The 121,280-nt window shown below is 51.0% G+C and overlaps 1 protein-coding gene and 1 long non-coding RNA gene across 4 annotated transcripts; one reads left to right on the forward strand and one right to left on the reverse strand.

Moving 5' to 3' along the window:
* Positions 1-14,244: 14,244 nt before the first annotated feature.
* CRIP2 (cysteine rich protein 2) lies at positions 14,245-83,739 on the forward strand. 3 transcript variants are annotated; one of them, XM_045026306.1, is made up of 8 exons: positions 14,245-14,376; positions 58,625-58,719; positions 72,982-73,039; positions 73,760-73,897; positions 75,571-75,639; positions 77,363-77,457; positions 79,278-79,335; positions 80,226-83,738. In XM_045026306.1, exons 1-8 carry the CDS (start codon positions 14,334-14,336, stop codon positions 80,291-80,293), a joined length of 624 nt encoding a protein of 207 aa, XP_044882241.1. In that variant the 5' UTR covers positions 14,245-14,333; the 3' UTR covers positions 80,294-83,738. The 3 variants fall into 3 exon arrangements, with proteins under 3 accessions (XP_044882241.1, XP_044882242.1, XP_044882243.1); XM_045026307.1 differs by lacking the exon at positions 14,245-14,376 and adding an exon at positions 17,016-17,055 and having other exon boundaries at positions 80,226-83,739; XM_045026308.1 differs by lacking the exon at positions 14,245-14,376 and adding an exon at positions 47,486-47,504 and having other exon boundaries at positions 80,226-83,739.
* Positions 24,263-61,483, reverse strand: LOC123375437. The gene is made up of 3 exons (XR_006581450.1): positions 60,995-61,483; positions 27,232-27,431; positions 24,263-24,846 (listed from the first exon to the last, which is right to left on the reverse strand). It is a non-coding gene; the product is annotated as an uncharacterized LOC123375437 (long non-coding RNA).
* Positions 83,740-121,280: the final 37,541 nt, after the last annotated feature.

The raw sequence follows: 121,280 nt of genomic DNA on the forward strand, positions 1-121,280 counted from the left end.
TTGGGAAGGGTCAAAGGTGTAAATAATGTAAAATAAAAAATTCTTTTGCAGGTCACATAAAACCAAAAAAAAAAGCAAAAAAACGGGTTAACTCCATGCTCCTGCTAGGCCTAAAAATAAAATGCTAACTCCGGCCCTCTCAAGGCCACAACACACATCTAACTCTCGTCTGCCTGCCAAAAAAGGGGGGCCCCGTAATTCACCAATCAGCCGTTAAAAAAAAAAATGCAGCTAAGCAAACCTGCAAAGGCAGCCCATAACAAGCAAAACAAGTAAAGGCCAGCACAAAAAAAACAAACAAAAAAACCCAACAAAGTCTAGTTTAAAAACCACAAAAAGCTGGTTTAAACTGGTACAAAAAACACGAAACACAAAGGTCACGAAGCAAAACACCCCCAAAGGCACCCAAAACTTAAAAACCCTCCTAAAAGCTGGAGCAATTCGAAAATCGCAGCGGATCTCCAAACAACCTATGCCCAAAACAAAACTCCCGTCCACCGTTCGCCCCTCTTCTTCTTATGTTACACCCAGGCTTAGCCAGCCTAGGGTAAAGCATGTGTAAGTATAAAAGTGGGTTAGGGCTTGGGGCACTAATCTTTCTTCCTTCCTCTAAGTAATGTGGGGCGCACCCCTCACTCTCCACTGTTATTTTATTATTTTATTAATAAAGCTTTAAATTAGACCCTTGGTGTGTTTCATCATCTCCTCCCCTAAAAATCCTGTGGCTTCAGCCTAATCACCAAACGCCTCAGGCAGATTGGTAACAGAAATCTGTCACAAGGGCCCTTTGTGAGCTAGAGCTTTGTTGGCCCTCTCCATCAGTTGTTCAGGTGAGTTGCTGGGTGGTGGCTGTGATCTGAGTACTGCCTTGGGCCCCGTGCTCCCTCACATTGCACCCTGACGTTGTAGTTGGCCAGGTTTCTGAGGCTGGGAAGACCTCAAATACCAGTGGGAGATAGTATGAACTCTAGGAGTTCTAGGGAGGACTTAACAAAGGCACATTTTTCTACCTTCACATAGAGGCCATGTTGGTGCAGCCTCTTTGGGAGGGAACGGACATGCATCCTGTGGTGTTTGGTGTTGGCCAAAAGGAATAAGCATGTCACCCAGGTATGCTACCACATACTGGTCCAGGATGTCCCTGAGTACATCATTAATAGCCCTCTGGAACAATGTGGCTGCAGTTGTCAAAGTGAAGGGCATCACAAGATAGTCAAAGTGACCATAACATCTTCAAAAGGTGGCCTGCCATTTGTCCCCAGTTCTAATACATATGAGGTTGCATGACCTCGGAGGGGTAGCTTTGTGTATAGCAGGGCAGTGCTCACGTGGTCCATTAGCTCAGAGATTAGTGGTAACGGGTATCGGTTTCTAATGGTGACGTGACCTGGGTCCCGATAGTCCACACATAATCAGAAGCTTCCATCTCTTTTTAAGCAAAAAGGACTGATGTTCCAACAGGCAAAGTGGATTTACGTATAAAGCCCTTGGTTAGGTTCTTCTGAAGGTATGTGTGTAGTGCAGCTAGTTCAGGCTCTGACATGGCGTATTTACGGCTGGCCAGAATGTCTGCCCCTGGGTGTAGCTCTATTGGCCGATCACAGTCCTTGTGTGGCAGCAAAGTGTCTGCTTTCTGTTTTTTAGAAGACATCTTTGTAGTCACTGTATTTGGATGGAAGTCAAAGACCAGATTCAGCAGGTGGCTCTGCAGAGCCAGCTACCCTGGCATGCAACCTCTGGGGAACTAGTGCACACTTCCTGGGGTCAAGCAGTGCTGCTGGCAGAATTCTGAGAGAAGTTCAACTCCAGGATCAGAGGGAAATGTGAGGAATGGATGGCCCTTGGATGTCCTTGGATACTGACTTTGAGAGGAATGATTTCTGTAGCCACTGAGCCAGAGGATAAGAGGGAACTGTTGATCATCTCTATCAGATCCAGATAGATCTGGTTTGCGCCACAGGGAAATCTGTAGTGGCTGGGCTGTCTCTGCATCGATACAGTTGTCTGCTGCGCCTGAGTCGATAAGGGCTTGTGGTGGAGGAAGTGGTTGGGGGTGACCCAGGATTTGTACTTGTAGATACGGTGCCACTTGACGGGGGCCGGTGTGTGTTTCTGTCAGGAGCTCAGGTCGGGTTTCAAGGGGACATTTTGTCAGGACGCTCAGGCTAGCCCCTTTTACTAAACCTGGGCTGGTTTGTTTTCTGGATTCCTTTGGACTGGGTTTAGGGTGACCAGATGCCCCGATTTTATGGGGACAGTCAGATCACAGCCATCACCCAGCAGCTCACCTCCTGTCCCAATTTTTCACACTTTCTATCCGGTCACCCTAACTGGGTTCCTCATGGGCCAAGTAGAGGTTGCATAGCTGTTATGCTTATAAGAAGCACATGGGATCTTTTTCAGGGGAAAGGCAATATGCCGCGTTTATTGAAGATACAACAATTAGCATATGCATTCAATCACACCACACACACACACGCGCGCGCACACACACACTGTCCCGCCAGTCGATGTTATAGTTATCAGTCCAGAGTCTGGATCAACCCAGTGGCCAGCTAGGTTGATCACGGGTAGGGAGGTGCCGGGATCCGTCGGTCGCGACATGATGCTCCAGGGAAGTCTTGGCAGGACGAACCCAAAGTTTCATGACAAGGCACCCTGTTTATATAGTGATTTTCCTTCATTGGGACCAATGAGTTTTGCACGATCATGCTGTAATCAATTGTTGTTTGATGAGAGCTTGTTTTCTTAAATTGTCCTTCTCATTCTTTATCACAGCTATCTTGTCCCCATTGATAGGTGCCTGTCTCATCTTTAGAGATGTCAATCTGCCCTCCTCTCACATTTCAATAGGGGCGTGTTGCAGCCTCCTGGCACCTTTGCGTCTGTTTCTGGTGGTTCCTCCCTCATACATCTGGCTCAGCGATGGCCTTCACACTTATCTCTTTACACATACATTCCTCATTCACACACACAACAGAATTAATTTACACAGAACATTTTGAACAGGAACATCAAAGTGCAATGCACAAGAAAACAATCATGGCATTCTTTTACTTATTTTAAAATGCTAAACCTACAACAAAACAATGACCTTAAAACTTCTGTTACTGCCTTGAAATCAGCCCAGACACAGATTCCAGCTGATGCATCTTTACCAAATGGCCCATTAGGCCATTCCTTTCTGCTATTCAAAAAGGTTGGCTGGCAGGATATGATCAAATAATACATCAATACATTTCATGCATGCTACATTATTATTCTTTATCCTTCATTTTAAATTATACAAAGTACAAACATAAAATCCTACTACTACATGACCCACTTCACCACACTCATAACACAGGTTAAGGCGTCACCGGTGCTTTCTCTTCAGAGGGGAGTTGTTGGTGGGTTAGGTCTATCTGCATCAGTTCAATTGGTGAGGCAGAATCCGAGAGTGGGGGGTAAAGTTGTGACCTCCTCTTCTTTCTTCCAGTCACTCTCACAGGCAGTTTTCAGTACAGATATAAAATCTTTGACAGTGTCCAGACCTACTGGGGTCTTGACTTGGGCCAGTTCATCCTTAAACTTGTCCTGCAAGCCCCATCGCAACTGGCCTAACTGGGCCGCCTCGTTCCATTCTGTGTCTGATACGAGACTGTGGAAATCAGCTATAGGAAGTGGCCATACCCGACCCTTGTTGGAGTTGCCGCAGGACAGCCTCAGTGGAGCGAATGTGGTTAGGGTTGTCAACGATGGTCAATATCGCTCGCTGGAAGGCAGCCCATTTGGACAGAACTGGACAGTTGGCTTCCAGCGCAGGAGAGGCCCAGTCTAATGTCTCCCCTGTCGTCAGGCTGACTGCCAGGCCTAGTTTCTTATGGTTGGAAGCATGTAGCTGCGGTCGAAGGCAGAACAAGAGTTAGCACTGATTCATGAAGCCTTGGAATTTGGAGGGGCTCCCATCGAAACACTCAGACAGAGGGATAGCAGGTCCCAGCTGAAGTGACAGCACAGCTGGATGGGCCCAGAGCACAGCATTTTCTGTGTGGAGTTGATGGATTTGCTCCTGCAATGCCTGATTTTCACTGGCCAGCTGTGCGTTCTGCTCCTGCAATGCTTGATTGTCTGCCTGGAGGCAGATCACCTGCTCATGTACCTTCTGGTACGGGGAACTTCTCTGGGTCCGTCCTTGGCTGGGCCCACTCAAAGAAGTTGACAGTGGTCTGAGCAAGCTTTAGGGACTGGGGCATGGGCGTTCAGGCCAAATGGTTAGAGTCAGGAGCTTGGAACAAAGCCAGGGTCAGAGTCAGGTACCAAGCCAAAGGTTAGACTTAAACCAGAAATGGAGTCAGGAGTCAAGCTAGCGGTTGAATCCAGAATCAGTATCGGGGTAGGACATAAGACCAGGGACCTGGAGTCAGGGGCAGCTCTATGTATTTTGCCGCCCCAAGCATGACAGTCAGATGGCTTTCGGCGGCGCGCCTGTGGGAGGTCCTCTGGTAACATGGATTCGGCGGCATGTTCATGGTGACCGGCAGGCTGCCCCCCACGGCTTGCCACCCCAGGCACACGCTTGGTGCACTGGTGCCTGGAGCCGCCCCTGCCTGGAGTGAGGCAGGAGAGCAGGAACTGGGACTAGATGGAGGTCTGGGAGAAGGAGGGCATTAACCAGGAACGGGTAGGGAGGCAGGGCTCAGGCATCAGGCAGGTACATAGGGATAGGGCCCACTGTAGCAGCCAGCTGGAGAGTCCTCTAGTTGGTTGGACAACTTCCTGTGCCTCTTTCTGGCTTAAGTACAGCTTCCTAACCAATCGATGAGGCTGGATGTCTTCCCCAATCAGGAGCTTCAGGGGTGGGGCCCTTAGTGAACTAGAGCTTTGCGGCCCCATCCAGTGATTGAGGTGAGCTGCTGGGTGGTGGCTGTCACCTGAACACTGCCTGGGGCCACTCGGGCTCAGGTTTGAGGCTTGAAATCTCTCACAGGACCCTGCTGCAGCTGCCTCCAAGGCCTAGGATGGGGGCGTGAAGAGCCCCAAGAGCTGCAGGAGGAACTCATGTGGGATCTGGGGGCTGGGCAGATGTTGGGGGGACACCCAGGAGAATGCTGGGGTTGGAGAGAAGCTGAAAGCTCTGTCAGGCCGCAGCGTGAGCTGCTGCAGCAGAGCCAGAATCACCTCTCTCAATACCTGGGGTGACACCAATTGTTTGTCTCTCACACACACAAACTGAGGCAGGCACATGCATGCGCACACTGAGATAGATGTGCACTCTGAGGCAGGCATGAACTCACACAGACAGTGAGGTGGGATAGGGAATCACATCAAAAGACAAACAACATAATATTAAACAAACCCTTGTGATTTGGGTGGGGGGAGCCTGAGTTCGGAGTCTTTGAAGTTTGGGGGATGGCCATAATGTAACTGCTTAACTATGAAACCTCTTTCTCACAGGTATTTTTTCTCACTCTGTACATTTAAATCTTTTTTTTTTTTTAATGGAGAAGAAGAAAATCCACCCTGTATAAGCCATGAGCTCCAGCATAGGTTGCCAACTGGAGGTTTGATCCTCTGCTCCATCCATATCCACACCTGGAAACTAAACTGAAAACTCATCCAGTCTCATTCTTGTTAGATTTCAGAAAAAACAGTTTTTCCTCTCACTTTTCTCATTATTGCTGGGATTTGCAACACAGCCTAATGGATTTAGCTACCTAGATCACATTGAAAGTTATCAGTGCCCAGCTCCCTCAGGCCCCCTTTAAAGAGCCAGCCTATAACTCCAAGAAACTCAAGTATCAGAGGGGCATCCGACGAAGTGGGTATTCACTCACAAAAGCTCATGCTCCAATACGTCTGTTAGTCTATAAGGTGCCACAGGACTCCAAGAAACTGTGAGTAGGTTAGAGAAGGAAGAATTCTAATGTTAATGTGTCCTAGCAAGATCAGGGAGACTGATATTAGCCCTGAGAAATTACACAAGCCAAAGAGATTGTTTGATGACATCGGATTTTATCTTTAAATTCCCCTCTGAATGTATTCCCTTCTGATGGCAGGCCATGATGAGAAACAAAACTGTTTTGCAACAATAGAAATACCAAAGATCTACAGCCGGAGAGAAACTTGACTACACCATGCACTCCCAGGCATACTAGAATAACCAAATTAAATCAAAACACAAATGCAGCAGGAATGTCATGGTACCAAACATAATTGCTGTACTGTAGTGTTGAAGTGGGTACTGTTGTTCCAGCAGCTGCTGAGGTTTCTGCGCTTGCATTGTGTGGTTTCTATCTATTGCCACTTAAAGGTTTTTATTGCAAATGCATTGCAGGCATTCCGGAAACTGCAACGGGACCTCAAGGTCCCGGGTGAGTGATGCCTGGAGTCTTGCAGCTGAACTAATGGAGGTGGTAAATTTCAAATCCAGTAGTTCACTGAATCCCTGGAGCCTACCCCAAAATCCTTTCATATATTATGTAAGATCAGGCTACTGTTGGCAGGCAGCATGGTTGAATGGACTGTGCATGGGCTGTCAGCAAGAAACTTGGGAGCTCTAGTATCATTTGCTATGGAACCTGCTGTGTGGCCTTTGGCACATCTCTTAACTTCCCTGTCTAAGCTGCCTCATTTGAAGAATCAGGGTAATTATAATTTATGGAGTGCTTAGTGCTTCGCAGGTAATTCAGCGTGATAGGTCCTGTGCAGGGGAGCTTTTATTGTGCCTTGAAGGGCCATTATGAGTGTGATGTTTATACAGGGCTAGCCTAATGCACCACAGAAGTACTAAGTATTGCTGCTAGGTCATTTTCGAGTGAGCAGTTCCTTGTTGGGAGAGAAATCACTGACATAGATTTGAGACACTTCTCTCTTAATTACCATGTGGACCTAAATCCTGGTCACCTGGAACAAAGATGGCAAAAATGATCGCAAGACAGTTCCACTTAAGAAAGCCAGCTAATGCACACAGTTCTCAGCAAGTCTTACCAGCAGCTTCTCCCTCTGCTGCTTCCAGTATTCCTGTTGCTAAAACTGGGCTGGATGGAGGTTTCCAGGCCACAAAGCCACATACAATTGTAGCAGCAGTGGCATTTGTGGCTAGATGCACCAGTCGGGGATTGGAGCGCCAACATGCAGGGTGCTGGGGGGCAGGGGCATGCAATAGAAAGCTTGCAATCTCTTTGGGGGTCAGATTATCTATGTTGTGACAAGAAGCAAGGGCTGGGGGAGCTGGACAAGCAGGGTGTGTGGTGGGGGAAGAAGGTAACAGTAAAGCGAACAAGGTGTAATACAATGAGTAGGGGGTCTTGGTGCATCACCTGCCTAGGCAGTGCCACTGGGCTGCTCTGTAGGTAATGAGGCAGAAGTAAGTTTAAAGGACTCTCCCTGAGCACATGGACTCAGTCATTCTCACTATTGAGCTGCTAGCCTAGCTGGGTCTGGCTGTTAACCCCCTGCATCCAGCTGCTCTACAACACACCAGCCCTCCTTAGCTAGGTTCAACCAGCAACCATGTCCACTGCAACATTCTCCATCCACACGCAAGTCTCACAGTCACCCATGTACCCCTTAGTGACCATGCTTGTGCCAGATCTTTTGACCAGGCCTCAGAAGAAAACATCAAGTGTTCCTAAAATACTAACTCCATACCATATGTTTCAGTCACTGTATCGGGTAGTAGTTTGTTCCAATAGACATGGCACTGGCCTGGGCCCAGCTGAACTGGCTGTTCTTCCCAGCTCCACCACTCACCTGCTGTATGACCTGAGGCCAGTTGCTTCACCATAGCTGCTGGTTCAGAAATTCAGAGCTTATATAAAAATGGACTAATATGGGTGACAGCTGAATATGCAATTACCTTATTAACAAACATAAATGACCAATGGTCTGGTTTCCAAGCTGCTGGGTGGAACACTGTGCATTGTGCCCAAGTAACTCTGGCAGCTTTTGGGGTGGGGAGGGCTGTTGCTGAGTGATTGCCCTGGGTTGGAAGGGTGATCTGGCAGCTCCAGGATCAGCTGAGGGATGCTGTGGCTGGGTTGCTGGCCCCTAGCTGGGTGTCCATTTGCTCCCTGGCTGGGGTGAGAAGGTGAGGAATCTTTGGCTAAAGCTCACCATAGCTGTCATTCCAAGCCTATGGCCATGGGTGGATTGGGAGGCGCTAGGCTTATGGCTGTCTGGTCAGAATCCTCCAGCTGGCACTCTGTGTAGTTAGACTCCTGGAGGACTCTAAGCATAACGTAGAGCAGCTAAACCAGGAGCCTTCTGGCCGGAACAGGAGACTAACCAGCCCTGCAGCAGCTTTCAGGTTAATATCCTCCCTGCCATAGGTACCGCCCTGGGTCTGTTTTGTCTATCTAGATTGTAAGCTTTTGGGGCCAGGGAGTTTCTCTGTTGACATGTCTGCACAGTGCCTGGCACAATGGGGCCCTGGGCCCTTACCATGCTATTGTAATACAAATAATAATTTAGCCAGGACTAACTTTTACTATAAAACTGTGTGTGCAAAGACCCACCTTGTGCTCTTCTCACCCCCAGCTGCTGCTCCTGCAGCACTCCTGCCTGGCTGCTTTCATACCTGGAGCAAAGAGGCATGAAGGGTCTTGGCTCTCGCTGAAGACATTGCGCCCTCCCTTGCTGAACTGTCTGTGGGATGAAAGACTTGATTCCTGCTGTCATCCTCTCCTGTGCGTGCCCCCTTTATCCTCCTCAGCTTGTCCAGTTAACTCTGAACCACAGAACTCAGCATGGCAGGATGAGCCGCCCTACCAGCCCTGTCCAAGTGTGCAAAGGGATAGGCCAGAGTCCAGCCAGATGTCAGCCCAGACTGGGGAGATGGGCCTAGAGCTACATCTGTTTGGGGATGTTTTGCATATATAGCTTCTCAGACCTCCTCGGACTGACAGGCACAGCCCCCCATCTTCTTCCTGCATGTGTGATCTCTGTTTTAAGAGCAGGAATAATTGCTGACAACTGTTGAGTAGAGCTGAGTGAATAGTTGACTTTTTCTGTTCAATGGCTAAACCAAAAAAGGAAAAAAATTGGTTTGAACCCAAACTGATTTTTTTTAACCGTTTATTCTCACCAAAGCGAAAAGCTGAAAACATTTTGTTTGGGTCAAAGGAAACATGTTGAAAACATCGATTTGAAACGAACTGTCGAAATGCTTTGTGGCAACATTTTCAAAAGGCGACGTTTTGTAAAGGAGGGTACTGTAATTAATGCCAATCAGCATGGGCTTATGGAAAAATTGATTGTCAGACTAACTTGATTGCTTTTTATGATGGGATTACAAATTTGTTGATAAAGCTAATAGTGTTGCCATAATATACTGAGACTTCTGTAAGGTGTTTGGCTTGGTACCACACAAGATTTTGATTAAAAAGCTGGAATGAAATAAAATTAACATGGCATTGCCATGGGGTACATAAACCCCCCAGTGGATGGAAGGGGTTAAGGAGATGCTTTGGGCTGGAATGGTCCAGCCCTTCTGCACCTGCAAATCACTCCAGGACTGGCGGAGGTGTTAAAGAGGGAAGTCCATGCAGATGGGGGCTGCCCTAGGAAGGGAACAGGCTGAGCTTCTCTGGCCCTGGAGATAGGGCTGACAGCCTGCAGAGCCCCTGCCCTGGAAGAAAGAGGTGCAGATACCCTGAGCTGAAGAAGAAAAGAGCTGAGACTTGTACTGGAGCCCAGTTACCTCTGACATGGACAGTGATATTGCCTCTGAAGTAAGAGGGGCCCATAGCCTGGAGGAAGCTGCCTACAGGTTTTTCTTTTCCGTTCTGTTAGTGTAACCCCTTTTGCTGAATACAGGCTGTTTGGTGGCATCGCCAGGGATGCAGAGGGGGGAGGAGACAGTCAAGAGGCCCTGGCCGGAAGGTGGGTGCCAGCCAGCTAGAAAGATGCCCTATAGCACCCGCTGGGGTGGGGATGGAACAACTTACCAAGGGTTGTGGTGGATTCTCCATCACTGACAATTTTTACATCGAGATTGGATGTTTTTCTGAAAGATCTGCTCAAGGAATTATTTGGGGGCAGGTCTCTGGCCTGTGCTATGCAGGTCAGACTAGATGTCCACAATGGTCCCTTCTGGCCTTAGAATCTAGGAATCTATTTTGACAGGGATGGAATTTTTGTTTTCAGGGTTTTTTTTGACTGAAACTGTTCACTGAATTAGACTCAAATTCACAAATAGTTTGGTGCCCTGAAAAATGCATTTATCTGAAAATTTACTATTTGCTAAAATAAATCAGCCAGCTGAACTGTTGGACTGAAATCCAGCATCCAGCCTAACCTGCTCTCCCCCGCTGTCCCTTTTAATATTAGCAAGGAGCCGTCTGCCCGATACCTTTGCTAAAAACCCTAGCCAGACCCTTCCGAACAAAGAACATCTCTGTCAGATCTCCAGGATTTCATCTTGAGTCTTCTCTCTGTTTAATAAACAGCTGAAGGGATTTTGACACTGTGGTTGCCATGGTAACCAAGCAAAATTGTGCTGCAACTCCCTGGGCACTGCTAGCTGTTCGATGGTCTGGCAATAAATGAGGAATAATCCTTTTATTTTTGCAAGGCCTTGATGCTGCTCAGGCTTCTGTGGGCCTGGAAGGGGAAGAGGGCACATCTCTGGATCTCGCAGCTCTGTGCAGAGTCTGGACACGCAGGAGTGAGGAGGGGCATGGGAGCACTCTTGGAAACAAAGGATGGTGAAGCAGCTGTGTTCCCCAGATCTCCACGAGACATGGAGGCCTGGAGCGTCTGTGGGCTCGTACATCTCCCAGCAGCCCCCACATGGGATGTGACTGAGTACCCACAGTTGAGCAATGAGTGTGATAGAGTTTGCTACCCATCTGGGGTTCAAGAGATGCAGGAATTCCTCCCTTTCCTGGGTTTGTTGGCACGAGTCAGGAGCAGGCAGGAAAGGGCCTGAAAGGTCATGGCAGGGGAAGCTCATTTGCAACCAGGCCCTGTTGCATCATACACCGTGGAGGTTGGGGCTGTGCTGACTGCTGGAGAGAGCCGCTGGTTTGGTCACAGTGAGGAGGTGGCCTGGTTACTTTGGGGCAAGCTAACCCTGTGACAACCAACACTTCTGAGCTTCACAGAATTCCATCCAAAAAAATCAGTGACAACAGTGCTCTGAGCTCTTCCTGCGCATACTAAACCCACCTGCTTCAAAGTCAGGAAATGTCTCAATAAAGACATCATCAGTCTGCCCCATGAGAAACACACACTTGTACTGCAGGCAGTATCATCACATATCATCACAACCACCTTAACTAAATGTTAAATAAATCAGCTGGAAGCGTCACCAGAATCCTAGGTTAAGGAGTGGCAGTCACTGGACAAGGAGAAAATGGCTCCTGTGGAGCACTATATCCTTCATTTTACACCTGACACCATTACAGAGCTAATCTAGCCTTGCAGGGTGAGCAGCACTTTCCATACTCCCCCAAACTCCTAACAAGCCGGCTAGTCAGTGTGACAGCACACCCATCAATGTGCTCAAGTTTCCACAGCCAATGCCTTACCCACTGCAATACCAGGCCTGGTGTCCAGGCTACTTAATCTTAGGGGTATTTTAAATTATCCTGTATCTGGAAAATGTGGCTAATAATACATTGCATATACAATACACAGTGCTTTTATCCCCTTGCAGAGGTCAAAAAGGTGGGTGGAAGTAGCCCTATTTTTACAGGTAGCCTAAGTAAGTACGGAGGCGTTAAGCTGTTTGCATCAGAGGCACTGTGACCTGATAGCTCAGATGTGCGTCCATCACTTCCCAGTTCAGTGTTCTTTCCCCAATTCTGCCATAAGCGTCCTATGTAATCTTTGCAAATTGCTTAAACCCTCTAGGCAGTCTGTATGACTGCCGCCTTGTCACCTACATCTGAGTAAAATGCTATCATTTGGACTGGGTACGACTATGCTCGGGTAGAAATAGCTGCACCAGGATCAAGTTGGGGACAATCAGGACTTCTGTTACCCCCTCTGGAAAACAGAGCTGGGCATTTTCACCCAGATCCTCAAAGGTATTTAGGCACCAAACTCCCTTTGATTTCCGTTGAAGTTAGGAACCTAACAACCTTTGATGACTGGACCTTTTCATCCTAGGCCAAGGGGGAACTGATGGGAAGGACTGATTCCAGCAGTTATGATGTTTGCCTTGACCTTTGAAAAGGAGCAGGCTGACGACAAAGACATTATCCATCGATGCCACTTTTTGTGTCTCTCAGCTTCATTGTCAGAGAACCTGGTCTAGTTTTCAAAGAAGGACCCTTTCCAAAACCCTTTGCTATTCCTGCTGTTGAAAACTGCCTCTGACCTGAAGCAGTGTTCAAACCTACCTGTGTCTCATATGGTGTGGTAGACCCTTTGTAAACACTACTGAATGGCACCATTTATTTATAAGCTTTTAAGTTAACAGGCATCCTTACTCAGACAATTCATTATGTTCAGAAAAACTTCCCTATTGTAGGAATGCATCTGTGAGTAACGCTTTCTACCATCTCTGGCTCGGAGCCTCCGTTCCATTCTGGTGGATGGAGACCTGGCCTCAGTTCTTCTTGCCTTTGTCACCTCTTGTCTGGATGACAGCAATGTGATATAGCTGGTCACCTAGCCTTCAGCCCTTGAGACATTCCAAGTAGTACAGAACACTGCAGTGTGTCTCCTCAGCAACGCAGGCTCAGTAACCACCAGCACATCAAACCTGCCCTCCACTCCCTACACTGGGTTCCCATATTTATCAAGTCAGGTTCAAGGTCTTGGTCCTTCAAGGAGCTCCATGGCCTGGACTCAAGGTATGTGAAAGGGCCTAAAGCCCGGGCTGAGGTCCATGGCTGAGAACTTCACTCCTCTGGCACAGTGGCACACTCTAGCCCAAGGGGAACGCTTGTCTGTGCAGGTGCCAAACCTTTTGTGGGGGCTGGTACCAGACTGTGGAATGAATTCCCCCAGAAACTAAAGATCATCCCAAACTTCACCACCGTCAGCTCCAAGGGCAAGGTATGTTTCTTTGACATGCGGTCACTAATGGACACAGAGTCACATGTGTGTGTGTATTAATTTTTTTCCCAAATCAAAACACTCCCCTGTACACCTTTCTCCCTGTGGAGCAAGGATGAGAGAACAAACCCATGACAGATGCTAGTCAGGTGACTACAGGAAGGCACTCAGCTACTATAGTGCTGAGTATGGCATAAGAATGTATATAGAACGGATCTATTTTAGGCATTGGCTTTTGCAGAACCCTTACCAGCAATATGTGCACACACACATGGAGCGTGATCCTGCTCTCCATGGGTATTCAACTCCCGTTTATGTGAATGGGAGCAGGAAAATCCCACCCTGTGTCTTGTCTCCTCCTCCTGGTTTGAAAATGGATGATTAGTTCCCCTTGGGATGATCCATGTAGTTAGATCACCTTCAGCTCTCATACCCCGGCTCTGCTGGGAGGAAAGAGGTTGCAATTAAGCAAACTGATCAATGAGATTTGTTGTAGGTAGTTTTGAGCACAACCTGTTTCCTTTGATTTTGAAAAGAGGTACGGACCTAATCCTGCTCATCTCCCCTATCGCCATCCTCCTCTTTGCCCTTTCACTGCCACCTGCCACCCAGGGGTGGGAACCGTCACCTCCACAGCTGGCCAGGAGCGCTGTGCCCCCTGACTCCCTGTCAGTGCCTTCCCATCACACATGCCTTTCTCCTGGACTTGGGCCTCTTACTTCGCCATCCGTTTTGGGTCTGTAACTCCCTGCTGCCTTTGGGGCTGGCGTGTCTACACATCCAGGGGCACTGACCTTCCCTGGTCAGGTGGGGCCAGCGTGGCTGGGCTGGGGGGAGGGTGCGAAGTGGACACCTGGGGGCCCCTCTCCTGCTCTGCCCAGGTGTTTGGGACCGGACAGCCCCGGGCGGGGTGCCGTTCGCCCTGGGCCAGGGTCCGAGGAGCCCTGCGGCTCCCAGCCTCCAGCCCTGGCTCTGCGCTCCGCAGGGACTAGAGATGCGCGGCAGCAGGTTCAACTCCCAGCTCGTGCTGGCCCGTGTCTCCAGCCGGCCCCGGTTCCGGCCCCACGCTCGGGGGGTGCAGACAGCGCAGCCCCGTGTAATGGGGGGGGGGCGCCTCGAGCAGCTGGGCGGGGGCTATGGGGGCTGCTCCCTGCACCTGCTGGCAGGCCCGGCCCGGCCCGCGCGTGGGTCTCAGCGGCGCCGCGCGGGAAGGGAGTCGCCCCAGCTCGGCAGCGCGGCCAATGGGCTGCCGGGCTGTGGGCGGCGCGGAGCGGAGCTTGGGCCGGGCGGAGCTGAGAAACCCGCACACAGCAGCGCGTCTCGCCGGCTGCGCGACCCGCGGCATGGCAGCCAAGTGCCCCCGGTGCGCCAAGGCCGTCTACTTCGGTGAGTGCCCGGAGCCCTCCGCACGGACCAGTCCCCCCTCTCTCCCCAGTCTGGGGCATCCCCCCGGGCACGGACCGGTCCCGCCCTCGCTCCCCAATTTGGGGCACTCCCGCCCGGGAAGAGGGGCTACCCCCTTGCGCTCGCCAGCCTAGCCGCAGCTCTCCTCCCCGCTCCCAGGAGGGACTAGTGTCTCCCTTTCACACACTCCCCGCAGCCTGGGAAAAGGGACTGCTACTCTCCCTCCATCCCGGGTGCAGCCCCAACCCGGCAGTAGGGGCTGCGACCCCCCGTGCTGCCCACCTTGGGTGCTCCCTTGCCTTGCAACCCCATTTCTCCCTTCCCGAGAACTGAGCCCATCCCCAGTCTGCGCGTTCTTCCCGGGGGCGGGGCGGGCAGCTGTTGTCTCCCCTCCCCACCCTGTGTGCACCCCTGCCTGGGAATAAGGCAGTGCCCCCGCTTTCCAGTTTGCAGGCTCCCCCTCTCTGGGAGCAGAGGGCAGCTGAGCATGTTATAACTGTTTTTTATACATACTGGACCCTTGGTCTATGGCTCTCTTGTCAGAGTTAACATGATGAGTAGAGTCTACAGGTATAGGGCGTGGCAGGGAAAGGGTTACAGCTAAACCTCTGCTGCTTTGGTTAGTTAGGGGGGAACACCTGCATTGTTTGTATTTGTAAAGTTGTGAGGGCTCCACTTGATTTCGTCCTCTGGTATTGGCTCCCTGGGAGAGTCCCTGTGTGCGCTTGCTGGGACAGGGTGATTGGGATCTCTGCTGAGTTGTCTGATCCCCTGCCCAGATGGGTGTGTATGGCTGACCCAGGTGATGAGGAGGGGGGCCAATCTCTCAAATGCTCGGTTCTGCAGCTGGGACCAGATTTTTCAAAACCGCTCAGTGTCTGTTGTGCACCCAGTGTGCTGAGATCATAGATTCATAGAAAGGTAGGGCTGGAAGGGACCTTGAGAAGCCATCAAGTCCAGCCCCCTGGGCTGTACAGGGCCAAATAAACTTAGACCATCCCTGGCAGGTGTCTGTCCAACCTGTTCTTAAAAAACTGCAGTGACAAAGATTCTACAACCTCCCTTTGAAGCCTATTCCAGAGCTTAACTACCCTTATGGCTGGAAACGTTTTCCTAATGTCTAACTTAAATCTCCCTTGCTGCAGATTTATCCCATTACTTCTTGTCCTGTCTTCAGAGGCCATGGAGAACAAATGATCCCTATCCTCTTTATAACCACTGTTAGCATATTTCAAGTCTGTTATCAGGTCCTCTCTCTGTCATCTTTTCTCCAGACTGAACATGCCCAGGTTTTTTAACCTTTCCTCACAGGTCAGATTTTCTAAACCTTTTCATCTTTTTTGTTGCTCTTCTCTGGACTCCCTCCAGTTTATCCACATCTTTCCTAAAGTGTGGTGCCCAGAACTGGACACAATACTCCAGCTGGGGCCTCAGCAGTGCCAAGTAGAGCAGGACAATTACCTCCTGTGTCTTACATACAACACTTCTGTTAATACACCCCAAGATATTAGCCTTTTTTGCATCACATTGTTGATTCTGATTCAATATGTGATCCACTATAAACCCCAGATCCTTTTCAGCAGTACCACTACCTAGCCAGTAATTCCCCGTTTTGTTGTTGTACATTTAGTTTTTCTTCCTAAGTGATGTACTTTGTGCTTGTCTTTATTAAATTTCATCTTGATGAATTGAAATCAATTCTCCAATTTGTCAAAGTTGTTGTGAATTCTAATCCTGTCCTCCAGAGTGCTTGCAACCCCTCCCAGCTTGGTTTCTCCCACAAAGCATATAAGCATACTCTCCACTCCATTATCCTAATCATTAATGAAAATATTGGACTAGTATCAGACCTAGGACTGACCCTTGTGGGACCCCACTGGATTTACTCTCCTAGTTTGACAGCAACCCATTGACAGCTACTCTTTGATTACAGTCTTTCAACCACTTTTGCACCAACCTTACAGTAATTTCATCTAGACCACATTTCTCTAGTTTGCTTATGAAAATGTCATGTGGCACTGTGTCAAAAGTCTTACTAAAATCAAGGTGCACCACATCTGCTTCTCCCCGTCCATTAGCCGAGTAACCCTGTCAAAGAAGGAAATTAGTTTGGTTTGACATGATTTATTTGTGACAAATCCATACTGGCTATTCCTTATAACCCTGTTATTCACTAGGTGCTTACAAATTTAATTGTTTTATAACTTGTTTCAATATCTTTCCAGATAATGAAGTTAGGCTGACTGGTCTACAATCATCTGCAAATCTCACCCTGATTGTGAGTGCTGAGTGGCTTTGATCTGACCAGTATTGCTAGGATGGCGGTGCCCTGAGACCTGCCTGAGTTGGGACACATTGACTTTTCAGAGGATGGGCAAAGTTGTTTTTAGAAAGACAGGAGAACTTGGCAGTAGTGGGAAGAATGGGAGGTCAAAATCAGAAATGAGTTCCAGCAGCATCTACAGACAGCAAAGAGCTAGAATCCAAAGGTTAACTACATGTCTCCTCCCCTCAATTCTGCATGTTGAAATACAGAGCATGTCTCATCCAAGCCATTTCCAAAGTCTCTGAACTGCTTTGTTCTCCTTTACTGTAAATGTATGTAAAATACTCTACTTATGGTGCACTTTTCACTAATGGAGCTCACAGCACTTTACAAAGGTAGGTAAAGCAGTGTTAGTTTCATTTTACATATGGGGAAACTGAGCCACGAAGACAATTATATTTTAAAAAGTGGCTTCTGAATTTGGGGATGGCACCTTGGACCCCATTCTCAGAAGCACCAAGTACCCACAGTTCCTGTTGACTGCAGTTGAAGAGATGACTGCTTCCCCCTGCCCCTAAAAATCAGACCCAGGGCATCTCCAGTTGAACATCCTGGTTTTAGTGACTTTCCCCAGCTTATAGAGCTGGTCGTGGCCAAGCTGGGACTAGAGTCCAGGTCTCCTGACTCCTTCCTGTGCCTTGCTGCCATTTGAAAATGTACCTCTTCCAATACTGCTTTTATTACGTGAAAAGTACACGGTCCAGAATGTGGCTTGGCACCAACTAGAACATAGCTTTGACTTGCTCCCTTCTCCAACCTGTCATGGTCTTAGAGTCCTGGGAATTACTGCTGAAGATTAGGATCATTTTAAAGGCACGGGGAATTAATCTCCATTACCCAGATCACTTTCTGATTGAATTAGTTAGCTTTGCATTCTGGCTTAGTTTTGGTTAGTGCTGCTTGCAGGTTATTCCCACCCTGGAGGATAATTCCCATCTCCCTCTTATGATCTACTGCCATGTAGTGAAGTGTGTGACAGCTCAAGTATCCATCTTCTCCAGTCCTTGCTTCTCCTGGTTGTTTATTTTGATAGAGAAATACCATGGGGTTATGATAGCATCTGAGTGTTCAAAGCTTTGGGAAGGGTTGTGCACTTTCATTCCGCCCCAGCCATCTCCAAGTAAACACTCAGAAATAGGAATTTGCTTTTTCTCCCCTTCTAAGTAAGTCTTTTTGTGGGGGCGGGAATAACTCAGCCTGCTGGATTTCATCCCTTGTGTGAATCTTTCCCTTTTAAGCTGAAAATACTGCGTCTGTTTTCCTGGAGGCCCCAGTCTGACGTTAGTTTCTTTCTCCCTGCTCTCTGGGTGACTGTTCTCGTGGAATCACTGGTTGCTGTTGGTAGTGGAGAAGACTGTCCTCTCCTGACTGCCCCAGGTGCAGTCAGGGAGATGGGGTCATATTGTGCCCGAGCAGAAGTACCGATGGGAGTGAGCCAGAGAAACCATGACCTCACAGAGTTCACTTCCAATCTTCCCCGTCTAGGGAGGGATCAGGTCAGCATTCCCAGGATTTGTGATGAGTGGAAGCATCAGTCCTGCAGAAGCTATGGGCGCTTTTACTTCCCCCACCCTCTTGCTCCATGGTCTCAGGGAAGATGGGTTTATACAGGTGCCATGCTGCCTCTGAGTGACCATCCACCCACAGCTACGTAAATGAGCTGCCTAGATGCACGGAGCAGGTGATAACCTAGAGAGAGAAGAGAGATACCCCACTCTCCCTACTTTGCAGCAACAGCATGCAGAAATCTGCTTGGATAGAAGCCATCTTTGCATGCCATGGGCTGTGGCTGCTCCCTGGCTCCTCCCAGGCCCCAGCTCAGCCTCTGCTGCCTGACTCCCATGGAGACCTGGCTTTATGGGGGGGGGGAGGAGGGGGAGAGGGCTCTGTGGGGTCCAAGGAAGGGGGTGTAGGGGAGACTGTGCCACAGAGCCAGTGCTGGTTCTATGCCAGCCAAGGTGGTATGTATTCAAGGGAGTGGCGAGAGCAGAGTCAGAGCTGGTCCAAAATTTTCTGTTGAAACACTTTTTTGATGGAAAATGTTGCAAAAACGGTATCCTTTTGCTGAAATATGCATATAATCCCACCCCAACCCAAATATCAAAACGTGTTCATTTCTTTCGGTATGAAAAAAAATTGAACACTTTTTCTGCAAGTTGGGGAAATCACTTCCTGACCAGATCTAGTCCAAATGTATCAGGAAAGTGGCAGGATAAGGTTTTTTCCTGCTTCTTGTTTCCAAGGCCAGTTTTTATTTTGAACTTCCACTGCAATTGACTAATAAATCACATAACCTAGTGGGAAAGCAATAGTGGAATTATCTTCCACAGGTTGTGTGTGTGCATGAATTCTTTTATTGCCCCTTAAATTAGCAGAGACTGATTAATAAAGTCCTGCTTGTTTGGAAGTGTTACTTTCTTGTGATGAATGACCCTTGATTATAATTTTTTTAGATGACAGGCGTTGTGATTCTGAATCTCATGAAAATGTAATCAAATTCTTTTTCTCTTCCCTCTGCCCTACCCCCGACTTTGTTGAGATGCTCATGTACTGAAATGGGCAGCTGTCCAGAAATAACGGTAATTTTATTTATGGAAAATTAACTTTCAGTCTTCCTGTTGCCTTTTACTCCACAGAAAAATCTGGCAGACCCTTCCTCTGTAATGAAAGGGATGTGGGTGTTTCCTGAATTACAGAATGAAGTTAAAGTGCAGGAAAACATAAAAATAGATTTTTTGAAAAAGCACATTGTGGCATGGGACATTTTTTCCCAGTAGCAGCTGGGCCATTTGGTTAGTCTACCTTTTTTTTTTTTTTTAAATGCAATTTGAAAGATCCAGTGAATACTTGTTGGGACTATTTAAGTGAAAAAGTAACTGATGCTAATGCTCTGTAGCTGACTCCTAGAGCCCTAACTGCAAGTAGCCCATGTTTTGGTCTCTTTCACCAGGAAGAGTTGGTGGTCACAGCCAGCCTGAAGCAAAAGAACTGAGTATTTCTTAAGCTACCAATACAAAAGAGAGGTCTCCAAGTGAGTTTTGCAGGATCACTGCCTTTGTGACCTGTGCCTGGGGGAAAATTCTGAATTGCCCCTCTCTACCCGCCTTTGTTTTCAGACTAGTGAACTGCAGAGAGAGGACTGCAGTAGCTAGCATTCTGCTGCTTCCTCTGTGCAATGTTTATCACTGAATTCTGAGCTGAATACAAAGTTAAAAAGACAAAATATGTAACAGATACATGCGATTTATTGTCCATCTGCTTATTCTGCTGGAACCCAGGCAGGCAGATAACAAAGAGGCTCTTTTTGTTCTTGATTGCATTGTTCTAAAGGACCTCATCTGGTGGAGTGTGAGTGAGCGTGCATGCAATTACAGAGTCAGGGAGCTTTGCTGCAAGTGGGTGACTTTCTGTGTGCAGAGAATGGCATGGGCTGGCATGTACTCACAGGCATGAGGAGGAAGTGGCCAAGTAGCCCCAGAATTTAGCATTTTTGTGCAACTGGCAGCAGCAGCGAGTGCTGAGGTATTGGGGGGGAAATCTTGTATGTGTGGTATGAGGAGCTTGCTGTCTGGGGGCAGCAGCGAGAGAGGCTTTTAGCTTGGGATCATTTGATTGCCAGTATTGGCCAGTGTCTGAGGTTGGAGAGTGCTGCTGAGTTGCGGAGTGGGGGTTTAAGGCTCATCCAGCTGTTATAATATTATATTTATTATTATAAGGCTCATCCAGCTGTTATCTGGACAGACCAACATCAGCCTCTGTAGCTCGGGCCAGCAGTAACCATCACCATAGGCGAAAAATGGAGGCAAGCTGCCTCTCACTGATACCCTGGGGGAGCAGCCCAAGCTCCCCATAGAGAACCCTTGGCAAGCAACAGTCCAGCATCACTGGAAAGAGGAACAAGTGTTAGCAAGAGGTGAGCAGACCCCCGAGTGCAGTGAAGGGGAATCTGATCCATGGTCGCTGCAGCTGGGTCTGGGCTCTGTAAAGGGGCCCGTTGGATGGTTTTGAAATACCCAATGCCCATCATTGCTATACCAGTCACCTGTGTATCAACTTCCTCCTACCGCTGTATTTAGGAATACAATATCCTGGCCAGTACTGCTTCCTTCTGTGCTTTGCAGAGCTCTGCACAGGCTTGTTTGCTCTGGAGAAATTTAAGCTAGAAGAGCAGAAGCAGCTCTGCAATTAATAAGTAACCACTGTCCTTGGAAATAGATGCTTGCTGTTTTCCAGTGCCCGTGGCCTGAAAATCTCCTGCCCAGGCCATCTCTGCATGGCTGATTGTGAGGATTTTGTCTGTGTGTGTATTATAGATTTTCTTAAAATATTGAAAAAACGCCAGTCTTCTCTTCAGCACAGCCTGTATGGAAGTGACCATATGGGTGACTTAAGTACAGCTGCTTTATTGCCAGGGATAATGCTGATGGCCTGGAAGCTGGCTCTTATATAATCTCCTATTTTGATGTCTGAGAGGCTGCTCTCTGGGCGTGTCCATCTCAGGAGCCAGGGTTTCTAGCAAATTGCTGCCTGGCTCGGGTATCAGAATACAAGCAGCTGACGGGGATTTAGCTGTGAAAGTCCTAGAGAGCAGGAAATGGCCCAAAGCTGTGGAGTGGGGTAACTGGCACAGTTGTAGTGTACTTGGACAAATACTGCAAATGACAGAAAATCGCATAGGCCTTCCTGCAGTAGCAACTCATAACCTTCCTTCCTGCCTCTTCGCTGGGGGTATGTCTGCTGCTTATTAGCAAACATTTCTATAGCAGTAATGGCTAAGGGCCACACCAAGATGTGCCCCACTGCGTTCAGTGCAATGCAGATGTAAATGCAAGTTCTGCTCCCAAAGAGCTTGTGGTCTGAAAGACAAGATGCCAGTTGCTAACTGTGTTTCATAGATTCCAAGGCCTGAAAGGACCGCTGTAATCGTGTACTCCAGGGGTCGGCAACCTATGGCATGCTGCTGCCTGCTGGGGTCCTGGCCACCGGCCCTGCTCAGCCCGCTGCTGGGGACCCTTGCAGGCAGCAGCGTGCCATTAAAAATACTCCCCGGCCCAGCCTGCTCTTCTCCGCCCCTGCCTCTTCCCCTAGCGTGCCTCCTCCTCTCCCTCCTCCTCTCCCTCCCTGCCGCAGAACAGCTGATAGCCCTGGAGAGGGAGGAGGAGAAGAAGAGCAGGAACCATAGCCGCAGCGTGCTCGTGCTCCGGAGAAGAGGTGGGGACGGGGCCTTGGGGGGAAGGAGGGTGGAATCAGGGCATATCCCCTCCAGCCAGTGATGAGCTGCCAAAATATTAACAGGTTCCCTCCTCCTTACCCCAGGAGGGGGATGTGGCTGCCCCCCCAGACTCCTGCCCCATCCAACCCCCCACGTTCCTTGATGCTCCCCCAGGACCCCTGCCCGATCCACCCCCCTTCCCTGTCCCCTGACTACCCCCTGCCGCCCCATCCAATGCTTCCTCTCATTCCTGATGGCCCCCCGGGACCCCTGCCCCTATCCAACCACCCCTTCTCCCTGTCCCCTGACCGCCCCTGGAATCCCTGCCCCTGACTGCCCCCCGCCACCCCATCCAACCCCTGCTCCTTCCTGACTGCCCCCCCCCAGGACCCTTGCCACCATTCAATCCCCCTGTTCCCTGCCCTCTGACCGCCCCACCCCTATCCACCCCCCCACAACCCCCAAACTCCCCTGCCCTCTTCCAACATCCCCTCCCTGCTCCCTTACTGTGCTGCCTGGAGCCGCTCTGCCGGGACCAGCACCGTGGGGCCCAAGCCGGGAGCTGCAACCGCAGGGCCGGGAACCAGCACCAATGTTGCGGGGGCCCGGCTGGAGCCGCGGGGCCGGGAACCAGCACCAGTGCCGCCGGGGCCGGAGCTGTGGGGCCGGGAACCAGCACCGGTGCCGCGGGGGCCGGGCCGGCCGGAGCCGTGGGGCCGGGAACCAGCACCGGTGCCGCAGGGGCCGGGCCAGCTGGAGCCGCGGGGCCAGGAACCAGCACTGGTGCCGCGGGGGCCGGGCCGGGCGGCCGGAGCCGCGGGGGCCGGGCTGGAGTTGCGGGGCCAAAGCTGGGGGTGCTTGGCTGGGGCCGGGACAGGATGGGGCTAGGGGCGCTCTGCCCGGACCAGGAGCCAAGCCAGAGCCAGGGGCACTCGGCTGGGACTGGGGCTGGGCTGCGGCTGGGGGCGCTCGGCCGGGGGTGCCAGGCTGGAGGGAGCTGCTAAGCCGGCCACACCTCCCCTCCCCCCGCGGCCCAGCTTACCTGCCCCCTGCTTGTTTCAGGCTTTACGAATATCTGATTCGCGGGAAGCAGGGGAGGGGGAAGAGAAGTGGGGGCGGAGCATTCAGGAGAGGAGGGGGAAGTGAGCTGGGGCTTTTGTTAAATAAAGCCCTTATAGAACCGGTAGTCCTGGAACAACAGGTTCTAAAAGGACTTCTAAATTTAACAACCGGTTCCTGCGAACCGGTGAGAACCGGCTCCAGCTCACCACTGTCTCCAGCCCCCTGCCGTGAGCTGCTCAGGGCAGGTGGCTGGGAGCATCCCCACGACTCCCCCAGCCCACACCCCCAGCCTCCTGCCCTGACTCCTGCACCCCCCTCACAGACACCCAGCCCCTTGCCCTGACCCCAGCCCCCCCCACGACCCCAGCCCTGATTGCTGCACCCCCATCACACACACCCCAGCCCTCTGTCCTGACTTCTGCACCCGCCACACATACCCAGGCCCCCCACACCTCATGCCCTGACTCTTACATCCCCACCCTGAGCACCAAATAGAAGCTCCTGCACACACCCCCCCCACATTCCCACCTGCACCCCTCACACCAAATGGGAGCTGCCAAGGTAAGTACTCCACATCCAAACCTCCTGCTCCAACCCTGAGCCCCCTCCCTCATTTTAGCACTCCGACCCTCAGCTCAGTGCGGAGAGAGAGGAAGAGAATGGGCCAGAACCAGGGAGAAGGTAGGTACCCACTCTATGTGGGCAGGGCCAGGACCCCGGGCTGGCAGCAGGGACCCTGGGTGGCAGGAGCCAATAGACGGAACCCCAGACCGGCAGTGGGCTGATCCGCTCAGCCCATCAGCCCACTGCTGGTCTGGGGTCCCGGCCGCCGGCTCCGCTCAGCCCGCTTCCAATCTGGGGTTCTGGCTACCAGCCTCTTGCCAGCCGGGGTCTCTGCCGCATGCCCTGCTCAGCCTGCTGCCGGCCTAGGTGAATGGAACCCCAGGCCGTTAGCGGGCGGAGCGGGCCGGCGGCGTAAGATCAGCATTTTAATTTAATTTTAAATGAAGCTTCTTAAACATTTTGAAAACCTTGTTTACTTTACATATGACAATAGTTTAGTTATATAATATATAGACTTATAGAGGGAGACCTTCTAAAAAACGTTAAAATGTATTACTGGCACACAAAACCTTAAATTAAAGTGAATAAATTAAGACTCGGCACACTGCTTCTGAAAGGTTGCCGTCCCCTGGTCTAGTCTGACCTGTGTAGCCCAGGCCAGAGAACTTCCCTGAAATGATTCCTAGAGCAGATCTGGACAGGCTAATTAACATGCCTGGTTAATTAACCACTTGTTCCTACCTGTGTTCCATCCCACATTTAGCATAGACACTGCCTTGCAGAAACCCCCGCAGGAGGTGAGAGCACCTATTATGCTGCTGTGTTTCATACTTGCAGTTCTCAGTGGCTCCCCTCCTCCTCTGCTGTTCATTGGGAGCCAGCTCATGACTTCTCCTTGCAGAACAGCTGAGAGGCAGATTGGGTGTGTCTGGGACTGGCAGGAGACTCCTCTGCAAGCCAGCTAGTATCTGGCCTACCTAAGTTTTTCCATACCACTCATTAGTTCAGCAGGGAGTGAGTGGTGCTTCCATTTCTCACTGAACCACAGATTGACAGCAGGTGTGGTGAGAACCTAGGTCCTGATCTGGGGAATGCTCCCATGTGCTGTGCAACTGTTTTCAGGAACAGGAGCTTAGTTTTTAGGTTGCAAGTGAGCAGTTAGAAGGGAGCTTCATTTATTGATCACTGTCCTGGAAAGAGCATAGGGAGGGGGAGAGAAAATGGGAAAGGGGAAATAAAGAGAGGGAAAGGAAATTGAATGGAGGGGGAGGGAAAGTTAGAGGCACAACTGTAAAGAGGCAGATAAGGGGGGGGGAGAGAGAGAGAAACAAAAATAAGTGAGGCAAAACAAATTTTCCATACAATTATTAAGAAAATGTTACAATAAAACACAAAGAATGAATAGCCTCTGTTACATCATATGTGGGTCTGCTTTATGTATGCAGGGTCAGCTCTGTGCCCAGTACCCAATATATATTACCTTTGCTGCCTTTAGAGTAAAAGCCATCCTGCTTTTACTGTACAGTACCATGCGTGCTGAAGGTGCTATATAAGCAATACTGAGGAAAAGGGTTGGGAGACCTTGCTGAGAATGGGTGGTGGGTCCCAGATGCCCAGTGCGGGTCAGTAGAGAACCTGCTCTGGTTTTGCTTTCCTCTCTAATATTAATTTTGGCTTTTTGCATGGCCTTCTTCCTGTTTTTTTGTGTGCCTGATGGGTCATACCAGCCAAGACCCAAAGGCAGCTGGGTCAGAATGGAGTTTTGTTGGCTTTCTACCAGGATGGAGCATTGGTCTAATGCTGAACTCCAGGGAGGCAGGTAGATTTAAAAACAAACCAACCAACCTTTGGTCTGAAATGTCTTAAATCTTGTAAAATGCAGGAAATTACATTGGACAACCTACAGATATCCTTGGGCACTCCCAGACATCGCTCTATGCTGATCTCTTCTGTGCTTGTGTAACTCATGTAAGGCGAGGGGGTTCTTTGTCCCCCTCTAGTGGCTGGTTCTTATACAAAGTTTGAGCCTACTAAGGACTTCATCCTCCAGCAGTAAAGGCTTATAGCACTGAATGGCCTGGGTTCAAACACCGCTGACAGGCCAAGTGGGTTTGGTTAAATTTGTCCTTATGAAATTGTGGATGGACCGTTTTCAGCCTGTTGTGTCATCCACCCTGTTCACGCTCACCTTTCCATGCAGGCCTGAGAGGGGCCGATGCCTTTCTGGGCTGGGAAGCTATTGAATGAGTGGTGCAGGAGGGGAGGGGAAAATGTCTCTGACTTCCCTGCCTAGCAGTTGAGCCCACATGGCATTTGACAACTGACTCTTTGGTTCAGTGGGCTTCCTTTTGATTAACTTTAGCATGGATAATTTTGAGGAGCGGGTGACAAAAAGGAGAGTGCCTGCAATGCATTGTGGCATGAGTTCCTTCCTAGCCCTGGAAGGAATGAGACCTCTTGTCTGCCTGGGCTGTCAGCAGGAAGCCTGGCTGTGCTGCACTGTATGCTGTGTTGGCAGGTGACTTTGCACCAGCAGGCCCTATCATACAGTTACTTCCATCCATCCATAGGGTGATGAAGGGTAATTGGCAGATCTGGTGTTCCCTGAGTGAATGCGTGGAGTTATCTGTGGGTAGCTTGAAGCTCTCTGGGACCCTGCACTACAGGTTTGTAGGAATACATGAGTGGAGGGGCAGCCAGGATGTGCAGTTTTCAAGGCTTGGATACATTGTGAAGCAACAGGTCCAAGGCTGTGGAGGGCCTCCAGCAGATGAGGAGTACACGCAGCGTGTGACGCTGTGTGGACTCCATGTTTGTATTAACACTTTGGCCAGTGAATTCCCAGTGTCCCGTGTGGTGCTGGGCTCTCTTCGGCACAGGCCAGCTAGTCAGATTGTGCCTTCAGACCCCTGTCTGCTCCTGCTTCCTCCCTTATAAAATGGGTGTTGGTCCTTGTCTCCGGCAGCTATGGGGCATACTGGAAACCTCTCCATGGAAAAGGGCAAGAATGAAGAGTGTAGAACTTCCTTCTGGGGGTTGGAAGGTGATGAGGAGATGAAGCACCTCTCTGCCTCACCGAACCAGTGGGCTCAAGAAAGCAGGCCCCGGTCGTGAGCAAATTGGGGTGGGTTTCAGAGAGAGCTTGGCCCTAGCTACAAGTGTTATCATCTAGAGCCTTGTGTTCACTGCCATGGAACGGGATGCTATGAAGATCAGTGCAGTTTCTCCCAGGCCTGAGGAGAGCACAGGCCGAATTAGCCAATTCAAGACGTGCATGCTGGATTGGAGTGGGTCACTGACTGGACTAGCCTTGTTTCTTTTACTATGTTTGGTCACAAAATTTATGTAACTTTCTATGGACTCATGTTGGCAGGCAGATGCTTCAGTGCTTTCTTTTTTAATAAAACAAACCATGGCAACAAGCTGTCAGCAGCAGCTATGATCCCATCCCTGTGGCCCCGCAGCGTGTCTGGTGCACAGAGAACATCAGCCATTGGGCTTGACAATGGTAGTGATCCTATCGGCACTGCCTGGGCTCCAAATTGGAGAAAAGATTAAAAATGTGAATGGCAGTGGATGGATATACATCAGGGTGGGGACCGAGGGATTCTGTGTGGGTGAGTTACAAATGCGTGTAACCCAGCTAGTCAGAATGATTTCCTTCTTCCATTACCTTTCAGGGCTGTGTGTTTTCCCTGCAAGTCTTGCTGCTGTTACAGGGAGCTGCTCTGTTTTTCCACTGTCGCATATTAGAGGAAATCTCCTGGCTAGCAGAGCAGCACAGAGCCTCAGCTTCAGGCCCAGTAGTTAGCAAGCATGTAGGTTCATCGCTCAGTTGTCCTTCTCTGCCATTTTTCAGGCTACCAGCGTGACCTGTTGTATTTAAAAGAAACTGATTAGTTTAAAAGTAACTGATGTTGCCAGACATTCAGACACTGAGCTGAAGGCAGGTACACAGTGGGTGCAAAATGCTACTCAGCTGGAGTGGTAACTATTTACATTTGACATTCATCCCAGTGCAAAACAGTGCCAGGTGCCAGGGCAATGGAGAATTGGGCCCCAGCTGCCTGAAGAAGCCACTGTCTCCTGGAGGGCTTGATTCAGCTCTCACAGACATCTGTGGGAAGTTCTCCATGGACTCCCTGGATGTGGGATCGGGCCCCCACTGAATCATGGACAACTGAAGATTCAGGTGGTTAAACAGAAGTGCAGGTTGATAATTTTGGCATCTGCTGGTGAGGCAGGAGGAACATGGCTGGCTTCTTTTTGAAGGGTGGGCTGTTGCCTGCAGGAAGGAAGCCCCTGAGTATCCAGAAGATTTAGGGTTTGTCCTGGTGAAGGGGAAAGATAGATTTCTAGAGCATGTTAGTGACCACATTCTAACACATGAAGGTAGACAAGGCAAGCTCTACCCCCACACGCGCTAGCTGGTCGAGCTGACCTGTGGGATGAGCCTGGGTTAGATGTGAAGTTGTGTTAGAAGGTGCTAGCAACATGATCTAAAATCCCACTCCTCTCATCCTAGTCCAGACACACTGTTAGGAAAGGCCGTGTCACAGCCTGACTCTGAGCTCTCCGCCTTTGCCTGTCATTGTTTCCTCTGAACTAGTTTTGTGTATTTTTAGCTTGGCTAATCTGGGTCCTGTCAGCATCAAGAGGGGAAGAGGAGCTGTGCTCAGGGTTGGGATGTTCTTGTTTGGACACTCGCACAGATTATTAAATAAACTGGAATGGGTCCTGAGCTTGTGGGCAGAATGGGGAACCCTTCACCATTCCCTGTGTGCTGGGAAATACTCCATGAAACACAGAAAGTGCCGTGGACCGAATGCTAATACTGCACTGCCAAGGCCCCGAGCATCAGGAAACACCCAGGTTCAGAATGGCCGTGCCTCTGTAGCCCTCCCGCTTGTGTGTAGACGCTTAGATACAGGGTGCTGCAGCAGTTTAAAAGAATCACATCTCAGCGTGAATGTTTCTTGCCTGTATTGTGTTGGGGAGCCTGAGATCACTGTTGCTGCAAGGGAGTAGGTGGGGAAAACATTTTCCTCTATTGTTTGCTCCTTTGTGTGATTGACAGCACTCTGTATGCTCAGTTCTGCTGTTTCCCCTATGTCGTGTTAGGCCCCGATCCTGAAAAGTGGTGCTGGCTTTGTACTGCAGAGTCTCCTATGATTGCCTCAGACAGACCTGTGGGTGACATGCAGTCTGCTTCTATGAGCCGATCAGCGCAACTGCCCCACCCAAAGCCACTGCAAAGAAGACTAGAAATCTACAAAAGATTCTGCCCCCGTCAGCCCTCAGGAGTCCTTAGGGGGCCCTGCCTGGGAGTGTGTTTGTGGAGGCTCAGGAACTGGGTATCTGCGGGGGTTCCCCTCCAAGTCAGCGTCTGTGAGCACAGTCCACAGTAGCAAACTAAAGCACCAGGCTCTGTATGTCATCTGCCTGGTGCAGCAGTCGGGGGAGTCTCCCATCAGGCGCTTTCCTGGTGTGCTGCTGAGAGGCTCCCAGCTGTTTGAATGCCCCTTTCTCTTCACAGCTGGAGGGCAAAAGGAAATGCCCTCACTGGGAAAGGACTTTATTGTTAATACTGTTACAGTGACTGCTCCTTTTCTGGGCTGTACCCAGTGTTCTGGGGATGTTGGCTGGGTCCTGGGGGCTGGATTTGGCTCTGGAGAGCTTGATAGGGAGGCAGCACAGACATCAGTATGTCATGATGGAGGGCAGTTCATTGTATCACATGGTCTGCCCTAAAGCAAGAAGGCAGGCAGGGCTTAGAGTTGGCAGTGTGTGAGGTTGATTGGAAGGGTGTAAAGCTGGAGCTTCCTCTCCGAGGCTCAAAGCCTGGCACGGGCCTCCCGCTTGCAAATCACACTGCAGATGGAAGGTGCTGTACACCAGAGGAGCTAGCAGCAATTTGCTCCTGTAGTATCTGGAAGTGTTGGTAGCTGATGGAGTCTGTCCTAGTGTACATAGCTGAAACTGGGCTAGGGTTATTTGAACTGGAATGCTAGCGTATGTGGGTGCAGTGAGAGAAGGCTGGTGCTGTATATAACTAGCCTTTAACATTAAATGGAGTATATTTTTGTATCGTGCAACACCTTTCATCCCAAAGAATCTCACAACACATCACAGAATTTACAGCACAGTAGCATACCTATCAAGTGAATCCATTACTGAAATGCACCTACTTCTGGGGTGGAGTGAGTCAAATGCTTAACAGCTCACAGCAGCGCTACACAACACATTAGAACAAGAAGTGTCCAAGTTTCAGAACCAGTGTGATTCAATTTAATAAAGAGGTTATGGCAGCCAAATGACAAATAATAGAGAAGTTGCAGTGGGCAACTGCAACAGACTCCCTAGGACAGGAGGAAAATGGGTGAAGAATTCCCAGATGAGCTGGAAGAAGAGTGCACAAAGTTAATTAAGGATTGAAGAGAATTGACAAGGGTAGCAAAAAAGAAGAATGCATTAATGCAGAGTGCTAGTGTTATTGGACAGGAAATAAAATGAAATGCTAGCTAAAGCATCTGGGGCAAAATAATCTGGAAGACAGCTATTCAATAGGAGTGGGAAATCTGGAAAGCAATGATATAGAGACACTAGGGTAATAATGGAGCGTAAATCAGACAAGCAGCGTGGCTGCCAAAAAAGGCCAGAGCAATTTTAGGCTGCATAGCTAGATCCTGATTCTGATCCCACTCATAGTGGTGTTCTGGTAGACTGGGAGGACTCACTTGGAACCATTCCTGATTGATTCCCACAGAGGTGACAGTTCTCCTCTCCGTGGGTGAAACTGCACTGCAAGAATGCTTTGTGCAGGTCTTGGAGGGGACTTCAGAGAGAGAGCAACAACAGTGACTCTAGGGCTGGAGGGATTGAATTACTGCTAAAGAACTATGTATGTATGTCTTGGCTGCACAAAGAAGTGGGAGACATAACAGCCAACAAATATGTGAAGGCTGGAGATAAGAAGGAGGGAGAAGAATTGTTTAGGAAAGTCCGAGGAGGTAGGAGTGTGGTAGGAGGCAGCTAAATGTCAGGAAAGATATCCTAATTGAGGGTCTGTTAGGCCACTGAGCAATCTGAAAGCACGTGATGGAGGCCAATAGCGTAGTTCACCTAATACTGGAGCCCTGGAGCCCTGTCCACAGGGGAGGGACAACTTGACGTAATAAGTCTTTTCCATCTCCCATTTCTGTGGTTTCTGAAAGGAGATGGGGGAGGAAAGCCCAGCCATCCTGAGACACCAGAGGGTGGGTCAGGAAGACCTACAAATATGGAGAAGCCTTGAATTTCCCAACAAAGTATTGAAGAAGTCATGGGTCCATAGATCATGCTGGAGGCTCTGACCAATGGGATACGGGTATTGGCAGTGGACAAAAACTAGGGGCTTGTAATCTTGCATGTGCAGTGGCTTTGTTGGATGTTCTGCTGTGAATGGAAGTAGCAGATAAGGTTCTCGGCTGCCTGGTGTTTCTGTTGGCTTTGTTTTCAACGCAGCCTGTTACTGGGTCCCTTTTCCCACTATTATCTTCATCTCCTCTGGGCCTAGAACTCTTTGAATTATCACCAGACACACTTCAAAGGCTTCCCTCTCTTTCAGGGTTGTTGCTCATCTTCGTCCTTATGTGCTGTGCAGATCTGACATCCCTTTCCCTTTCTACTGTTGAACGCTGCTGTTTACATCAGGAATGGAGAGGTGTGGGGCCAAGGTTACAGATAGAGTCCTTTACACTAAAGGAAGGAATCCCACAGCTCTGTCCAGTTCTGGCAATTGCTAATTTTTGTGTGGCCCTTGTTTTGGGTCTCACCTGTTGCTTCCCACATTTGAGCCATGGCAAGATGACAGGCATAGGTTGGAGGATATTCTTTTTTAGTCTTCAGACTAGCTAGACAAAATGAATCCATTGAATCCCAGAGAGGTTGTGGAAGCTCCTTCACTCAGCTCACCTGTTTTGGATGAATTAGACACAACAAATCCTGCATCTTGGTAGGGGGTTAGACTAGCTGACCCTGGTGGTCCCTTCTAACCCTCTGGTTCTATGATTGTAAGAAGATGGGCGCATACACTTAAGTTTCTTTTCCTTAGTGGGGACCAACTCCAGCCTCCAGTGGAAACCCTCTCAGGGTGACAGTCCCCTTCAGTATGTCACCAAGAGCATTATTTAGCACAGAGTAGAGTCCAGTGGTGGAAATGCACAGAGGAAATCAAGCTTTCCACGGACCTAGGTGAAGATGGCTGCCTCTCTGTGGTGAAGCTGGGAGGACTAACTAATCCCTTCCACTTCCCATCCTGAGGATCTGCATGCCCTGACACTACCCTCCTTTTCTGGCCCATCCACTCTAGTCTCCTGCTCTTCTGCCTTGTGAGCAGGGCGGCTGCCTGGCCTGAGGGTTGACAGGATACTGAAGGAATGAGTCTCTTCATCTCTTGGGGTGGGGCTTGGAACAATCTCTCGGCAGACAGGTTTCCTTCACTAACATGAATTTCATCTCATAATCCTGTAGTCTGCGTTTTTCCTCTTAGCAGTCCTCAGCCATCAATATCCCTGCATGGCACACTGCTTCCCGAAGTGTGGTCCAGGATGGGTAACACTCTTCAGTTAGTCACACCTGTCACACCCCAGCTTGGACTTGAATTCCCATGCCAACTACTTGCTGTGCCTTTGCATGACTTGCTTTTGAATAGCAGCTAGGAACCTGGCCCCATAAGGTAATTGACTTGTTGACTGCCTTGGTCATAGGAGTAAAGAGGGTGGGGTTTGACGCTGTGTGGGGGAGCCTTCCTGGAGAGGAAGAAAGCTTGTGTGAGGCAGTGATGGAGGTGGAAAGAACCTTTGAAACCTTCTGTGGCATGGCAGAATTCCCTGGGGCCGGACCTCTGTATCCCCCCTTTCACCCTCTTCCAATTTAAAATTGGTTGCCTTTGCCCAGTTCTTCAGAATTTCCCCATTTCTGGATTGCTGGCTGTGGCCTGAGTGTGTCGCTACTTTCTGTAGTTGGTCCTTGTGCTGTGGGCCACAATAGCATTCCAAGGGTTGGGGCACAAAAGGCTGTGGGGGAAGGGCCAGGAAAGGACTGGCCAAGAGGCCCAGTTGAGTGGAGAGCTGGGCGGGACCCTAGCACTTGTGAGGATGGTGAGGTGGTGGAGAGGGGACCTGGCCACATGCTGAAGGTGGAACCGTCCTCAGTGTGGACATGGGAGAAGTGGTGTGGCTGAACCAAGCTATGGGAGATAAAACTGGAGAAAAGAAGGGGCTCCCAAGCCTTCTGCTAGGCTAACTGATGGGATCAGACTGGGTGCTGGCTGAAGCCAAGACAGGCCCATGTATAGCATGAGTTTCTGAGTGTCTGGAAGAGGTCTGCGATGTTCTGCCAGGCAACTCCTGCTTCGCCTCACCGTGGAGGGCTGTGGAGTGGAGCTGTCTGAACACTTGAGCAGCACAGATGTGTGGGGCTTACTCCTAGCTGGGCTAGCATATGCCAGAGGGCGCTGGATGCAGCCGTTGGTTGGGATGGGGTATGTGCGTGCTGAAACAAAAGGCTTTCTCAGGAGCCCCAGGACAATATGTCCCCTGGTACGTCCGTGAGGGAGCGGATTGGATGGGCTCCCCATCTGTGAGACTATGAGAGCCCTGGTGAGCAAAGGCAGGGGAGTCGCATGAGCATCCGTGTGTGTGTGTGTGTGTCCAGTCAGACAGTGCCTCCATGTGCCCTGCCAGCTGATCACAAGGAAACCCAGCTCTCCTGCTAGCAATCTGTGGGACTGCAGTGACAGACTGGCATAGTGCAGGGTGGTGGCTGAGGTTAGCCCTCCCCTCCCCTCCCCTTCCCAGGCAAGGCCTGCTACCCTAAGTGCCTCTGTGAAACCAGCTGGAAAATTGGATTAGCACCTGGAGCCTCACAGGAAACTAGACACTGCCTCTTAGCTGAGTGTCCCTGGGGTGCTGCATCGCCAGCCACTCTGCTTCCGAATGGCAGAGAACTGCGCTGTGCTGGTGGATTCAATCCCCGTTCCTCCACGGTCCTTGTTCCTTGTGTGTTACTTGGGATGCTCTACCGCAGCCCCGCCATGCTGCATGCTGTGTGTGGCTGGGGACTACTTGTGCTGTGTGCCCAGCGCCGTGCTGTGGGCCCCAGGCCCTGCCCCAGATGCATGCCCCCATCCTTCAGTGAGGGGAGGACTGGTAGGGATGGACCAGACCACACTTGCATGGTGCTGTGAGTAAGCACCTGCCACCTGCTCCTCTCAGTGTAGCTTCAGATCCATTCTGTGTAGCTCTTCCTGCTGTTTTCCCTGCTCTGTGTTCTGCTGGCTGGGCAGCTACTCTGTCAGTCACTGCTCACAGACTTGTAGCCTCGTAATGACATTGTTAGCTATGGGAGATGGTCTTTTCCAAGCCCAGTGCTGCAGAGGGATGCACTCAGAATGGTTGCAAACTGTGTGTGTTGCTCTATGAAATAGTTCCCATGATGGGCCTGGAGCATTGTGCCCGAGCTCGGGGGGAGCATATCTGACCCGTACCAGCAGCTTCCCACAGCTGCAGCCAGGCACAGATGTGCTACTGGCTTTCTCAGCAGCAAGAAGATAGGGGCAGGCAGTGTCGGCAGGAGATAGCCTGGTTTTTGTTGTGTTTCTTGTCCCTCACTGGCTGACCTAGGCCTGCTCATTAGAGCAGGAGCCAGTCCAAGCAGATCCTCCTTGCGTGATGCTCAGATGAGCAAGTAGCTCTTGGCCACAAAGCTGTGCTCTCTTTGCCAGTGTTCAGGACAGAGAGGGACATGGGAAACACACTCTGCATATGCAGCATTCCCACTTGGGCAGAAGGAGTCTCCCAGTGAAGAAGCTGGGAGAGGGACTTTACCCTGCTGCCCTGAGCATTGCAGTGTGGCCCGGGCTTTTACATCTTTTTTCTGAGCTGGTTTGCACGAGGTTTTGGCAGCTGCTCCCATGTTTCTGCCCTGACTCTAGTCCCCAGGCAGTGCTTGAAGCCGGGTTTTTGAAATGGAGAGACACCTGGAAGAGGTGGGAGTGAAGCTTGCAGCAGGTGAGGTGCTCTCAATGCAGCCACCACAAGCAGCACATTCAGTCAGAGTGCAGGACTGAGCAGTGAGTGGATTGCCTCTGCTGTCATGGACAGCGCGGGGAGGTGTTGTGCCTGGGGCAGAGAGGGAAATGCAGTCTGATCTCCTGTGTGTGCTCACTGGACCAGGCTGCTCCCTCAATCCCTGATGGGTAGCACATGTGAGAGCCCCACTCCAGGAGATCTAGGGAGCTCTTGAGAGCTGAGGCGCTGAGCAGCTCTTGTGCAGCGACTCCCCTGTCCTGGCCATAGGCATGCTCCCAAAGAGCCTCATGCTCGCGCAGGCAGAGACTTGACGGTGCCCCCTGTGCATGGTGGACCATTAGGTGTGGCACGGACTGGGTGAGCCAAGAGGCCAATGTGCTTGTGCTAATACTCCGACTTGTTAGCTTGCTGGGAGGCATGCAGCTGTTTGTGCCCCTGCAGAGAGGCCCTCTGGGTGGTGTATACTCACAACTCTTGGTTTGAGGCTCGGAGAGGCTGGGAGGCACTAGCCTTGCTGGCTGATTTGTAGAGCAGCAGCAGTGTGTCTCTGAGGCTGGGGGAGGCATGGTGGGCACCGTTTCCAGATAATTCCCTTTTGGACCAGAAACAGGCAGAGGCACCTATAGCCCAGGGAATTGCCAACCCCACAGGGGAGAGCGTTCGGGTGCCGGGTTGCAGTGTTCTCTCAGCTGCCTGTAAGCCCATCTTTAATAAGATTAAAAGGGTTCTAAAGCTCTTGGGCCTGGCATGTACCTGTTGGCATGAGTGGACTGCAGGGAGCGTCAGCTCGTGGCCGTTGTGCGAGCTGAACTCTGCATGTCCACTCAGCGGGCTGGTGGCTGCCTCTGGGGCTTGCTTGCCCACCTGCCCAGCCTGCTGGCAACTGCACGTGAGGTAGGGTAACCATACGTCCCATTTTGGCCCTGTCCCGGCCAAACCAACTTTTTTGACAAAACTGGGCATTTTGCTCTCTCCAGCTGATGATCAGTTGGCGAGAGCAAACAGGACAAATGTCCAGTTTTGCCAGAAAAGTGGGGTGTGACCTCTGGTGGGGCGCGGAGGAAGGAACATGCGAGATGGAGGCGAGCAGCAACGCCAGCCCGTGCTGGAGGAGAGGCTAGGGAGAGTGGCTTGGGCCAGCTGGCCCTGTACACAGGCAGGTGGCAGGAGTCTAGGACCAGGCCTGAATGGGTGGGGGGAGGGAGGCCGTCAAGGGGAGCGGGACCGTGGGTGGGCAGTAGTGGGCCTTGGGCTGGCCCCGTGTGCTGGGAAGGATGGGGACCTTGGGCTTGCCCCGTGCAGGTGGGAGGCAGGGAGAGCTAGGGAGAGGGGGGCCCTGCATGCAGGTGGGCAGCGGGGGGCCTCGGGCTGGCCCCACACTGGTGGGGGTAGGGGGACCTCAGGCCAGCCCCAGGCGGGAGGCAGGGAGGGCTCAGGCTAGCCCCATGCACAGGTGAGGGGCGAGGTGGGCTTCAGGCCCACCCATGGGGTACCCTGTTTTCTGTTTGGGGAAAATATGGTCACCCTAATGTGAGGCCCAGGGAGGGATGGGGCCACTGTCTTCAGTGGGTGGAGAATGACCAGTGTGGACTGGTCCAGGCTGGGCTGGGAGGCAGGTGAAAGCACCCCCCTGCTGTCCTGTGCTCTCTAAGCTGAAGTGTCAAAGGCTGGCATCTGGGGGTGCCAGGCTGCCATCCAGAGCATACTCACTGGTCTCTGAGCCCAGCAGAGGCAGTGCTGTGCCTGCTCGTCAGTCCAGCCTGTGCTAAGTTTCGGGCTGGGTCTCAGTTCTGGGGCAGCCCCAGAGGGTTTTCCTGGCTCTCCCATGGTACTGCAGAAATGCTAGCACCGCCCTGTGTCCCCCACCCTCTCCTTCAGCAGGGCGGCCATAGCTCTCCTGGTAGGGATCCACCCGCTGCGGGAGGAGAGGGAGCAGTGACTCAGGGAGCTGAGCTTCCAGGGAGCCAAGACTCCAGACAAAGGCCTGATTCATTCAGCCGGGTGAAGCTGTCTGTCATTCTGTGACTGCTCCTCCAAGGTGTTGGCAGGGCAGAGAGGCCTTGGGGAACACGTCTCTGTCCGGAATGGAGCAGGGCTTGGCAGTGGGGCTGGGGAAGGGCTACTACAGCCTGTGCCAGCTGGGAGCATGTCAGCGATTGGCACAGGGGACTTGGAGCCATTACTTCTGGCAGGGAGTATGCTGGGGTTTACAGGAAGGAGCTAGGAGTCGAGAGATCTAGACTTTCTGCCCCAGCTCTTTGACAGTGGGCAAGTGCTCTGTGCCTCGGATTCCTCGTAGGTAATATAGGGATAATGCCTCCCTTACAGAGGAGCTGGTACTATGTATGTTGCTGATCTGCCCTTGCTGTCACTACCCCAGCTTAGGGGCGGATACCTGGGGTCCCTCCCTTTCTGATCATGTTGTAACAGATCATTGGTAGGTGGCTGGGGTTTGGAGACTTTCCCTTTTACATCTCCAGGCTAGGTGTTGTGTGGCTCTAGGGATTCCCCAGCCTGAACAGAGCAGCTGCCTAAGGTGACCAGACAGCAAGTGTGAAAAATTGGGACAGGAGTTGGGGGGTAATAGGTGCCTATGTAAGACAAAGCCCCAAATATCGGGACTATCCCTGTAAAATTAGGACATCTGGTCACCCTACAGCTTCCACAAGAGTTGGCTGGGGAATTGGACTCAGGAAGCCGGACAGCCTCCCCCTGATGGGGCTCAGCAAGAAATGTTGTAGATGAAGGGGGTTCAAGAATCACTTCAGGAGTTATCTGAAGGAAACCCTCTCTCCACCAAGCCTGAAGTGCAGCCTCTTAGGTCAAGGTTTGGCTGCTGTGATGTCCAGCTCTTCCATTCCCTGTGCATCACCCCCTAAAATGGTCTCCCTGCTCGCCTGCAGGGGCTGTGCTGAGCAGAGATATTGCAGAAGGTTAGTTTGGAAGTTGAGCATGTCCATCCCTGAGCCACAGCCTTTACCCATTGATTGATTGCAGCACGTGACGTCCAATGGTGTTGCACGTGCAGACTGCAGGGAGTAAGGCGCTTCCTCCGCTTTGCCCATCATTGCCAATCAGAGGGTTTACATGGATCACGAGGTTTACCTTTTGCGAGGTTCACTGCACCTTGGGCAGGTATTGCTGTGGCCAACTCCATCAGCTGTCTCTTACGTATCTTGTCTGTGCTGGTGGTTCTGAGTCTGGCTAAGGGGAGGGAACATGGAGTTCTTTACTGCTGCGCTCTGTGCAATAAAAAACACATTGTAGTGTCTTCATTTCCCCTTTTGGAGGGAACACTGAGCTTCTGTGCAGGCAGCTGGGAGAGTGTCGCTGGATTCTGGAAGTGGAACATTACATCATTGCAGCATCCTGTGCTGGAAATCTGGCTGCTAAATACAGAAATCTGTTTTCTGGTTTGGAGTTTGGTTTTTTTAAATTCTTCCTCTTCTCCAGGCGTTTGGATGCTGGAGGGCGGTTCTTGTGCAAGTTACAGAGCCCCAGACACAACAAAACCTGCTCCTGAATACTGTTAGAGTCTGTCTGACCTCCCTGCTGGAGACCTGGGGGACCCCTTGCTGACTCACCTCCCTGAACCTGAGGGGAAGGGGCAGCGGATCCGATTCCCACCTGCATGGGTGGCCTGGAGCGTGTTTCAGGTGGGGTGACAGGCACCTGGCGCAAGGGTCAGCCCAAAGCCTCAGTACCACTTCAACCCTGCTTAAGGTGTGTGCAGATCTGTTACCATATAGACCACTTCGAAATGGGAACCTACTTATTTGCCAGAGTCTTTGCATCAGCGGGAAGAAATCACAACAGAGGGCACAAAGCCCACTTTCCGTTCTTTCATTGGTCACTTTTCGCAGGCTGACGAGAGGGGGCTAGTGCAGCAAAGGTCTTATGTCTGCTGGTTGGGGTGGGCCCTGGAGTACAGACCGATCCTGCTGGGCTGAGAAGGCTGTTTCTCCTCCTGAGTGATATACCTGAAAAACTCACTCCCCTGGCATTCCCTAGCCCTGAGCCATGGAGCTTAAGGCCAGAAGGGAGGACTTGATTATCAGTCTGACCTCCTGGATGCCAGAGGCCATTCGATGCTGTATACAGTCCTGTTCCCTGCCGGTAGCATTCAGAATGGGTGGAATTCCCTGCTAACCCATAGCTACAGCAATGTCTGTACAGTACAAAGGCTATCTCTTTACCAGACTCTGAAAGCAGCTATAGTTGTAGCAGGGGCTGAATCAGCCATGGAAAATCTTTGGCAAAAAGGAAGATGTAAGATTCAAGTGCTAAGTTTTACATTTTGCTCCATCAGTGGTGCAAAGGGGACAGAAGCTGGCTTAAACTGCCCTCCCTGATTCTGTACCTGGTTCTGGCTCCTCACCAGTCCCAGCAAAAGGGATGTGCCGTGAAGGGAAAAGACTCTGGCCTGGCTATGCTGGTGATCCCTTCTGGGGCTGTTATAGCTGAGAGCAGCCCCTGGGGCCAGGATCTGGCTTTAGGAATTTAATGCATTTCAAGCAATAGAATTGCAATGTGCAGATCTCTTAAAGATGGGAAGCAGGACAAGAGTTAAGTGGGTGCTTGGCTGATTTCAGATGTCGAACCCCCATCACCCAAAAAATAGGGGGCCAGCGAAGAGGACAGCTGCAGAAGTTATGCTCAACCTGCAGCAAGTTAGTAAATCTATCTCTGCTGTGCCCTGCAAGTCGTTGCTGTGCAGCTCCCCAAGATATTTTATCCCTTGGTCTTTGCAGCCTGGCTATTAAATCAGTTATGATTTGCAATGGGACAAACCAGTATGGCCTGGCATGAGAGCCCTGAAGTCTCAGCACTCTTGAGTGCTGTGGGTCGAGTCTCTTTACTGCGGCAGGTACCTCTGAGGTCCTGAGTTTTCCAAAAGCCATGAGCCTGGCAGGTGCTTCTGAGATGCACGTGGGTGTGTGCTCAGATCCATTCCCTCTGAATCAGCAGCATGACTGTCACCATCCTGGATGTTGACCCTGGTGCTGGTAGTATTCCTAGGAATGCCATGAGAAAATCGGCCCACTGCTAATCCTGAGTCGCCCCTTCTGGAAGGGATGTTCAGAAACAGCCATCTGCAACCATCCAGCTGCGAGTAGAGCAGGCGCTGGGTGGGTGCATGAAGCTGGCAAGGGCTGGAGCTGTGCTCCTAGGTTGATCCGTGATTGTTCTAGAGCTGTTGGAGCACCTGGGCGTGTGATTCCAGGTGTTTCTGAGCCAGTGTGGAGAAAGCAAATGGGACTGGAAAGGAAACAAGAAAATGTCTCCTCTGAAGGTAAGGGCCATTTTTAGCCTTCATCCCAGTCATAGAATCATAGAAGATTAGAGTTGGAAGACACCTCAGGAGGTCATCTAGTCCAACCCCCTGCTCAAAGCAGGACCAAGACCAACTAAATCATCCCAGCCAGGGCTTTGTCGAGCCAGGCCTTAAAAACCTCTAAGGATGGAGATTCCACCACCTCCTGAGGTAACCCATCCCAGTGCTTCACCACCCTCCTAGTGAAATAGTGTTTCCTAATATCCAACCTAGACCTCCCCCACTGCAACTTGAGATCACTGATCCTTGTTCTGTCATCTGCCACCACTGAGAACAGCCGAGCTCCATCCTCTTTGGAACCCCCCTTTAGGTAGTTGAAGGCTGCTATCAAATCCCCCCTCACTCTTCTCTTTTGCAGACTAAATAACCCCAGTTTCCTCAGTCTCTCCTCATAAGTCATGTGCTCCAGCCCCCTGATCATAATTGTTGCCCTCCGCCGGACTCTCTCCAATTTGTCCACATCCTTTCTGTAGTGGGGGCCCCAAACTGGATGCAGTACTCCAGATGTGGCCTCACCAGTGCTAAATAGAGGGGAATAATCACTTCCCTCGATCTGCTGGCAGTGCTCCTACTAATGCAGCCCAATTTGCCGTTAGCCTTCTTGGCAACAAGGGCACACTGCTAACTCATATCCAGCTTCTCATCCACTGTAATCCCCAGGCCCTTTTCTGCAGAACTGCTGCTTAGCCAGTCGGTACCCAGCCTGCAGCAGTGCATGGGATTCTTCCGTCCTAATTGCAGGACTCTGCACTTGTCCTTGTTGAACCTCATCAGATTTCTTTTGGTCCAATCCTCCAATTTGTCTAGGTCACTCTGGACCCTATCCCTGCCCTCCAGCATATCTACCTCTCCCCCCAGTGTAGTGTCATCCGCGAACTTGCTGTGCTATACTGTGGCCATATCTCTCACATTTCCATGGCAATGTGTCGTGACATCACATTTCTTCCTGCTGGGATCCAACGGTTGGAGGGCTAGGAGTTGGAAAGAAGCAAAAGGCTGGGGCTGGGTGTCAGGGAGCTCTGGGCTGGCACACTGAACAGAGCCCTGCTAATTGGTCCTAATGATGGGAGACCCATGCAAATTAGTAACAAAATTGGATTCCGAGAACAAACACAATCCAGAGCAGGGCTGCTGTCTCGGAGAGCCCTGCAGTTGTTTGTCTTACCCACTGCAGTTGGGTTTAATTATTTATGACCATCTTTAGCCTGCTAGTGAGCACTCTTGAGTGTAACTGGGAGCAGTGCTGAAGTCTTGGTAATGTGAGCACTCGCTCCAGCACATCTCTGCTCTTTGCCAATAGAGGGGAGGAGATGGCTGCTGTGTGTGGATGGGAGTGAGTAAGATCCTGTTGGATCTTCAGTAATTGCAGGTGGAACACAGAGGAATCCAGAGGCCCAGAATACAGCTGGGTTGCAATGTTGTGTATGTATAAGGCAGCCCCTCCTTTCTCTGTCCTGATTGCAAAGTAACTCTTCCAAGAGCAGCATGTCAGTGTAATAAACAGCGTACTGGAGACTTCGGTATGTGCTCTGGCTAGTACTGACCCCGATTGGCATATAGAGGGTCTCTGAGGGAGCTGCTTCTTGCTAACTCTTCTGCGCTGCAGGCCCTTGATCTTTCTCCTGCATCATTTCCAATGCCATGTGTCTGTTGCAGCATTGGGCTGGCATGGAACCCATGCAGCCATGGCTATAAAGAGCTTTGAGATCATTCCCCCCCATCCTCTGTGATGGGAGCTTTGCTGTTGATCCAGTTCCATCCTCGCTTTGTGGCCTGGGCAAGATGATCCTTACCTAAGTGCATGTCATAGGAGCCAGGACCCTGGTGTTTGCTGAGCTGTTTCTGGGATGACGATCCCACCGTAGGTAACAAGGAACAAGCACACAAGTGGAGAGGGTGCTGGGCAGGGTGCCTGCCCTCCCAGGTGTGAAAGCAGGTGCTCTCCAAGGGGACTCATTGCACAGGGAATAGATGCACAAAGAGGCTAAAGGAGAGCTAGGTTGACTGAGGATCCATGCGTATCTTCCCTGCAATAGAAGGTCCCATATGAAGAACTATGTTGGGGGGACTGTGAGGACGCAGAGTGAAGTGCTTGAGTCAAATACCAAATTTCATGTTCCTGTGTAACCTTAACTCTCCCCCATGGGAAGGTCACATTATGATGCAGAGTTTAAATGACAAATGGCCTGCTATTTCTCAAATCTAATACCTTGCTATTTCTCTGCTGTAGTAACATACCTGATGCCTTACTGATTCCCTCATTTCTAATGGCCATAAGTCTCTCTGGTGCCGTTTTCCATGTATGTCACACTGCAGGGGAACCAGAGGCCTTGCTGCAGGCTGACCTCCTCGGCCTGGAATCTGAGGAAGGGAGGCAGAAGGGAGCACATGTGCCATGGTGCAATAGCAAAGGGACCAAAGCAGACAGCATGGTAGACTAGCCCCACTGCTTCAGGCATACAGCTGTAGTGGAGCCCCTGGCGGCAGCAGCAGTGGATGTAGATGAGTGTACATTGTGTTGGGTGGATGGGTATCTCACTGCACATCCAATCCTTGATTAATTCGTGTGAAGCCTGCACTGTTGCTGTCCCCAAAGAGGACTGGCTGGATTTGGGATCTGATTTGCCAGATTTGAAGAGACTCACAGCAAATATTGAGCTAGCTGAAATCTCAGCATGTTGCTTGGTCCCAGGAAGGTCATGGTGAGTGGGCTGCAGTCTCGACTCTGTGCTGTGCCTGAGGCTGTACCCTGGAAGAGGATGGCAATTGTGTATTTATGGAGTAGATAAGGCGAAGCGGCAGGAAATCGGAACTCTTGTTTTCTCTCTCTGTATGGTGATTTATAGTACTCTGAACACAAATGGGATGTCAGTGCCCTGGAAGTGGGTTGAGTGTCTCCAAGCTGTTTCCTCTGCTGGGAATAAACAATGCAGCCTGGAAAACTCTTGCTAATCCACTGGCTGACAGCCTGGCTAAGAGGTGGCTTGTTTGCACTCCCTGGGGAGCGTGGGGCCATTGTGCAGTGCAGGATAACTGTCTGCAAACATCTGCCACATGGAATCAGAGAGCTCAGCCAGGGTTGACTGCACTATGGCCCAGCAGGATGTCTGGATGAGAGCTTTGGTCTCCAATGGAGGGATCTGGGCTGGGCGGAATGCCCTACCCCCATCCATGGGAGGTGGTGGAATCTCCTTCCTTAGAGGTTTTTAAGGTCAGGCTTGACAAAGCCCTGGCTGGGATGATTTAGTTGGGTTTGGTCCTGCTTTGAGCAGGGGGTTGGACTAGATGACCTCCTGAGGTCCCTTCCAATCCTGAGATTCTATGATTCTATGTGGGGGATGATGTCTTAGCAGGTCTCCCACTCCCCAGTGATCCCTTAACAGGGGTTGCAAGGTCCTGTTGGAGTCTCTTCCGCTCCCTGGTGCCAAGGCGGAGTTCTTAGCCCTTGAGCAGCCTGAGTTTATGGCAGTTTATGATCTCAGGAGATTTCCTTCCGGGCCTTGCTATTTGTGTGGTGTCGGTGGGTGGGTGGGGGATGGATTCTGAGCTCTAAAGATCTCCTCTCCCTCCACCTCCCATGTTTTTCACCTCCCATCGCCAGGCCTGGCTTCATGGAGAATTGCCCGTTGCTGAGATGCTCTGGATGTGGCTCCCGCTAGACCCTCAGGAGTCACTGTAGAGTGAGACGAAGCATTTACCCCCCTCCCCCTGGGTTCCAGGCCTTCCTGTGTCAGAGGGTGCCATGCGTCCCACCTCTGTGGTATTAGCCCGCCATCTTGTGAGCATGGGCTTGGAGACCCTTCACATTCCAGATTCCTTCCCTAAGGATCTGGTTAAGGTGTGGTCATGGCTGATAGGTGAGCTGTACCTGCTCCACCTTGTGACCAACCAGCCTGAAATATTAAAAAGCAGCCGTCCAATGCTGCCAGGCTCACAGCGAGGCTTGGGCGTGGGGGTGGAGCACACTTGGCCCATGGCAGGGCTGTAATGGAGACAGCCTCTTTGTTGTGGTCTCTGGCCATTTTCTGCTGCGGTTCACTGCTGTAAGAGGGCGATGGCTATTGTTGACGTTCAGAGCAGAGGGAGAGGAGAGTTCCTGGTTGACGCTGCTGAAATTCGAGCCAGGGGTTAGCCTGACCTTCTCTCTGCCGTGACAATGCTGCTCACGCCGTTTGTGCTCCGACACCAGGCTCCGCTTACAGCTTTCATGCTCCATTTCCCCTCCCAGGAGGTCTGTGGGGGGCCTGGTAATGCCAGGCAGGCTCTGTGTGCCTGCCTGTGGGGTGGCAAAGTGCCTGCAGCTGTGACCCAGGGCAGGGGGAAGCAGGTGCTTAGGAGTCATGCCTGCCTTTGGAAAGTGCTTGGAGAGCCATGAATCTGTGTGTGGCTAAGAATGGTTTATTTGCGATGTAGCTCCAGTTGTCTACAGGCACTGCAGGCTCCATCTGCCGGGGCATCTGCGAGCTGTGGGAGAGGGCACACTCTGAGCCCTGCTCAGCACAGGCCCTTGTTGCACACAGGGCTGTGGAGCAAATGCCCGCAGGGCTGTGATGTGGGGTGTCACTGCAGTGCTGCATCCTTGTAGCCTGCTCCTCAGGAGCAGGGAATGGCTCCATGTCTTTTCCCTGGGTTCGCTGACATTGCATTGGGGTGGGACCTGGCCCCTGCCCTGGATTATATGGGTCGGAGGCAGTGGGCTGTTTGTGGTGAGAGAAGGTGTTAGGGACCCACATCTGAACCCAGACCCAGCTCATTGCCCTCAGCTGATTTAGCTAATGAACCTGGCTTCCTTTTTGTGCCTGCTCGTGTCTTCAGCCATTCTTAAACCCTGCAGCCACCCTGCGTCCCTGGTCACTCAATAGCGGTCCATGCCCACAGCTGTGTTCTGTTCCTGCTCCTGGCCCTCACTCCTTGTTCCTGGCTCCTGGTTTCCTCCCCTTGGCTGCTACCCCTGCTCCGGCTGATACTTCGGCTCTGACCCTCAGCTTCATCTCTCTGCCTGGACTTGTTATTTGATGTCTAACCACAGCACTGGGTACATCCACACTGCAGTAAAAGATCCGCAGCACAGCTATGGCTGTCCCAAGTCAGCTGACTCGGGCTCACAGGCCTTGGGCTGTGGGGCTAAATACTTTGTAGACATTCGGGTTCAGGGTGGAGCCTGGGCTCTGAAACCCTCCCTGAACATGGGGCCTCAGAACCACAGTTGCCAACTTTCACGTGGCAAATAAGCACCCCGACTTTCACAATATGCCAAAATCAAGCTAATCCCATTTCAAAACAAGGCCAAAACAAGCCAATCCCTAAGATCCCCAACACTCTGTGTGACTAGATCCCCCTGGCGTGCAGTCTGGGACTGTGGTGGGGCTGCTGAGCACCCCTGACTCTGTCCCCTCTTGCCCCTGCTTGCCCCAGCTGATCAAAAAAACTAAGCAATAAGCTACAAGCCAAAATCTAGACAATAAGCAAAACCAACAAGGAGTCCTTGTGGCACCTTAGAGACTAACAAATTTACTTGGGCATAAGCTTTTGTGGGCTATAACCCACTTCATCAGATGCATGGAGTGGAAAATACAGGAGCAGGTATAAATATACAGCACATGAAAAGATGAGAGTTGCCTTACCAAGTGGGGGGGGGGGGCAGTGCTAATGAGGCCAATTCAGTTAGGGTGGATGTGGCCCATTCCCAACAGTTAACAAGAAGGTGTGAGTATCAACAGAGGGAAAATTATTTTTTGTAGTGACCCAGCCACTCCCAGTCTTTATTCAGGCCTAATTTGATGGTGTCAAGTTTACAAATTAATTCCAGTTCTGCAGTTTCTCCTTGAAGTCTCTTTTTGAAGTTTTTTTGTTGAAGCATTACCACTTTTGAGTCTGTTATTGGGTGTCCAGGGAGATTGAAGTGTTCTCCTACTGAAGATTTTTTATCAGAGGGGGTAGCCGTGTTAGTCTGGTTCTGCAGAAGCAGCAAAGAATCCTGTGGCACCTTATAGACTAACAGACGTTTTGCAGCATGAGCTTTCGTGGGTGAATACCCACTTCTTCGGATGCAAGTGGTGGAAATTTCCTGGGGCAGGTATAAGCAAGCAAGAAGCAAGCTAGAGATAACGAGGTTAGATCAATCAGGGTGGATGAGGCCCTGTTCTAGCAGTTTAGAACAGGGCCTCATCCACCCTGATTGATCTAACCTCGTTATCTCTAGCTTGCTTCTTGCTTGCTTATACCTGCCCCAGGAAATTTCCACCACTTGCATCCGAAGAAGTGGGTATTCACCCACGAAAGCTCATGCTGCAAAACGTCTGTTAGTCTATAAGGTGCCACAGGATTCTTTGCTGCTTCTGAAGATTTTTTGAATGTTTCAAGAATTGTAGTGTAGATGTGCCCTCCAACCCTCAACTCCTGATTTCTGTCTCTCGGCTCTGGCTCACTCCTTTGTCTTGGTAACTTGGCTCTTGATTCAGGGTCTGGCTGCTAGGCCTGGTCACCTCTGTGCCAGCCTCCCAGCCTGACCACGAGGCGAGACCACCCATGGCCTGATTCCTAACAGAGAGGCGAGGGGGAATGCCTGATGCATCTGGGCGGCCCCCACTCAGCAGAGCCAGGAAGTCCCTGAGTGCATGGTCAATCCATATCGGGTTGGTGATTCTCTCCAGTCCAGAGTCTCAGAGCAAGCCTGACCTGGGGAGCCTCACTACCTTGTAGAGACTGCACTGCGTGGGTGTGGGTGTGTCTGGCATGTGGCTGGCTATCTCTGTTAGGGCCAGTGGCCAGGGCCTGTTGGGATGCCTGGCTTGGTCTGAGTTGCTGGGCACGGTAGCAGTAGTGTCGCTTCCCACAGTCTGGAGGCTGCCATGCTCTGCCCTCCTGTGACTTGCGATGAGCTGAGAGGCAGGCAGCTTGCCATAGGCCTCTCCTTGGCAGTGGGAAGGATTCCTGGGATGCCGTGGAGAAGCGAATGTCTGCTTTTTAGTGCCCTGTGGAGCAGATCCAAGGAAGGTGTGTGGGAGTGAGCTGCTCAACTCTTTCCAGTTGCATTGCAGGGCAGGGCTGAGCTGTGGAGCAGAGCACCAGGGAGGTAGGAATCACTGACTTCCTCTCCATGGTGTAGACACTTTAGCACACTCCATCCCCTTAGTGCATGGTCCTGCTGCCAGGTTTTTCCTGTGTGAGCTGAGGACTGCTGGATCTAAGCACAGCATGCTCTCCCCTGCTCCTCACCTGTGCCCAGGGAACCAACTGGTTTGCCAGAGAATTCTGGGCAGGAGGCAAATGCTCTTAGTTAGGGAGCCTGATCTGGAGCTAGGAGTAGAGCCTGACCCCAAGTCCCTGTATTGGGCCTGCTCTGAAGAGGTGGAACAAAGGTAGTTATCCAGAATGTCAAGCTCTTAGCCTTCTGTTATTTGTATTGCAGTTGCCCTGGTCATGGCCAGGACCCCATTGTACTGGGCACTGGGCGGACACAGAACAAAAAAATGGTGCTTGCCCCAGAAGTTTACAATCTAAATAGACAAGAGACAACAGCTTGGTGCAAATAGATGGGCGAGTACAAATTCTTAGTTGAAGCACACAGAGGAAGATGCTGAAAATGGCCAGTGGGGGACCCCCTCAGTCCAAAGTTGCTGGGGCTTGGTGTGTGTGTGGGTTCCTCTGGATTCCCCTTACTGAGGGGTGAGAGCCATTGTTCTCTTAGAGGTTCCCTGCCTAGTGTTGGCTGCCTCCTGCTCCCCACGTCACTATCACAATGGCTGCTCTGTTGGGAAGTGGGAGCCGTGGGCTGGAGCCCTAATCGACCCTCGGACGGATAGAGCCCTGCGTGGATACAGAATTGATATCCGCAGATATAAATTAATATCCGTGGAGCTGCAGGCCTCTACCGAAAACCTCAGCGGCGAAAGCAACAGCCTGTCGGGCCACTGCTCCCAGGAGCCAGCACCCTGCATCGGCAGCTCCTCTGGGGTGGATGTACTGCCCCCAGCCTAGTCCACTGGGACAGGCACCAAAGCTCATTGGCAGCTGTACCTGGTTGTGCTAGTGAAGTGGGAGGGGCTGGGGGCAGTACAGCCATGCCACTGAACCCTGCCCCGCTCCTAGCTCTGCTCCTAGCCCCAACCACTCCCTGGCCTTGCCCCCGGCCTCAGCCCATGGCTGTGGCTCTGTTCCTGGCCCCAGGAAGCCTTGGGCCCCTTACCCCATCTGTGTCCCCCTCCGCCCTCCAGAGCCGTGGCCTGGCTCCAGGGGGTGGCACGAACAGGAGTAAGGGGGGTGCAATCCTGAAAAGTTTGGGGACCACTGTTCTAGCTCCTGGGCCAAATTCTTATGTTTCACCTGTGCAGCTCCAGTGGAGTCAATGAAGATGTGAAAGTATAATGGAGAGCAGAATGTGGTTTGCAAAGTCCTTGTTACTGGGGACTTTGAGTGAACAAGAAAGGACCAAGCTCAGCTTTCAGATTCCAGATAGTGCAGGCGTGACAGGTAGACAAAACCTCTTTTGTCTTGCCCCCTTGTGACCCAAGGGGTTTGCCAAAGTTTAGGGTCTACCAGTTTGTTTCCATTAGGAGGAGACATTGGTGATGGATTCAGGTATTTCTTGAAAGTAATTCTGTTTGTTTACAAAGAAGTTACATAAAGTCCTGAACACAGTAGGAATTAAACAGCAGGAAGGAGTTTCTTTGCTTGCAGTTCCAAGCTTCTTTCCAGCCAGCACTTTGCTCAAAAACACTTTCTTAGCTTTTTCTCAGGGTCATGCTACCAGGGCTTCTCAAGTCTCACTGTGTCTGGGGCTCCTCTATGTGCTGTAGTGTTCCAGCCCCTTCTCTCTCACATGCATAATTGGAATCAAAATCCGTTCCCTATCCTGATATTTACATTCATCCCACAGAGAAACCCCTCCTCCCACATAGTTCAGACCCCTAAGCCACCTGTTCTTTTGGGTGGTGGCTCCTGTTTTTTTGGCTGTCTCTAAACAAAGGGGTCATTTAATTGTTCCCTCATTTAGTCTGAATGGAAGGCAGCTGTTACACCCACCACCTCCAGTGAGGTTTTTCCCAAGTTCCAGCATAACAACATGTACACAAAACAAATTTGAAATCCACCCCCCCATTGAAGCCAATGAGAATAAATAAACAAAAAAACCCATAATGCCATTTTCAGTCGCATTTAGAGTAGAAGTGCACTTGAATCCTACTGCTTTATTTGCCTGTTAAATATTTAATTTGGCTTTTTATGACTTCGTTTTATGGGAACTTTAATTGAATTTTACCATATTCCAGCTGTTTGTGCAGTGGCCAGAGTATGTGCATGCATGTCTGTGTTAGGGTGACCAAATATCCCAATTTTATAGGGACAGTCCCGATTTTTTTAGTCTTTCTTATATAGGCTCCTGTTACCCCTGCACCCCGTGTCCCCATTTTTTGCACTTGGTGTCTGGTCACCCTAGTCTGTGTGTGTCAGAGAGAGAGAGAGAGAGAGAGAGAAACCAGTGGGTGTGAAGAACAAAGACAGATCCCAGCACTGAAGAGGAAATGGGAAAGAGGTGGGAGGCAGTGTAACGAATATACTTGGTTAGGCATGCAAGGAAAAGATAAGGGTAGCAAAATGAATTAATGCTGCCAGAAGGGGTTTGGGATAGAACAAAAAGGACTTTCATATAAATATCTTTGGCGGAAAAGAGAGAAAGAGGGTGGAGTGGGGTGGAACTGATTCAGAAACAGCAGAGATACGGTGCTTATTTAGATTCCTTTTTAATAACAATATAAAGCACAGATGCCTGGGCAAAGAGGGAATAAGGAAGGTTTTGTCAATATGTTGGTAGCTGTTGATAAAACCCCCATGAAGTAACCCTTATGGAGGGTCGGGGGGAATGTCTGCAGGTGTGGGTGACATGTGCCTAAGGTTATAGTGCTGTGGGAACTGACTTATGGGTTTACAGAGCCACTGAAAATGATCCATCACAAGCTAAGGAGAGAACCAAGAGATAGCAAAGAGTTTGAAGGAAGCCGATGAGACACCAGTCCTAAAGAAAGGCAGCATGGCCCAACCCGTTTCTGTCTGGTAAATCTAGCTTGAGTTCCTGCTGAAGGAAGTGGACAAACATCAGGGGAGAGATCTAAGCGGCAAGAGAGTGCTAGAATCCTGAGTGAGAAGTGGGCCTGGCACACACAGCCAGCCTGTCTGCTGCATTGCTCCAGTTGTGTGCTGGTATAATGCGCTGGTTCCAGTTGTGTTAACCTGGTGTAAGGCAAGGGGGAATCAGACTGCTAATCATCCCAGGTAAACACGGTGAATTTAGAAAGCTAATGGCTGATGAGAGGGCAGAAGATGGTCTTCTAGGGAAGGCATTTGGGGCCTGGGGTCTTAGCACATCTTTCTCAGAGTGGGTGTGAGTGCAGTGATGTGGCCTGCTAGCCGCCCAAGGGTGCTGGGGGTAATGCTAAATAGCGACATACAGCATAGGGATGGCAGGAGGCAGGTGTGGAGCAGGGTACAGCAAGAGTCGTTATGGGCAATTATTCTTCAGCTCCCTGGGCCCTCAATGGCTGTTGTCTCAAGGTTCAGTCCTCTTTTCCCTCCTGTCCAATATGCTTGGAGCTGTAGGGAGAGCCAGCAGAGAACCAGAGCCGCAGTGCCATGAGTACCTGGACAGCGCATGTTCACAGCACAGTCCAAAGAAGGGATTGCAGCTGTTGAGACTGAGCCCTGATGTGTCTGAGGTGATGGTGGAAGAGAAGGGACCTTGCCACAGACAGCATCTGTTGGATCTGTCTGCAGCCATGGGGGCTCCTTGGCTCTGTCCTGTGCCTGAACACACAGATAGCTACAGTGGTGAGGAACACCCACTTCCTTCTGTGCCTGGTCAGGGGATGATCCTGGTCCTTTTAGACATCGACCAGATGCACACTGTAGCCTCAAGACTCGGCTCCTGCCATCTGTTACACCTGGGAATGGAGCCTCGGGTTCTGGGGAAGCTACCTGTGGCCCAGAACACAGCAACGTGGTTGCTCACTAACATGGGTTGGTGTGATCACCAATCGCTGCATGGGCTTCCTATTGAAACCAGAGTCCAGTTCAAGGTTGCTGCTCTGGCTTTTGAAACCTGGCATAGTAGTGGCCTCAGAAGGACGTTGATAAATTGGAGAGGGTTCCGAGAAGAACAACGGGAATGAGTTAAGGGATAGAAACCATGCCTTGTAGCAAGAGACTCAAGAAGCCTGGTTTATTTAGTTTAACAAAGAGAAGGTTAAGGGGGGACTGACATTAATAATAGGCTCTTCAGTCTAGCAGAGAAAAGGCCTAGCACGATCCAGTGGCTGGATGTTGAAGCTAGACAAATTCAGATTGGAAATAGGCTGTACATTTGAATAGTGAGGGTTATGAACCATTGGGATAATTTTCTCCATCATGGCAATTTTAAAATCAAGATGGGATGTTTTTCTAAAAGATCTGCTCTAGGAATTATTTGGGGGCAGGTCTCTGGCCTGGGTTGTACAGGAGGTCACACTAGGTGATCACAACAGTCCCTTCTGGCCTTGGGATCTATGAATTCCTTCTCTTCCATGTGGTGATGACGTCGCACAACAGCTTGTTCCCTTGGGGGAAAAAGTAGTCAACAAGCAAGAGGAGCCTTGTTTCCAAAAGAGACAGAACTTTCCCAGAACCTGGACTCAGAGACCAGCACCCTTGCCACATGCAAACTAAATGCAGAACCCATCTCTTCTGTGTGGCTTTCCCCTCATGATTCCTGGAGGCACAGGAGCATCCCTGCTTCAGATAATGAAAAATTCTAGCAAGCTCTGCTCATTCTAGCCAGCAGGGCTGGGGGAAGAGAGTTTGTAATGTTTAATCTTTGTGGAAGGCACAGCAAAGGGTGACCTTGCAAAGCCCTAGATAGGATCGGTGTTGCTTCTGGATCTGGTCTCACATAACTTCTTTGTTTAGTGTGCTGAATGGGAGAGGAGAGATACTAGATATATGGGCAGGAAACACAAAATGAGATTTCACTTGGCCCAGTTAAGCTAATGCATCTGGGATAAACAGTCAAAACCATTCCTATTCAGTAGGTGGGAGAAGTCTGGGGAGCAGCGATAGAGAGACTGACATAGCTTGAACTTGTAATGTGTTCTTGTAATGTGGCTGCACTGCACAAGCAAATGTGACTTTTTTTTTTTTTAGGCTGAATACACAGATGCTTTCCAAAGTGTGGGGTTAATGGTCCCTTACTATATATGGTTCTGATGTGACCACACTTAGGTGACTGTGTTCCTTTCTGAGCTCCTTCTCCAAGAATGCTGACGACCCAGGGCCTTTAGGAATGGATTGATATGGGAGAGGCTAAAAGAGCTAAATGTGTGTAGCTTGGCTAAGGCTTTGTCTACACTGCCAATTGAATGACAAAACAAAAGAGGACTGCTGCCGCGTTCACCCTGCCACTTGTGTCGCAAAACTTTTGTCTTTCACGGTGTGTGTGTGTGTGGGGGTGTGTGTGTGTTAAGGTACCAGTGAAAGACAAAAGTTTTGTCAACGACTTTGCAGTGTAGACACACCCTTATTAGTGACATGGCCCTGTCGCTAAAAGCTGTGTAGTGTCGACATGACTGAAGAAATGAGTTGGAGCGGAAGTGCTAACAGTCTACAAACATTTGACTAGCAGCATGTTGTTTAGGGTGGTACAAAGAGGTATAAAGAGAAGTGACAAATAAAAGGGAACATCCCTGATGTTCAGCCTGTATTTTCCTGCCAGTGAGATTATGAAGTGGTTGGAATAGTTGCCAAGATCAAGATTCCCAAGGGACCCCCTCCCACAGCTGGGGCCAGTTTTTTCCAAAGAGTCCAGCTCCGTTTAAGCAACTAAAGAAGGGCCAGACCTTTAGCAGTGCTCTGCCCGATTTTAACATGGGGTGCTGAGCTCTCGTGAAAATCTGGTACTATTGGAGGCTCCCAGGAGGCTGCATTCCTGAAGACATCTTAAAAATCCGCTGGGACTAGCAGGCAGTCAGGACTGATCCCCAAACCTACCCTATGTAGGAGGAGATCCTGAGCTCCCCGCAGTCTGGCAGTGCTGCAGGGGGTGGGGGGCACTGCCCCCACCCCTGACTTGTGAGACAGGAGGGGCGGCTGGCAATGCCCTCTGGCAATGCCATTGGACCCTCCCAGCTCCAGCTGTCTCAAAGGGCTTTGTCCACAGGTCTCTGTCAGTTATGCATGTCAGGCTCTCACCAGAGAGAATGTCCCTCTGGGAATTGGGCTGATGGTAGGAAAAGGGGCAAATTGTCACCTTAGGTCATGGTCAGGTCTGCTCAGTGTTGTAGTGGAGCCCTGAGCCACACTGAAATGCATCAGGAGTCAGCAATTCAGTAAGGAGATGTTCCTTTCACCAGGACATACCATGGTGCTCGGGGGTTGTGTTGCAGGAAGGGCAGGCTGACAGATGAGGCTTAAAATCAAAGCCTTGACCATTTGTGGTTATTGATGATCCCGTCGTGCTTCTCACAAGAGTCAGCTGCAGGGCCAGCTCCAGCTTTTTTGCCATCCCAAGCGGTGAAGAAGCATGTAACTAAGAGAACCAGGCAGAGGAAAAGACAGGCCAGTGAAGGAGAAATAGAGCTCAGGAACAGGTTTGCAGAGTTGGAAAATGAAGAAGGGACACAGCAGGTGGTCACTGAAGGTGAGAGGGCAAGGAAAAAGAGAAGAGCAGCTAGCCCTACAGGAAGAGGGGAAGAGTCAATGGAGACAACACCAAATATGAGCCCCAGGAGAATACAGGATGGGTTGCGGAGGATTGCAAGGGCGAACAGGAATCGAGAGGACTTGCAGCCAGTGGGAGCAGGGGATAGAACAGAGAATCATACTGTCACCAGGAAAAGGCAGGTCTACGTGATTGGGGACTCCTTACTGAGAAGAATAGACAGGCCTGTAACTAGAGCTGATCCGGAGAACTGAAGGTTGTGCTGTCTGCCGGGTGCTAAGATACGGGATGTGGACCTGAGGCTGAAAAGGATCTTAATGGGAGCGGGAAAGAAGCCGTTGATTATCCTTCATGTGGGAACGAATGATACGGCTAGGTTCTCGCTGGAACGTATCAAGGGAGATTATGCCAGGCTGGGAAAGACGCTTAAGGAAATCGAGGCTCAGGTGATCTTCAGTGGGATTCTGCCTGTTCCTAGAGAAGGGCAACAAAGGTGTGACAAGATCATGGCGATCAACAGATGGCTCAGGCAGTGGTGCTATAAGGAGGGCTTTGGGATGTACGGCCACTGGGAAGCATTCATGGACAGAGGACTGTTCTCTCGGGATGGACTTCACCTGAGTAAGGAGGGAAATAGACTTCTAGGATGGAGGCTCGCCCAACTGATTAAGAGAGCTTTAAACTAGGAATTTGGGGGAGATGGTTGGGAGATGTCCAGATAATCTCCACGCCGGAATTTAACACTGAGAGGGAAGAAAACAAAGTAGGAGAGGATACAGCCATGAGCAGAAGAATGGACATAAGGAGGAAGGGTAGTGTAGATACCAGTCTAATAGGTGATGCTGGTGGTAGAATATCTGTGCCTAACCAGATAAAGAATGTCAGTGAAGCCAAAGGGCAAAAATTAAGCTGTCTGTACACTAATGCGAGGAGCCTAGGAAACAAAATGGAGGAACTAGAGCTACTGGTGCAGGAAGTGAAACCGGATATTATAGGGATAACAGAAACATGGTGGAATAGTAGTCATGACTGGAGTACAGGTATTGAAGGCTATGTGCTGTTTAGGAAAGACAGAAATAAAGGCAAAGGTGGTGGAGTAGCATTGTATATCAATGATGAGGTTAACTGTAAAGAAATAAGAGATGGAATAGACAAGACAGAGTCTGTCTGGGCAAAAATCACATTGGGAAAGAAAGCTACTAGAGCCTCCCCTGAGATAGTTCTTGGGGTGTGCTACAGACCGCCGGGATCTGATTTGGAGATGGATAGAGACCTCTTTAATGTTTTTAATGAAGTAAACACTAATGGAAATTGTGTGATCATGGGAGACTTTAACTCCCCAGATATAGACTGGAGGACAAGTGCTAGTAGTAGTAGTAATAGGGCTCAGATTTTTCTGGATGTGATAGCTGATGGATTTCTTCATCAAGTAGTTGAAGAGCCAACAAGGGGGGAATGCCATTTTAGATTTGGTTTTGGTGAGTAGTGAGGACCTCATAGAAGAAATGGTTGTAGGGGACAACCTTGGTTCGAGTGATCATGAGCTAATTCAGTTCAAACTAGATGGAAGGATAAACAAAAATACATCTGGGACTAGGGTTTTTGATTTCAAAAGGGCTAACTTTAAAGAATTAAGGAAATTAGTTAGGCAAGTGGATTAGACTGAAGAACTTGTGTATCTAAAGGCAGAGGAGGCCTGGAATTACTTCAAGTCAAAGTTGCAGAAACTATCAGAAGCCTGCATCCCAAGAAAGGGGAAAAAAATCATAGGCAGGAGTTGTAGACCAAGCTGGATGAGCAAGCATCTCAGAGAGGTGATTAAGAAAAAGCAGAAAGCCTACAGGGAGTGGAAGATGGGCGGGATTAGCAAGGAAAGCTACCTTATTGAGGTCAGAACCTGTAGGGATGAAGTGAGAGAGGCTAAAAGCCATGTAGAGTTGGACCTTGCAAAGGGAATTAAAACCAACAGTAAAAGGTTCTATAGCCATATAAATAAGAAGAAAACAAAGAAAGAAGAAGTGGGACCGCTAAACACTGAGGATGGAGTGGAGGTTAAAGATAATCTAGGCATGGCCCAATATCTAAATAAATACTTTGCCTCGGTCTTTAATAAGGCTAATGAGGAGCTTAGGGATAATGGAAGGATGACAACTGGGCATGAGGATATGAAGGTAGATATTACCACATCCGAGGTAGAAGCCAAACTTGAACAGCTTAATGGAACTAAATCGGAGGGCCCAGATAATCTTCATCCAAGAATATTAAAGGAACTGGCAGATGAAATTGCAAGCCCATTAGCAAGAATTTTTAATGAATCGGTAAACTCAGGGGTTGTACCGTACGACTGGAGAATTGCTAACATAGTTCCTATTTTTAAGAGAGGAAAAAAAAGTGATCCGAGTAACTATAGGCCTGTTAGTTTGACATCTGTAGTATGTAAGGTCTTGGAAAAAATTTTGAAGGAGAGGGTAGTTAAGGACATTGAGGTCAATGGTAATTGGGACAAAATACAACATGGTTTCACAAAAGGTAGATCGTGCCAAACCAACCTGATCTCCTTCTTTGAGAAAGTAACAGATTTTTTTAGACAAAGGAAATGCAGTGGATCTAATTTACCTGGATTTCAGTAAGGCATTTGACACGGTTCCACATGGGGAATTATTAGTTAAATTGGAAAAGATGGGGATAAATATGAAAATTGAAAGGTGGATAAGGAACTGGTTAAAGGGGAGACTACAACAGGTCATACTGAAAGGTGAACTGTCAGGTTGGAAGGAGGTTACTAGTGGAGTTCCTCAGGGATCAGTTTTGGGACCAATTTTATTTAACCTTTTTATTACTGACCTTGGCACAAAAAGCGGGAATGTGCTAATAAAGTTTGCGGATGACACAAAGCTGGGAGGTATTGCTAACACAGAGAAGGACTGGGATATCATACAGGAAGATCTGGATGACCTTGTAAACTGGAGTAATAGTAATAGAATGAAATTTAATAGTGAAAAGTGCAAGGTCATGCATTTAGGGATTAATAACAAGAATTTTAGTTATAAATTGGGGACGCATCAGTTGGAAGTAACAGAGGCGGAGAAGGACCTTGGAGTATTGGTTGATCACAGGATGACTATGAGCCGCCAATGTGATATGGCCGTTAAAAAAGCTAATGCGGTTTTAGGATGCATCAGGCGAGGTATTTCCAGCAAAGATAAGGAGGTGTTAGTACCATTATATAAGGCACTGGTGAGACCTCATCTGGAATACTGTGTGCAGTTCTGGTCTCCCATGTTTAAGAAGGATGAATTCAAACTGGAACAGGTTCAGAGATGGGCTACTAGGATGATCCGAGGAATGGAAAACCTGTCTTATGAAAGGAGACTGAAAGAGCTTGGCTTGTTTAGCATAACCAAAAGAAGGTTGAGGGGGGATATGATTGCTCTTTATAAATATATCAGAGGGATTAATATTAGGGAGGGAGAGGAATTATTTAAGCTTAGTACCAATGTGGACACAAGAACAAATGGATATAAACTGGACACTAGGAAGTTTAGGCTTGAAATTAGACAAAGGTTTCTAACCATTAGAGGAGTGAAGTTCTGGAACAGCCTTCCAAGGGGAATAGTGGGGGCAAAAGACATATCTGGCTTTAAGACTAAGCTTGATAAATTTATGGAGGGGATGGTATGATGGGATAGCCTAATTTTGGCAATTAATTTGGCAATTGAACTTTGATTATCAGCAGGTAAGTATGCCCAGTGGTCTGTGATAGGATGTTAGATGGGTTGGGATCTGAGTTACTACAGAGAATTCTTTCCTGGGTGCTGGCTGGTGAGTCTTGCCCACATGCTCAGGGTTTAACTGATCGCCATATTTTGGGTCGGGAAGGAATTTTCCTCCAGGGCAGATTGGCAGAGGCCCTGGAGGTTTTTCGCCTTCCTCTGCTGTGTGGGGCACGGGTCACTTGCTGGAGGATTCTCTGCAGCTTGAGGTCTTCAGACTGCAATTAGGGGATTTCAATAACTCAGACATAGGCTAGGGGATTGTTATAGAAGTGGATGGGTGAGATTCTGTGTCCTGCATTGTGCAGGAGGTCAGACTAGATGATCATAATGGTCCCTTCTGACCTTAAAGTCTATGAGTCTATAAGAAAAAAAAAAAAAAGAAAAAAAGAAAAACCTGATTGAGCTGCTGCTGAAGTGCCACTGAAGAGGAAGAGAGGGAGTGAAGGACCTGCCGCCAAAGTCCCGGATGTGTTGCCCCAATAACAGATGGAGTGCCGCCCCAGGCACCTGCTTCCTTTGCTGGTGCCTGGAGCTGGCCCTGGTCACCTTAGGTTGACTCCAGAGTCTTGGCTGAACTAGCTCCAGGGAACTGTAGTCTGCTTAGAGTGTAGACTTCGTCCGGCAGAGCTTTTGTTTTTGTGTGTTTTTTGTAAAGCACCATTTATACTTGCAGAGTAACAATTCTGCCGACCTAAATTTGCCCCTGCAGTTTTCCATCAAACAGGGGATCCTTCTGCACTTCCTGACCTTACGGTATGGGGAAGTGTCACTCTGAGCAGTTTAACCACTGCTGTCTTCCACCTTGGAGGTGGCTGCATTTCGTTAGTGAGCCAAGTGATTCCTGTGCCTCTGTCTAGTTGGTAGAGAGCTGTGGGGTCTTTTGGAGTGAAAGTCAGACAATGAATTTTTCCTCCACAGTCTCGTCCTTTAACTTTCCCTGATAGGTGAGGCTTCCCTAATATGTCATATTACAGGAGAGAAGAGAAGCAAGGTGATTAATTTGTGCTGCAGACAAAATTAGTATGTTTAGTAATGTTTGCTAAGAGCAGTAGTTGCCATTAGATGCAGACTCCACCGTACCTGAATCCTGGCCCTCTAGTTCGGAGTGAGGCTGCCAGGCCCTGTTCTGCAGATGTTTGCTTTTTGCCTTCTCTCTCCAGCCAAGCTGGCTCACCCTGCTTTTTCTCTTGTCTTTCATGCAGCCGAGAAAGTGACCTCTTTAGGCAAGGACTGGCACAAGTTCTGTTTGAAGTGCGAGCGCTGCAACAAGACCCTGACCCCCGGGGGCCATGCTGAGGTAAGAGCAACATTAGAGCATCAGTTATGCATTTGCCCCACTGTGGGTCGGGGGGAAAACGTCCCAGTAGCATGTGAGCGCATCTCAAGGTTGAGATGATGAAGAGTCACCAGATGCTGTTGCTTCTGCTGGGATGGCTAGGGAGCCCGCCAGGGTGAGGCTATTACCCCAATAAGTGGGTCTCATCCCAGTAGCCAAGAACTGAATGTAATAATATACTAGAGGGTTGCATGCTTTATTGATTATGTAGGCAGAGCTGGACACTCAGCCACCTCCTCCCCCTCCCCACCCCCCGTGGGTGCACTGCCCAGCTAGGAGACCTGGTTTGCGGGTGGCGGGGTAGGGAGTGAGGGGCTTGTAGCAGCCTCATCTTCACTCAAACCAGGCCCACAAAGTGCCCGTGTGGTGCTGCGGGCGGAGATGGCTCTCTGGTGCCCTGACCTGGAGGTTACTGCCTCGCTCCTGTATCTCAACCTGTAGAATTATAAGGGCTTGGCTACACTTGAAAGTTGCAGCGCTGGGAGTTACAGCGCTGGTCGTGCAGCTGTGCAGGGCCAGCGCTGGTGTGTGGCCACACTCACAGCTACCAGCGCTGGTGTGTGGCCACATTTGCAGCATTTACAGCGCTGTTGGGAGTGCTGCATTATGGGCAGCTATCCCAGCATTCAAGTGGCAACAACGTGCTTTTCAAAAGAGGGGGGGTGGAGGGTGGTGTACTGTGACAGGGAGCGGGGAAGATAGAGAGAGTGGATTTTTGGAGCCAACACTGTGTGTTAGCTTCCTGGATTTAAAAATCACAAAATGTTCGCGAACCCTTAGTCTTAATTGCAAACAGCCTGCATCCAACGCTGTTTCTCTGTCAAGCAAACTGCTTGCCTCTCATTTGATCGTTCACAGCCAGGTACAGATAGCTCCTGTTTGCTGTGATCAGTGTTTGTTTTTTAGATAAGCAGTTCAACGGAGCTCCGATCGGAGTTCACAACAAAACAAAGAGAGGCTGCATAACAAAACAAAGAGAGTAATTTAGTTAAAAGCATTCTGGGATATCTCTTATTCCCTGGAGGCCAATAAAAGCGCTGGTGTGTGTCCACACTTGATGAGCAGCGCTGGATCACCAGCGCTGCAATCGCTACACCCCAACCTGGCCAGGTGTACAGCCAGCGCTGCAGCCAGGGAGTTGCAGCGCTGGATGTGCCTTGCAGGCGTGGACGGTTACTAATTGCAGCGCTGGAAAGCCTCTACCAGCGCTGCAACTTGCAAGTGTAGCCAAGCCCTAAGTTAGGTTGGTGGAAAACAGGTTCTTCCGGTTTTATAGTTTTGGTGAAAATTGGTAGGATTCTGCCCACTGATACCTCAAACATTCCCTGAAATTTTGGAACAACCCGGATGAGATTTTCAAAAGTTATCGTGTTGCAGACAGACAGAGAAATGCCATTGAGTTCAGTGTAAAGGCCTCACGGTGCTCTGCTAATTCAGAGGGTCCTGGATCTTGGGATGTTTGGGAAAGCGGGAAGCTCTTGTAGCCCTTTACTTTTCCATCACACTAGGGTGCTCCTAGTGCTAGCTGAGTCATCACCCAGGTGTTTTCACTAGGCTAAATGTTGCCAGTTCTGCCATGTGTGCAAGGTGAGAGAGGTGCTGGGGAGGGGAAGGAAGATAGCACAATCACCAAACTCAAATCAGCATTTGGGAAGATGCCTCGGGCAAATCCAAGACAAGCAGTGCTGGCTCTGAGCTAGGCAGGTTCAAACGCAGCCTTTCCAAAGCACTCCACCCAGCCATGATAAAGAAAACCCTGTCTGCAGAGTCCTCACCCAGTTAAAATGAAAAGGAGTGGGTTACCCAAGCTCTCAGAGATGGGTGCAGGCGAGGCAGGAGTTGGAGATGCAGCTCCATACAGCTATTAATGGATACAAAAATCTGAATTCATTTTCAAATGTAAATATTTGGAGAAACATAAGAACCGAGGCCCTGCTGAACTTTGGGAAAGGACTTTGCGCAGTGCTAGGATGGTCTTGTTTAACTCTCACTTGGACTCCACTCCCTTCAGAAGCCCTTTAGGAACCCCAGTGAGCAGGGGAATTTATGGAATATAGTTCTGAGGGCTGTTGGGGGATGAAGGTCTGAATAGAGACGTTGGGTAAATGGAGCTGTGAGTGGGTGGTTACCCATAGGCATGACATAATGGGGAGGGGTCGACTGGAGGCCCTAGAGGAGCAGATGTGTTTCTATATGCCACGCTGCAGATTCTCCCCTCTAGGGACATACAGCCTACCTGTGCTGGGTAGCTGCAGAGATGGAACTCCCGAGAAGGCTTGGTGGTTTTGTACTGCTTGTCTGAATCTCTTGGTTCTGGAACCTGGGCTGGATGTCTGGTAAAAGTGGACTCTGTTGTGAGTCTTCTGGACCCTGATGCTGCTGATATGGTAGCGAACACTCCAGTTAAAGTTGCAGAACGGAACCATTTCTGTTGTAATCCCCGTTTTCCCCTCCTTCCCATGCTTGATCTCAGCCGAAAGGAGAGCTCCACTGGGAAACGGGAGCATAGTTCAGTCAGCCATTGCAGTTGCTATAACAGAGTGATAAATCTGGCATAGGTGCTGGAACTAAGGGTGCTGGGAGTGCTGCTGCACTCCTTGGCTTAAAGTGGTTTACAGTTCAATGACTCTCAGCACCTCCCTAAACAAATTGTTCCAGCACCCCTGAAATCTGGTCTCCTTTAGCCTGACCACTAGGTATTTCTCCTGCAGATAACTTAAACGGTGAAGAGTTGAAGCTCGTCACACTTTGTCCTGAGGCTTGGCATCTTTCCTAAGATTGAGGGGGGACTTAAAACTGAACAAGTTCTAAGAGCATAGACAATCCCATCTGAACTGAAGCTACTAAGCAGAGGCAATTTCTGTTTGGGTCTTTTTTAAAAAGCAAAAACAGAAGAGAAATTAAAACCAGTTTTCCTTTTTTTTTTTTTTTGAAATTGCCAAAAAAACGGCAATTAAAAGAATAAAGGTTGTCATGGTAACGTTGGCTGGGCCACTTTCACTTCCTGTGTATCTCTGGTATGTATTTAAGAATTTAAGTAGTAATAAGTTACACATTTAACAAGACAACTGGAATAGAAAACTGCCCATCTGTGCAATGCATCTGGGTAGGACGGCCTTAGCCTGTCGCTGTGGACCCTTGGGCTAGTTTCTCAGCCCTTGGTATGTCCTTTGGTGCTGCTTCCGCAGAGTAAACAGCCAAACTCCCAGTGATTGCAGGGGGAGTAGGATTGGGCCTCTGTTAGTTTCTCAGAAGTCTGTTCCTCTGTTCAGGGCAATAAAGGTGACCCAGGGAGATACCTGAATGCTTACTCTGCTCTCTGATTTGTTAATACAAAGCACACTGAAGTTTATCACACACAAGCCTTTCCAGCAGTGTGCTCTCAGCCAGCCACCTGGTGTTCCCTTAAGCTCCTGTAGTCCTAGTGCCCTTTTAGCGTGTGCTGTATGATTTCTGTTGGAGGCAGCAGCTGGTTAGGGTAGGGAACTCATGTGAGGCTCAGTGGTTCTGCCAGGCCTTTTCTGCTGCATTATGCCCTCTTCCCTGCTCATGGACCCAAAGCCTCCTCCTCATTTTTAGGCGAGGTTTGCTTGATCTTGCCCCTGCTTGTCATGGGAGATGCGGATGTATGGAAGAATCTTCAGAAGTGGCTTAGCAGCACAAGCTCTATTGCAAGTCACTGAGGCATGTTTGAAAATCCACCATGCAGTGCACGTAACTGGTGCTAGACACTCGACCTTTGTAGCTCTAGCGTAGCCTTCTGCCCTTGAGGAGCTGGACCTCTGGGTAACAGACTAGGCTGAGCTCTGCCACTGGGAGCTGTCTGTTGTCAGGATCACCCTTGCTCCCACTGCTCTGCTCACATGCTTTCCCATCTGGTCCCGTTTGTTTGTTAACCAAGCAGCACAGAGATGCTTTGCAATGAAGAACTATCTAAGAGAAGTCTCTGAGTTCAGGATGGTGCCGGTTTTCCTCTCTATCTTCCCATGAGCTTGTACTAGGGTAAAGGGCCAGTGGTTTGTTGCAAAGCTTGTGTCTTTCTGCTCAGTTTTCCCTTCTCGCAGCTTGCGAGCCCCTCCCCGACGGCTGACAATCCCATTTCTGTCTCAGTGGGTTTGGCTCATTGGCTTCTTCCTTGTGTTTTTAACAGAACCCAGGCCAAGAGAACTGTACTGTGATTATTGCTTCTGCCTCTGTGCTTCAGCATCTGCTGTTGTTACAGTCCTTATGCTGCAGTGGCAACTACTGCAGGCAGATGAGAAGAGTGGCGCGTGGGTCTATGTCAAGCTGTTCTATGTCTTGGAGACAGATTTATGGCATTCTGTTTTGTATTAAGACTGAATTCACATGACACTTTACCTGTTTGTAGCTGTTTTAAGATCTGTCAGATTTCCATGCTCTGCTGCTCGAGTCGGAAAGTGGTTCCTCTTGGCCTGTATTTCCATCCTGGAAAGCTGGTGTGGGGGGAGCTGCTGGGAACAGAGTGTGCCGTGTCCATGTCCAGAGGTGCTCACGGAAGCCTGGGGAGTCCCTGATGGGGACCTGGCAGAGCTTAGCAGAAAGCAGCCTTCTCAAATGTCTCTGCTAAATCCAGCTGAAGCCAGTGTCAGAATAAAAATGGTAGGAGGAGGCTTTAGCTGCTTCCATGAATGGCAAACTGCTGCCTCAGCCCACGGCAATGGCAGAGACGGCATGCCTGGAACAGGAAGGCTTCCTTTTCCCAGTGCCCTCCAGTTGTAGCGCCCCTCTCCACCTGATTACCTCCTTTAATGGCAATCCGCTTACATGTTCTGATGGACAGGTCTGGGTTCTTTTGGATCCCGCCACCCACTCAGTAGGGTGAATCTTTGTTCTTTTTTTTTTTGGTTATGAAATTAGTTGGCGGTGCCTCCACCCCCCTCGCTCCTTCCTGGCAGGGTCACCAGGGCAGCTTGGGCGGAAAATCCTAACTACAGAGGAATCCCCACTTATTTGCCAGATAGTTGGAGACTTCCAAGAGATAACACAACACATAAAAATATATTCAACACAACAATTATATTAAACAGGCAACAAATACAACATAATAGGGGAAACACTATGTTTAGGGTCACCGGTGCCCACACTTAAAATACCCATGTCTGGATGTAACAAATGCAAAACTAGTGTCCTGTTGGTACGCGTACTTTGCTGGGGCCCTTGATGACCTATACAATTCTCTGCAGAGGTGTAGCAGTGTGGCTGACTGGGTTCAGTACAGCCCAAAAGACCCACAAGTGGGAGGAGGTGGTGAATCCCTCCACAGGTGTAATAAGCGGTAAATTATAAAATCCTCAAACCCTCACTCCCTGGCTTGAGGACACAGTTCAGGGAGTAGAGGGTCCCCAAAACAAATACCCTGACTAACTAACTAAAGACAAGGCACTCACGAACTCCACAAATGATCTTCAGGGTTGAGGATGACGCTGGACGATTTCAGGGGCTGCTGTCCGCTGGCAGGGATCCTCCTCAGGCAGGAATCAGCCCTGGACTAGCAGCGCTGACCATGTGGGGACTGGTCTCACCAGGGGAGCTGGAGGCGAACCCAGCCTGGCTGGGGAAATTTCTCAGCAACATAACAATTGGGAATCATCCGTGAGGAAGGAAAACCCAGCTGGGGAATCTGGTGTCAGGTCCCTAGAGGCCAGTTCTCAGGGGGAACCCTGCTTGCAGGCCTGGGACTCACCAGCTCCCCACACAGCCAGTTTGGCCTTTGCCCTGGCTGGCTCCAGCCTCTCCTCAAAAATGGCTTCTCCCTCTCCTCAACTCCCTGGGAGGGGCATCTCCACTCCCTATTGGTTGCTGGGCAGACTCTGAGTTTGCCTTGGCTCCTCCTCCCTGAGCTGCCAGCAGACAGAGCTCCAGGAATCTATGTAATCTCTTTGGGGGTTACACAGTCTTCACCCGGAGGGGAGGAAAGGGGAGAGTTTGTGCCATCTTGCTCAAAGTGGGGGAGGTCTTTCTCTCTCCAAGGCCAGGTATAGCTTTGTGCTTGGGCTTACACAGTCAGTGAAGTCTGGCCAAAGCACATGGGGGCTGAGCTGCAGGTGTCCTTGATCCAGGGACTAATTTGCCAGGACTTTACCAGAGTGCTGAGAATCCAGCCATGGTCTGCATGAGAATAGACTGTTTTGTATAAATTGGGGATCTGTGTCCCTGGAAGCTGGTCTGGTCTCTGCTCTCAGGGCTGTCCCTCTTGGTGTTACTGCAGACGGTGTCCTGTCCTGGGCTATGTATGCTGCAGCTGACGGGCCACCTAAAGGGCTTGCTGGCCAGCCAAGATAGTGCCAGTCATGGTAGGCTGGCAAGCTGCATTGGCCCATCCTAGGGCCTGATAGGCCCACTTCTCCTCTCCCACTGCCATGTGCGAGCCCTGGGGTGGGGCAGGCTATCGGAACAGTAGGAATGGCCGACTGGGTCAGACTCGAGGTCAATCCAACCCAGGCTCCTGTCTCTGGCAGAGGCCAGCACTAGATACCACAGAGGAAGGTGCAATAACTCCATAGTTAATATTCCTTGGACTAGGGCAGGGGTAGGCAACCTATGGCACGCGTGCCAAAGGCGGCACCCGAGCTAATTTTCAGTGGCACTCACACTGGGTCCTGGCCACTGGTCCGGGGGGCTCTGCATTTTAGTTTAATTTTAAATGAAGCTTCTTAAACATTTTTAAAACGTTATTTACTTTACATACGACAATAGTTTAGTTATATATTATAGACTTATAGAAAGAGACCTTCTAAAAACGTTAAAATGTATTACTGGCATGGCACGGGAAACCTTAAATCAGAGTGAAAAATTAAGACTTGGCACACCACTGCTGAAAGGTTGCCGACCCCTGGACTAGGGACTTCCAGGCCCCCCTGGGCAGCAGTGAGCTAGCATAGTCCCATGTGTGCAAAGGCCGCTGCTGTGTGGCATTGCTTCCTCAGGCTGCAGTTGGGGGTAGGGTGACCATATCTGACCATATTTCCCAAAGGGAAAACGGAACACCACATGGGGCTAACCTGAACGCGCCCCCCCGCACAAGGCTGGCCCATGCTGCTCACCCGAGCCCCCCTCCCCGCGCTGGACTGGCGTCGCTGCTTGCTCAAGCCCTGCCTGCCCGCCCGAGCCCTGCCTCCCTGGACCCTGCGCGAGGCTGGCATCGCTGCTTGCCACCCCATATGTTCCTCCGCACTCTAATTTTTGACAAAACACTTTTTTATCAAGTTGGCAAGAGCAAATGGGACAAATGCCCACGTTTGCCAAAAAAGTCGGGACGGCCAGGACAGGGCTTAAAACGGGATTGTCCTGGCCAAACCGGGACGTATGGTCACCCTAGATGGGAGGAGCGTCCATGGGGAAACGCTGTCTCTTCCTGATGGTGCAGGGCAGCAGGCACTGGGGAATGGGAGCCTGAAACCTGGCATGTGACAGCTGCTGCGCAGCCTGCTGGGTCTTCAGGTCTGAGCACCGTAGACAAATGCTGGGGTGGCTGTGGCTCCTGCAGGGTGGGGAGGAGGTGTGAAGCTCTGTCGTCGTCCCCCAGCCCCTCCAATGCAGGTGGCGCGGGTGCAGACAGAACAGGCCATGGCCTCAAGGGCTCTGAACTGAAAGATGCTCTCTGGGAACCGGCCCATCCTGCCCAGCCAGGAGAGTGAAGCCGGAAGCAAGTGATTATGGGGGACACTGGAGTATCTTTCACTCAGCTCCGAGCCTGGAGCACCCAGTGCAGCGCTGGAGAAGGTGGCTCCGAGGCACACCTGCTTACGCCTGGGGGTGAGGGGATCCCGGCTGTGACAACACTGTGGAATAGAAATGAGGAGCGACAGGTGGGGCTGTCCAGGCAGGCCCCATAGAGGAGAGTCCTTGATCCCAGTTGTGGGCCGGGGCTCCTGCGGGGAGGACGGACAGGGCCATCGTGGGCCGGGGCTCCCGCGGGGAGGACGGACAGGGCCATCGTGGGCTGTGGCTTCTGTGGGGAGGACGGACAGGGCCATCGTGGGCTGTGGCTTCTGTGGGGAGGACAGACAGGGCTTTGCTGTTGTGACCTGGGGTGTAATCATTGGATGCCCTCAACATCAGGGAGGATCCTGGGCTAGCTCAGGCGTTTCCCTCTCGCATTGTCAGGGGTGTGGTGCTGCGACCTGTGCGTGGCTTGCGTTGTCCCAAAGTGTGGTGTGCTGGCACAAGTCCTTCCTGCCCACCTCTTGCTCACTTGCTTTTGCTCTTGCTTGCTCTTTTGCTGAGTGCTCCTCTGTTTAGAAACCAAGGACCCTGCCAGACCTCAAGCAGGACAGCCTGAGCCCAGTGAATAACAGTCCCCAAGCAGTGAGGGACCCAAGAGCAGCTGCTCCTGCTCTCGGGCTGATCTAGGAATCCTGGTGTCAGGAGTCTACCCTCACTTGAAACTGGGCGGTTTCAAAGTGAGGACCCGCATGTCTTCCCCCACCCCAAAATCCTAGGGTAGGTCTTCCCTTCGGCTGCCACCACCCGGTCAATTCCGTGGGCCGGGACACCCCTGTTTCCCCCCTTGGGAACACAGATCAATTCACAGAGGAGGAACCTTCCCCCTCCCCCCTGATTCAACTCCTTGAATCTCACACACACAGGGAAGCAGCCCACTTCCCCCTCCCCTTCCCCTGAATTTCCCCAAGGGAAGGAATCAACCAAGTCCAAAGAAAAGAAAAGAATTTATTAAAGAATAAAAAGAAAAATACAGAATCTCTATGAGCCCAAGCTGGACACTCATAGGGTATAACCTTATCAATCTCTGGAGAGAATCCCCTCTCCCCCTTTTCTCAGTAAAAGCAATATCAGCAAACAGGAATAAAGCATTTCCTTTAGCAAACACACCATTGCAAATATAGAAATTAAATCATAAGACTAATTCGCCTTTCTAATTAATACTCACTATTAATTAGCAGAAACTACTCCAGGAGAATTTGGAGACATGACTGTCCTCTGTTAGATTCAAGAACAGTTCTCACACAGACAAAGGCTTCCCTCCACAGAGATTTGAAAAAATCTTATCTCTGATTGGTCCTCTGGTCAGGTGGTCACCAGGTACTACATGTTAACCCTTTACAGGTAAAACAGACTTTAACCCTTAACTATCTGTTTATGACACCTGGTTTCTGGGGGAAGTTCCTGGCTGTTTGGAGCTTGATCCGAACACTGAAATGGGAGGATGGGGGCGTAGGTCCTGTCAGCAGTGACATTTGGTTGGTGATGGGGAGTGCTTGGGGTACAGAGAGCCCAGGGGATGTTTGCGGCTGTCTTTTTATGTTACTTTAATCTTTGCTCTTATATACACTGTGACCAAAGCTTGGGGCTGTGGAGTCCTTGATCTGTGTCTCAGTCTCTGGTCCTGGGATTGGCGGAAGAATGCTCCAGTCCAGACATGCTCCCTAGCGCAAACCCTGCCCATTTCTGGCGCTGCCACGCCTACACTGCCACCTGGGGCTGGGTGGGGTCGATCACAGCTTCTTGCACCACTGCAGGAGAGGATGTGGTAGCTGAGGCTTGAGGATGACTGGCAGAGCTGTTAGTGGGGCCCAAGTCTGGAATGGCAGGGAGTGATGCAGTTCAGCATGAGATGTGTTGGTGAGAAGATGGGGGGGGGGGAGGGAGGGTGGAAAGAGGGGCTTAGAAATGGGATAGTGAAGTACAGGGGGGATGGTAAAGAGCAGAATGAAACAGCAGGGGGTGCTGCAGGTCAAAAGCAGGTGTGTTGGGAGTGCGGAGCAGTGCTGGCAGAGCTGGGGTGCTGCATTGACTTCTAGTCAGACGTGTCCTGAAACCGAGTAATGAACATGCTGCAGCAAATAGAACAATTTTTGGGGTGTGAAATGTGTGCAAAATCTCAGTGCGTTTAAACCAGCAAAGCAACATGGCATGCAAAGTGTCTTGCACCTCTGCCCCTGACAAGAAGGCTGAGAGTGCCCAGTGCCTGGGAGGAGCAGAACGCTTCTGTTGGTGACTCACTCCAGAGGCATGTGCTTTGGTTCTCCAGTGTCCCATCTGGATGGGCCCAGGCCTTCCAGTGTGCTGCATGGGAGGCAGTGAATTCAGCCCCTGGGGATGCATTCCAGATTTACCAAGGAGACAGACACATGGCCAGTTGACTTCCTTTTTGGTTCTGTGCAGAGCGGTTTGTGCTCAGCATCCCAGCCCTTGCAGAACCCAGCTGCCAGAGCCCACAGATACTTTCTCTTTTCTTTGACTCGCTTCCCACTGACTGGTGGGAAACTGCTGCTGGGAGCTGGAATAACATTATCTCCTGCCTGCTGGCTGTCCCAGCCACTGCCCGTCCCCCCTCAACCTCCCCCCAATCAATGGCAGCACACATGGACCAGTCCTCGTGATAAGGGCGTGACATAAGGGGGGGAAAATGCTCGCTCCTTATCACTCTGTCCAGAGAGAAGACTGCTTTTCCTCTAAGCAATCAGCCCCTGTTTGATAATGTGAGCAGATAACGGCTCTGATGAGGCAAGCACCATAGCAGCCGTGCCAGGGGAGGGACCCGAGGAGGGAATGGTATCATGGCCTCCTGGGGATGTTCTCTCTTTGCCTTGCTAGTGAGACTGGGGTGCAGCATGGAGGTGAGGGGAATGAGGGCAGCAGGGGGAGAGTGGCATGATTGATATGATTCGGGATGGATGTGTCGTGCATGAGTGAGTTATGCATGGTCTCAAATGCAGGCTGATAATACCTTATCCCAGTCCTTACCCCCTGCACATGCCGCTATGTTGCAGAAAAGGTATTTATAAACTTGGAGGATATTTTTGTTTGTTTGTTTTAAATGGACTGGCCCCACTCTGCCTTCAAGATCACTGGGAATTGCTGAGATTTTGGGAGGAGTTTTCATTCCATACGTTTTCAAACAGGACTTTTTTTTTTTAACCTTTGAAATTTTCAGCTGAATCTCTTATTGGTTTTCTTTGTGTTTGTTTCAAAAGAAATGCATTTGGAAAATATCCCATGGTGTGACTAAACTGACCAATCGGAAATTAAAATACCCAAAAATCAATTAAGACAGATGAGCACCAAAAAATGAAGCTATGTTGCGGCTCCACAGGCTGCACAGTAAAGGGTGACCAAATTCAAAACAGAGAGCTGGAGCTATGGACATTCTGACTGCTGATAATCAGGCCAATTAGTTATACAGATCCCTATGGATTTAGGTGTCTCGCTTTAAGCACCGAAGCTTGAAAATCTGACCTCTGTTTATATATACAAACTCCCCATCTCCAAGTCTAAAAGTATTATAGTAATAATGCAATCTGAACTCCACAGTAGATGGAAATCACTTTAAAATAAATGGTCCAGTCTCGCCAGGATGACGCAGTTTGGCTCCCAAGACATTAAATAATTCCCCAAAATAAGCATATAAACAAGAGAAGTCCAACCTGCAAAATACGTTAAAAAGCAAAATCTTATGTCACCGGATCCATGTGTCATGTTGCAGAGTTTCAGCTCTGAGAGCCTGTTGAGCTGAACTGCACATGGGTTCTGGTGTGCCCTCTCTTTCATGTGGTTATTTTATGGTGTAATTGAATTAGTTTGGGAGATATGTAAACATGAAACCCCCAGAATATTCACTGAAGTGAATGCCCGGGGCTGTGTATTTAGAGTGTTAGTTATTGAAATGGATGCTCTGTTCGGCTCTGGATTCAGTTACGTGTAGCCCTGAGGTACCTGAAGGAGGGCACAAGGTGCCAGTGACAGCCCACTTACATTTGGTTCAGTTAGTGCTTTGTGGCCGGTCTCTGATTCACTGGAGGGGGACTCCACAATTCCAGCATGGGGGGCTGGGCGGGGTGGGCTGAGCCATCTATGCGGTGAGTTTGTGTTATGGGTGCCTCTCAGTGTTGATCCACACAGGATATTAGTCTGTAACAGCCCTCAGTGACAGGGGCTTGGTTCTTGAGCTCCCGCTGTAGCCGTTCATGCTTCCAGCTCTGATTTCTATGGTTCAGTCCCCTGGTGTGATGACCATCACATGCTCACCGCAGACAGGGGGATGTAAACCTGATAAATCTATCTAGGGCCGTGCAAGGTCCCCTCCATCATCACAGTATATGAGCACCTCAGTCTTCAATGTGTTAGACCTCACAACCGCCCGGTGGGTCAGGTCAGGGCAGGGCAGTGCTGTTATCCCATTGTACAGGTGGGAAACTAAGGCACAAAGTGACTAGCCCAAGGTCTTGCAGGGAGTCTGGGGAGGACAGGAATTGAACCTGGGTGTCTTGAGTCCCAAGATAGTGCTGTAAGGAAAGCCGGCAGGCTATTGGTGTTACTAGATCAGGAGTGGGCAAACTTTTTGGCCAGAGGGCCACATCTGGGTATGGAAATTGTACAGTAACTCCTCACTTAAAGTCGTCCCGGTTAACGTTGTTTTGTTGTTACATTGCTGATCAATTAGGGAACATGCTTGTTTAAAGTTGTGCAATGCTCCCTTCTAATGTCATTTGGCAGCCGCCTGCTTTGTCTATTGCTTGCAGGAAAAGCAGCCCATTGCAGCTAGCGGGTGGGGGCTTGGAACCAGGGTGGACTGGCAGCCCCCCTATCATCTCCCCGCTCCCCTAAGTTCCCTGTGCAGCAGCTGCCCAGCAGGCTAGCAATTGCAGCTGTCCCTCCCCCACTGCCATGTGCTGCTCCTGCCCTCTGCCTTGGAGCTGCTCCCCGAGACTCCTGCTTGCTGTGTGGGGGGGTGTGTGGAAGAAGAGGGGGGCTAATGTCAAGGTGTCCCCCTATCCCCTGCTCCTGCACCCCGCTTACCCCATCTTCCATAGAGCAGGGGGGACACACCAGGGCTCAGGATGGAGGGAGCTTGCAGCAGTGTGTCTGTCTGTGATGTCTCCCCTCCCTCCATTCCTGCTGTCTTGTAGAGTGAGAGATTTAACCCTTGAGGGCTCAGACAATTGCTAGTTCATCACTTAGCAGTAAGGGAAATATCCCACCCTCTGACTCCTCCACCTCAACCAAGCTTCACAATCATCATCACTGTGTACCAGTATTAAATTGTTTAAAACTTATAGGGAAATTGGATTTGCTTAACATCGTTTCGCTTAAAGTCACATTTTTCAGGAACAGAACTACAACGTTAAGTGAGGAGTTACAGTATGGCAGGCCATGAATGCTCACGAAATTGGGGTTGGGGTGCAGGAGGGAGTGAGGGCTCTGACTGGTGATGCGGACTCTGGGGTGGGGTCAGAAATGAGGAGTTCAGGGTGTAGGAGGGGGCTCTGGGCTGGGGCAAGGTGCTGGGGTGCAGGGGGGTGAGGGCTCTGGGTGGGACTGAGTGGTTTGGGGTGCAGGAGGGTGCTCCAGTCTGGGATCAAAGGGTTTGGGGGGTGGGAGGGGGATCAGGGCTGGGGCAGTGGGTTGGGACATTGGGGGGGGCTCAGGGGTGCAGGCTGCGGTTGGCGCTTACCTTAAGCAGCTCCTGGAAGCAGTGGCATGTCCCCCCTCCGGGTCCTACATGGAGGTGCGGCCCGGTGACTCAGCGCACTGCCCTGTCCACAGGTGCCGCCACTGCAGCTCCCATTGGCCACAGTTCCCGGTCAATGGGTTGTGGGGGGCAGCACTTTGGGTGGGGGCAGCGCATGGAGCCCCCCTGGCTGCCTCTAAACATAGGAGCTGGGGAGTGGACATGCCACTACTTCCGGGAGCTGTGCGGAGCTGAGGCAGGCACGGGTGGAGTGGCCGCCAACCCCGCTCCTCGGGGGAGCAGGACAAGCCCCAGACCCTGCTCCCCAGCAGGAGCTCGAGGGCCAGATTGAATCAACTGGCAGGCTGGATGTGGCCCGTGGGCCGTAGTTTGCCCACCCCTGCTCTAGCTGAAGCTAATGGTGGGCAATGGGAGGCGTTCTTGGGCAGGGCTGGGGGTCTTTTGTGAGGAACGTTGTACATAAGAGAGAGAGAGTGCAGTACCTCTTGCTGTGAAGTTCCCTCCCCTTACCCAGAATGCTCTTCCTCTCTCTATAAACTGTTTGACTAGTATGTGCAACAGGACTTCCTCAATGTTGGTCTACAAATTCATTCCCTTTTTGTCTCTTTGTGTATATTTTACAGTCACTTAAAGAATGTAAGCTCCTGCCTCTCAGTAATGCCTGGTATGGCAGCTAGTATGTCCTGGGGTTTGGTGTCTGGCACTAGAGATGCCAGGGGAAAAGCCCCTGCTAACCTCCATTCCTAATGCCCCTTCTCTCTCTCCCTTAGCATGACGGGAAGCCCTTCTGCCACAAGCCGTGCTATGCAACATTGTTCGGACCAAAAGGTACGTATTCCTCCTGACCTCCTATGATTCCGCCTCCCCTTCCTATGAGAAATGGACGCCCAGAGGCAGAAGGATGAGTGCTGCCCATTTTCAGGGCTGCAGTGATTCACGCAGCTATTCAGAGCACTTGTCCTATCCTAGGTTTTAACAGGAGAGTTTCGGGCCCTGACAACTGTGTGAGGGATTCTTCCAGGGGAATCCAAAGAGCCACCATCTCAGCACTTCACAGCCCCAAACCCCACACTGAGCGGCTCCAGATTGGCAGTGAGTTCAGTGGAACTTGCTCTTCACAGAACTGGAGGTTAGATGTTTCAGGGGAGAAGTCACGACAGATCCCCTGCAAACCACAGGAAGGGCTGGTCGCTCAGACAGCATTGCCTCCCAGGAGGTAAAATAGTCCCAGGAGAGAGCCACGTGGGGCAGAGCTGTGGTGGGTGACTAGCTCCAGCTCGTGGATGGGAGAGGGGCCAGGAAGCCATTTGTAGTGTGCTGCAGACATGCCCCCTTCCTAGCTGCACATCTCGGGAAGGTGCAATGAGAGGACGTGTCTCTGTGCCAGCAGAGCAGGAGAACTGGAGAGACCGGCGGCTCCCGCTGGAGCTGGAAGTGCAGGCTGGCCAAGGCTTGCCTTTGGTAACGGCCCTGTGTCTTGGGAGAGGAGAAAAGCCCAGAAGGGCGTCTTGGATCCAACAGCCACAAACACTGATGCTCCCGTTGCAGGTGTGAATATTGGTGGAGCTGGCTCCTATATCTATGAGAAGCCTCAGATGGAAGAGCAGCCGGCTCCTGGGCCCATTGAGCATGTTTCGAAGGTAGAAGAGAAGAAAGTGAGTGGCCCACCGAAGGGGCCCAGCAGAGGTGAGTACCGAAGGGGGCAAGAGGCTGGAAAGCCAGCATGGCTCTGCGCTCTGCTGTGAGAACCCTGCCAGCTGACCGTGGAACTCCGGCAAGGGGGGCAGAAGAGGCAAGGGAGGGCTGGGTGGGGGCGGTAGTTAAGACTTCATGGCCCTTGTTCAGACCTGCACTTGGTGCCACTAGCTGCTGTGTGGCCAGGGACTTAGTGCAGTGGCAGCGAAGCTCGTCTGTGAGTGGAATGAGGGCACTGAAGTGATTCTGGGTGCTCCCTCTGCTTTGCATGTATTGATTGGAATGACCACTAGGGGGCGTCCATAGCACACAGTGCACATGTCACTGTGGGATGCTCCAGAAGGACCGTGTTACTCCAGATAGGAGCTGCTACAGCCTGCATTCAGGTAGATGTGGGTCCACACCATGGCCTGGATGATAGTACGGTGAGCCTGATTGTGCTCTGGTGGTGCTCTTTCCAGAGACTAGCCCATATGTTCCCGCTGACATGACCCCCAAGGGCTGGGTCAGTGCTATAGCAGGGGGTTGAGCAGGCTTGAGCCCATGGAGCATGTGTGTCCTCGCTGCCTTGCTGAGCTGCTGAAAGAGCCCTTGCAGGACTGCCCTGCATCCGTGCTAGCCCTGTTGGAAGCTGTTTCCGATGTGGTGCCCTTTGGGTACCTACCCTACAGTTCCTGGCAAAGCTCCTAGAAGCAGTGTGTTCGGGGGTAGCTCAGAAGGCGCTATGGGATAGTAACAGCAGGGCTGTCAGAACTATATCAGCTTGTCCAGGTCCAGACTAGTATCAAACCAGCTCTGAGTGAAACCCCTTAGAGTGAGCTGGCTCATGGACCTGCTGAGAGCTCATCTGCTCTGGCTGCTGCTGAGATGCACAGCTAGGGATGCTGGGGAGAGACACAGAGGCTAGCTGTGCATCTCCCATGCTGCAACCCCGCCTTGTTAACCCTGAGGGCGTTATCTCCATATTAATGTTCCACCCAACCTAATCTGCTTAACAGAAATAACTATGACCGTATGCTATTTTCTTTGCAACAGAGCCATCACTCAGTCATCGATGAGCTACCTCTCCCAGCCCACCTTCAAAAGCAAATAATGACATGCGCCAATGGGCTGTGATCTCCTCTGGTGGAGGATGCAGGGCAGAAGGGAGGGCACTGTTTAATGCAGGCCCTACACTCATTAAAGAGACTGGGGACAGATCTACACTTAAAACGCTGCAGTGAAGATGCTACTACACCATTGAGAGCACGTCTTCCATCAGCGTAGTTAATCCACCTCCGTGAGAGGCGATAGCTCTGTCAACGGGAGAAACTTTGCAGTTGACATAGCACTGTTTACACCAGGTGTTGGGTCGGTATAATTGCAGCACTCCTGGAGTATGGGTTTTTCACAACTCTGAGCGACGTAGTTACACCCGTGTACATTTATAGTGTAGATCTGGCCTGGCTCTGATCTTTAATGGTAGCTTTAGCCTGTTGATTCTGCAGCGAATGAAAGCCCCCTTTCAAAGGCATGGTTCATTGTTGATTGCCAGCTGGAGATGGTGAGCTCTGAATTTAGCTGGAGAGAGGGCCCATGGGTGGTGCAGTAGCACTCGGATGTGTAGGGGGTCCACATAGCAGATTTCTTTAGGATGCTAAAGAAACTCTTCTCTTGTCTTTCAGCCTCCAGTGTCACCACCTTCACCGGGGAGCCCAACATGTGCCCGCGCTGCGGCAAAAAAGTCTACTTCGGTAAGGACTGGGGCAGGCCGGCTCCCTTAGTGTTCTCTGCTTATGCCCCAGGGTCACTTGTTTGTACTGTGAGACATTCCTATCAGAGATCAGGGCTAGGTGCTGCACATACACATAGGAAGAGAGAGGCCTTGCCGCACAGCACTTAGAGTCGGTGGAAATAGCTGACAAAGGATTACTAGCCCTGTTTTACTGCTGGGAAGCTGAGGCCCAGAGAGGTTATGTGACCTGCCCAAGGTCGCATTCCAGCAGTAGAACCCAAGTCACTGGACTGAGACTTGGGATCCTTAACCATAAGGCAGCCCTTCCACTGCAGGAGGGTTTCAGCTGCTGATATGGGGGGCCTGGAGGATGTGACTGCTCCTTTGGGGAGCAGGTATCTGGGAGGCTAGGTGTGGGTGAGTCTAAATTGGTTTAAAATCACATTTTTAGCTAAATTGATGCAGCGCTCTAGGTAGAGGAACAGACTGTACAGGTAGTAACATGTTTACCTTCTAAATGGAATTGCACCACAACTAACAATAGGCATGTCTCCAACACACATGTGCTCATACAGTCACCCACGCAGAATTTGTAAGGCTGTTTGTAACAGTGCCATCTCATGACTCCCACTAATGTTACAAAGGTTTGGGCCACATTCTCTGAAGTCAGTGACATTCTGCCAACAGGGAATCTGGCTCTTTTGTTACCCAGGTGAATATTTACATGGTCCCTGGGAGGCGCTGGAGCTGTCACCTCCGAGGGCTGAACAGAGTACTGGGTGAGGCTGATTTTACCCCTTTGCTGCTCCTGTGGTTGAGTAGGAGGCAGCTTTCATTAAGGCTCAGTAACATGCAGAGCAGCATGTCAGGGTATGAGTGCAGCTGACTCCCTCAAGGGAGAAGGAAAAGACCCTTCAGTAAAGGCCTAAGCTGTTCTTTGCAAAGGTTTCATGGGATGCTGGCAACACCTCAGCTCTCCAAGAGCAAAGCCTGCCCATGGAGTGGGTGTTGTGCAGCCTCTTGCCACTGGAGGCCTGGTTCAAGAGCAGTCTGGCCCAGCTGTCACACTACTGCCAGCAGGTTTCCCTCTTGGCCGTAGGCGCCGACTCCATGGATGCTCCGGGGCTGGAAGCTCCCTGCCCCGCCCCCGCCCCAACTCACCTCCGCTTCCTCCCTTGAGCGCACCGCCGGGTCCTGCTTCTCCCCCTCCCTCCCAGCACTTGTGCCACGGAACAGCTGTTTTGCACAGCAAGCCTGGGAGGGAGTGGGGAGGAGGGGGAACACGGTGCGATTGAGAGAGGAGGCGGAGTTGGGGGGGAGACTTTGGGGTTGGGGTGGGGGTTGGCCCGGTGGGGGGCCCAAGCACTCACTGACACTGAAAAAAGTTGGTGTCTGTGCTCTTGGCTTGACCTAGACACGGGCTCTTTGGGCAGCAGGGCTAGGGGGTAAGAGCCTGGCAGCTGTGGGAGCTGTGTGTGAGCACTGAGGCTCTCTTGCACCATGGCTAAGAAGGGGGCAGTTCTCAGGTGAATGCTCCCCTAGTGTGGCCAACTGGGACATCTGCAAGATTACCCACAATCCCTTGGGCGCCCCATCGGGGTGGTCTCAGCCTGCCTGTAGCTGTGTGGGTTGCTGCCAGGGGGCGAGCTCATGCTGTGGAAGCCCTGGCTCTGACATGTTCACGCCAAGGCAGGGAATAAAGAGCTCCCACTGGAATATGTCCTTTCTTGTCTCTGCTCCAGCTGAGAAGGTGACTTCTCTGGGGAAGGACTGGCACCGCCCCTGCCTGCGCTGCGAGCGCTGCGGCAAGACTCTGACCCCTGGCGGCCACGCGGAGGTAAGGACTGAGCACATGCTGTGATCTGTTTGCCCCATGTGTGCTCTGGTGCAGGCTTTCGCTGCCACCACCTCCCTCCCCTCACACCTGCTCAGGAGACTCACACTGGTGCATGTGCATGTTCAGGCTAGCGAGGGATTGGGTTAGACCTCTGGACTGAATATTTCATTCCCCTACCCCTCTCCTGATTGCTGCCTTTGCAGTAGTGATGGCCCATACCCTGGGGGGCAGTGTCTGGAGTTGGGCTGCACCCAGCTGTGATCCTGGTGTGACCCACATGATAAAGCTGATCACCCAGACAAGAGGAAGGAATATGTTGTGGGAGCTGGCCTCAGCTCTGGAGCAGAATCCTTGCACCCCTGGCTAGCATCCCATCTGACCCTCCCACCTCACTTCACACACCTGCTGCTCAGCTGGGCACAGCCCCCTGCTTCTCTCCCAGCTTGGCCAATGGCTTTTCCGCCCGTGACCTCTCCCCAGTCCTTGGTGCTCACTGCCCGCGCCTGGGGATCACCAGGGACCACAGTGGCCACGGACCCCTAAGACAGTCAGTCATCTGAGCGCACGCTGGCTGGCTAATTGTCTGGTGGTTTGGGGGTTCCAGGTCACAGACCCAGGCCAGTAGCCAGAATCCCGTATGCCAGCAGCCAGGCCTGGGCTCGTGCGGTGTAAAGGGATAAAAGCTGTACTGTAGCGGGTCTCTTCCCCCAGAGCTGATCTGTCGCGGCGTCTCCCATGCGCTAGGTGTGATGAGAGTGGAGTGCAGGGCTACTGGGAGCAGTCCTGGGCCTCTGGTGGCCGGAAGGCTTTTACCTCTGCCTCCCCATTGTTGCTGGAGAAGATGGGGAGCTTCAGACTCCAATCACTGCCTGCATCCAGACTCCAGCCACCGCTGCAGGCCCTTTCCACCCCCGACTGCTCCTGCTCTGACAGGTCCAAGGCCTTGGCCTCTCTCCTGGGAGGATGCTGCAGTCAGGCAGTGTTTCTGGCCCTGCAGGATTGGAGGGGAGGGCTGCACAAAGGGCATGGCCTGTGTTGGACAGACACCTGTGTGCAGTGGGTAGACAGTGCTCACGGCCTGCATGGCCATGTGGCAGCGGCTGCAGCAGGGGCAGGACAGAGCCCCGTGATATTCTGAACCACCCTCCCAGGGATGGTCTCACAGGAATAGCTGCACCCCGTAATCTCATCCCGGGGCTGGGGAGCACTCCCCATATTTGTGAGCTGAGCACCTCTCCTGCCATTGCGTGCTCCAGCAATCCCAGGCGTGCTTACCAGAGGACAGACTGGATTTAAATGGAAAGCTGGGGCTGTTGGCTGGGGGCAGCCCTGGCTGCTGGAAGGCGAATGCGGACATGCGGGGGAGGTTCCCATTGCTCAGCGCAGCTGGACCGCTCGCAGGACAAAGGGCTCTGTGGATCCAAGCGACGCAGGACATCAGTGAGATGGAGTCTGTGCTCGAGGCATGAGGGACTGTCTGTGCCATGGAGGGCGGGTTCCAGGGGCAGGCGGGCAGAGCGAGTGCTGGGCTAGTAGGGAGACATCAGCCCAGGCCTGGGGGCATTGGCGGAGCTGTTGGGGGGCCAGGGTTGTAGTAGCAATCCAGCCCCATGGGGAGCTTCAGGGCAATGCAAATTGAGTGATCTCTCTCCAGGAGCCCCGTGCAGTTGGGGTGGGATGCTGGGAAGCCCCCCCAATGCGCTGCCGTGGCAGGGCTGTGCCCCGGAGAAGGGCATGGGTGAGTGGCCATCTGCATCGTGTTCTTCTGCACCTCTTGGGTTGGGTGGCACTGACGTGTGTCTTGCTTTGCCCCCTCACAGCACGACGAGCAGCCGTACTGCCACAAGCCCTGCTACGGGATCCTCTTTGGGCCAAAGGGTGAGTGTGCTGCACGGAACCGGAGCTGCTGGAGGAAGGGCAGGAAGTGTCCAGAGGCCAGAATGGAGGGTGGGGGAATGGGTTTTCCTCAATGAATCCCTAAGGAGAGGGGTAGGTGGGAGTGTGGGGAGAGGGACGGGGGCATGAGGCACCTGTCAGCAGTGACTGGGCACGCTGCCTCTGCAGGATATTCTCCCATCCCCCCGGCTGGCCGTGCCGCGTATCGGTTTGTAGGGCCCCGGAGCAGATAGCCCGGGCGGGGGGTGGTACATCAGGGTGCCCTGACACATCCAGTACACCCAGAGGCTCCAGGACGGAGGGCAGCCCTTTGCTAACTGCGCTACAGCCTTTGCCCAGGACAGGGGAAGTGTTGTGGGGTCCATGGATGAAACCCGAGGCTTGCTGTGTTTTGGAACCCAGCCAGCAGAACACAGATTGAGCACAGTCCCCTAGCTCCCTCTAGGGGCCAGGGCCAGGGGGTGCACAGGGCTCAGCTGGGCAAGGATCCTCTGGCTCCTTGGTGAGGGCCCTTATGCAAATATTTCCCCTACTGCTCAGCCCCCGCTTTTCCATTGGCCCTTCCTGACTATCTGCTCCCCTCTTGGGTTCCCTATGCTCCCAGCCCGTGGAGCGGTGAGACCTTGGCAATGGGGCGTGGTTCCCTAATGTGGGAGAGCACTACTGGATCCCAGGCAGGGATGGCCAGGTTCTTGGCCTTCCACTCACCCTCCTTCCCTTTTCTGACCTTCCCCATCCATTTGTCCCCGGCCTCCACGGCTGTTTTGGCTGGGGCTCTGCGCAGCCCTCAGGCTAAGGGGAGGTATCTGCGGTCAGCACCCTGCCTGGCTGTCCTGGCCCTGCCCTTACATGGGGCTCTTTCTCTGTTGCAGGAGTGAACACTGGAGCTGTTGGAAGTTACATCTACGATAAAGACCCCGAAGCAAAGGACCAGCCCTAAGGAGCTTGCTGCCTCCCTCCTGCCTGCCCGCCTGACACAGGCCACTCACACTGCTCCCTCTTTCCTCAGCTCCCTTCTGTAGAAGTAGCTTAGCTCCAGGACGGCCAAGCCGTGCACTGGAGCAGCCCTGAGCCTGGCTGGCCACAGAGCTGTGCTCCCTGCTGTTTGTATTCTGGGTGGGGCGGTCCCGCCCTCGGGATTTTATAATATAATATAAGCTTTGATGTTAAAGACAGAAGTAGAAAGTGTCTCCAGTTGCTCCCAATGTGCCTGACTCTCCTGAGCTCTCCCATGGGGTTCCTTGTCCCTCAGGCCCTCAGCCCCCTGCCAGCCATGGGATGGAGGCTTCCTGGGCATGACTGGTATGCACCCGGCATCGCAGTTCATGGTAGCCTCTCCAAGCGAGCCCGTCGGCAAGCCCTGGATGATGTGCAGCCAGTGCAGGCTCATGCTGCGCTGTAGGCTGGGGCAAGCTCAGTCCCAGATCATCCATATCTAACAGCAGCTCCTTTCACCGCTGCGGTTCCAGTCTCAAGCAGGAGGACAGGGCCCACTCCCCCCGGTAACATGGGATGGGGTGGGGGTGGGCAGGATTCGCATGGGGGGATGTCATAGGGGGAGATCACGTGCCCCCTTTAGCTGGTGCCCCGCTTTGTGTCCCTCCCATGAGTCGCCCAGCCTTGAGCAAATGGTCCCGTGGCCTGCCAGCCCTCCAGCTGGGTCTGCCCCGTGGCTGCTGGCATTCTGGGGAGGCCAGTCAGGAACAGATGGCCCACTGGCTGTGTAGGACGGCAGTCTTGCACCTCAGAAACGGTTGTGTTAAGTGTGGGAGTCATTCCTTAATCAGGTGTTCTCTTCAAGCCCAGGGAGATTGCTTTGGGCTCCATTATGCCCTCAGTCTGCGAGCTCTGTGCACACACCATGTAGTTGCTCGCCTGCTCGTGTCTTTGCCTGGAGCAATGGGCAGAGCCCGGGCGCAGCGTCCTAGCTACTGGTGGGTTACAAGGCCATATGGCCTATATTTCTTTCAGTCCTGCTGTAGGTGACCACACCAGCCTGGTTCTGATGGGCATGGGCGTCCCATTTCTGGCATCTGCGTGCTCTGCTGTGTTGCTCAGGGTTGGCATCTCCTTGGCCCTGAATCCCACCCACCCAGCTTGTTCTCTGCAGCAGGTGGCAGAATTGGGAGCTTGGACTCTGGGAACAGCTGGGATGTACATGTGTGATGCCAGCCCCTGGTATGTAGACTGCATGCCCATTCCCAACAGCTGGGAGCAACTTAGTGCACTCTCGGGGCTGCCTAAACAGCTGCTTCTCTGCACTGTGCTGCAAGGAGCGGTCAATCCGTGTGATCCCAAATGTGTTCGCTGTGGTGCTGAGTTTGGCCTAGGAGCTGAGGGTGCTGCTGTGGGTGCACATGTACCCCAGCCTGCACCCCCAGTAACACTGAACTTCGCAGTGTGCTGCATCCAGGACCATAGGAGGGTCCCTGTGACATGGGCCCTGCAGAGGAGGGAAATAAATGCTAGGGTCTGAGTCCATGGCCCTAGCCCGTGTGGGAGGAGGGAGCGCAGGTCCCGTGTCTGTGCCATACAGCACTCTATGGCCCTGGTAAGGGAATGGGTTGGGAGGGGCTGGTGGGAGAGTCAGGGGTGTTGGTACAATGGCTGGAAGTCGGCTGAGTGATGTGAAGTGTGCAAGGCTCCCACCTTCGCCCTCTCGGAGGAGACTGTTTGTGGTGTGCGTGTGTGTTTTTTAGTCTATTTATAAGTGGATAGAAATGTGCTTTCTGCTTCGGTGAATGGTGTGCACTCCCCAGGTCACCCCCCCAGATCACCGCACTGGCCATTCACACTGACCCCCTAAGAGAGAATTGGGAGCAAATCTACAGAGTTTGTGCTCTGCCTCCAGCCTGGCCTGTCGCCCAAGACTAACGTAACCTGCAGGGCCAGCTGCCATGCTCCCACCGGGGTACAGGCCAACCAGAACGCACCTGAAGCAGGCCAGCAAAACTGATGTCCTGTTGTTATTGCTGACAATAAAAGTTTTGAACAACAAGCGGCGTGGTCTGATTATGTGGGGGATGTGGTCCTTGCTGTCTGTCACCCAGGTTTATCACATATCCAGCTCTGAGTTAGAACCCTTTGCTCCCCTGAGGTGATCTGGAAAAGCAGACAAATAGTGGCACTGTACCTGTCTCAGCTGCTTTGTGATGGAGAGGCAGCATCTCGGACTGGGGGTTTATTCCTGGCTCTGCTGCTTCCCAGCTGGGTGACCTTGTGCAAGACCTTGTGCCTCAGTTTCCCGTTCCCACCTTTTCTCATGTCTGTTTAGAAATGCTCTTGAGGACAGGGACTGTCACACGGTGTCTGTGCGGCGCCTAGCACAATGGGTTATTGATTTCAGTTGGACCCATGATGCTAGCATAATGCAAAGGAGGCCTGACAAGTTACGTGAGAGATCCTGGCCTGCTGTACCCTGGGTTCTGGAGAGTTTCTGGCATCACACAGGTCAGGGGCTGTGATTTTTTTAAAACCTGGAGTACTGGGGTTCTACCCCCTTCACAGATCCTGCTGTCCCTGGTATCTGGCCCTGAGCACCGTCAGTAGAAGCTCAGTGGAGCCGACTGTCTCAGCACACTGCTGTCTGGATGGGGGTGATACATGAAGGGCTCGTGTTGTACAGTGGGGTTTCTGCTGGAAGTGTCCATTTGGAGGTGGAATATGCAAGAATCATCCCTTAGCTGCTTTTCATTCTCTGCACCATTTCAGCTCAGTACATGGGAAACAGTCTTAAAATCACTCTGTCACGCTGGCCTGTCTACCTCCAGCCCCCGCATTTCTGTCGCTGTGGGGCTTTACTTTCTACTCAGATGCTGCCCCAGTAGGGTACATGAGGCTTCAGATCAAAGAAGCGTCCTGGGAAATGCTAGGGAATGGATGCAGTGTGACTGACACCTGGAGCAGAGCAGAGCCAGGCGCTGTACCAGCCAAGCAGTGAGGTCTGAAAGCCCCCTGCCTGAGTGCCCAACACCTGGCTATGGGCATTTCCCCCTTCTGTATCCTGGTCAGGGAGAGGATCCCTAGAGCAAACGCCCTTCCCACACTCTGCTAAGTTGCCTTCACTTATTTCCTGAGCTCTCCAAAGGGGCATCCCAAACCCGCTACAGAGGCCCTTTGAAATTCATTCCCCTGAGTGGATCTGGCAGGCCGGGGCATAGACCTGCTCTTCTCCCTAGGGCCTGCGGGAGCCTTGCCCGTTCCCGAGCCTGCAGGTTTCACTGTGGCAGCTTCGTCGTCTTTCCCTTGTTTGCCATGGATGCAGAGAAGCAGCCCTGTAAGGTTCTCTCTCTACAGCAGTGGTCCCCAACCTTTTTGTGGCCAGTAGCACATTCATGTTTTCAGAAGACTGTGGTGGGTGTCAACAATTTTTCAAGGCTTATTTTGTATGAAAAAACATATTTAATATTGCATAATAGGTGAATCCATAAGATAAAAAAGGTAATTTTACATGTAAAAAGGTATTAATTAAATTATTCGGCAATTACTTACCATGTGAATTTGCTCTTTTTTATCTACCTGTAAGAAAAATTAAGGAGTTTTTACAAAATAAATATAAACAGTTTTCATATTTATTTTTAAAAAGTAAAACATTGTTGAACTGCTGGTCCAAATATATTTTTTATTCTTACTTTAACATAGCCAGTTATGGTTAATTAAAAATATTCTTTGTATTGTTACTTGTATCTGGATTTCAATAAACAAACAAATATGAAAAAAAGTTAAACACAAGTTAATCATATGCGTTCATCAACACTTAATGGAAAATATATATAATTAATTCACGTGTTTTTTCTAATAAAGTCAGTGTGATTTTTGGCACTGCATTTCTTCAGCCAATTTTTCATAGTTGGGAGAGTAGGATGATATTCCTGTTCATAAGCAATCGTCAAGAAGGGCATCTGTAAGCAGTATTTTGATTTTATGATGTTCATTGTTGAAAACAGAACTTTGCATAGATAGTGAAACCGAAATAAGATTTTATTTTGTATGCTACTTTTTTAAGGCAGGAAACTTTTTTCGGTCAATCAGATTACAAAAGTTTTCATCTGTTGTGCAGGATTTTAGAACAATATCATTCTGAAGGTCCAAAATCTCCAGTTCCACGTCTTCTGTTCTTATTTGAATGAGACTTGCAATTGATGTAGCCATTTCTGTTACCTCTATTTGGCAAGTAAAAGGATTCACAAGAAAGGCAACTACAGGCTCAATGATGGTGAACTGTTGAAATCTCTTTTCAAATTGTTCCAGAAGTGTTTGAATGTGGATAACAAATGGTGATGGGTTAAAATCACTGTCACATACCGTTTCCTTCATACTTGGGAAATGTACGAGAGACTTTGTCTTCATATGTGACATCCACAAGATCAGTTTTGCTTTGAATGATTTTACAGATCCTATCATTTGAGCCACATGTTTGTCTTTTCCCTGCAGCTCAAGATTTAAAATGTTCAATTTGTCAGTGATGTTGGCAAGAAAAGCCAAGTCCATTAACCAGCTGGAGTCTTCTAGTTGCTCGAAGTTCTGATTTGTGGACTTCAGAAATTCTTTGACCTTTTCAATTAGGCTTAAAAAATCATAGAATCATAGAATCTCAGGGTTGGAAGGGACCTCAGGAGGTCATCTAGTCCAACCCCCTGCTCAAAGCAGGACCAAACCCAACTAAATCATCCCAGCCAGGGCTTTGTCAAGCCTGACCTTAAAAACCTCTAAGGAAGGAGATTCCACTACCTCCCTAGGTAACCCATTCCAGTGCTTCACCACCCTACTAGTGAAAAAGTTTTTCCTAATATCCAACCTAAACCTCCCCCTCTGCAACTTGAGACCATTACTCCTTGTTCTGTCGTCATCTTCTACCACTGAGAACAGTCTAGATCCATCCTCTTTGGAACCCCCTTTCAGGTAGTTGAAAGCAGCTATCAAATCCCCCCTCATTCTTCTCTTCTGCAGACTAAACAATCCCAGTTCCCTCAGCCTCTCCTCATAAGTCATGTGCTCCAGCCCCCTAATCATTTTTGTTGCCCTCTGCTGGACTCTCTCCAATTTATCCACATCCTTGTAGTGTGGGGCCCAAAACTGGACACAGTACTCCAAATGAGGCCTCACCAGTGCTGAGTAGAGGGGAATGATCACATCCCTCGATCTGCTGGAAATGCCCCTACTTATACAACCCAAAATGCCATTTGCCTTCTTGGCAACAAGGGCACACTGTTGACTCATATTCAGCTTTTCGTCCACCGTAACCCCTAGGTCCTTTTCTGCAGAACTGCTGCCCAGCCATTCGGTCCCTAGTCTGTAACAGTGCATGGGATTCTTCCGTCCTAAGTGCAGGACTCTGCACTTGTCCTTGTTGAACCTCATCATATTTCTTTTGGCCCAATCCTCTAATTTGTCTAGGTCCCTCTGTATCCTATCCCTACCCTCCAGCGTATCAACCACTCCTCCCAGTTTAGTATCATCTGCAAACTTGCTAAGGGTGCAGTCCACACCATCCTCCAGATCGTTTATGAAGATATTGAATAAAACCAGCCCCAGCACCGACCCTTGGGGCACTCCACTTGATACCGCCTGCCAACTAGACATGGAACCATTGATCACTACCCGTTGAGCCCGACCATCTAGCCAGTTTTCTATCCACCTTACCGTCCATTCATCCAGCCCATACTTCTTTAACTTGCTGGCAAGAATACTGTGGGAGACTGTATCAAAAGCTTTGCTAAAGTCCAGAAATAGCACATCCACTGCTTTCCCCTCATCCACAGAGCCGGTTATCTCATCATAGAAGGCAATTAGGTTAGTCAGGCATGACTTGCCCTTGGTGAATCCATGCTGACTGTTCCTGATCACTTTCCCCTCCTTTAAGTGGTTCAGGATTGATTCCTTGAGGACCTGTTCCATGATTTTTCCAGGGACTGAGGTGAGACTGACTGGCCTGTAGTTCCCTGGCTCTTCCTTCTTCCCTTTTTTAAAGATGGACACTACATTAGCTTTTTTCCAGTCATCCGGGACCTTCCCCGATCGCCATGATTTTTCAAAGATAATGGCCAATGGCTCTGCAATCTCATCGGCCAACTCCTTTAGCACCCTTGGATGCAGCGCATCCGGCCCCATGGACTTGTGCTCGTCCAGCTTTCCTAAATAATCCCGAACTACTTCTTTCTCCACAGAGAGCTGGTCACCTCCTCCCCATACCGTGCTGCAGAGTGCAGCTGTCTGGGAGCTGACCTTGTCTGTGAAGACAGAGGCAAAAAAAGCATTGAGTACACTAGCTTTCTCCACATCCTCTGTCACTAGGTTCCCTCCCTCATTCAGCAAGGGGCCCACACTTTCCTTGACTTTCTTCCTGTTGCTAACATACCTAAAGAAACCCTTCTTGTTACTCCTAACATCTCCGGCTAGCTGCAACTCCAAGTGTGATTTGGCCTTCCTAATTTCACTCCTGCATGCCTGAGCAATACTTTTATACTCCTCCCTGGTAATTTGTCCAATCTTCCACTTCTTGTAAGCTGTTCTTTTGTGTTTAAGACCAGCAAGGATTTCACTGTTAAGCCAAGCTGGTCGCCTGCCATATTTACTTTTCTTCCTACACATCGGGATGGTTTGTTCCTGCAACCTCAATAAGGTTTCTTTAAAATACAGCCAGCTTTCCTCGACTCCTTTCCCCATCATGTTATTCTCCCAGGGGACCTTGCCCATCAGTTCCCTGAGGGAGTCAAAGTCTGCTTTTCTGAAGTCCAGGGTCTCTGTTCTACTGCTTTCCATTTTTCCTTGTGTCAGGATCCTGAACTCGACCATCTCATGGTCACTGCCTCCCAGGTTCCCATCCACTATTGCTTCCTCTACTATTTCTTCCCTGTTCGTGAGCAGCAGGTCAAGAAGAGCTTTTCCCCTAGTTGGTTCCTCCAGCACTTGCACCAGGAAATTGTCCTCTATACTTTCCAGAAACTTCCTGGATTGTCTGTGCACCGCTGTATTGCTCTCCCAGCAGATATCAGGGTGATTAAAGTCACCCATGAGAACCAGGGCCTGTGATCTAGCAACTTCTGTTAGTTGCTGGAAGAAAGCCTCGTCCACCTCATCCCCCTGTCTGGTGGTCTGTAGCAGATTCCCACCACGACATTACCCTTGTTGTTCATACTTCTAAATTTAATTCAGAGACTCTCAGGTTTTTCTGCAGTTTCATACCGGAGCTCTGAGCAGTCATACTGCTCTCTTACATACAACACAACTCCACCTTTTCTGCCCTGCCTGTTCTTCCTGAACAGTTTATATCCATCCATGACAGTACTCCAATCATGTGAGTTATCCCACCAAGTCTCTGTTATTCCAATTACATCATAATTCCCTGACTGTGCCAGGACTTCTAGTTCTTCCTGCTTGTTCCCCAGGCTTCTTGCATTTGTGTATAGGCACTTCAGATAACTCGCTGATTGTCCCGCTTTCTCGGTCTGAGACAGGAGTCCTCCCCTCTTGCAGTCTCCTGCTTGTGCTTCCTCCCGGTATCCCACTTCCCCACTTACCTCGGGGCTTTGGTCTCCTTCCCCCGGTGAACCTAGTTTAAAGCCCTCCTCACTAGGTTAGCCAGCCTGCTTGCAAAGATGCTCTTCCCTCTCTTCGTGAGGTGGAGCCCGTCTCTGCCTAGCAATTCTTCTTCTTGGAAGACCATCCCATTGTCAAAGAATCCAAACCCTTCTCTCCGACACCATCTGCGTAGCCATTCGTTGATTTCCACGATTCGACGGTCTCTACCCTGGCCTTTTCCTGCCACAGGGAGGATAGACGAGAACACCACTTGCGCCTCAAACTCCTTTATCCTTCTTCCCAGAGCCACGTAGTCTGCAGTGATACGCTCAAGGTCATTCTTGGCAGTATCATTGGTGCCCACGTGGAGAAGCAGGAAGGGGTAGCGATCCGAGGGCTTGATGAGTCTCGGCAGTCTCTCTGTCACATCGTGAATCCTAGCCCCTGGCAAGCAGCACACCTCTCGGTTTTCCCAGTCATGGCGGCAGATAGATGACTCAGTCCCCCTGAGGAGAGAGTCCCCGACCACCACCACCCTCCTCCTCCTCCTGGGAGTGGTGGTCGTGGAACCCCCATCACTAGGATGGCGCATCTCATGCCTTCCAACCAGTGGAGTCTCCTTCTGCTCTGTTCCCTCAGGTGTATCATCCACTCCACTCTCTGCACTAGTACCTGCGGAGAGAACACGAAAACGGTTGCTCACCTGTATCTGTGTTTCTGGTACATGGACGTTTCTGGTACTCTTGCCTCTTCTGGATGTCACATGCCGCCAGTTATCCTCACTGGCCTTCTGTCCCCACTGTGTAGCCTGCTCTGAATCTTCAGAACATTGTGCCCACTGAAGCTGATCCTGACGTCTATCCAGGAAATCCTCATTTTCTTTTATGGAATGCAGGGTTGTTATTAGTTTCTCCAGATCTTGTATCTTCCCTTCCAAGATGGAGATCAGCTTGCACTTTGTACAGACAAAGTCGCTTCTATTCTGTGGAAGGAAGACAAACATGGCGCATCCTGTGCAGGTCACAACGGCGGATTGCTCAGCATCCATGGTCTCTTCCTTCTAAGAGCTCTCTCCAGGCGAACTCCCAGGCAAACTCCTTCTGTTTGCCTCTCTGCTGTTCGCTGCTCAGCTGACTGCCTTTTTAATAAGTCAGGCCCAGCTGGAACAAAGCACTCCCAAATCAAACTGGTCAAACAAGCAATCAAACAATCAAGCACACAGTCAAACTGCCAAACTGCCCCCCCCGCAACAGACACTCAGATACTCACCAGTGCAGTCCCCCTACTGCAGCACTTAGCGTACCTCTGCTCAGAGGGATCCCAGGCAAACTCCTTCTGTTTGCCTCTCTGCTGTTCGCTGCTCAGCTGGTTCGCAGCTGACTGCCTTTTTATAACAGTCAGGCCCAGCTGGAACAAAGCACTCCCGAATCAAACTGGTCAAACAAGCAAGCACACAGTCAAACTGCCAAACTGCCCCCCAACAGACACTCAGATACTCACCAGCGCAGTCCCCCTACTGCAGCACTTAGCATACCTCTGCTCAGAGGGATCCCAGGCAAACTCCTTCTGTTTGCCTCTCTGCTGTTCGCTGCTTTACCTTTGCTCGGCCATCGTACTTCTGTGTGCAAGATAAGATCAGATTGTTTATCATCCACATCTTCCAACAGGGCCTTAAAAAGTCAGTGTTGCAAAGGTTTTGCTCGAATAGAGTTAATTATTTTAATAACATTCACGACATGTTGAAAAGAGAGAACTTTGAGGCACAAAGCTTCTTGGTGGATAATGCAATGATAAGACATAAAGTTTGGAAAGGATTCATTCTTCTTACAGAGTGCAATGAATCCATTGGCGTTGCCCATCATTGCTGGTGCCCCATCAGTGGTGATCGCAGACAACTTGTATAGTGGCATACTAATTGATGTTGCGTATGATTTGAATAAATTATAGATGTCCTCACCCTTTGTTTGCCCTTTCATAGGCAATACTTTTAGTAACTCTTCTTTTACGGTGAAGTCACTAAATACCATCCTCACCATAACTGCCAACTGCACTGTATCCGATATATCTGTCAACTCATCGAATTGCAGTGAAAACCAGTCACGTATTTCCAAGTCATCCTTTAGCTGAGTTTGCATGTCGCTTGTAATTGCATGTATCCTCCTCGTAACTGTGTTGTCTGATAACTGCAAGTCTTGTATTGCTGACAAAATCTCACCCTTGTTAGGAAATCCTTGAAACAGGCAATCAACACCAGTCAAAAATGCTTCCTTCAACAATTCACCATCTGGAAAGGGTTTTTTCTTTGCGAGCAGATGAGCAATTTTAAAGGAAGCAATAGTAGCACCTTTAGACTTTGCCACTTGTCTAGTGAAAACAGATTGCTGGGCAGATAGGTTTGATTTGAGTTGATTAATTTTCTTCTTTCTCAACTCAGATTTAAGTGGATGGCTAATGTCAAAAGAGCCGTCATTAGTTTGGAAATGGCATTCAACATTGTCTTTTTGGCACTGCAACAGCACTCCCGCACAATAAGCAAACACATTTCCGTTTATTTTCAATAAAACAATAGGATTCTTCCCACTCGGCATTGAAATAATATGTACGTTGTCTTTTATTTGAACCACTCATTTTGGGGCAAAATGTTAAAAAAATAATAAATCACAAAGCACAAGAAAACAGCAGTATCAGTGCAGTGGAAGAATGCTCACATACAGGGCCAGCTCCAGGCACCAGTGGAGCAAGCACGTGCCTGGGGCGACATTCTCTCCATTCTTGGGACGGCAGAGTCGGAGTGTTTTTTTTTTTGTTTTTGTTTTTTGGCGGCAGTTCTGGGCAGCGCAGAGAGAAGCTGGAGAGAAGCCATGAGGACAGAGAACCTTGGCGCCTGCAGCAGGGCCGCAGCTTCTCTCCCCTGCTTGGCATTAGGCGGGCCCTGTGCCTGCTGGGAACAGAATACCGTGCCCACAGCCTGAGTTCTCTGTCCCTGTCAGGCACGGGGCCCTGGCTTCTCTCCCCTGCTGGGCACTAGGCGGGCGCACATAAATGCCCCGGGAGGCCCCATGGCACCCACAGGCACCGCGTTGGGGACCACTGCTCTACGGCATTGTGCTCTGGCAAAGAGCCACCGCTGCACTCCTGGAGCAGCCAGAATGTATTAGGAAGTTGGGCCCCAGCAGTACACAAAGAGGGCAGCAATGGGGGCGTTGTGGGGATGGGGATGGCGGCTCTGCAATGGAAGCAGTCTCTTGCTGAGAAGAACTTCCCCAGCCTCCTGTAAGCTCTCGGTGTAAGGAGCATGGAGCCCATCATGAGTGGAAAAAGGAAACCCCAAGTGCTGAGAGTTGGCTTCAGGGAGTATGAGCAGAGCTATCTAAGGGACAGGCCTCCTGCTTCAGGAGCCGCTCACCTAACATTACTGGCCTGACGTAGCTTTATAAAGGAAACTGGACCCAGAATCCAGCCGCACCCCAATGTTAACCCCCCGGCCTGAATAGCCTGGCTGGGGCTTGGGGCTGGAGTATGGTGTCTAAGCCTCAGCCCTGCAGCTGGGGGTGATGTGGAGTGGCCCAGCCTAGCAGTTCCCAGCATTGCTCCTTGTGCATGGTACGGAGGGTGGGATATGCTTTGCTCATGGCCCAGCCGCTGTCTCACTCTCTGTGGAGCCAGAATTCCTGGGGAGAGGCAGGTGCAGGTAGGGACTTGGCTAGTGACCCCTGTGCAGCTGGGGTGAGAGAGCTTCTTGCTCACCTCTCTGTCCCTGCACTGCTCTGGGCAGTCAAGCCCTTGGAGGTGCAGGGGTTAATGGAAAAGTGCTGAGTGGGCCAGACTCTAGCTAGCTGACCTAGAGCTTCCCCTGTTTCTCAGCCTTGCCACCACAGGCCACTCAGTCAGCTTACGGCTGAAAGGGCCATGTGGGCTGAGCCAAAACTGCCCCCCCTGCCCCCGAATGGAGTGCCCAGCAACAGAATGTGTGTGGAAATGGGCGCTAAGTAGCACCGGCGGAGCGAGCAGGAGGTTTGCTGTTGGTGTGCAGGCCTGAAGACAGCTCCTTGAACGTGAACCTGCAGTCACCCAGCACCCATGGCTCATAGGCCAGAAGGGACCATCGTGATCTAGTCTAACCTGCACATTGCAGGCCACAGAACCTCATCCACCCCATCCTGTAATAGACCCCTCGCCTCTGGCTGAGTTAGTGATGGCCTCAAATTTTGATTTAAAGACTTCAAGTTACAGACACTCAACCATTTACCTGAGTTCAAATCAGCAAGTGACCTATGTCCCATGCTGCAGAGGAAGGTGAAAACCCCCCAAGGTCTCTGCCAGTCTGACCTTGGGAAAATTCCTTCCTCACCCCAAATATGGTGATCAGTTAGACCCTGAGCATGTGGGCAACACCCACGGGCCAGACACTAGAATTCTGTGTAGTAGCTCAAAGCCCTCCCCTTCTAGTGTCCCTCCCCAGCCACTGGAGATAGTTGCCTTTAGCAGACATGGCTGGGCCACATGCCATTGTTGGCAATCTCATCACACCATCCTCTCCATAAACTTATCAAGCTAAGGGTACGTCTACACTTACCTGCCGGTTCGACGCGGAGAGTTCGACTTTTCGGAGTTCGAACTATCGCGTCTGATCTAGACGCGATAGTTCGAACTCCGGAAGCGCCGTGGTCGACTCCGGTACTCCACCTCGGCAAAAGGAGTTGGCGGAGTCGACGGGGGAGCCGCGGAGTTTGACCCCGCCGCGTCTGGACGGGTGAGCTGTTCGAATTAGGGTACTTCGAATTCAGCTACGCTATTCACGTAGCTGAATTTGCGTACCCTAATTCGACCCCCACCCTTAGTGTAGACCTGCCCTGAGTCTTAAAACAAGTTAGTTTTGCCCCCACTACTCCCCTTGGGAGGCTGTTCCAGAACTTCACTCCTCTGATTAGAAACTGTCATCTAATTTCAAGCCAACACTTCTCGAGGACCAGGTTATGGCCATCTGTTCTTGTGCCAACACTGGCCCTTAATGTAACATCAGGGAGGGAGCGGAGTTATTTATCCATCTGCTGTAGTTATAGAGAGCAAGCCTATCTCCCCTCAGCCTTCATTTGATTAGCCAAGCTCTGAGTTCCCTCGACCTCTCGTAAGGTAGGTTCTCCATTCCTCCAGTCATCCTCATAGCCCTTCTCTGTCCTGTAGCTCTCTCCATGCTATTGGCCAGGCAGCCAGCCAGGGGATCAGGGCCCTACACTGCTGGATGGTATTGCATTGCTGTATTGGAGAAGCTGGAACAGAAGGGCACTCTCCAGGGCCCACTGGACTCATGGTGGCGGGCGGTGAGTGCTGAGGGCAGTGCTGCTGCCTGATGGATGTCAAGGGAGAGCCCTCCGGCACTGGCTGTGTCTGTGTTATGGCGATGGCTATGTGCCTGCTTGGGCATGCTCTGGGACATACTGTGCCTGTAACTCTTGGCAATCGTGTTCTTGCCGTGTGTAGCGCTACTGAGTCCCAGTCGCTGCTTCTGGCTATGCCTGGCTCTGGGAACCAGCTTACTGCTGCCAAACGGTGTGTGATAGGTGGGTTCCTGCAATGGGACAGGCCTCAGTGTCTGGATCGGGCGCTTCCAGTCTCTCTGGATTCCCTGCACCTGCCTTTCATGCTGCTGTTTCCCCCAGCCTGCATGAGTGTGGATGAAGATAGCCTAGCTTTGGTGTAGCCCACCATGAAGCTGCAGAGCTGGCTGTGTGAGCACCTCTGCTGGATGCCATGAGCTGGGGCAAAGCTAAGAGGACATGGCTGGCTCTGGGGGTCTAGCCTGCCCTTGGAGCTGCTGCCAGGATGAGCCCAATGTTACAGCAGCCTGGGCCTCCTCGGGAGGGTCAGGAATGGCCAAGGGCGTGCCAGGGCCATTCCAGGCTGAATTCTTAGCTGAAGGGCTTTAGTGGAGCACAAGGAGTAGTCACTGTGCTCCACTAATTGTGGACTGGGTTCAGCTTAAACAAATACAATAAAGGGAGAGTGGCTGGTGGCCGCTGCTGTGGTAGGAATCCATGTGCCCCATCATCCCCTGTGGCCTTTCAGTGGGAAGGGGCTGCCGGGGGGCCATTGCTTTGTTTCAGCTAAAAGTTTCTGCTGCTCCTGGGACAAGCTCTTGGTGGCTGCACCTCCCCGTCGTACCCTCTCAGGTCTGAGTTTTCGCCCCATTGCTCCTCTCCCTGGCACTGTCTCTTTAGTGTGACTGGGGCCAGGCAGGCAATGAGGGTTCCTGGCTCAGCGACTCTGCTCTATGAAGTTCCCAGGCCAGTGCCAGCACGGTCTGAGCTGTGGTGTTCAGAGCTCACTCCTTGCTTACCACGCTTGCCAGAGCTTTGTTTTACTCTGTGTTTGGGTCTAACTGGTTGTGCTCAACAAGAGCTTTAACACTGCCTCATCCAGCCGCTCTGGCGGGGCCGCTCAGCCCGTAAAGGCACAGATTCCCCACTACTACATCAGCCTCCTGAGCAAGACTTGGAGCGCTGTGGTGTGGTTGTTCGGTTCTCTGTGGGACACTGACCTGTGCATGGTGGGTGGCATCACATTAGCAAGCGCCACTGCTTAGTGAATGTGGTAACGTGATGGCTCAGGCGCTCCAGCAGCAGCCCGCTCTCTGGCAATGGGACGCTGGAATGGTGAGGCCTGCATGTACAGCAAATTCATGTATTCCTACTTTTTTCTGTTCTATTAGCAACACAAAAACAAGTCGTACTTAGAGGACAGTTGCACAGCCAGAGCGAGCTGAAACTGCTGTTCTAGAGTCCAGCATGAAATGGAGACTGGACACAGCAGCGCTAGAGTGAAGTGCAGGAGGAGCAGAGCTTACTGACCAGCTGCTCACCCCTGGCAGCGGCATTTTTACTGCTGAAATACAATAGCTACTGCCAACACCCAGCTTCAGACATCAACACTATTCCCCGGAGGAGCTTGGAATCTGGGAACTATGCGATGCTGCTAATTAGGAAACTCTAATGCTGCCAAGCTGAGCAGTGACTATGGGAACTTCTGCTAGGGTCAGTCGCACCTGCTGCTCCTTGGAAGAGACTGTGCTCATGCTTGGATTGGCCCAGTGGGTTCAGTGAAGTGAGCGTGTGTCAGTACCACCAGTCGTACCTTATTTATCCACACTATGGAGCGATCCAAAGATATGTAGTGGACTGGGCATGCAGCAGAGGACTCTGCGGCTGTTCTGCACACCTAGCATCTGATATTTGCCATGCCTGTGCACCCAGGTTCATTAGCATTCACTGTGATCAATGGCTTAACATCAGCATCAAATGGTGTGATGAGGAGAATTGGCCAGACAGACTGCAGCATGTGGGACTGCACCTCTGCACAGCTGCTGCCACGTCATCTTCAGCCCACACTAGGGCCCCATAGCACCGCTTTCAGGCATGGGCCCCCAGCGTCTCTGCCCTGCAGTATGTTTATTGTCTGCCCCTGTGCCAAGTGGGTGTGAAACTCTGCCATCGTGGTGTGGCAGGGTGCCACAGCACTTTGCCCAGGGGCAAATGGTCACCCAAGCAGCATGGCAGGAGAGAGTTGGGCATGGAGAGTTGGGCTTAGACTGGAGGGAGCTCACCTCAGCCACGGGGAACCTCTGGACCAGCTAAAGCACCAGTGCATGTTACATCCTCTGTACGGCAGGTGTTTGCTTAGCATTTACCAGCGCTGAAGGCCACCTCTGCCCTCTGCAGGCATCAAGGAGCAGGTGAATTGTCTTATCTTACCTCTGTTGGGCCTACCCAAAAGGGAAGGAGGAGGATCTAGGGAACTACAGGCCAGTCATCCTCACCTCAGTCCCTGGAAAAATCATGGAGCAGGTCCTCAAGGAATCAATTTTGAAGCACATAGAGGAGAGGAAAGTGATCAGGAACAGTCAGCATGGATTCACCAAGGGCAAGTCATGCCTGACTAACCTAATTGCCTTCTATGGTGAGATAACTGGCTCTGTGGATGAGGGGAAAGCAGTGGACATGTTACTCCTTGACTTTAGCAAAGCTTTTGATACAGTCTCCCACAGTATTCTTGCCAGTTAAAGAAGTATGGGCTGGATGAATGGACTATAAGATGGATAGAAAGCTGGCTAGATCATCGGGCTCAACAGGTATTGATCAATGGGTCGATGTCTAGTTGGCAGCCAACATCAAGCCGAGTGCCCCAAGTGTCAGTCCTGGGGCTGGTTTTGTTCAATATCTGCATTAATGATCTGGAGAATGGCGTGGATTGCACCCTCAGCAAGTTTGCAGATGACACTAAACTGGGAGGAGTGGTAGATATGCTGGAGGGTAGGGATAGGATATAGAGGGACCTAGACAAATTAGAGGATTGGGCCAAAAGAAATCTGATGAGGTTCAACAAGGACAAGTGCAGAGTACTGCACTTAGGACGAAAGAATCCCATGCATTGCTACAGACTAGGGACCGAATGGCTAGGAAGCAGTTCTGCAGAAAAGGGCCTAGGAGTTACAGTGGACGAGAAGCTGGATATGATCGACGGTGTGCCCTTGTTGCCAAGAAGGCAAATGGCATTTTGGGTGGTATAAGTAGGGGCATTGCCAGCAGATCAAGGGATGTGATCATTCCCCTCTATTCGACATTGGTGAGGCCTCATCTGGAGTACTGTGTCCAGTTTTGGGCCCTCCACTACAAGAAGGTTGTGGAAAAATTGGAAAGAGTCCAGCGGAGGGCAACAAAAATGATTAGGGGGCTGGAGCACATGACTTATGAGGAGAGGCTGAGGGAACTGGGGTTATTTAGTCTGCAGAAGAGAGGAATGAGGGCGGGATTTGATAGCTGCTTTCAACTACCTGAGGATGGATCTAGACTGTTCTCAGTGGTAGCAGATGACAGAACAAGGAGTAACGGTCTCAAGTTGCAGTGGGGGAGGTTTAGGTTGGACATTAGGAAAAACTTTTTCACTAGTAGGGTGGTGAAGAACTGGAATGGGTTACCTAGGGAGGTGGTGGAATCTTCTTCCTTAGAGGTTTTTAAGGTCAGGCTTGATAAAGCCCTGGCTGGGATGATTTAGTTGGGGATTGGTCCTGCTTTGAGCAGGGGGTTGGAGTAGATGACCTCCTGAGGTCCCTTCCAACCCTGAGATTCTATGATTCTACCCAGCTCATGCAGGGTGATACCCACACACCGGTCAGGGCTTTGGTATGACTTTATTCCTGACCCACCAAAGCCTGACTTGGAAGTCTCTGTAGACACACACGTACACGCACACCTCTCCCCAGCAACAACAGGATGGGTGAGACCCCAGGAACATGGCTATTGTCGGTTGGGGGGGTGGGGACAAAGGCTCCACCCTCTGGGCCTCCCAGCAGCATAAGGTTCCTCTTCCCCAACCTCATAAGAACATAAAAGCAGCCATACTGGGTCAGACCAAAGGTCCATCTGGCCCAGTATCCTGTCTTCCAACAGTGGCCAATGCCACATGCCCCAGGGGGAATGAACAGAACAGGTAATCATCAAGTGATCCATCCCCTGTCGTCCATTCCCAGCTTCTGGCAAACAGTGGCTAGGGGCACCATCCCTTCCCATCCTGCTAATAGCCATGAATGTATCTAGTTCTCTTTTGAAACCTGTTATAGTCTTGGCCTTCACAACATCCTCTGGCAAGGAGTTCCACAGGTTAACTCTGCATGGCGTGAAGAAATACTTCCTTTTGTTTATTTTAAATCTGTTGCCTATTAATTTCATTTGGTGATCCCTAGTTCTTGTGTTATGAGAAGGAGTAAATAAACAACACTTCCTTATTTACTTTCTCCACACCAATCATGATTTTATAGACCTCTATCCTATCCCCCTAGTTATTTCTTTTCCAAGCTGAAAAGTCCCAGTCTTATTAATCGCTCCTCGTATGGAAGCTGTTCCATAGCCCTAATAATTTTTGTTGCCCTTTTCTGAATCTTTTCCAATTCCAATATATCTTTTTTGAGATGGGCCGACCACATCTGCACGCAGTATTCAAGATGTGAGCGTACCATGGATTTATATAGAAGCAATATGATATTTTCTGTCTTATTATCTATCCCTTCCTTAATGACTCCCAACATTCTGTTCGCTTTTTTGACTGCCGCTGAACATTGAGTGGATATTTTGCAATCTGATCCAATTATCCATTTTCCAACCTGCACCCTGGAAACTATTTTGAAACTTGTTGTAAAAGTGGCGTTTCATTTCTTGACCAACTTTGCACTGCTTCCACTCGCCTCTCCTTTCTAAAGCTTTTTTTTTCTCAAGGAGGACATTCAGAAGCCATTTCTTAATGAAAAGAACATGCTGGAGTGCGGAGCTCAAGCTGTTGCATTTGCAGCAAAGTCCATAGCCGTGAAATCTAAATCTGCAGGGCTTAAGCGATATGTAATGGTCATAAAGGGAGCCAGGAAGAATTCAGTGACAAAACAACAGGCACAAAAGCTGTTTTTTCCCAGCAGCTAGTTGGAGGGATTGAAATAACAAACAGATTTCCTGAGTCAGGGCCAACTTCCCAGACACTATGAAATCTCATCAAAAAGCCATTTCTTTTGCCAGGGGAAATCTGATGGGTGTGTTTATGTTTCAAAGGGGTCTCCATGGAGACTAGCACCCAGTGATGGGGGTGTTTGTATGTGTGCGCATGCACAGCTTCTTCAGCAAGCGCAGTCTCCAGTCTTCCTTACTCTTCAGCCTAGGGATGGGGCTGTCTCAGCAGAGATTGATGTTGGAGGTGCCCACATGGCAGTCTCCATCCCATGACGATGAGGTGTGACCTTACTAAACCACCCGCAGGGAGCATAACCTGTGGCAGACTGGGGGCTACGATAGACAGGGAGAAACCAAAATGCCATGCTGTCAGACACAGCTCCCCGGGGCACATTGTGTTTGCTTTCAATAAAGCCACTGCTGTGTATTAACAACATCCCTCTGAGTAGTAATGCCCACTGCACTATCTGCCTGGCACTGCAGTTTAGAGAGACAGTTGTTATGTCTTTCTTCATGCCAAAGTCTGCACTCAGTGCCACCACAACTGTTAATACAGAGTGATTTCAGTGGCTTGATGGAGATGCTGGCTCTGTAGCTGTAATATCCTGTTGTTAATTTATGACCATGCATGCAATATGAACCACCTTTGACAGGCTTGCTCCTCGCTAGGCCTCAATCTAGCCCCAGGAATGCTCTTTAGAAGGGAGAGTGAGCATAGATGACAGGGCTGTGGCTCCAGTCTGTGACTGGAGTGATAACTTGGCACAATGTGGTGAAAACATGTGCGAAATCTGAGCTGATGGTTAGCAAGAATCATAGAATTTCAGGGTTAGAAGGGACCTCAGGAGGTCATCTAGTCCAACCTCCTGTTCAAAGCAGGACCAATCCCCAGACCGATTTTTACCCCTGTTCCCTAAATGGTCCCCTCAAGGATTGAACTCACAACCCTGGGTTTAGCAGGCCAATGCTCAAACCACTGAGCTATCCCTCCCTCCTCAGGACTTTGGGTGACTAGTGGTCTTCTGAAGGCTGGTTCTAATCTCCACTTGAATCCTGCTTTTAGTTGGACTCTCACAGCAGCATCAATTTTGCTTCACTCTCAGGAAAATTTCCCCTAATGTCTCACATAACAAGCCCAAGGCAGTTGCAAAGCCATACAGGGGACTCTACAGACATTTCCTGTGGGTGGTCCGAGCTCCTCAGCCAAAGCCAGTGAAGCCGTGTAGACATCCTTGACATTATGAGTCATCTGAGGGTTCTCTGAATTAATAGCCTGCCAGAACTAGCAGCTCCAGGAATCAGCAGAACAATGCGCTGCTTTGCATTAATCCCTGTCATGCTGATTCAGCAGGTTACTGGAATTGCATCTAAAAGCATCGCTTATGTGAGGCTGATGGGTTCCCAAGAGCCAGGAGCTGTGCAAGTTTCCTCATGAGGTCCTGCAAAGCTGTGGCCCTGTCATGTTTAGCACGGCACAATGACCCCCATGGCACAATGACCCCATTGGCACAATGGGCCTGTGGGCACCACAGCCATGAAAAACCCAGAAAAGAGAGCAGCTGCCTTTCTAGTGCAGCTTGCTTGAGCGAGAATTGTCAGGGACATGGCCGGCAGCATTCAGCACTCAGAGAGATGGATTCTGGGATACTAGTGCTAAAAAGGGCAGTGCATTATGGGTGATGATGTTAATTTAACAAAATGGCTGATGCTCCAATGCATGGACTGCCCCGCACACCTCATTATCAAATGACATCCTTTGAAGACCCACGGCCAGGAGTTTCAGAAGTGACTAGTGACTTGGGCACCTCTTGTTTTGGGTGCTCAACTTACAGTTTGCCAGACAGCACCAGGCAACCCTGCACTGGCAATCCAGGCCTGCGAAGGTGTGTCAAGTTGGGCACCTAGCATCACCAGTCACTTTTGAAAATCCCAGCAGCATTCCCCATGAGATTGTCTCTCTCATGTGATTCTTCTGAGCTCTCCCCTCATGGGAGTCTGCAAAGAGCAAAGCAAGCTGAGCATAGACTCATAGACTTTAAGGTCAGAAGGGACCATTATGATAATCTAGTCTGACCTCCTGCACAATGCAGGCCACAGAATCTCACCCACCCACTCCTGTAACAAACCCCTAACCTATGTCTGAGTTATTGAAGTCCTCAAATTGTGGTTTGAAGACCTCAAGCTGCAGAGAATCCTCCAGCAAGTGACCCGTGCCCCATGCTGCAGAGGAAGGCGAAAAACCTCCAGGGCCTCTGCCAATCTGCCCTGGAAGAAAATTCCTTCCCAACCCCAAATATGGCGATCAGTTAAACCCTGAGAATGTGGGCAAGACTCACCAGCCAGCACCCAGGAAAGAATGCTCTGTAGTAACGCAGATCCCACCCTATCCAACATCCCATCACAGACCACGGGGCATACTTCCTGTTGATAATCAAAGATCAATTGCCAAATTAATTGCCAAAATTAGGCTATCCCATCATACCATCCCCTCCATAAACTCATCAAGCTTAGTCTTAAAGCCAGATAAGTCTTTTGCCCCCACTACTCCCCTTGGAAGGCTGTTCCAGAACTTCACTCTTCTAATGGTTAGAAACCTTCGTCTAATTTCAAGTCTAAACTTCCTAGTGTCCAGTTTATATTCATTTGTTCTTGTGTCCACATTGGTACTAAGCTTAAATAATTCCTCTCCCTCCCTAATATTTATCCCGCTGATATATTTATAAAGAACAATCATATCTCCCCTCAGCCTTCTTTTGGTTAGGCTAAACAAGTCAAGCTCTTTGAGTCTCCTTTCATAAGACTCCTTTCATTCCTCGGATCATCCTAGTAGCCCTTCTCTGTACCTGTTCCAGTTTGAATTCATTCTTCTTAAACATGGGAGACCAGAACTGCACACAGTATTCCAGATGAGGTCTCACCAGTGCCTTGTATAAAGGTACTAACACCTCCTTATCTTTGCTGGAAATACCTCGCCTGATGCATCCTAAAACTGCATTAGCTTTTTTAATGGCCATATCACATTGGCGGCTCATAATCATCCTGTGATCAACCAATACGCCGAGATCCTTCTCCGCCTCTGTTACTTCCAACTGATGTGTCCCCAATTTATAACTAAAATTCTTGTTATTAATCCCTAAATGCATGACCTTGCACTTTTCACTATTAAATTTCATCCTTTTTACTATTACTCCAGTTTACAAGGTCATCCAGCTCTTCCTGTAGGATATCCCGGTCCTTCTCTGTGTTAGCAACACCTCCCAGCTTTGTGTCATCCGCAAACTTTATTAGCACATTCCCATTTTTTGTGCCAAGGTCAGTAATAAAAAGATTAAATAAGATTGGTCCCAAAACCGATCCCTGAGGAACTCCACTAGTAACCTCCTTCCAGCCTGACAGTTCACCTTTCAGTACGACCCGTTGTAGTCTCCCCTTTAACCAATTCCTTATCCACCTTTCAATTTTCATATTGATTCCCATCTGGGATACCAGTGTTTTCCTGTAAAGCTTGTCAGACCGCATCAGTGCTGGCCAGACAGCTTCCTGGCAAAGGCTCTCACTGAGCGCAGAGCTGAGTGAGATAATTGTTTTCCCCAGAGAAGAGTCAGACAATGGGATGCTGTCAGTCAGGATCTCTCATGCCCAGCCTAGCGAGTCATTGACCCTGGACTCCAATCTAATCCTCTGGGATTTAGACACACTGGCTATCATGCTGCGGCTTCCCATACCCCGCCTCTGTTTCTGTAAGAGCCCGCAGGACTAGAACTTGGGACAATGGGCAGTTTGGGGCTACTGACGCTTCTGCATCACCCCTGGAAGCTTAGACTGGAGGGCCCTGTGAAGCTAGATACTGCAAAAAGTACATCCCAGCAGGTCCTGAGTTGCGGCTCCCTACAGCCGAGTGCTTGGCTCATGCCAGTATATAAACCAGGAAGCCATTCTAGGGAGCTGCCTGAACATTGATAAAGCCTGCCTGCTGCTGCTTCAGACCTTGTCTTGCTGGGGACCAGTCTGGCTTCTGACCCTGGCTTGTCCCCGACTCTGCTACTTGCCTCCTGCCTGTCTGACTCTGCCTTGCCAGTATCCTGACCCGGCTCGCCCCAACCCCGCTACTTGTCTCCTGACCATAATGTGGTAACTGACCGGGGCACACCAGCCGCCTCCAGCCTGGCCCGGGCACTTTCATTCTTCCCAGGGCAATGGGGAGCTGGACAGAGTGAATGGTAGCTGGAGCATGGAATGGGGAGCACTGGTCTTTCTTCTAAAGCTAATCAGAGCCACACCTGGGCCGAGGCTGTGATGGACCAAAGAGGAAAGCATTACCATGATGCTGAGACAAAATCCCATCACTGCACAAACGCAGCCCAGACACGTTCCCTTCTCGTACATACTATGAGAATGAGAGGGGAAATCAAACAAGTTCTGTGTTCCATCCTGTGCTTCCCATTTGGGGTATGTCTGCACAGCAAGTAGACACCCACTGCCGACTTGGGCTTGCAGAGCTTGGGCTGTGGGGTTGTTTACTTGTGGTTGTGGCTCGGGCTGCAGCCTGAGCTCTGGGACCCTCCCACCCCACAAGGTCCCAGAACCTGGACTCAGGTCCAAGCCTGGAAGCCTTCGCAGCAAAGAAACAGCCCTAGCCCTGTGTGCCCAAGTTGGCTGGCATGGGCCAGCAGTGGGTGGCTAATTGCTTTGTAGACCTACCCTGACTTGCTAGTGAAAGGTGATGTGTTGGAGATGGATGCCTGTCAGCTACTCCCAGCAGCAGGCATACAAGCTTTCTCTGCGCACCCTTCCAGCTGCATGTCACAGCCATTCTCTGTTCCCGATGCTTCAGAGCTCAGGACTGGTGCTCCAGGGTCAGCCTCCCTATTAAATTATCCTCCTCTACCAGCTGGCTCACGCTGGGCAGAATTTGCAGCAGCTGGGCTCTCCTGGCATGTGCCCAGTCTTTGTGATGATGCAATGTTGTGGTTACTGTCACTTGTGCACATATGTATTGGATGGATGTGTGTAAATGCCATTTGCTCACACACATGCACAAGGAGATGCAAACATTTCTATGTGCAGCTGAATGCCTTAGAGCTGTGCGCATGTGGCTGTATGTGCAAACCTGCCTGGGCTCAGCAAGATTGCAGGTATTTTGAAAGTGGGTCAGAACAGCCTAGCTGCTGTGTAGATCACCCAGTGGTGCCAGGAAATGATGTGCCAGCCCCGCTAGTGTGGCGTTCCTGGTTTGTGCTGTGCCACACTACTGGTGGATCCTGGCCATAAACCCAGCAGAACTGGCACTGGGATGATCACCCATTGCCACAGTGCAAAGAGGTCCCCAAGGACCCCTGTGCCATAGGAGGTTTGCTGCAGGGGCAGGCTGCAGAAAATGGCACGGGTGCCCCTATGGTGCACTGGTCCCTGGCTGCTGTTTGATCCCTTATGGGGCCGGGAGCCAGCAGCTCAAGGCCATTAACTTCTGGCTCTGATAGCATGATCATGATCATCTCCCAAGCAGCTCAGCATGGTATTAGTGTATCTTAGTCTGTAGCAGCCTTGAGCGGCTTCCCCTTGCCATGTGCAATAGAATCCCCCTCTGTGACTGACACGGTGAAGACAGCAGCCTGGGGCCAGGCTTCAGATGCTCACTGTAATGATCATACCGAGGAGGGAATTGGTCCATTGGAAATCCTGCTGTAACAGAAAGCAGTGGGAGATTTGCCATTGACAGCAATGGGAATGGGACTGGGCCCGAGGAGGAGCAGGTAGGATGAGCAGGTGGTGGCAGTATGATTGAAGGCGTTGAATGTGCACAGCTAGGGTGCGTGATGGCTAGGAGGGGATGTGAGCAAAGGCTGCGAGTAGCTGAAGGGTGTGTGCAACCCCCCAGGGTGTAGCCCCAGTAATGACAGTAGGACCAAGGGGATGAAATGAAACCAAGGCAAATATCCCCACAGCAAGAGCTATGCTACACACGTCACGGGCTCCCAGGGAAGTGGGGGACAGCCCAGTGTGTGTCATCCACACTGCGTGGACACAGACATGGAGAAAGTACTGTAGAGAATGATCCGAAACTGCGCTCTGAAGGGGCAAAGGGATACGGAGAGGAGGATGAACTGGGTCAGATCAATGCTCCATTTAGCAGCAGTTCTAGTTCTAGGCTCCGGGGTGGGGTCAGAAATGAGGAGTTCAGGGTGTGGGAGGGGGCTCTGGGCTGTGGCAGGAGGGTTGAGGGTGTGCGCTCCGGCTGGGGGTGCAGACTCTGGAGTGGGGCTGGGGATGAGAGGTTTGGGGTGCAGGAAGGGGTTTGGAGGGTGGGAGGGGTATCAGGGCTGGGGCAGGGGGTTGGGGTACTGGGGTGGGAGTGAGGGCTCCAGCTGGGGGTGCAGACTCCGGGCTGGGATTGAGGGGTTTGGAGGGAGGGGGATCAGGGCTGGAGCAGGGGGCTGGGGCACTGAGGGGAGGGTCAGGGGTGTAGGCTCTGGGTGGAGCTTACCTCAAGCGGCTCCCGGAAACAGAGGCATGTCCCTGCTGCGTGCTGCCCCATCTGCAGGCACCGCCCCTGCAGCTCCCATTGGCAGTGGTTCCCAGCCAATGGGAGCTGCAAGGGCAGCACTTTGGATGGGGGTAGCATGTAAAGCAGAGCCCCTTGGCTGTCCCTATACATAGGAGCCAGAGGGGGCCATGCTGCTGCTTCTGGGAGCCATGTGGAGCAGCCCCCGACCCTGCTCCCTGGCTGGAGCACCAGAGCGGGGCAAGCCCCAGACCCCACTCCCTAGTGGGAGCTCAAGGGTCAGATTAAAATGGCTGGTAGGCTGGATTTGGCCCGTGGCAGGTTACACCATAGCCAATGTTCCCTCTAATTTTTTTAAGTCCATGTGCGGAATGAATTTTGTTGTGTGCACCAATATGGAAGTGATGTGTGGTGGGGCCAAGGGAGTTTGGGGGTACAGGCTGCGCCAAGGCTGCAGAGAGAAGAGAGGCCTCCTCCCCATGCCCTCTCTTGCCATAGCAGCTCCAGGGCCAGGGGAAAGGTGCCTCTCCCCACCTGTTTGGCCACGCAGCTTAGCGGGAACTTAGCCCCATTCCTGTTTGCTCTGGAGAGTTTTATACCCTTCTCTGAAGCAGCTGTTACTGACCCCTGTCAGGGAATGGGATGCCAGACCAGATGGACCTTCAGTCTGATCCACTGTCTGTCTTAGGTATTATCTAGCTCCTAGCACCATCTCTGAACACCTCAGAGTCTGTAAAGTATTTATCCTCGCAACCCCTCTGCCAGGCAGGGTCGTGCTATTATCCTTATTGCACAGATGGGAAACTGAGGCATGGAGACACTAAGTGATTTGCCCAGGGTCATATAGGAAGTCTGTGGTAGAGCAGGGATTTGACCCATGATCTTCTAGATCCTAGGCTTCTCCATCAAGACTGGATGTTTTCCTAAAAGCTCTGCTCTAGGAATTATTTTGGGCAGTTCTCTGACCTGTCATTGTGATAAATGAGGGGGGGGTAGCTCCCTTTTGTGGACACCCAGCCAGCCAGTTGGCTATGGAATCCCTCTTGGTGGTTGTTCTCTACTTGCTTTACCTGTAACCAGGGCCGGTGCAACCCATTAGGCGGTCGCCTAGGGCGCTAGCATTTGGGAAGCGGCATTTCGGATCCTTCGGCAATGACCATGGCAGCCGGATCTTCGGCCGCCCCAGTCGTCGGCATTTAGGCAGAGGGACCTGGGGCAGGGGAGCGCGGGGCGGGCCGCCTGCAGCAAGTAAGGGGGGGGGCGGCCCACAGGGGAACCACTCCCCACCCCAGCTCACCTCTGCTCCTCCTCCTCCTCCTCTGAGCACGCCACCCTGCTCTGCTTCTCTCCCTCCCAGACTTGCGGTGCAAAACAGCTGATTGGTGCTGCAAGCCTGGGAGGCGGGAGAAGTGTAGCAGCGACGGCGTGCTCGGGGAGGAGGCGGAACAGAGGTGAGCTGGAGTGGGGAGCTGCCGCACGGCTCCCCGGGCTGGGGGGAGCGCCGCGGTGGGGGTGCCTCAAGGAGGAGCGGGGGGCGGAGAGCTGCCACAGGGCTTGGGGGGTGCGCAAGGTGGAAGTTTCACCTAGGGAGTGAAACATCCTTGCACCCTCCCTGCCTGTAATGGGTTAACAAGCTCACAGGTAAAAGGAAACAAGTGGGTACCTGATCAAAAGAGCCAATTGGGAAAAAACTTAGACTCATAGAATATTAGGGTTGGAAGGGACCCCAGGAGGTCATCTAGTCCAACCCCTGCTCAAAGCAGGACCAACCCCCAACTTCCCTTTGTGTGGTGGTGTTCCCTGGGAAAGAGGGGAACAGGGAACAGTTATGCTGTGAGAAGCTTTAAGCCAGGTATGAAAAAAACATCAGATCATACCTAAAGATTGCTTATCTGAAACCCCAGAAATGTAAGTAAATTAGGGAATATCTAGGAAGACGCACATAGGGTTATTTTTTTTATTTTTTATTGGTTTGTGGACTCCTCTGTGCTAACCTCAGATGCTTTTGTTTTGCTTGTAACCTTTAAGCTGAACCTCAAGAGAGCTATCTTGATGCTTAATTTTTGTAATTGTTCTTTTAAGATCTAGCAAAAAGCCCAAGTTCCAAATGTATTTCCTTTTTTATGGCGTGGGTGGGGTAATAAAATTTACCTTTTTTAAGATCAGGATTGGCTATTTGTGTCCCTAAGAGGTTTGTGCACATTGTTTAATTAGCTGGTGGCAACAGCTGATTTCCTTTGTTTCTTTCTCAGCTCTTCCCCAGAGGGGGTGTGTGAAAGGGCTTGAGGGTACCCTACAGGAAGGAATTCTCAAGTGCTCCTTCCTGGGTCCCAAGGGGTTTTTTTTTGCACTTGGGTGGTGGCAGCATCTACCCATACAAGGTCAGAGAGAAGCTGTGACCTTTGGAGTTTAATACCAGCCTGGAGTGGCCAGTGTTAATTTTTAGAATCCTTGCGGGCCCCACCTTCTGCACTCGAAGTGCCAGAGTGGGGAATCAGCCTTGACATGATGGCAGAGTGGTGGGATCATTTTGAACCAGAAGCACAAACCTCAGGATTTTAAAAGGACACGTTTTTCCTTTTGGCAGCCTACAAGCCAGGGAGGGTTTCTTTTCTCTTCTTTTCTTTTTTCTTTTTTGCCTGAGGGAGAACAGGCACACAAAGAGTTGAGCCTGCAAAGCCAGGGAGTCCAACAAACAGTTTATTTATGTTTTTCTAGCTTCGTGGCAACGAACTAGTTAGGCTAGCGTAGGGCAGCCTGTGCATGAGGTTGAGGTCAGGCACCGAAACCTTAGAAGAAAAAGTCTTCCCGCAGCGGTAAGCCACGGAGAAGATTGACCCAGAGCAAGCCCAGACATCCAGCTCCATGATGGAAATGAAGGGAGTGGATGGGGGAATGGGGACTTCCCAGGAGGGAAGGGTAAGCCCTCCCCCAACTGAAATCCCGGTTCCAGGATGAGGGATGTCCTTAGCTCAGGCCGAGTTTTAACAGAGGCAGAAAGGAAAGTGCCAGAGTGGGGAATCAGCCTTGATAGTCATACAGGAGGTCAGATTGTATGATCACAATATTCTCTTCTGATCTTGAATCTGTGAAATAATCTATGGGCAGGCAAGTTCTGCACTAACTAAAGTCTCCTTGTGATTTTCAGGTGTAACCAGCTCAGAGCACAGTGTTTTCCCCAGGAACTGAAATTAGAGGGGCGTTCAAAAATATGGGTGGTGCGGGCTGATGAGGGTTGAGACTGTGATGGGCTGTATGGCACCATAGTAAAAACTGAAAAACGTTTCACAATCATTTTATTAGATTTAACTCATGTTTTAAAATCATCACAGAAATTAAAGTTGGCTACTCACGCCTACTATGAAGCATGATATCTACATCCTTCTTGGTTTCTTGTTGTAATTTTGCACAACTCTTTGGTGTCTTTTTGTGTGTCTGTTACTTCCAGTCCTTCATGATATGCTCACGATCAGGCAGAAGGTGACTTCTTTCAGAACACAGAATTCTATTGAGTCCCAGTGTATCTTCTATTTGTTTCCAAGACATTCCGTTCTTTTGGACTCTTGCTGAAAAAAGCATATAATAAAGCCATTACATTTATGGCTTTTAACTGTCTTTTGAAGATTCTGCAGCTTGTACTAGCACTCGCTGAAGTAGATGGCCTTTGCAGTGTGTATAGGAGAAATTAGGGTTAGACTTCTCTCTGAACAAAGCTTGTACTCCACTATGTCTTCCAGAGACGTTTATAGCTCCATCAAATGCACAAACAGCCATCAGTCTGGGGTTCACTTTACAAGCATTTAACTCTTCTAAGATGTCACAGATGCAGCTGATGTGTCTTCTATAACCTGAACATCTGGAATGAATCCACTGGCCTACCATGGACATCACGATAACATACACAATGACTTAATACTTGATGCCTATTTGCACTGGTGCATTCACTAGCCATGTGATCAGTCTGGCATACCAAGCTCTTCCACTTTTACTATATAAATCCATGATATGCCTACAGCTTGAATACTGCATGCAGTTCTAGTCACCCCCCATCTCAAAAAAAGATAGATTGGAATTGTTAAAGGTTCAGAGAAGGGCAACAAAAATGATTGGGGTGTATGGAACAGCTTCCATATGAGGCGATATTAAAAAGACTGGGACTTTTCAGCTTGGAAAAGAGACGACTGAGATGGTATATGACAGAGGCCTATAAAAGCTTGAATGGTGTGGAGAAAATGAATAAGGAAGTGTTATTTACCCCTTCACTTAACACAAGGACCAGGGGTCACCCAACGAAATTAATAGGCAGCAAGTTTAAAATAAACAGAAGGAAGTACTTTTTATACAATGCACAGTCACCTATGGATAGTATCAGAGGGGTAGCCGTGTTAGTCTGGATCTGTAAAAGCAGCAAAGAGTCTTGTGGCACCTTATAGACTAACAGACATTTTGGAGCATGAGCTTTCGTGGGTGAATACCCACTTTGTCGGATGCATGGTCACCCTATGGATATGTCACTCTCTATGGAGCCTAATCACCTCTGTCTCTAAACAGGGGAGAGGGGCAGGTCAAATAGTGCCTGTGACTCTTAGGCAGAGCCCACACCACAAAAACAAAACACCTATGCCCTTCTTTCTTTCTTTCTTTCTTTCTTTTTCTCTCTCTCTTTTCACTAGGATATGACCAGGGGCGGCTCTAGAAAATAGGCTGCCCCAAGCAGCGCGGTGTGCTGCGCCGCCCTTCCTTGGTCCCGCGGCGGGTCCCCTCTTCCCACGGCTCCGGTTGAGCTCCCGCGGCAGGTCCACCGGAGCCCCGGGACGAGCGGACCTCCCGCGGGCACGGCTGCGGACGGTTCGCGGGTCCGGCGGCTCCGCTTGAGCTGCCGCAGTCATGCCTGCGGGAGGTCCAGCCGAGCCGCGGGACGAGCGCCCCCTCCGCAGTCATGCCTGCGGCAGGTCCGCTCCTCCGCGGCTCCGGTGGACCTCCCGCAGGCATGACTGCGGCAGGTCCACCGGCCCAGCCTGCCGCCCCCTAGATTTGGCCGCCCTAGGCAACAGCTTGGTTTGCTGGTGCCTAGAGCCGCCCCTGGATATGACATCCAAACCTCCTGTGTAGGGAGTGCAGTTCAGTTGAGGGTGACCAGTGCTCAAGAAAATGTGTTACTTTCATAACTGATGTGGCAAGCCCAGAGGTCCCGGGGCTATGAACTGCCAAGCCTAGAGGTGCTAGGGCTCAGCCCTGGCAAGCCCTGGCACAAATTAAGCACTGAGGGAGACCTCTGCTGCCCTTTATTCATATAATAAAGATAACATTCCATGACCCCCACATTCTACTAAAGTGATTTGTAACCCAACACCAGCCAAAATTGATCACTTGGGCAGAACAGTTCTGTCTGTTGGCAGAGTAGGTGTGTTCATGTAAATACAGTCTGGTCCTGAAGCCTTCCCCCAACCCTGGCTCATCACTAGCTGTCAGGAGAGATCTCATTCAGACCTTGTCTTCAAATCATAATTTGAAATTATTAGGATGGTCAATGTAGTCGAAACAAATGTTTTGTCATTGTCATAAATAACAGCTGTATGAGGAAGCTAGTCTTTGTTCATACGTTTCAAACCCATTATGCTTTCTCAGGTACAAGTATTTTCTCATATACTGTATATGCTTTTAACGTGTGTATTAATGTTTCAATTTCTAATTTCCAACCAATGACTAAATTGGCAACACTGCATGCAACTGGTTAACCACTGGGGGGCGGGGGAGGGTTGGGGAAATTCAGGGGTGTGTGTAAGGAAATACCTGGAGCACACCCAGCTGTGAAGTCTCCAGGTGACAGAGGTGTGGCTAATTGGGGTGAGGTCAGCACCCAGCAGAAAAGATTGCTCCCTTCTCATGCCAAGGGGAAGGGAAAGCATCAGTCTTGGCTACAGTTGTGACCTGTGACCAAAACCCTATGGCACTCTCTAAACTATGCTCCTTGGTGCTAAATAGTGATTCACGGGCACTGCATCAGCAAAGAGGCTAATCTACTCTCTGCCATACCTTCTGTTTGCTTTCCTCCATCCCTTCTGCATCACTTCCATCTTATGCAGGGTGAGCCTCAACCATCTCTCCTCCAAGGCTCAGTCAGATGCTGAGTGCGTTATCTGACCCAGTATGGCCCGTAAGACAGGAAAAAGCCCATGTGATTCTGCAGAGTTTAAGGCCAGAAGGAACCATTAGATCAGCTTGTCTGAGCTCCTGTATACCACACATTCCTGGGTGCATGCATGCATGGTCACAGCCTCTCTCTGTATGACTCTGGGGAGATCATGGCGCTCAGTCCTGGGCAGCCCCATAGCACAAAGATGGGCCAGGGAAAAGCAACACAAATTATGAAGGAGCTGGAGGGACGACTTGAGAGGAGAAAGGCAAAGAACTAAACTGGCCCATATCAGGTCTGATCAGGGCCGGCTCCAGGCACCAGTGAAGGAAGCAGGTGCCTGGGGCAGCCAATAGAAAGGGGCGGCACTCCGTACATTGCTGGGGTGGCACGTCCCGGTCTGCAGTGGCAATTCGGTGGCAGGTCCTTGGGTCCCTCTCTTCTTCTTCGGCAGCAACTCGATTGCTCCACTTCTAGTCCTCGGCGGCACCGCTTTCGGTACCAGCTCAATCGGCTTTTTCTTTTTCCTCTCTTTTTTTTTTCCCCCACTGCTTGGGGTGGCAAAAAGGCTGGAGCCGTCCCTGGCTCTGATGACTGGAGGGAGCAAGGGTAACTATTATGAGTGGCACTTATGATATGTGTGAACAGCACTGGAGAGCTGCATCAGAAAAGCAGCGTGTTCTCTGCCACAGCACAATACAATGTGGGCCTGGCCCAAGCACATGCTCTTACCAAGGTATTTTACACGTGCTTGGAGTGGAGTGAAGTCACACAGGTGTGCAGTGTGTGGCTGACCTGTGCAGCCTATAGGCTCCAAGGTCCTGACTACTGCTCAGGGCCAGGGAAGGGGATTAGGCGCCTTTCTGCAGGAGGGTCCCCTCTAGTGGATCTCTCCTTGCATTCAGATTCTCAGCTGTGTCCCAGCACCCTGCTTGTACTGATGCTTGAGGGCTTGTCTGTTCGAACACGTAGTTCTTGGCATGCTGGGGTATACATCTACTGTACACTATAATCTCTCTAGTGCGCTTTAATCTGCTCCCCTTTCAAAGCGGGGTTGATCAAAGTGCACTATGGAGCTTTAAGTGTGCAGCAGCAGGGTCCTCGGCACGCTAGGGTGGGTAAGATTTACACCCCAGCTTGCAGTGAATGAAGTGTTCATAGACCAGCCCTGAGAGACACATATGAGGCTAGGCCTAATTCCCAGGTGAGGGGGGCCAGGGGACTGCCCAACTGGCTAGTGTTAAGTGGCCTGCATCCCATACTAATTAGTCACCAAGTATAATGGTTACTAACATTGTCATAGCACTGTAAAGTCACACTATGCTTTACAGTAGTGGTTCTCAACAAGGGGGGGGTGTACCCCTGGGGGTACCCAGAGCTCTTCCGGGGGTACATCAACTCATCTAGATATTTGCCCAGTTTTACAACTGGTGACAAAAAGCACTTGGGGCCATAGGCGGCAGGTTTGTATAATTTTTGGTGGGGCCCAAAATGGTGGTGCCCCCCCGCTCCCGCCCTGTAAGCCGATATAAAATGAAGCTACAACGCGTCAGCGCCACAAGATTACAAGGGTCAATTAAAAGTGGAAAGTCAGAAGCAGCACTTGCCTACTTCAATATACGGTATTATATTTTGTTGCATCTGTTGTGATGAAGTGGGAATGTTCTTAATATTTTCTCTGAATACTGTGTGGGTGCCTCAGTTTCCCCTGCAAGATGCCAACTGAAGGTGTTGGGGACAAAGAGATCAGGTGGCCTCCTTGTCCAGAAGAGACACAGAGGCCAGAGGAGGGAGTGTCAGTTTGGAGCTGGCTGGGGAAATTGGGAGAGACCCAGAACTTGGTTCTGGGCTCCCCACCCCCCAAGATGGACCTGACAGAGGGGTTCTGTTTTCTGTACCAACAAGCTCTGTTTAAACTGTGTTCCCGTCATCTAATAAACCTTCTGTTTTACTGTCTGGCTGAGAGTCACATCTGACTGCAGAGTTGGGGTGCAGCGACCTCTGGTTGCCCCAGGACCAGCCTGGGCAGACTCACTTTGGAAAGTGCATGACGTGGAAGGGCATGCTGAATGCTCCGAGGTCAGACCCAGGAAGGTGTAAACTTCTTGCCCTGGAGACAGTATGCTCCGAGAGAGGAGGCTCCCCCAGAGTCCTGACTGGCTTTGTATGGAGATGTTCCAAAGCATCACAGCATCCCCTTCCACACCGTGCACTTCCCAGAAGTCCGCACAGGCACTGACACTCCCTCCTCCGGCCTTTGTCTCTTTTCCAGGCATTAGGAGGCCACCTGATCTCTCTGTTCTCCAACACCTTCAGTTGGCACCTTGCAGGGGAAACTGATTTGGGAGAAATGAAGTAAAAGCTGCCCAAACCGAGCTTGAGCACTCCTGAATTTTGAGGTGTTCAAATCTGGAAGGCAGGTGCTGGGGGTGGGAGAGGGCTGTGGGCTCCATGGGGGAGCATGGCAGCAACTGTCTGGAGCTGCATGGAGCCAGATACGCTGGTCTGAGTGGCACAGTAAGCAGTTTGGGGGTTGGAGAAGAGGTAGGGAGTTCCGGGGGGCAGTCAAGGGACAAGGAGCAGGGGGAGTTGGATGGTGCAGAGGTTCGAAGGGGCAGTCAGGGGACAGGCAGCAATTGGATAGGCATGGGAGTCTAAGAGGTTTATCAGGGGACAGGTAGGGGGTGCGGTCCTGGGGGGGGACGTTGGGTGGGGACTCAGGAGGGGCATGTTGGGGACAAGGAGAAGGGAGGCTTAGATAGGGGCTGAGGTCCCAAGGGGCAGTTAGGGGCAGGGGTCTCGGGAGGGGGTAATTGGGGAACAAGGACCAGTGGGGCTTAGATAGGGGGTGGAGGTTCTGGGGGGCAGTTGGGGCAGGGGTCTGGGGAGGGGGCAATCAGCGGACAGAGGCTGGGATTCAAAGGGCTCTGAGCTGCTGGCAGCCGCGGGGATCCCAGAGCCCTTTGAATCCCAGCCCCGGCTGGGAGTCAGAGGACTCTGGGCTGCCTGCAACTGCAGGGAGCCCAGAGCCTTTTAAATCCCAGCCGGGGCCGGGAATCAGAGGGCTCTGGGCTGCCCGCTGCGGTGGGGAGCCCAGAACCCTTTAAATCTCAGCCGCTGCTGGGATTTAAAGGGCTCTGGGCTGCCTGCAACCGCGGGGAGCCCGCAGCCCTTAAAAACTCAGCCGCGGCAGGGATTTAAAGGGCTCTGGGCTGCCTGCAACCGGGGGGAGCTGAGACCCTTTTAAATCCCAGCCGCAGCCGGGAATCAGAGGGCTCTGCGCTGCCCGCTGCGGCGGGGAGCCCAGAGCCCTTTAAATCTCAGCCGCGGCTGGGATTTAAAGGGCTCTGGGCTGCCTGCACCCGCGGGGAGCACAGAGCTTTTAAAATCCCAGCCGCGGCCGGGAATCAGAGGGCTCTGGGCTCCCCGCCGCAGCAGGCAGCCCAGAGCCCTCTGATTCCCGGCCGCGGCTGGGATCTAAAAGGCTCTGGGCTGCCCCCGCGCGGGGGGAGCCCAGAGCCCTCTGATTCCCGGCCGCGGCTCGGATTTAAAAGGCTCTGGGCTCCCCGCGGTTGCAGGCAGCCCAGAGCCCTTTAAATCCCAGCCGCGGCCGGGAATCAGAGGGCTCTGGGCTGCCGGCTGCAGCGGGAAGCCCAGAGCCCGCGGATTCCCGGCCGCGGCTGGGTTTTAAAAGGCTCTGGGCTGCCCGCCGCGGCGGGGAGCCCAGAGCCCTCTGATTCCCGGCCGCGGCTCGGATTTAAAAGGCTCTGGGCTCCCCGTGGTTGCAGGCAGCCCAGAGCCCTTTAAATCCCAGCCGCGGCCGGGAATCAGAGGGCTCTGGGCTGCCTGCAGCGGCGGGGAGCCCAGAGCCCTCTGATTCCCGGCCGCGGCTGGGATTTAAAAGGCTATGGGCTGCCCCCCGCAGCAGACAGCCCACAGCCCTCAGATTCCCGGCCGCGGCTGGGATTTAAAGGGCTCTGGGCTCCCCGCCGCCGCGGGAAGCCCAGAGCCCTCTGATTCCCGGCTGCGGCTGGGATTTAAAAGGCTCTGGGCTCCCCGCGGTTGCAGGCAACCCAGAGCCTTTTAAATCCCAGCCGCCGCCGGGAATCAGAGGGCTCTGGGCTGCCTGCAACCGCGGGGAGCCCAGAGCCTTTTAAATCTCAGCCGCTGCTGGGATTTAAAGGGCTCTGGGCTGCCTGCACCCGCGGGGAGCCCAGAGCCTTTTAAATCCCAGCCGCCGCCGGGAATCAGAGGGCTCAGGGCTGCCCGCTGCGGCGGGAAGCCCAGAGCCCTCTGATTCCCGGCCGCTGCTGGGATTTAAAAGGCTCTGGGCTGCCCGCCGCGGCGGGGAGCCCAGAGCCCTCTGATTCCCGGCCGCGGCTCGGATTTAAAAGGCTCTGGGCTCCCCGCGGTTGCAGGCAGCCCAGAGCCCTTTAAATCCCAGCCGCGGCCGGGAATCAGAGGGCTCTGGGCTGCCTGCTGCGGCGGGGAGCCCACAGCCCTCTGATTCCCGGCCGCGGCTGGGATTTAAAAGGCTCTGGGCTGCCCGCCGCAGCAGACAGCCCAGAGCCCTCTGATTCCCGGCCGCGGCTGGGATTTAAAGGGCTCTGGGCTCCCCGCCGCAGCGGGAAGCCCAGAGCCCTCTGATTCCCGGCTGCGGCTGGGATTTAAAAGGCTCTGGGCTCCCCGCGGTTGCAGGCAGCCCTGAGCCCTTTAAATCCCAGCCGCGGCCGGGAATCAGAGGGCTCTGGGCTGCCTGCAACCGCGGGGAGCCCAGAGCCTTTTAAATCTCAGCCGCTGCTGGGATTTAAAGGGCTCTGGGCTGCCTGCAACCGCGGGGAGCCCAGAGCCTTTTAAATCCCAGCCGCCGCCGGGAATCAGAGGGCTCTGGGCTTCCCGCTGCAGCAGGCAGCCCAGAGCCCTCTGATTCCCAGCGGCGGCTGGGATTTAAAGGGCTCTGGGCAGCCCTGGCGGCGGTGGCGGCAGCGGCGGGGGGGCGCTCCAAGCAGGGGAGAAAAAACATTGGTGGGGCAGAGCCCCTGCTTGGGATTTATTCATGGGGCTAAAGCCCCAGAGCCCCATATAAGTCGGCGCCTATGCTTGGGGCGGCTCCAGGCCCCAGCACGCCAAGCAGGCTGCCCTCGGTGGCTTACCTGTGGAGGGTCCACTGGTCCCATGGCTTCGGCGGACCTCCTGCAGGCACGTGCTTGGGGTGGCAAAATTCCTAGAGCCACCCCTGAAAGCACTAGGAAAATCAAATTAAAAATTTCATACAGACAATGACGTGTTTATGCTGCTCTAGATACTATACACTGAAATGTAAGTAAAATAGTTATATTTCAATTGACTTATTTTATAATTATATGATAAAATGAGAATGGAAGCAATTGTTCAGTAACAGTGTAACTTTTCTATTTTTGTGTCTGATTTTGTAAGCAAATAGCTTTTAAGTGAGGTGAAACTTGGGGGTACGCAAGACAAATCAGACTCCTGAAAGGGGTACAGTAATCTGGAAAGGTTGAGAGCCACTGCTTTACAGAACCTAAATCAGGCATGTTCCCTGCCCATAAGAACTTACAAATCAAACATGAGACACAGGGTGGTACGTCAGACAGGGTATAGCTGACAAGAAGGAGGGAGAAGAGCCTGCTTGGCAAGACAGGCTTTGGGGTTTATTGTAAACTGTGTTAAAATGCTATGTCACCATTGCAAATTCTTAGGGGTTTTCCTGGTCCTGCTTGCAGGCTGGGGGCTCTGTGAGGCAGTGTGCAATCTGGGTCTTCAGCAGTCAGTCTGCAAAGAGCCAGCCTAGTGCAAGGTGGGGGTGAGGTGTGCCCCTCTGCCATAGGGAGCAGCCAGCTTTGTGTCTCACTCTGGTTTTGGGTCTTGTGTGTTAGGGTTCTGGAGTCTAAGCTGTACAATCATGTTACATTGCAACCTTCCCAAAGGATAAAGTCATAAAATACTCCAGCTTCTCTGCGTGTGCACCAGGACAGTAATAGTTTTGAGGCATGATTTGAAAGAGGAGGGAAAGGAGGTTGGTTAAGGAGAAGGAAAGGGTTCCAGGCCCAGGGGCCAGCACGGTAGAGAAGCCATGGAGCTAAGAGGAGGGAAGTGAAAGGAATAGTAAGAGCAGAAGGACTGGAGGTGGGGTAAGGAGAGATACAGGTGAGTGCAAGGCTATGGAGGGCCTTGTGAGTGGGGATATGATGGCTGGATTTGATGCAGTGGGGGTGGAGTAGTCCTAGGGGTGGGAAACAGATACTCTCTCGGCGGTGTTCTGGACAGAGTTGGTGGGGATAGCTAAGGAAAATACTGCAGCCAGGGCAAGAGACAACCTGGGTTTGGGCAAAGGGCTTTGTCAATGGAGTTAGAGGGGATTTGAGAGCCCCTGAAAAGAAAGACCTGCCAGCCATTTCAAGGGACTGTAACAGAACTGTGGGTGGGGGAAAATGCTCATCCACCAGAATTCCTCAGGGAGGAGAGTGGGTTTGGGGGGCGATAGGGAAGAGTGGGACAGGGGAGATGTGACTTGCCTTTCTTCATGGCTACTGGTTCTCAAGCTTTATCCCCCATATGGGAAAGAACAGAAGAGAGGTGCATCATGACAGGAGCTAGGGTGGGAGTATGGGGCGTGTGGCCAGTGGCAGTGGGAGGAGACCAAGGTATAGCCATGCACTCAGTGTGGAAGTGGAAAATACAGTAGGAAGATATATATATACACAGAGAACATGAAACAATGGCTGTTACCATACACACTCTAACGAGAGTGATCAGTTAAGGTGAGCTATTACCAGCAAACTATACAGCAAACAGGGAAAGATTAAGAATGAGCTCTCAAAACTGGATACTCTCATAAAAAAACAACCTTCCACACAAACTTCCTCGTGGCTGGACTTTACTCAAATAAATTTGAGTAAAACTTATGCTCAAATAAATTTGTTAGTCTCTAAGGTGCCACAAGTACTCCTGTTCTTTTTGCGGATACAGACTAACACGGCTGCTAGTCTGAAACCTGTCAGTGGGGAAGGACTCACTATACTTGGTGTGGGGAAGGAGGTATGAGGAGTGGACCTTCCCACATCTGCTGCTCTGGAGGTGTCCATGTGTGCAAAACTGAGCTCCCAAATAAATCAGATGGAAATCCCAGAAATGTACACAGCGGTTCCACCAGCTGCTAGAGAACTGCCTGCAACTTTCCTTTCCACCAATAGATGGTGCTGGTAACAGCTCTCTGGCATTGCACAAGTAGTGAGGTGTGCAAGGCCAGGGTGAAATGACAAGGGCTCCCAGCTCCAGGTTCAGGACTTCAGCTGATCACAGGTGGAGTCAAGAGTACATGCCTCTGCATGGCAAATAGTGCACAGTTAGGTGTATTGTGGGGGGGATGTTCACCTTCCTCTGATATCCCCGCCGTTGTCCACTGTCAGGGGCAGACTGCAGGGACTGCTGGCCCGTTCAGAGTCAACAAGAGGAGGGGGCCCAGTGTAGCGGGAACGTGGCCAGTGGCACTGCAGCAGGAGGGTGGAGTCCAGATGAAATACAAAGCTGTCAGTCAGAGGCCTGAGGGGGATTGCTGTGGGGTCTTGGCTCCTTTACTTCTCGGCCCTCTCTGATCTCTAAGGCTGGCACCCCCTCTTCGTTTCTTCTCTCCTATCTGTTCCCAGCCTCCTGCATCTCTCCAGGCCTGAGGGTAGTGTGGGGAGAGCTACAGAGCCCCTCCCTGAGGCAGCCCAGCTGTGACTTCTCGGAGCTGGGAGCCAGGCACCCAGCTGTTCCGTGGAGCGAGGCACGCACCCTGCAGCGGGGCCTGATTCTTTGCTGTGACTGTGGAGTGAGCTTGTGCAGGTGCTGGGGCTGGGGGAGTTCACTGGGTGGCAGGAGATTAAGGTGGCTACAGGGAGCGTAGGAAAAGTCCCAAATCCTAGATCAGCCCATCCTGAGGCAGGAGTATTGGCAGGGCTGCCCTATAGACTTCTACCAGAGCATGGTCTCCTGCCCATTGGGGTTTTGAGCCATTCTGTAGTGAGGATCAAAGCCCCATGGAAAGTGTCTTGGCCTCTTGCACAGGGCTTGGCCTGCCCTGGAAGTGCAGGCTCTGTTACTGCCAGCTGCAGTGCCACACCTTGCCTGCACTCTTGTGTTATGTTGCTGTGGTGACCGGAAAGTGCAAACACACTAAGCCCTGCTCCTGTCAATGTTTATCTGCCATCCTGGGCGGTGGACCCAGTTGCTAGTTGGCACAGATGCACGCCAGCTCTGGTTAAAGTTAAACAGCACTTAAGAAAGTGGAAAAAGGAGCCTCCCCCAGCTCAGGCTGGCTGATTACTCCCAGATGGAGACTTTCAGATACTGGGTTTTTTTACTTTTTCCCTTGACAATTTTATTAGGGGGAAACTGTAAAACAAAAATAGATCAAATCAGTGCCGTGCTCAGACAGTGCCAGGAATCAGCTGCCATCTTGTTTCTGTAACAGAGACATGGCCAGGATGGGAGCTGGCTCTGGCTCTCAGTAGTGAGCTGCGTTCCCCTCCATGCTACAGTCACTTTCAGCCCACCACAGAATGTACCATTCTTCAGAAACTAAATGAAGTACAAATGGAAAAGTGCCAGCCTGAAGACTGAAGGGGCCCAGGGTTAGCAAGATGGGGGCAACCATCTCCCAGGAGCACAGTTGAGGGTGGAATATGCTAGACTGTGTGTGCACATCCACAGTCACGTCTGGGGTGAGGCTGTGCAATGCTCACTAGGCACTGCAGCCAACACTTCAAAGGCTGGAGAGGTTTTCTTCCAGTAGCCAGGCTTGTTCTGAGCAGGGCAGATTGAGTTAAATCAAAGCAATTTAAAGCAGTGATTTACATCGTAATTTAAAATGCCAAGTAGAAAGCCTCGATTTAAATCATGGATTTTAATCGACTTTCCATTTGTACTTCATTTAGTTTCTAAAGAACGGTGCATTCTCAGTGGTAGATATAAACATGAAAACATATTGATTTAGAACTAAATGGAGCCTGGACACTCAATTTGGTACATCTTTTTGCTACCTAGGAGGGTACAGCATAATGATATTTAAGCAATTATATAGCTTAGTATTTACAGATTTCTTTTATTTGTTTATTTTTAGTATGTTAGAAAATGGTGAATGATGGATGGAGTTATAGATATTCATAATTTGAGAACTGAGCCAATCAGAGCTCGGGTAGGGAGAAGCTATAAAATAGGAGTATGAGACCACCCAGGTGGGCTCAGTGGATGATGGTATCTCTTGGAGTCAGAGGCTGGGTCCCAATACCCCTGACAACTTTGCCACTCTCTTGCACCCAGTAGCACAGCTTCTGGGTCCCCACAGGATCAAGTCCTTAATACAGTGCATAACCTGTCGTGCCATATTTATAATGCTTGATCTTCAAAGTTAGATGTTCCCCCCGATTTCCTTTATATAAAAAGCAGCCTTTCTAAAGTTTTTGATAAGGCTTATGGATTGGGTGTATTTATTTTTTATTTAAATCTTGCAAGATTATAATAAGTTTACGCCTTAACATATTTTGTATTAAATTCAGCTTTCATTTGAACAAGGCTATTTTTAAAAAGAAAAACTTACGATTATTTTCTAAAAAACCCACTTATTTATTTATTTATCTTCAAAACCATCATTGATTTGTCTTGCCCTGGCTCTGAGATATGGGTATCTTTTAAGGTGGGTTCAATCCGAGGAGGGTCATGGCCTCTTTACGGAGTGACATGGGCCACAACGGCAAAGCGAGTGATACCCAGACGTCAGTGGATCAGCGTGAAGCCGTGAGACTGGGATGAGTGGTGGCTGGGCTGTATTGGGCTTCCCATGAACACTGCTTTGCCCGAGGGCTCTCTAATGCCACTTACACTCCAGATCAGTGCCAACGTCCAAAGAGACGCTTTAGCAACCTGTTAGGAAAACCCAAGTGTTGCCATGTGGGTCGGGGGGCTGCAGAGGGACAGAGGAGCTCACCTACAGAGACCCGGGTAAGAGGGAAGGACACTAAGACCCAGATCCTCAGAGGTATTTAGGCTCTGAGCTTCCAATGAAGTCAATGGGAGTTAGGTGGCTAAATACTTCCAAGAGTATAAGGTTTTCAGTGGAGTGAGTCCCCGTGCCATCCAATGGTGCAGTGAGAAGGGCAGAAATCCCTCCCATTCAATGCCTGTTTCACAAGTGAGGCATCACTTCATGCACTGTGCCAGCTGCAGAGGTTTTGAATTTGACATTGCCTAGGGAAATACACCGTGACCGGTGATCTAAAGC

The sequence above is a fragment of the Mauremys mutica genome, chromosome 8, assembly GCF_020497125.1.
Source record: "Mauremys mutica isolate MM-2020 ecotype Southern chromosome 8, ASM2049712v1, whole genome shotgun sequence".
NCBI classification, from domain to species: Eukaryota; Metazoa; Chordata; order Testudines; family Geoemydidae; genus Mauremys; species Mauremys mutica.

Excerpts from the sequence above, each read along its gene's own strand:
- CRIP2 (XM_045026306.1), top strand. The coding sequence starts at position 14,334 with ATGGCAGCCAAGTGCCCCCGGTGCGCCAAGGCCGTCTACTTCG. Across the intron at positions 73,040-73,759 it reads AACATTGTTCGGACCAAAAG|GTGTGAATATTGGTGGAGCT; the intron begins GTACGTATTCCT and ends CTCCCGTTGCAG. Across the intron at positions 73,898-75,570 it reads ACCGAAGGGGCCCAGCAGAG|CCTCCAGTGTCACCACCTTC; the intron begins GTGAGTACCGAA and ends CTTGTCTTTCAG.